This window comes from Panthera pardus, unplaced genomic scaffold (assembly GCF_024362965.1).
Source record: "Panthera pardus isolate Hobbes unplaced genomic scaffold, ASM2436296v1 HiC_scaffold_22, whole genome shotgun sequence".
In the NCBI taxonomy this organism is placed as follows: Eukaryota; Metazoa; Chordata; class Mammalia; order Carnivora; family Felidae; genus Panthera; species Panthera pardus.
Genome location: NW_026526788.1, coordinates 58,398,083 through 58,540,725, shown reverse-complemented (window position 1 = coordinate 58,540,725; position 142,643 = coordinate 58,398,083). Strand labels below are relative to the sequence as shown.

At 43.8% G+C, this 142,643-nt stretch overlaps 4 protein-coding genes and 1 long non-coding RNA gene across 20 annotated transcripts; 2 read left to right on the top strand and 3 right to left on the bottom strand.

Moving 5' to 3' along the window:
- Nucleotides 1-28,001: 28,001 nt before the first annotated feature.
- On the bottom strand, nt 28,002-43,054 carry HIF1AN (hypoxia inducible factor 1 subunit alpha inhibitor). 2 transcript variants are annotated; one of them, XM_019459161.2, is made up of 8 exons: nt 42,818-43,053; nt 42,286-42,536; nt 38,690-38,838; nt 36,158-36,303; nt 35,212-35,318; nt 34,728-34,791; nt 34,384-34,494; nt 28,002-33,577 (listed from the first exon to the last, which is right to left on the bottom strand). In XM_019459161.2, exons 1-8 carry the CDS (start codon nt 42,992-42,994, stop codon nt 33,533-33,535), a joined length of 1,050 nt encoding a protein of 349 aa, XP_019314706.1. In that variant the 5' UTR covers nt 42,995-43,053; the 3' UTR covers nt 28,002-33,532. The 2 variants fall into 2 exon arrangements, with proteins under 2 accessions (XP_019314706.1, XP_053765818.1); XM_053909843.1 differs by lacking the exons at nt 28,002-33,577; nt 34,384-34,494; nt 34,728-34,791 and adding an exon at nt 34,817-35,098 and having other exon boundaries at nt 42,818-43,054.
- Nucleotides 43,055-45,905: 2,851 nt separating this feature from the next.
- On the bottom strand, nt 45,906-48,080 carry LOC128779024 (uncharacterized). The gene is made up of 2 exons (XR_008424902.1): nt 47,975-48,080; nt 45,906-47,482 (listed from the first exon to the last, which is right to left on the bottom strand). It is a non-coding gene; the product is annotated as an uncharacterized LOC128779024 (long non-coding RNA).
- Nucleotides 47,684-52,896, top strand: NDUFB8 (NADH:ubiquinone oxidoreductase subunit B8). Its single transcript, XM_019459162.2, has 5 exons — nt 47,684-47,818; nt 48,078-48,204; nt 49,734-49,833; nt 50,268-50,423; nt 52,714-52,896. Exons 1-5 carry the CDS (start codon nt 47,734-47,736, stop codon nt 52,804-52,806), a joined length of 561 nt encoding a protein of 186 aa, XP_019314707.1. The 5' UTR covers nt 47,684-47,733; the 3' UTR covers nt 52,807-52,896.
- Nucleotides 52,897-55,934: 3,038 nt separating this feature from the next.
- Nucleotides 55,935-92,344, top strand: SEC31B (SEC31 homolog B, COPII coat complex component). 15 transcript variants are annotated; one of them, XM_053909835.1, is made up of 27 exons: nt 56,043-56,064; nt 58,450-58,536; nt 65,009-65,159; nt 65,616-65,659; nt 65,795-65,990; nt 66,205-66,300; nt 67,216-67,359; nt 67,677-67,819; nt 68,871-68,970; nt 69,075-69,236; nt 69,752-69,886; nt 77,336-77,566; nt 79,498-79,572; nt 79,835-79,930; nt 80,290-80,389; nt 80,920-81,098; nt 81,362-81,488; nt 81,878-82,023; nt 82,728-82,901; nt 83,404-83,565; nt 88,315-88,483; nt 88,950-89,264; nt 89,522-89,580; nt 89,879-90,025; nt 90,315-90,434; nt 90,895-90,966; nt 91,190-92,344. In XM_053909835.1, exons 5-27 carry the CDS (start codon nt 65,877-65,879, stop codon nt 91,367-91,369), a joined length of 3,246 nt encoding a protein of 1,081 aa, XP_053765810.1. In that variant the 5' UTR covers nt 56,043-56,064; nt 58,450-58,536; nt 65,009-65,159; nt 65,616-65,659; nt 65,795-65,876; the 3' UTR covers nt 91,370-92,344. The 15 variants fall into 15 exon arrangements, with proteins under 15 accessions (XP_053765816.1, XP_019314689.2, XP_019314691.2 ...); XM_019459144.2 differs by lacking the exons at nt 65,009-65,159; nt 65,616-65,659 and adding an exon at nt 58,894-59,017 and having other exon boundaries at nt 55,936-56,064; nt 67,219-67,359; XM_019459146.2 differs by lacking the exons at nt 65,009-65,159; nt 65,616-65,659 and adding an exon at nt 58,894-59,017 and having other exon boundaries at nt 55,936-56,064; nt 69,797-69,886.
- Nucleotides 92,345-95,794: 3,450 nt separating this feature from the next.
- Nucleotides 95,795-119,557, bottom strand: WNT8B (Wnt family member 8B). Its single transcript, XM_053910126.1, has 6 exons — nt 119,490-119,557; nt 100,086-100,119; nt 98,923-99,061; nt 97,945-98,070; nt 97,050-97,192; nt 95,795-96,809 (listed from the first exon to the last, which is right to left on the bottom strand). The coding sequence occupies exons 1-6, from the start codon at nt 119,555-119,557 to the stop codon at nt 96,264-96,266; spliced, it is 1,056 nt and encodes a 351-aa protein (XP_053766101.1). The 3' UTR covers nt 95,795-96,263.
- Between the last annotated feature and the right edge of the window lie 23,086 nt (nt 119,558-142,643).

Here is a 142,643-nt window from a genome sequence, read left to right as displayed (position 1 = left end):
GAGAGAAAAACATACCATTTATCTGCTGAGAAAAATAAACTGAAACCTCTGGGCAGATTGCTCCCCTGGATAAGATATAAGTTCTATTACTAAAGATGAAAGTATACAAAGTAGACAACTGGAAGTCTCTTACTAAACCCTTACATCAGAGTAAAGAGTTTAGATGTAATTAATCTGGCAGTGAGAGCCCCGTGGGGGATTGTTTAACAGGAGACTGGCACAATCCAAGCTGCTGACTAGAAAGATTAGCCTGGAACTGTGAAGACTATATTGTAGTAGAAAGAAACTAGAGGCAGAGAGATTAGTAAGTAGGTGATTTCACTGGTCAAGCAGGAAAGGGATGAAGATATGAGATGGAAAGTGAAGGGGACAGAGGGGAGACATATTTCAGGAGTATATTATTAGAGTGGCGGCTGATTGGATGTGATTCTGTGGATTGATTTTGCAATGGGAAACTCAGTCACTTGACCAATAGACATGGAATTGGATGATGGGGCCATTTCTGGAAAGAGGAAAAATCTGAGGAAGAGTTTATTTGGGTCCAGGTGATGATTTTAGTTTGAAACAAGAGATTTAGGCAGAACACTTATGCCAGTGGTTCTCAAAATGTGTGCCCCAAACAGCATAGGCATCACCTGGGAACTTATTAGAAATGCAAATTCTGGGACCACATGCCAGACCTACGGAATCACAAACCGTAGGGTTGGGGCCTAACTATCTGTTAGCACAGTAACACATACGGTATTTTTATATACTAGCAATAAACTATAGGAAATAACATTTTAAAAGATGCCATTTACAACAACATCAAAAAATATTAAACACTTGTTGAGATTAATTTGACTAAAGATATGCAAGACTCATACGCTGAAAACTAAACAACACTGCTGAGAGAAATTAAAGAAAACCCAAGTAAACAAAGAAATATTATGCCCATGCATTGGAAAATGCAATATTGTTAAGATGTCAATACTCCCCAAATTGATCTATAGATTAAATGCAATCTCAAAATCCCAGCAGGCTGTTTATTTTTAGACACTGACAAATGAATTCTAAAATGCATATGGAAATACAATAGAATAGCCAAAACAATTTTGAAAAAGAACAAAGTTGAAAGGCTTACACTACCTGATTTTAAGACTTATAAAGATGCAGCAATATAGCATGGTGCTGGTATAAATACAGACAACAGTTCAGTGGAGCAGAATACAGAGTCCAGAAATAAACCCATGTATAAATGATCAACTGATTTTTGAAAAAAGTACCATGGCAATTCAATGGGGAAAGGAGAATCTTTTCAACGAATGATGCTGGAATAATTGAATAGCCATATGCAAGAAGAAAAAAAAAGAACCTCAATTCTTACCTCACACCATATACAAAAATTAACTTGAAAAGGATCATAGACCTAATACGAGAGCTAAAACCATAAAACTTCTATAAGAAAACACAGAGAAAATCTTGGAGACCTTGGGTTTGGCAAAGATTTCTAAATATGACCATAAAAGTGCAAAGTATTAAAAAAAAAAAAAATCAAGGGGTGCCTGGCTGGCTGAGTCTGAAGAGTATGCGACTCTTGATCTCAGGGTCATAAGTTCAAGTCCCACGTTGAGTGTAGAGATTACTTTAAGTAAGTAAGTAAGTAAATAAATAAATAAATAAGTAAAATAACAAATTTGACTTCATCAAGTTAAAAATGTTTGCTCTTCAAAAGATACTGTTTAACAAATGAAAAAGTAAGTCATATACTGGGAGAAATTATTTGCAAAGCAAATATCCAACAAAGCACATCTGTCCTGGAATAAATAAAGAACACTTACAGCTCAATAGTAAAAAGACAACCATCTTATCTTCAAAATAAGCAAAAGATTTGAACAAACACTAAACCCGAGAAGATATTTGGATAGCAAATAAGCACCCTGAAAAGCTGCTCAACATCATGTTATTAAGGAAATACAAATTAAAACCACTACATTACATACCCTCGACATACCCACATACCCACTGGAATGGCTAAGATTTTTTTTAATAAGATTTTTTAAATGTTTATTTATTTTTGAGAGAGAGAGAGAGAGAGAGAGAGAGAGAGACAGAGTGTGAGTGGGGGAGGGGCAGAGAGAGAGGGAGACAGAATCTGAAGCAGGCTCCAGGCTCTGAGCTGTCAGCACCGAGCACAATGTGGGGCTTGAACTCACGAACCGGGAGATCATGACCTGAGCTGAAGTTGGATGCTTAATGGACTGAGCCACCCAGATGCCCCTGGAATGGCTAAGATTAAAAAGGCTGGGGGGAGACTGATCATACCAGATACTGGCAAAGATATAGAGCAGTTGGAATTCTCATACACTGCTGGTGGCTGTGTATAATAGTACAACCAATCTGAAAAACAATCTGGCAGTTCCTTAAAAAGTTAAATATACATTTACCATATGACCTAGCCATTCTACTTTCAAGAGAAATAAGAGCACAAAGATTTTTATGCAAATGTTCTTGGTATCTTTATTTGTAATAGCCCCAAACTGGAAACTCAAATGTCCATCAACTAGTGAATGGAGAAACAAACTATTGTATATTTATATGATGGACTACTACTCCGTAATAAAAAGGAATGAGCTATTGATACATGCAACAACATGGGTGAATCTCAAAATAATTATGCTAAGTGAAACAAGCCAGAAACAATAGAGTACATTTTTGTGATTCCATTTACATAAAATTCTAGGAAATGCAAACTAATCTGTAGTGACACAAACAAGTTAAAGTTTACCTGGGGGTGGGAGAGGAGGTTGAGGGGAGGGAAAGAGGGATTATAAAAGAAACAAGGAGACTTTGGGGGGTAGGATATGTTCATTATCTTGACTGCGGTGGTTTCATGATTGTATTCATGTCAAAACTCATCAAATTATTCACTTTAAATATGTGCAGTTTGTTATATGTCAATTATACCCTGTATAATGCTGTAAAAAATATTCTTTGGCTCCACCCCAAGCCTACTGAATCTGAAACTATGCAAGTGGGGCCCAGCAACCCATTTTTAAGCAAATACTCCAGGTGATTCCGATGCACAACAAAATCTGAGACCACTGATTTAGGTGACAAACTCCCAGCATGTGGTTGAAATAAGGCTTTGGACTGGAGTACAGATTTCAGAGTGACCTGCTTAGAGGTCAGAGCTGAAGTTATAACATGAGGGGGTTTAGAGAGGAAAGAAACAGAAAGCAAGAGGTGAGACTAGAGAATACCTACCCCCAGGAGACAGAGGAAAAAGAGGAGCAGGTGACAGAAGCAAGGAAAAAGGGATCTGAGGTTCGGGGGAGGAACATAACAGATGCCAAGGAAGACATTTTAAGATATGAGGTGATCAACAATGCTGATACTAATGTGGCATTTCCGTAAATGGTGTCCAGTTTCCAAATCCTTTTCATGCATGTTAGTGTGTTAACCGTGCCAGGGCTGGGCAGAGAGACATTGATGATGTTATACCTGGTAGGCAGCACTGTCTATGGGAGAGAGCCCAGGATTTGGACCTGGACAAACCTGGATAGAATCTAGCTCCTTTGCCTACTCGTGTGTACATTTGGTCAAATTTCTTGAACTGAATTTCCATTTTCCTATTTTCAAAATGGGATAATTCTACCCACTAAGAAGGTAGAATATTTGTGGTATTTTGACTTACAAAGTTGTGCGTTTCTTTACACTTTTCACCTTCACCTCATAACTCCTCACCTTACAGATAAAGAAACTGAGGTCCAGAGTGGCTACATGATGTACTCCAGGTCACAGGGCTGGTAAATATTCCATTCTGGAAGCACATTCTTGACTTGTAACCCACGGACCACTGGCTAGGTGTGTAGATGGGCCTCAGGAGCCTGTGAAACTGCCGAAATCATGTGCAGACTGGATAGGAGTTCCTGACATGTGTTTTTCCTGGAGCAAGTGTTCATTATTTACATTGGCATCTCTATGGGGTCCAGGATCAAAAATGGTTAAGAACTTCTGCTCAAAGGTCAGTTGTATTTAGGGACACCTGGCTGACTCAGTCAGTAGTGCATGTGACTCTTGATCTTGGAGTGATGAGTTCAAGCCCCACACTGGGAGTAGAGTTCACTTAAATTTTAAAAAGTCAGTTGTGTTTATTTTTCCCTAAGTGCCTTGATTCACACCCCATAATTCTCAGCCATCCCTTCTCCCACCACATATCTTCTTCCAGAACATAGTTTCGCTACTTCCTTGCTAACTGACCAGTCTGCAAACCAGGAAACTTGCATGGTCTCATCTCAGATCATTTATTCATGAGCACTTGCTGATCACCTGCAGATCCAATTGGCACCACCTCTGGTTCCGGGAAGGACCCAAACATGGATGAGGATCCCACCACGAAGGAGCTTACAATCTGGTAGGGGAGGCAGGCAGGGATAGGGAGAACTACGATATCTATAGACAGCCTGTGATGAGAAACATGAGAGAAGGGGCACAAGCAAAGGTCTGGAAAGATTGCATTTGGACTGGCTCGGCCCTGACCCCTGGCAATCTATCTACATGTTTGTCCATTCAGAGTTGTACAACCCTCAGCTTCATCTTTATGCTTCAAGCCATCACAACTTGCCTTCCACCCACCACTTTGATGAAATGCTGTCCTCAAGTTCAACAACCAGAAACCCCTTGTCCTCTTCAATAGACTCTGCCACTTTTAGCTTTGTTGCTGTCTCTGTGACACTGAGCTGTGTTGGCTGAGGCCCTTTTGGGTCTCCTTCCTCCTGGGCTTTCATGACAGCAGCATCTCCTTGTCCTCGCCCCACCCTGTTTCTCTGGGATCTCTTTTATCTTCCATCTCACACTTGTCAGTTCCACCTGCAGCCAACTCTTCCCTTTATTTACTCACTAGGTGGCTTAATCCAGGCCCATGGGTCCACTGACCTTTACACAAACGATCCCCACACATTTTTTCCCATCCAGCCTTTCTCAGAGCTCAGTTCTGAATAACTGACTAGCCCCTCCAGCTGGATTCCTCAAGAATCTTAATTTCAACACCTCCCCCATACCAAATCCATTTGTGTGCTCCCTGAAGTAGTCACCCAAACCAGAAGCCTGGGAGTCACTGTGAATGCCATCTTTTTCATCACCTCTTTCATCCACACCATCACTAAATCCTGGGAATTTGGCCTCTTAAAAGCTTTTATATATTTATATTTTTAAATTTAATTTTGTTTTTTAGCAAGAGAGAGAATGCAAGCAGGGGAGAGGAGCAGACAGGGAGTGAGAGGGAGAGAGAGCAAGAGACAGTGAGAGAGTGAGAGAGTGAGAGAGAGAGAGAGAGAGAGAGAGAGAGAGAATGGATCGCAAGCAGGCTCCACACTCAGTGCAGAGCCCAATACGGGGCTTGATCCCATGATCCTGGGATCATGACCGGAGCCAAAATCAAGAGTCTGATGTTCAATCAACTGAGCTACCCAGGCGCCCCGCCTCTTAAAAACTTTTAAACTGGCCTCTTCTTCCCCACCTCTGCTGCATCTGTCTTAGCTATGCCCTCACCATAGGTTTCTTGAATACCTGCAGAAGCTGTCACAATGCAGCTTCCACTGGTCTCCACCCAGCCCAGGCTGGCCTGTAGTTCATCTTCCCTGAGGCTTGCCACATGCCAGCCTCACCCCCACCGTCTCACATCATCCTTACAACTCTAACCAGCAGGCACAATTATTATCCCCATCTTACAGACAAGGGACTTGAGGCACAGAGAAGTTAAGTCACTTGTTAGTAACACAGCTAGTAAAGGACAGTGCCAAGATTATTCTAAAATGCAAACAAATCTTCACACATTGCCCTAAAATCCTTAAGGGCTCCCCATCCTCTTAATACAAAAACTCAAATTCTTTAGCATAGCAATGCAGACCTTCAGATATGAGCTCTACCTACTTCTACATTCAGCATTGCCTTTGGGTTTTAGCAATACTATTCTTTATACCAGAAACTCCCCTTTTCCCTACACACCCCCTTCCTAGTTTTTTCCCCCTACTTATTCTCCTAAAGGCTCATGTATTGTCTCATACAGGAAGGCTTTCTTGAGTGCTTCACCCTTCCCAGTTGGGTAGGCACCCATGATGGACACTGTCATGTACCATCCAGATCCCCTTCAATGAGGAACTTTCCCTAGTTGCTGGGAGTGCTATCAGACAGTCCCGTCAGCTCCTGCTGGAGAATGGCCTCAGCTGAAGACAGCTGCCTAGCCCAAGGTCATGCCTGCTTCTTAGGGCTACCCACCCTCTGACTATCAATGTGGGGGCATAAGAGCTGAGCCCTCTGGCCTCAAGTTTGGAAAAAGTTGAAGGGCCATTCCAGTTTGAGTGCCACAAAAGGTCGGCTCTGTCTAATCCTGATTCCTTCCTCTTCTCCCACGGGTTTTGATCACTAGAGCTTCCTGACAGCACCTTGCACATTAATCTTGATTTCAGAATCTGCTTCTTGGAGAAGCTTTTAGTGCTTATGACTCAACTAGGCTCCGAGCTCCCTGAGGATTCAGTGATCTGAGGCTGGGGCACTACAGGAGAAAGGCAGCAGTCCCCATGAACCTCAGCCCCAGTGGTGTAGCTCGTTGAATGCGGGGCAATAAGTGACAAACCCTCTGTCTCCATTGATCCACCTGGTCATGGCTTCTTAACCAGATAATTCATTTCCAGGTAGCCCTGGACTTCCTGGCCCCAGGTGGGTCATTAATTTGGTGACTCCTGCTGTCCTCCAGCACTCCCCTGACCACTGCCCCCCAGAAACCCCCAAACCATACTGTGAAGCCCGAGCATTGATTTCAGAAGGCACAAAGCGGGGATATATGGCAACAAGGGTATAGTACTCTGTCATATACTGTGACCACTATGAAAATGGATTACTTGTACTTAAATTGCTCCCAGCCAAGATAATGTAGACCCTCACAGAACCAGCAGTCTCAGACCTCACATCCTTGAGTACAAACTTCAATTCCTAGTCTGATCCTCAAAGCAAAGAAACAGCATGGTGTTTTGGAAAAGGCACAGCTTTGGAGTCAAGTAAATCTGAATTCAACTCCTGAATCTTCTCTGTGTTGGTGGTGAGACCTTGGGCAAGTCACATCAGCTACCTAAAGCTTCATTTTCCTGTCCATGGAACAGATGCGGTGATGACCCCTTCTAATAAGGATTTGTTTTGTTTTGTTTTAATTGAGATGCCACATATAAGACCCTCTGCACACAGGGGCCACTCAGTACCCGACAGTTCTCTTCCTCTAAACTTGATAATCCAGAATCCTCAGAGCCAAAGCATAACAGAATAATAACTATTACATCTATAGTACTGACTATATGCTAGGCACTATTCTAAGCACCCTACTATACCAACTCAATTCTTTCAACAATTCTGTGAGGTGGGTACCGTTATTAACCTCATTTTGCAGATGAGGAAATGAGACAGAGAAGTTAAGTAATTTGCCTGAGATCATACAGCTAGGAAGAGGTGGAGCCAGAATTAGAACCCAGGTAGCCTGGCTCCAGATCTGTGCCCTGGGGGTGGGAGGAGCATACTCAGCACACAGTAAGTCCTCAAGGAAGCTTGTTGATGTTAAGGAAGAAGTAGGGAGGGAGGTAGGACAGCAAGGGGGAGGAAGAAAGAATCACTGGGCAAAGTAATGAGGAAGAGTGAGGAAACAGGTAACCCAAAGGATATACCAGGTCCTGCTTGGACAGAATGGAACTGAGAATATGAAAGGTCTTGGGGATGAGCTGTTCATAAGCCTGGAGGAGCCTGGGCTCTGACCAGAGCCCAGGTAGAAAGCACAAGATATGACAGTGGAACTTCTTGGTGTTTGTGTCAACATTTGTAGTTGGAGGTCAGTGTGTACATAAACAAGGGCATATTTGGTGCATGTGGGTCTGAGTGGGGAAGGGGAAACCAGGGAAGGTGTCCTGGAACAGATAACATCTAAGTACAGCTTTAGAAGTAGTGGAATGTGGGGACACCTGGGTAGCCCAATTGGTTAAGCGTCTGACTTAGGCTCGGGTCATAATGTCACTACATCGGGCTCTGTGCTGACAGAGCCCCTCTCTCTCTGCCCCTCCCCTCTTCTCTCTCTCAAAATAAATAAATAAATGAACTTAAAAAAAAAAAAAAAAGAAGTGGAATGTGGTTTGTAGAGAAGCAGGAAACTGCAGCCCTGTCAAGGAAGGTGACCAGTCTTGAAAGACCTGTAGGGGTGGGAGCGGAGTTGGAAGGGGTAAATTGGGGCCTGTAGTGGAGAGCTCTGAATGCCATGCTGAGTCATCTTCAACAATGGGCATTTGCTCAGAGTAATGCTTCCGAAAGAATAACTAGGCAGCAGGAGATGAAGGGCAACAATGAGGAGGGAGGCTCTAACAGTCAGGAGGAATACCCCAAGGGCCACCAACTGCCTGCATCTGTGTGAAGTCATCTCTACCACTCCCCTGGTCCCCTGACAGACTAGTTATCCCTTCTTTTTTTTCTTCCTTTCTCCCTCCCTCCCTCTCCTCCCTTCCTTCCATCCACCCCCCGCCCCCCATCCACAGCTGTTCATTCAGTCATTCATTTGATAAATAAATTGCTATTGAGCACTTACTGAATGCTTAGCTCTGTGCTAGTCTGGGGATATTAAAGGTGGCTAAGATGTGATTCCTATCCTCAAGGAACTTGTGACCTGGAACTTACCATGAAGAGTGATAAGGAAACCAATTTCACCATACAGTGGGTGAGGGCTGATATGGTATTCTATACACATGGCCATGGGAACACCCAATCAGAGTGGGTCAGGGAAGACTTTCTGGAGGTGTCTGTGGTCTGTTTGTCTACATATGTCTCTGCCAGTCCTCCCATTTATCCCACCATGCTCCAGTCCATATTTCATTTGTCTAATTCACCTCTGTCCATTTGTATATTTACTTCATACCCACCTACAAACCATCTTGCCTATCTCTGTGTCAGTTTGAAGAATCTGTTTATTGTCTAACTGTTGGTCTCTTGGTCATCTAGCTGTATGTCTTTCTATTGGTTAGTCTCTCCACTTAGGTATCTCTTCAATTCTCCAGTATTTGTCTGATTTGTCAGTTGATTTGTGTAGCAATTAAGATGCATTTGGCTGCAAGTAACAGATGGCCCTACCAAAAGCAGCTTAAATGATAAGAAAAATATTACCTCGCATAACAAGAAGTTTGGGCGCAGGGAGGTTCCTAAATTAATGTAACTCAGTGGTATCATTGAACACCCAGATTCTTTTCACATCTCTGCCACGCTTGTTATGTCAGCTCTTAATTCTGGAGGAACCTCAAGGTTTTAAAAAAGGCTGCAGCTGCTCAGCACGTTGCATTTTAATACAGTGAATTCCAAGATCCAATAGGAGAAAAGAGGGCGTTTCTCTTCCCTGGACCCTTTTATAAGTGAGATAAAATTTCTCCAAAGTCTCCTTAAGAGACCTCTTCCCACATTTCAGTGTTTCAGAATTATAACATGTCATTCCTAAATCAATCCCCAGCAAGTTGAAAGGAATTACCATGATTTTCCTGGACTAAGATTCACCTCTGGGACAAGGGAGGGGTTCAACCCCTCCCCTGCAAAGCACTTGGTCTCTAAACACCAAACAAAAGCATGGGTTCTATTAGCAAGGAAGGAAGATGGGATATGGGGCATGGCTACAGGCCCATTCTGTATTCTGAGCTATACATCCATCTTCTCTGTGCAATCAGCTGTCCATCTATCTGTCTATCGATTGGTCTGCCTGTCTGTTGGTCTGTCAGTCACTCCTAGAGATCGTCTGCCTGCCTGACTATTCACGTCAGTCTGTGTGCCTACCTGTACATCTATTTATCCGTGTCTCTATTTGTCTTTTGGTCTGTCTATAAATAAATCTATTAATCAGTTTGTGTGTTCAGTCAGTATGTCTATCTGTCTCTGTTCATCCATCCATCTTGAGTTTCTGCCCACTATTGCCGTTCTATCCCTCACCTGTCCCATATTTAACAAACGGATAGCTCGTTTCCTTTTTCCACCATGGAATGGTCTGAAACTCTTGAAATCATCATTCTGAACAAAGCACACACCTCAGGACCAGAGTTTTTCACTCTACCACCCCATGGTGCACAATATCCCCTCTTCCCAGGTCCTTCCCAGAGGCTGGATTGTTCACGACGTCTACCACTGGTAGTCAGGCCCTCCCTAAGCTATCTGAGCTCCCAGAGTGATTCTGTTCATTCATCATTCTTGAATGAATATATACTGGGTACTTACTACGTGCCGAGCCCTTTCTTAGGTGATGGGCATACAAGGGGGATACATAGTTCCTGCCCCTACTGGGCTTACAGTCTATGCACAGACATGTCCACACAGCCTCACTTACATAGGCTTATATACCACAATAGATGCTCCCATGTGTGCGTACACACAGTTCTCAAATATACATTTACAGACATACACAGCCACATTCCGGCTGTCAGCCTCTGTAAACATTTGTTGAGCCTAATACATGTATGGCACTTAAATTGGTACTGTTGAAAAGCACATCTTTCTTTCAAAGGCACACACGTACACACACTTACAGAGTTTACCGCCTTGGGACCCCAATAGCAGGGCACAGGAAAGTGGCACAGGTTCTTATTTCCAATCCCTCACCTAGTCTGGACTCCCGGCATGACCTTGAGTCATCACTTCTTGACCATATGGTGTCTCCGTGCACAAAAGGGGCGATGCCTGGCCCAGAGACGACCAAACCCCTCTCGTTCTCTGAACTGCTCTACTCATGTTCCTCTGTGGCATAAAAGTTGCTTCCAGTCTCTCACTGGAAATACGTCTCTGTCCTTCCCCCTCTTTCAGTCTGTCTGGCTGTCTCCAGAGGGTCACCCTGACAGTGCTCCTGCTTTTGTGTTTCCCTTTAGAGTGCGACAGTGTCTGGGGATGGGTCTCTGTCTTTGTGTGATGTTTGTGTACTAGGGTGTTCAAGTTCATGTCTGAGTATACATTTGAACTGCTGTGTATTCCTATGTGTGTCTGCTGTGGGTCTCTGTGTGTTTTTATCCAAGTGTGTATGTGTGTACACACTCACATACATACACACACAGGCGCGCACTTGGCTCCCCTAATATGCTGAACGGGCCATTACGCCTCTTGCATGTGGGGCTGGGGGTGGATGGGGAGGGGGGACAGAGGGAGGCAGCAGGATTCTGTAAGAACATTAAATCCCAAATAAAGTAGAAAATATTTTTTAAAATTACCGACTTCCCGTTTTCTCCGAAATGGAGTGAAACGAGGCTGGTCCCGAGGCGGGGGCTCCGCGGGGCCAGCCACTGGAAAGGGGCAGCGCTTTATTTTTTATTTTTGTAATAAGAGGAACTGAATTAGAAAAAACGGGGAAGGAAGAGCAGAGTCAGATTGTTAAAGGATTCAATGAGCTGTGGCCAATGTATTCGAAAGGTGCTTAAGGCAGCAGAGCCGCTCACCAAACACACACTCGCATGCACGCACACACACACACACACACACCAAGGCACCACATACCGCCATCACACTCACACGACCAAGACAAAGGCACATTCAACCACATTCACACTGGGACACACACTCAGAGACGCACACAGGGTGCACAGACCCACTAAACCCACCCCACATATCCCCCCCACATAGCCAGCACACTCTCCAAGACACAAACATCTATCTCAGGTGCCAGGGCAACTCAGATACACCTCGAGACACAAAATCATCTATTGTGAACAGACACACACAACGACACAGATGCCCACAGACAAACACATGCATTCATGGTCACACAAAGACACTGACCACTCTTGGATCCATACAGATATTTTCATATATTTTGCTTATAAGGACCAAACATGCATCTAACACCTGTGTATTCACTCTTGCAACAAACTCATCATAAACAGAGTTCATGCTTACTACTCTCACCCAGACACCCACTATATCTGATACACACAGACATCCAGGCCCCTAGACACACCCACACCATCACACACAGTCACCCAACACGCCCCACATGCAATTATTAACAATGATACCACACGTTTATAAAGAGATTTACAGTTGACCATTTATTTCAGTCCATTTAAGCCCAACAATCATCCTGTGGAACAGGTACCCTCATCCCTACTTCAGAGATGAAGGGACGAAGCTCGGGGAGGATAAATGACCTATCCAAAGCCACACACCAGCAACAGGCCACACCAGGAAGCAAGCCTCCTGTTTTAAGATTTCAATTCCCATAAGCAGAGCGCTGAACACACACACACACACACACACACACACACACACACACACACAGAGTCCTGCTCACATACTCTCATGACCTCAGCCTTCCTCTCATCTGTTTAGGCAGGTTTGCATGCTTACTCTGACAGTACAGTCACCTACGTGCGGGCGCAGTCTCAGTCACCCCTTTCATTCCCCCTCTGTTTTCTGCTTCTCTATTTGCTTCCTAGTCCTGCCTCCCTGGATAGTTGGAGGTCAGGCACACTGAGGGGACAGAGGAGGCATGGGACTCTTGCTCTCAGCTACACCTAGAACCGCATTCCTCCCACCCCACCTCCTGGCTGCCCCAGCCCCTCCTCCAGGGCCTGGGAAAGGTGAGCTCCAGCTTCCCTCACCCCACTCCTCCCACACGTTCTAACTGAGGGGACATTAAAAAGTGCTGACAGGGCAGGGGAGAGGCCACCTGCCTGCCCGCCAGTCGGACCACTTTCATCTCAGCCGCCTCCTGCCAAAACCACCCGCCCTGGCCTGCCCTCTCCCAGGTCCTGCTTTATTAATCTGGCCCTGTCTGGCCAGCCAGGCCTGCCCAGGCGCCCTCCTCTCCCCTCTGCCTCCAGCTCCAGCCAGCGGGGGAGGCTCCACTCCCTGCGCCAATCATCCCAGAGGCTGTGGAGAGCGCCTCCAACAGTCTCAGGAAGCTTGTTCTCCGCTAGATTTACTGCAGGAGACAAGGTCTCCCAAGCTGCACTCCCAGACACACAGACACATCACAGTCCTACATTCACATCATACAGCAACACACAGAACCACCCACAACGTCAGCCACACCTGCTGTTATTACATCAAGTTAGACAAAACACCCAAAATGATAGGCACACATAATGACACCTAGAGGGGCCTTACATGGTTACCCACAGTGGCCGTCATTTTGAGCATACGGCCAACACATTTACACACAGCCCTCATGCGTAATAACACAATGCACCAACATCACACACAAAGACACACTATCACTCATCATGTTGGTTGCCCATAGTGACAAGTGAACAGTACCTGCCTCATAGCAGCACTTAATAACTTAATATTTATTGAATGAATAAATGATACAGTAGCAACACACTCACACACCAAATGCACATGTACACCTTACAGCTGAAATGCATATGCCACAAAAAGTGGAAACGAGACCTGCTGAGAACACCCCAAGCAGCATGTGACTGAAGTCAGAAAAGCAGACAGGAGGTGGAATGAAAGGAAGTCAGTTGAGACAGGGTTGGGGACAGGGCATTCAGTTACCTTTTACAACTGGAGACATCTTTTCGAAACAATCTAATCCTCGAATAAAGCCCCAGCACTCTTTAACAGCCCTCGTAGCCTCATCTGGTATAGAAGCCAGCCGCCTGTCTGCCCACATTCCCACCTCCCACACTACACTCTAGCCTCGCTTGTTCCCCCACCAACATCGCTCCCTCCGGCCACAGGGCTTTGCATATGCTGCTCCCTCCACCTGGAACACTTCGGTTCTCTATTCTCCCAGTTTACTTTTAGCTCTGGCCTCCAGGTTACTTTCTAACTAGGTTAAATCTCACATGCTACTACAGACTGAATGTCTGTTTCCCCCCCAAATTCATATGTTGAAACCTAATCCCCAATGTCATAGTATTTGGAGGTGGGGCCTTTGAGAAGTGATTAGGTCATGAAGGTAGAGCCCTCATGAATGGGATTAGTGTCCCTATAAAAGGGACTCGAGAGCTCCTCTCTCCTTTCACCAAGTGAGGACACAGTGAGAATGGTCATCCCATTATCCAGGAATTGCGTCCTCACTACACATCAAGTCTGCTAGTACCTTGATCTTAGATTTCCCAGCCTCTGGAACCGAGAGAAATAAATTTCTATTGCTTATAAGCCACCCAGTCTATGGTATATTTGTTCGAGCAGCTCAAATGGACTGATAACCACTTACAAGTCCTCGTTTTCACACCGTTGATCTTCTTCGTGGTACTTGCCACAGATGTAGTTTTTCTACCTCTGGCACTAGACCGAAAGCCCTATGAGGGCAGACAGTAACTGCTTTTGCTTCCATTCACTACCAGGACTGGTACCTAATAGTCCAGAGGGCCTGTGTACTCAGTGCATAGTTGGTGCTCAATAAACATCTGCTAAGTAAATGAATGATCAACACAGGACATAAAAGAACACCAGAGAGACAGCTCAGCTAGAAGTTAACAAGTCCTAGAATGCTAGAACTGGGAGGGATCTGAGAAAATCCTGAGTTTTTGTTCTTGTTGTGTGACCTTGGGCAAGTCCCTTCATCTCTTTGGGCCGTTTTTTCACCTATAAATTAAGGCATCAGACTTTCAAAATGTGTTCTGTGGGACTCTAGGGGTTCTCAGGAGCATCCAAAGCTGCTGTGGGCAAAGGTTGGGGCAAGGGTGAGCAAGTTTGCTGATAAAAGCCACTTCTACTTTTAGCTGTGTGTATGTTTTTTCAGAATTGAAGAATCTAAAGTTTAAAATATTCTTTGAGGGGCGCCTGGGTGGCTCAGTCGGTTGAGTGTCTGACTTGGTTTCGACTCAGGTCATGATCTCACAGTCCGTGAGTTCGAGCCCTGTGTTGGGCTCTGCACTGACAGTGTGAAGCCTGATTGGAATTCTCTCTCCCTCTCTCTCTGCCTCTCCCCCACTTGCTCTGTCAATATAAATAAATAAGCTTTAAAAAATACATTCTTTAAAATTTCTGTACTAGGTGATCTCTAGCTCCATTCTAGAATATCACAATGCAACAGAAGCAAAATGGTTCCAAAACAGTAAGATACCAGAGCACATGCTGCAAAGTTACCTAAGTGGAACCCCACCTGCAGAATCAACAGAGGAAAAGACCAATAAGAATTGAATGAGCCCAATCGGAGGAGGAGTCCTAGAGAAGAGAGTTTTCAACATTTTGTGCTGATTTCTAACTCTGGTGACAGACTCAGACACCAGAGAGCTGATGAGGGAGGGATCAGGGCACCACTTCCCAGAAGGACAGGTGATCAACTTGACCAGTCAATAAAGAGCAAGTCTGGCCTGAATGGGAGTAGCAGAAGATTATGGAGGAAGGGGGAGCAGAGTGCAGGGTGGTCTACAAGCTTCCTGAAAAGCCCACACACATTGGGTTTTTCCAAATAGGAAAAAACTCTATGGTCAGGTCACCTAATGGGAGCAAACTGTATCCTGGGGAAGGGAAGACTGAAGGCGCAGGAAATCACTGAGCCTGGAGGGCTGGGTAGGAAAGCCAGATGAATCAGAATAGTTACGGGACATGGGCTCCCTGTTCTTTTCTGTGTTTCTTGAGGAAGAACAGAGGAAATAGCCTAAACTGGGGGGTTGGGGAGTGTGCAGAGAAAGGCCAGAGGATTGAGTCTGGAAAAATCCATTACTTTGTACCTAAGTTAAGGATAGTTACTTGGGAACCCCTTAGATCATAGAGGAACCTCCTTTCTGGTTTCCCCCCTCCATCAGCCTCACCACTGCCTCTCTCAAATACACCCTCTTAACCTGCCTTCAGAACCCCAGTTCTGCCCCTCTCATCTTGAACTCCAAAACCTCCAACTCACCAGCCACCTTCACCTACCACCCCCTTTCCTCAGTGGCTCCACTGCCTGACTCTGCCCTCCACCCTGCTGCTGTCTTGAAGTCACTTGCTCTGAAAGCAGTCAGACCCTGGGCCTTTTCTCTGTGGAGCCTGGCACTAGTGAGGCCTCCAGGAAGCTCTTGGCCTCCTAGTATCCTGGCCTCTCTCCCAGCAGTTCTTCCTCCCTTATGTGCAGAGAAGCCCAGGCTATCTGAAGATTGTAGCACTTCACATCCTCTCCCATGACCAATGTATCCGCAAATAGGACTTCAAATTCAACCAGCAACCCCACAGGAACGGCCCTCAATAGATGTGGATTACTGACTCCCAAATCTGTACTTCAGTCCTGACTTCAAACAGTGTCTCTGGCTCCTCACATCTCTCTCCTCCCTATCATCACCTTAAATCCACCATAATCACCATGTCCCAAACACCAGACGTGGGTCCCAAACCAGCCCACCTCTCCCAGAATTCCCTCCCAGATCAGTGCCTGCCAGATCCAGCCCCAGCCACTCTCCATTCATGCATCTTCATGCTGGGAGTTTCCTTAGTGTTTCCACTTACTCCAACCCCAAACTCTGTCCAGCTCATGGCTGTTTCTTGCCAGTGTTTGGCCTCAATCCCCTAATGAGTCTCCAGACTCTCCCTAACCTCTTCCCTGGCTGCACGAGTATCTTCCTAAATATAACCTGCCCCTCACCCAGAACCCCACAGCTCTCTACCTCTCCGGCTCGGTGTCCAGACCTCTTAGCCTGGCCTTAAGGGGGTTGGCCCCAGCCTACCTTTGCAGACTCTCCACCTTCCCCTCTAGGGAGCCTTGCTTCCACCAGGGTCTGATCCTTCCCAGGCCCCTACATATCTCTAAGTTCATTCCAAACGTCCAGCACTTGCTCAAGCTGCTCTAATCTCTGGCACTGCTACTCTTCGGAGTTAAGCCTCAAAGCATCCTTCCCAGATGGGTTTCTCCTGAATGTTCTCAAGTGGGGTGTGACTGCCCACTGTTAACACTCCTGGGTCCTGCCTACCAAAACGCCAAAACCCAATAGCTCCTCCAGGCCACTCTGGTAACAAAAATGTCCCTGGTTGAGAACCACTGGCTGGATCCTATTCTTTTACCTTTCCCCCACTACCTGACCCTCTCTAAATGACCTGTGCCCCAGGGCCTTCCTTCACTTTCCTCAAAGTCTTCAGTTTCTGTTGAGAAGCAGTAAGGGACAAAGACAACAATAAAATAATACCAATTAATGGCATCCCCTTAAGTAGCACTCTCTATGAGGAAAGTGAGGAGAGAAATCAAGTTAACTTATCCAAGGTCACCTACCTGGTAAGCAGCTAATAAAAAGTCATAGCAGAAAATAGACACTCGAGTCAGAAAAAAATCTTTCAAATACTAATTCTGCTACCAACCGGCTATGTGACCTTGGCCAAGCTACTTTCCCTCTCTGAACTTCATTTGTGAAATGGTAATAATAATAGCACCTAATTCATGGGCAGGGGGGTGCCTGTGAGAATTAAATTCATTTATATAGAACAGTGTTTAGTACAAAGCAATGCTCCCTTTATGCATCTCCTTACATTTTTCTCTCCACTCAGAATCCATCTCAGATACTTAAAAGGAATAACAGTAACTCCTCACATTTGAATCCAGGCCCTTGACCCCCACATTGTATGGCTGCCACTGTTCCATCAAGCCCCCGTAGGTCAGGATCTGACAGCTGTCCCTCTGTTCCCCTAGCAAGGTCCCTCACTGCCCTCATGGTGTCCTGGCCTCTAGGCTCCTGACACAGTTGTAATATGGTTACACTGTGACTGGCTTGCTCCATCCTGCTCCCAAAGGCACAGCTTCAGACCCTGCCCAAGACCAACCCCAGCCCAGCTCCACTGTGTCCTGGCACCACTGGGCAATATGTTAGACATTAGACTACTTTGATTCCACCATTGCCTTCTTCTATGTTCCTCCAGCCCAGCCCCACCCCAGGCACCTTTACTTGAATAAGCTGACCTCAATCATGACTATTTTTAGATCAAAGCCTGGGTCCAACTGGAGTTCCTCACCTCACCCCTTTCTTCACATCTGAGGCTTTGACCTTTTAGGCTGTTTCCATGTCCTTCCTTTCCCTTCTAAAACTGGTTCTTCCCGGTGTCGTCTTTCTAGTGACATCAGTCTCTTCCTCTCCAATGGCTTCTTCTCCTCTGTCCACAAATCTGTTTCTCTACCTCTAACAAAGCTTCACTGTAGCTTTTCAAAATAATGGACTGCCTCCAGTCCTGCATGTATTTTTCAAAGGATAGCCTATATAGTCTACCTTGCTGCCCGTATCTCTTCTCCACCAACTCACTTTAGCCCCTACCATTCTGCTCACTTCTTAATCACCGACTCTAATGACCTTCCTTACCCCCACCTCCTATTCCAAACTCTTCAGAGTTCAAGCCTGTGATCACCCCATGTCTGCCTCTACTCTCTTGGTTAAATTTTTGATGCCCTGGGAAGTGCTTCTTTGGCATGTTCACACCTGTCCCCGTAGCCCTCTTCTCTCCATCTCCTTGGGCACTCTCATTTGCTTCTTTAGACTCGATCCTCAGTGTCCCTACAATGAGCCCAATCCAGTTCCTTTCCTCTGGCCTCCAGCCTCATACCTCCTGCTGCACCCAGACCTTCCTGCCCTTCTCTCACTCTGCCCAGCAGTGATCAGTAACCTCTAACCAAGTGGCCTCTTTATTGTCCCCCAAACCTTAGATGGATCCAGGCCTCTGTAGCTTTGCTCCTCTGTGGCAGAACATGTCCCACCCTCTAATCCAGTATTTTTTTTTTCATAAAATTATAGAAGAAAAATAAAAATAAATCCTACCCATTTTAAAGTGCAGCCTAGCCACCCCGCTCTAGGGAACCTTCTTTTGTAGGTGTTCATCCCCCTCTGACCTAGGTGTTTACTGGCAGAACCCACAACCCTACTCTACTGAGTCTCCCTTTTCACTGTGAGTCTCGTCTCCCACATCAGCTTCTGGGGTCCCCAGAAACTTAGAAAGCAGAGTGTCCGCAACAGGTGTCTATCCCTCAGGACCAAGCTGAGGGAGACTGCATCAGATGGTATTTAAGTTCTCTTCCAGCTCCAGTGTTCAAGGATTTGAATTTGAGGATTCTTTCTAGAATGTTCCTCTGGGAAGGTCTTCAGAGTTTCCGGAAGGTGTTTTCAGTTGACAGACATCCACATGCTTGCGAGCTGCTGACAAGAGTGCCCCCTTTTGGGGAGTTGAGCCCCAAGAGAAATTACACAGGTCAAATGTTATTGTGTGTGTAGGCAGAGGAGATGAGTGTGTCCTGGGGACTGACTCCTTTCAAGTCAGTCATGAAATCCAGAAAGGAACTTTTGAAAATCTCATTGCATAAGCTAACCTTCTCCTACACGCACACGCGCGCGCGCACACACACACACACACACACACACACACCCTTATGCCCTCTGGGGGCAAGAAAGTTCCCCCAGAAGCTCTTAAGGAGCATCCTCCTCCCTCTTACTCAAAAAAAAAAAAAAAAAAAAAAAAAAAAGTTAGAAGGCTGAGCTCAATGCCTCATCACAAATCACAAAGCATGGCTGCCCCCACGGGGCTTCACTGAGCATCGCAGTCTCCATCATTATGTCTTCTTGGCCCCATCATGACAGAACAAACCTCAATCTCCAGTCCTCCAAGAAAACGTCAATGTACTCCACCTCAACCTCTCAGCTTCTTCCCCTCCCAGTACGCTCTAACCGCATTCCCTTCAACACATTACACCCAGTGCTCCAATACACCAACACCCCATCAAGTGGCCCCCAGCCCTAGTGCCAACACTCCAATTCCTCTATAGCCCTCAGTATACCCAATCTTCTCAGTTCTCAAACATCCATTTTGAGCTTTAATATCATATCCCCATCTCCAGACCCATCTTCCTTCTCCATCAAGGCTACAGTTATCTGGAGAGCAAGCCTGTGTACTCTTGCGAGCCCAGCCCGACGATCCCCACTGTCCCTCCTACAGGCTCCAAGAACTAATGCATATTAACTAGGTCACCTTCCATGTCCTAGGTCAATTTCTCAAAATGTGGTCAGAGAACCATGAACATCAGAATCACCTGGGGAACTGGCTAGAAAAACAGGTTCCTGGGCTCCATCCAGAACTACTAAATGACTGGTGGTGGGGTCAGAAATCACATTTACAATCTTGTCTCATGATTCCTACACCGGTTCAGAATCATTGCCCTAGATGCCTCATTCAATCTTAACAACTCCATGAACTTGGCATTGTTATTCTACTTCAGTTAAGGAACCCAAGACATATAAAGCTTAGGTAAGTTGGTGACAGTAACACAGCCAGTCACTATGGGGGATTTGGGTTCACCCCAGATCCCACTGTGATGGAGTCCTTGGTGTCCCAGGAACCCTCCTGCCATAGAAGCAGCCCTCTGCAGCTTGTGCTCCGTGCCAGGGCAGACAAGAAGTCATGTGCGGAGTAGCTCAGGTTGGAGTATGTGGCCGTAATAGGAGCCACATCTGGATCCCACACGTTTGTGCCCGGGCAAGCTTTTCCTCACCTCAGTCGTCTTCTTGGCCACACAGAAGTCCCAAGTCAAACACGACTAAGCTGAGTGCCCCCCGTGGGCTCCCCATAGTGGGGAGTGAGGAAAGTGCAGGTGCAGTTGCAGCCAGGACACCCACTCCGCTCTCGCCATTGGCTCAGGATCCATGTGGAGCGAGGGCGCCACGTTGTGACCAAAATGGGGACTGCACATCCCGGGGGAGAACGATGAAAGGTGGTGCTGGAGATGCAAATGTGCAGCTTCCTTCCCACTTCACTACCCCATTTCCTACTTAGTCCCATGCTGATCCCCATTCTAGACCCCATCGGAAGTAACCCTTAGTCCTCCGACTAAGAAAGGCCTGGGATGAGACTCACAGGCCAATGTCTGTGGGTACCCACAAGATGGGAGGAAAGCAGACTCCCAGATTTTTTCCCAACCTCCAGAGAAGTGCTCGAGATACACTTTGTATCTTTGTTTGGGTTCTGATTATACACCCCTGCTCTTCATCCCAGAAGCTCAGCACCCGAGTTTCTAGAAAGTTTCTGGCGGTAGTCAGGCCCACTGCCATGCTGGCTGCTTGTCAAAATATTCTCATTTGTCACTGACCTCCTTTAGAAAAGAGGACCCAGTATTCCAGAGGTGGCCTGACAATCTGAGAAAGCAGTGGAGTGATGGCCTCCCTTGATCTGGCTGCCTTTTGGTTAATGCAATTCGTGACTGTATTAGAGGTTTTAGCAGTCACATCACATGGTTGCCTCCTATTGAGTTTGCAGTCAACTAACCCCCCCCCCCCCCCCAGGTCTTTCTTCATGAACTGCTGTCAAGCTGGGCCCGCCCCCCGCCCAGTACTTATGTCATTGATTTTGTTTTAACCTAAGTGCAGGACTCTACATTTATCCCTGTTAAATTTAATCTTGTTGGTTCCAGCCCAGTGTTCCAGCCTGTTGAAATCATTTTGAATCCTGACTCTCTCATGCAAAGTATTAGCTGCCCCCTCCCAGCTCTATCACCTGCAAACTTGATGAACCTGCTGCCTTGGTCAGTTGTCAATAAAAATGTCAGACAGGACACAGGCCCAGACTGATCCCTACAGCATGCTGCTGGAGACTTCCCTCTGGCCTAGGAGGACATGGATCCATTAATCAGCCCTCACTGGGTCTGGTTCTTCACCAAGCAACATGACCATTTGGTTCAGATGTTTCTGCTATGTCTACAGATACTGTGAGAGGCTATCAGCTGCACTGGTGGAAATTTCTCTTGCCCCAGGCTGTGACCCCAATATCATGACTATGCCCTCTTTCCAAAGTATATAGTGCTATTTATTTAATTGTAACATTAGGAGATTACAGGCCCCCAGTGGTGCTCCCTCCTGTATCTCTTGTCTCTGCAGATATTTCTGAGCTTCAGGATCTCCCTGAGTTTAAGCAACTATTGCCATTTCCTATCTTATCACCCTGTGCCTCCTGAGACCCTATCCTCACACCTAAGTTCTCTCCTGTCTTCTCTTCTGCCTTCACATATATGCAGTAGCCTCCCTCCTCTAAAAAGCTACTAGTTGCCTCCCTAAACTATGGTTGGCCTCTGCCTCTTTCTCTTGAAAATCCAAAACTCACCTCTCATGTCTCCTGAACTGTCAGTAATCTTCCATACCTCAGGCTAGAGAGAGCAGGTATAATCTAAAGCAGAGAACCTGGGCGGGGGCGGGGGGGGGGGGGGGAGGAGGAACCCTCACAAACCAAACCAAAGTGAGGCTGTGGTCAAATTATAAAGGTGATCAGGAAATTCACAAGAACTGAGACATGATTTAAGTGCCTAGGCAAAATGTCTGGGCAAGAAAAGGCCTGGAACTGGTCTGGTCATAGAAAAGAGCAGCAAAACAGGGAAGTCTGAGCCTGGAAATTTCTCACATATTTCCTAGAGGGGCTGAATCCCGTTCTGGGACCAATCCAGGTGGGAAGACAGCCTAGCTGGAGTGCAGACAAGAACAGAGAGGAGGTTGGGGCCTGCACTTTTCCTGAGCCCTTACCCAAGGCTATGAACCAGATGTTGGAAACCTCAGAACCTCTAGTTCAGGGGTCACATGCTTAAAAATCTATGGGGCCAGACAGGTCACAGAAATGAGACAAACCAGGGATAAACCAGACAAACCAGAGACACAGTGACTATAGCAAACTGGAAGAAACACCCCCAAAAGAGTGGCAGCTACTCGGCTCCAGCCAATTGTCCTATAAATTTTATTGTCAGATCTTTTGATTTTCCAGACAGGCCAAAATCTGGCTTTTTAGATGGAAATTGATTTTAAATGCTAATTAAAAAAACTTTAAGAAAACATGTCTGTATTTCTGATTTGACCCATGTTGGCCAAATTAACTGCTGCCAGTTACCTGGTACTTGGAGAGGCTAAAGACTTGGCTTTGTGATAATACTACATTCCCTGAGTTTTCTGATATCCATATGGGTGACTTTTGTGTAGAGAATATTAGTTTTAAGATATTAGTTTTAAAAGGTATATTCAACTTTCAGAGTTACATAAACCTTAGTTTTGCTTATGAAACAAAGGAGTTTGGTTGAATGGAAGGTTAATGTATTTGATTTCCTCAAGTGCTTCATTTATCTGACTGAAATAAACCTTCCCAAGCACTTATTATGTCTCCAATAAATTAAGTTTATAAATATAGCAAATCTTAAATCATTTAAAATGTTCCAAAACTATATAGAAACTTAGCAAGATTTCAACATAAGATTCAAGCCTAAATAAATTACTCAACGCTCTTTAATACAAATGGCACAGGGGCACCTCTGTACCTCAGTCGTTTAGCGTCTATGGATTTCGGCTCAGGTCACAATCTTGCGATTGTGAGATGGAGCCCTGCAACAGGCTCTGTGCCAAATGCTCGGAGCCTGCTTGTGATTCTTTCTCTCCCACTCTCTTTGCCCCTCCCCTGCTGGCCTGCTCTCTCTCAAAATAAATAAACTTAAAAATGAAAAAAAAAAGTATAGATTCCTTAAAAGCAAATGTAGTAATGCTGTGGCTTTGATGTTCTTAATTAAACACTACTAGCCTTCATTCTAAGTCCTCCAGTGCTAAAAGATGCGTGCCTACCTATCAAAGAGGCAACTGATGCTGCCCCATATAGTTTTGAGGTCACCTTCTCAGATGGCTGAAGGTGTAAACCAGAAACTCTGGTTGGACCAGTGACTGAATTGTAAGATGGGACCCAGAAAGTCCTACTTGTAGCCTCTGGAAAGCCCTACCAAAGGACCTCCATTATTTAAAGAGGTGGCCACTCAAATCATCCCTGAGTTCTATGCTCTTCAGTACCTAACTGCATTTTCTCACAGAAGACCAGAACCCCAACTGGGCTACCATATACCCTGGTTGGGGTAATGCATATCCTTGGCTCTAAAAACATCTAGAAGTCTTTCCATCTTGAGGCAGCTGGCTGGTTCACTCAGTAGAGCATGTGACTCTTGATCTCAGGGTTGTGAGTTCAAGCTCCACGTTGGTCATAAAGATTACTTAAAAAACAACAACATGTCTTTCCATCTTGAGGACAACTGCTTTCTTTTTATATTCTTCCTTTCTGAGAGGACCACAACTCTTACAGGTATTGAAATGATAGCTGGCTGAAGGCAAGACATCTTCATAACTTTGACTTTTAGTCACTACTCCTAAGGTTCTTCTGGCAGAACTCTGGTCTTCTCACCCTTAGTTCACTCTGTCCTCCACTCCATACAGCCTCTGCTCGAATGGCTTTCCCTCTAGCAGTCAGCACCCACCTTTTTTTTTTTTTTTAATATGTTTTAATATTTATTTTGAGGGAGAGAGAGACAGAGTGTGAGCAGGGAGGGGCAGAAAGAGAGGGAGACACAGAATCCGAAGAAGGCTTCAGGCTCCCAGCTATCAGCACAGAGCCTGATGCGGGGATTGAACTCACAAACTGCAAGATCATGACCTGAGCCGAAGTCAGACACTTAACCGACTGAGCCAACCAAGTGCCCCAGCACCCACCTTCTTTCTTGAAATTCTCACCTCTCAACGTCACCCTTTGTTCATCCACCCCTGTACCAACTCAATAATGAGAGTCCCCGTACTGCACCCTCAACACTGTGGGATTGTGCCCCCTTCTCCACAATTCTTCCTTTGCCTTTTTCTTGCCTTAAAGGGCAACTGATTTCACCCTGAAATCTGGTATTACTTGTTCCTATTAAGGTATGGATAACTGAGACCCTTTTATGCTGGGTAAACTGAAGCTTTCTTGTCTAAGGGGAAAAGAAGTGAAAGAAAGGGAACAAACATTTACTGGGCACTTACTAGATAGGCACTAGGCGGTGAGGCAGCTCATTCATTCCCAACAGCCACATGAAGAGGCCTGTTAAGAAACCAAAACTCAGAGATGGTAAGTTATCTGACCATCTCAATGCTGGGAATGGTAAAACCAAGATTCAAACCAAGTCCATGCCAACTCCAAAACTGCCCTTTCTCACCACACTGCTTTTTCTTCTTTAATCAAAATCCTTCCTAGTCAAACATTGGCAGGATGAAAGAACAGTGTGCTGGTGGGAAACGCTGCTTTACTACTTCCTCCTGAAAACGTGGGAGGCTCTAATCTGTGAACTGTTGCAATTCTGTAACTCATCCATTCTGGAAACGCTCTCCTAGACCCTCACCCCAACAACCACCCAACAACAAACACACAGTACTCTGTTTAGACAGCATTTTCATGTATACTGTCCCATCTATACTGTAAGCAAGGTAGTAGCAGTATTAGCCAATTTTAAATATGAAGACTGAAGCATAGACACAAACATCCCCAAAGTCAACCAGCCTGTGAAAAGTACATCTACATGTAGGTTCACTGCCCTTGAACCTTGTTTTCTTTTCACTCAGCCAGTGTCCTCCACAGACACTCTCCTGTCCCATTTCCTCTCTCCTTCTGGGAATTAGGTGGTAAACTAGAGCTTAGGTCTCTGCTTCTGTTCCCCAAGACCCCGTCCTGGCAAAACCACCTTTGTCCCCAGCCCTTCCTCCCACAGACATTCAGGCTCTTCCAAAGCCTTATGATCTTTTCCATTTTGCTCTTCCACCAAGCCATCTCCTGTGAGATTCTGCTTCAGGTGTGGTATCCTGAGTCAGTAGGATCCAAAAGGCCCTGCTGCCAGCAGTTTCCTTCTCTCCAAATACTAACTGAACACCGTTCAAAGACACTCGGGTCTTCATAATAAACCACTTCCTAAGTGCCCACACTGAACTGGGTATTTTTACAACATTCCCACGTACTCGTGTAACAATATTGCAAGCCATGTGCTATTTCCCAGCCCTCACAGGTGAAGCAGCCAAGACCAAGAACCCTCAACTCACCTAAGGATGGAAGCGGGAAGCAGCAAATAGGGATTTCAAACCCGGGAGGCACATCTAATGCCTCTATTCCTATTAAGACATCACACAAACCCTTGTGAGATCAAGGACCACAAACTGACTATAAAGTGGGTAGGATGTTGCTCAAACACCACTGTCAAAAGCTCACTATTTGAAAACTTAGAGGGAACCTTCTTAAGTCCATGGTCCTGCTGCCTTTCAACTAGTATGGTGGCCTCTGCACCAATCTCCTTGCCTCAAAGTCCCTGCCTGTGATGCCGCCAGCTTGCACACACCTTCAGTGCCTCTTACCCCTTGGCAGCAGTTCTGACATTTTCTACTGTCACTGCCATTGTTTTAATATTATAGAAGAGAGATTCTGGAAGACCATTTCCCAGTGATGGTGGTGTGACAGGGTTCTGTGAATCAGGTCACCGAGAAGGGGCAGGGACTCGTAACATAAGCAGGAAAGTTCATACCTCTGCTCTGCTCATGAGTTGACAACTAGACTTACCCTGAGACTGGAAGCAGGACCTGCTGCTGGAAAGCTAGGTGAGGAAGAGGTGAAGCCTTTGAAAGACAGAAGGGCTGACGCTTGCTATCAAATAGTCACTCTGCTAAGCCTTTCTTTACAAACCGTATTTCATACAGCCTTGACAACGTAGTAGTTATCCCCATATATATGAAGGAGTTACAAGCAGTCTGTCATTTTGCCCAAGGTCATACAGAATGACAGATCTAGGATTCAAAGTCAGGTATGCAGAGCCCTCATTCTCAATCACTACCCTATGTTGCACTATACACTTTATATTGGAGAGGTAATAAAAACCTAGCCCAGATATAGCTTACATTTTGGGTTAAGGAGTAGAGCTGCCCTTAAGGACCAAAGAGAAGGCTTTCAGGGCCCGGAGCCAAAGAAATCTAGAAGTGAAGAGGTGAATGCAAAGCGACTACAGAATGGCCTATAGTCCAGGAATGACTTGGCACAAGCTAGAGAGGGGTCTTCTTCACCCATGGGGCTGGGGACCAAGGTTAGAGGCAAGAGGTTGTGTGTGGCTACAGAGGGGGCACTACAGAGAGGCTCAGCTCATAGTGGGGAGGAAGGGAGTGGCTCAAAGTGGGAGACAAAACCTAAGAAATCAGGAGGATGTCAGTGTGGAAGAAGCTGAGAATTCCAGGCAGCCAGAATATACCTCGGGCTGACTTCTGAGTATCCAGCATCTCTTCCAAGTAGGGTGGCAGAGTGGCTCCAGAGGCCAGAATGCAGACAGATTTCTGAGAAAGAGGACAGTGGAAAGGTTACAAGGGAGCAAGTCCAATCCATCTGTACTCCAAGACAAACTTGGGCCAGCCACCAAAATGATTTCCAAAGATTTCTGTGGCTCACCAAAGGGTTTTCTTCTTTTAGGGTCCATCATCTGGCTCCTTTCTAGGTGTTATTAACAGAACCCTTAAACATGGAGGAGCAGAGGGTTTGTTTGGGAACTGGGAGAGAAGCCAGAGAAGAAAGGTATGCCTTTCGCTACTCCCCAACCTCTGGTTAACTTCTAGATATCAGCTTAGCCTATGTTATTTCCTGCAGGAAGCCTGCTGTGAACACCTAGCTTCTCCTTTGCACATCTGTAATGTTAACTGCCTGGTTGGTGCCCCCACTGAACTGAGAGCACACAGGCACAAACTAGCACCGGGTCTGGAACAGAAATGCTCCAGGGCACTCCACAAATGGTAGCTGTTAAGACTCTAGTCTGATATTTTTCTGGATTCTCTTCTAAAAGCCCCTCTACCCCAGAGCTATCTTAATACACATATAATTTAAATACAGCGAAGAGCATGGAATAAAACTGAACCAAGGAGGTCGGACTTGACTGCCTTGGTGTCTCACAGTAGGAAACTGGCAAGAGCTTCTACAGGGGTGATGGAAACTCTTTCAGATGCCCTCACTCCTCACATAGCGTAAGGAGAGCTCATACCTGATGACTTCTCACCCTGGCCTTGGGCTGGTGTTGAGAGTGGTAAAGTCTGGCTGTCTAGACAGAAGGCATCAGGCATTTCCCTGTTTCCCTCCTTCTAGGACAGGTTTGGGTACCAAAGCCCTTCTGTCTGCCTGCGACTCGATGTGGGTGTCTCCAGGGCATGTTCCTTGTTCTTTCCTATGGTTTTCTTGAGAGAAAAAAAAAAAAAATCACTGGAAATCTGCTCACAAATCACTGAAATAAAATTTCTGAATAAGTCACATAATAAACGTAACCACCACCACCACAGCCATTTATTAAGTGCTTGCCAGGTACGTGCTAAAGCTTTACAAACATCGTTTCAGTTAATCCAACAACCCTGAGGTAGATGTTTTCAACACTCCCCCTCGCCCCCCACACATATCATTGTAATTGAGGAAACTGAGGCTCAGAGAGGTAAAGTCAATCAACAAGGTCAAACCTGGCTGATAAGTGGCAAAGCTAGAAATCTGAACCGGAACCAAACACATCCGACTCCAAAATCCATGCTTTAAAACACTATGCTAGGTTGCTTCTATTGGAAGGTAAGGACACATGCCCCTTCCCAAAATACTACCTAAAACCCAGACTTCGGGTGGGGAAGAAGGCAAGGCCTAGTTTTTTTCACTTCTTTAATCAGTTTTTGTGCCTAAACACTTGGGAGGAGTGGAAAGACAATCTGGGTAAGCTGACCACTGGTCCCTCACCTGCTATCCCAGCTTCCGTGGCTTGTCTCATCTAAGACCTTCGCTCCAGACACAAAACTACTCAACATGCTGTTTCCGTCCCAGCAAGCGCTGAAATGCGGAGACCAGCCAAACTTGGTGACTCAGAGCATAGCCAAAGATATCACAGACCAGGAGACATCCACAAGATGACCACAATCCCTGAACTGCTTGCTGGACCGTAAGGCACACAGATGCATTCGGATGGAAACACAAAACTCTGCTTCTTCCACCCTGGCTTGCCAGGCCTGGCCCCACTCCTGGGGATTCTCCTACCCAATCCCTCCTCATGATTCTCCGTTATCCAAGACTCTGGGTACCCTCCCCTCACCCATCTTTGGAGGCGCCACTGGCCATAGATCCTCAGGCCTCATGGTTGCTAGTGTCTAAGGCCTCGTCCCCTAAAAACGCACCAGAAGTGCTCAGTCTCCACTAAGGACCCCAAGACCTGTGAGGATTAAACAGATGGCTGAAGACTAGCAGAAGAGCCACCAGAGTTAGAAAAGCTAAACAGGCTACACAGAACGAACAAAGGAATGCTACGTGGGCAGAGTAGGCACAGAACAAACAGACTAACCGCAGGTCAGAAGAGAAGATGACTCAAACATGCTCAGGGCTGATCCCAGGGAGAGGGATCCTAGAGAAACTCTATCCCAACACTTGCAGCCATGGACGTAGCTTTTGAAGAGAGGGCAACACCCGTTCAGGAAAAAGGCCCTTGGTGGAGACTGGACAGAGGGAGGCTGAGTAGGAGCAACTGGAGGAGCCCTGAAAAGGGAAACTGGAACATCTCTTCAATGCAGGAAGCTTGAGAGGACACCAGAGAAGTCAGCAGGGACTGGAGAACGAGCACCGAAGGTCCCAGGGAAGGACAAGAACAGGGTTGAAAGGCCAGGGCCCCTGGAACCCCATGAGCCACTTCTCAGTGCACCCCGGCATCCATCCTATTTGGGTAAAACTAGTCACTGAGGGCCATTCCCTGCAGCCCTACTAAACTCTGCATCCGATCTGGAAGGGTAGAAGCCACAGAGGTAGGGAACTTATCAAGGAAGAGAAACAGTCCTGTCTGCGAAGTTCACATTCTGACAGGAGACAAGGAACCACCCTTTTCCCCAATCTTTGAGGGAGCTTCTAATCTAAGGAACCCACCACATACAAGTCACAAAACTGAGGAACAAATACCAACTAGTGCAAATTAATACAGTCCCTGAAGTTTGAAGACAGAGGAAGAATGAACACAGGTACCACAGAGACCTGGGAAGATCCAGGTTGGGACTGTCCACACCTTACAACTCAGCCCACTGGAGGTGATCTCATTACCTGTTCACATATCTGGGTGGGGCCTCAGTGCCCTCCACGCAACTACTACGGCTGAACTGACTGGGAAGAATCAACATTACTCCCTGGGGAGCCCAGAGGTTTGCTCTCTACTGATCTTCCTCATCTCTCAACAATCTCTCATCTTGTCCTCACAGGGCGCACGATTCATGGCTTCAAAACCGCTGGTTGTTTCATGTGGTTTCCTCTCCAACTAAGTAGAAGCTCCTACAGGATAAAAACTAGGTTTTCTCCACACCCTGTAGCGTTAGAACATAACGAATACTTGTCACAAGAAGGGTATCTGGGGTGTTGAATTAAAAAATTTTTCCACAAACAGCATGTCACAACCATTCTGTTGTTATCCTTTGCCCTATCACTTGCAATGGACACCCATCTCTCTCTCTTTGATGGCTCATGCCTATACGTGTCCATTCCTGTATCCACCTCAGGCTGGGGACTGGGCCCACCTAGCCTGTCAAGAAATACCAGCTCAGTCGGCTCGTGGGAACAACGAAAGGGTACGTGGCCCAAGAGTCTCTGGTGGGGGCAGAGGGAGGGCCTCCCCACACTGGGCTGGCCCACTGATAAGGATCCTTCCCCTCTCTGTCTCCTAACAGATTCAGATTAATGATCGCTCATTCCTAATTGTCAAATTTCTTTTCCTTCATCCTGTGTCTAATCACCAGTGACAGAAACCATTACGCAAATGAGAGCAGACGACTTCCCCCAACTGTTCGCGTTGGTAAAAACCTTGTAATTTAGAGCTCTGATTTGTACGGGAAGCTGGTCTCCCCCAGGCATCCTGGGCATCTGCTCAACTGATGCCCAGAACAGCCCCCCTCCCTCCCCCGAACTCCAACCCCCCAACAAATATTTGACTTCACAAAACAGTAGTTTCCTGTGTACCTGCTGGTATAAAAATGGGAGCCTGCAATATGGCCGACCTCCATTCAGGCCCAAAGGCCCACCTTCCCTTGGTGTGTCTGCCTCTACACTGCTGGCCAGCACAGGAGTAAGCAACAGAGCAGGTAAGTTTCCTCAGCTGCAAGGAGAATTTGAGCCCGAACAGCCCTAATCTAGGTAAGTGAGGGAAGGAGCCTAGATCTCTTCCTTGGGGGAAAGGGAAGCAGCAGAACATGAATCAATGTTCTTAGTTATTATCTAGAACTGAACCTTCAATCTCATAGGTGCAGACGTGTGCTGGGAGAAATTATGGGGCCCATTCAAGGACACACAAAAAATGCACTAGGATCTAGAACTCCATTTCCCCACAGCTCCTCCCAGCACTCTGCACTCAGAACAGGGCTTCCCAGTAGTTTTCCCAAGAGGTCTTTAGCTGGAGCCCAGAAGAGCTTTTACCCTGAGCTGTATCTCATGCATCTTCTTGGGCACTGCCCAGCGGGGTGAGATCCGAGGATGGCTTGTAGTGCAGAGGAGGAGGAAAGGTAGGAGAACCAACAATTTGGTGGAAAGGGAGCAGGGGGTTTGCAGCCAAATAGCACTAGGTTTAAATCCTTACTGCCATTAATCACTGAAACTGCTCTAAACCCATCTCTTTAGCTGTGAAGTGAGAATACCCACCTTGCAGGATAGTGAGGAACAAGATAAGAGCACTAGGCAGGTGTCTAACTATCAGGGTCACTATTATATTATCCATGGATCAGGACCAATCCTATAAAGGATCCTCCCCCTTGGTAGCCTTAGATCAGACCTGTGTCAGCACAGCACCCAGCAAGGACCAGCTGAGTGGCACATGCCTCCTGCCGTACGTCACCCTCATCTTTGAGGGCTGAGCCAGGAATGCAGCAGACCTGCTAAGGAAAATGAAAATAATCTATCTTTCAAAGTTTGACTGTGGTCAAGTTTATCATCTGTCTGCCTTATTTTCTTTGCTGCGCTCCTCTTTCCCAAAAGAGATAGAGGGATGGAGAGAGATCACTGCAATCATATTTTCCAGCATTGGCTATATTTGAAAGAACTACACTTGAGAAGGTACCGTGTTTGCACACCCACGCTGCATCAGAGAACCCCGGAATGGGGCACTACAAATAGACGCCCCTCCCCAAAATACACACACAGATGCACACACACATACACACACCCTCTCAGTCCATCAGTGCGCTGTAACTGTAAACTGAGCTTCGGGACTTAGAGCCACAGCTCAGACACTGAAAGTAAACCTTTGGCAAAAAAAAAAAAAGGGGGGGGGGGATAAAATCAGTTTTCCAACTCCAGCTCCTCTTTCCTTCCAGGAAGAAGGGGCATGGAGATGGGACTGGAGGTGAGAAGACACAGGGCCACCACACTGCCCAATTCCAGGGGCCCCAGTTCCACTGAGTCACGTGACTGATGGCCCTTCAAGTGGTGCAGTGCCCAGCTATAAGCTGCGGCCCTGACACGGGTTCCCACAAGTAACAATGAACAGGAAAAAAAAAAAAAATTCCACTTCTGTGCTCCATCGGTTGCCCTGACTTTCAAGAGTGTTTGTGGAACATTACAGTGGGGTCTGGCAGAGGCGCTGGCTTTAAGAGGCAAGGCTACATTTTTGTCCTTGCCCTGAGGTGGATGACAGTGGCAAGTTAGCTGCCTAAGCTTGACCCCATTTCATCTACTCAGCCAGGAAGGACTGCAGAAGAGGACGTGGCCTGGGGAGTGAGGGTCACAGGGCCTGGACGCTCTAGCCAGTCAGCCTCAGGCAGTTTGCAGTGAGACCCGAAGAGTGTCCAATGGCTAAAACTAAGTATAAAAGCTTTAGGCTAGGTCAGGCGGTACTTCCCTGGGGCTCACACTGTCTGTCCCACAGGACAAGGTTAAGCAGTGGAGAAACCTGGTAAGCAGAGAGGCAGGCCAGTGTGGACACACACACGCATGCACACACACACCACACACACATCCACAGAGGCTTATACCCCTAGAACCTAGAGAAGCCACTACAGGAGGACTCCCTTGGTACTCAGCACAGGGAGCCAAGAGCTGGTGCTGAAAGAGAGAAGCTGTATGTGTCTGCAATTTGGAACTTATACATAATCCTTGGTTCTCGTATCCCAAGGCTGTTTTCTATGTATGGCTTGAGCTTAAAGGTCCGAGTCAGAACCTTGTCTAATTCTCTCACAGGAAGCCTACCTAGGCTCATAGAGGCAAGCCTCCCTCTCACTTTCCCCACGAAGAGTCCCGGTGGCCATTCCCACCCAGCCTAGAGCCTGACTCTGCGAAAACTGGAAGGAGGCAGACTGACCTGATGGTCAGGAGAGCTCTGGCCCTGCAGCCCAGGTGTGGTGGGCGTCCAAGACCATCTCCTCTCTCTCAGGCTGAGGCACTGAGGTTGCAGGAGACAGGGCTGAGAGCCAGCAGCGCCATCCTGACCCAGGAGAAAGCAAGAAACAGATACATACATGCGTGTGCATGCACACACACGCACACACATCCTGAGGGTGACAGACTGACACACACAGATGTGATGACAACCAGAAGCTGGGACTCCACACACTGAATGCAGGACCTTAGGGGGCAGAGAGGGAAGATGCTGGGGCACAGAGGCAAGGGCAAGAAGTCCCTCCAAATGGGAGTGGAGTGCCAACCACCCTGCCTTGCCCCAAACACCTGCCTCCAGGGCCATGGCAAGAGTCCAGTCCATTAAGTGCAGCGTGCAATACTAGCGCCTGGAGTCTCCTGTCCTCATCAATGAAGCGGTGTGGACGGGCTAGCAGTCACCTGGCAGGAGGCCTCGACTCCTGGCAGGCTAGTTGTATCGACCCTTGATCATTGTGTTCAACAAGGGCCCCACCTGTGAAGAGACATGAGGAGCCAGTCAGAACTGCCTGTCCCCTGGCCCTGGAACCAGACGTGGTGTGTCTGGAGGCATTCGATGTCCAGCCAAGGGCAGGGACAAGGCTTTCAATCTTTAAAACCCTCTAACCTACTCTCTTCCTGGAAAATATTCCAGGACGTGGTCCCCTCCTCTGGGTCCATCTTGTAATACTTTCCCTCTCACAATACCTTATAAGCAGCACCAAACTGACAGGTCAGAGGAGCCACCCAAGAGTGCCTGCATGTTTCTTAAATGTGATTTAAGAAGGTTAAATGCCTCTGTATCCTGAAACGGTCACCTGCAATTGGGGCTGGTGCCACCTCCCAATCCCACAGGTCCTCTGCATGCTGAGGCTATCCACAGGAAGAAGGCAAGAGCATTACAAATACCTCCCCTGGGTACCCAATGGGCCACTGGCACACCTGTGTGGGAAGCAGGTCTCAACATTACCTAGAGCAGCCTTGGCACAGCTGGGAGAATGTGAGGAGATGCTTTACTGCTCGCTTTCCGTTCCAGAAGAATCCCCTCAGGGGTCCCCAGCTGGCACACAAGCCCCACGGGGAACATTACCACTAGCATGGAACAGATTATAATTGATCCACCAGTCAAGCCCAGCTCTCACCAGAAAACAAAGATTTTCTGAACACACCCATAACCTCTATGGAGAGAAAGGACACCAGACACTGAAACAGAGGAGCTATGGAGAACGTGACACCAATCCTGACTTTTCTTGGTCACTGCCCACTGGGCCACAGGAGTGCCACCTTGGGGCAGCCACATACCTCTTGTGGGTTCCCCAAGGCCTCTCCAAGCATCTTCTCAATGTTTCTCATTATGGCCACTTTCTGATGGGCTTTGAGAGGATATTCAATTCTCTTAGGGGTGGGGGCCCCCTGCAAAGGAAGCAGCAGCTCAGGAAATGCCTTTAGCAGCAGGCTTCAGTGTAACCCACCGTTCTAGAAGCTTCTTCCCTTTTAAGAAGCCCAGTTCAATCCCATCCCTCTTCATCTCCCCAAAGACCTGGGAGTCACTTGCAGAGATAGCGAACCTCCCCACCCTGCCCCCAAATCATTTATTACACCTACCTCACCCCAATCCCATCTAGGGGGAAAAAACCCATATTCACCTTATACCAGAAGTTCACAGTGATGGTAATCCCCCCATTTAGTAATGACTCTATGTGATGCCACCTGCAAGAAAATAAACATGCTCCTGTTTGCCACCAATATTCTTTAGAGAGAGGAATGGAAAAAAGTGGTAAATTCCAGCTAGGGCAAATAACAAGGACGTTATCATTACACTTATTCTGTGAAACACACCCGGGACCAGAGGCAGTGGTGTTCAGTCTCCAAATACAAAAGAGCCAAGAACAGTTTCTCCAGCCTCAAGCCTCTGGGATCTCTTTTGACCTGAGGAATTGTCATCTTGTCCTAGAGACAGGGAGGGTTGTCATTTCCTCCATGTTCAGTACGCTCACATCTGGATATGCCAACCTTCCTGTAGATCAAAGAAGACCAATCCTGCCACAACTCAGAAGGGACAAGATACAGTTTTCCAGGGAATGGGAAAGAAAGCTCCCAAGAAGCCCCCAGTCCTAGCCCCCTCCTCACCAGTACATTGGGATGTAAAGAACATCACCAGGGCCAACCACTGTTTCATAACCAACCACGTTCTGGAAATTGGGGAACCTCTCGTAGTCAGGATTGTCAAAGTCCACCTGAGAGGTTCAAGAGAAAGAAAAAAAAAATCAGTCAATCACCAAATTTTTATTATTAACTATGATGTACTAGTTAGGTAGTCAAAAAAAAAAAAAAAAAAAAAAAAAGATGGCTTTAAGAAAAAAAGATGTGTTTAGAATTCATACCTGACGGAAGATATCATACAAACATTAAACACATTCTCTCTCTCTCTCTCTCTCTCTCTCAAAAAACAATGTTATGACAGGCCATGCTCAAAGATTAAGTGATAAAGAATCCTGGGCCTCAGTGCTCCTGGGATTAGAAGCCAATCATCACAGCTTGCAAGTCAGAAAACCTACTCATGGCCTGCCAATATGAGGAATTAAGGATGCAGCCTTCAACCAGACCTTCTGAAACTTTCTCCCACACACATGTTCTAGCCAGCAAAAACTCCTACATTAAGTGGCTAGGCAGTTTTCTCAAGAAAGGAGAGGACCTCTTTGGTTGGCCATAAAATCAACCATATACTTCTTTTAGATGCAGGAAAGACAGTAAATGATATATCTCAATTCTATTCACCCTTCTCCTTATCAAAAAGAACAAGCATCCACGACAACAGAAAACAATTATTAAACCCAGTGGAGACATACACATTCAAACAGGGTAACCAGAGTCCACAGCATCAGTGATGGAGTTTGCCCTCCGGAATTGCAACAGGACTGTTTATCCTTATATACATTTGGGATCACCACAGGGGCCTGGATGATGTGAACTATACTGTAAAATTATCCTGAGTTTATCTGTGGGGAAGGGGAAAAACATGCCAACCTTGTATCCCAAAGGAGTCCTATACCCTCCTCAGACCACACAAGCTCACCTGGCTCTGTCTGTCACACGGGTGATGAACAGGATATGGGTACAGGCATTCAAACTGATCCGGAGGGAATAAAATGCATCGCTTGTAGCCTTTTATCTGGGCAAAGAAGTTCTGCTGCTCATCATAGTGAGCAGGTGTCACATTTCCTGTGGGAGGAAAGACAGGTCTTATTCAGAGCATTGGCTCTACTGCATAGGCTGAAACACAAGGCCCAATGCTGGAGAAACCCAGTCTGCCCTCTCAGCTAAGGGTTCCCAATCAAAATTTCAAGCAGAATCAGGGAGACTGCAATTACAACTCTCAGCAAATTCGGTGTTGCGCTTTCAGTGGGTAGTAAGTTGTTTAGAAACCATCACTGGCTAAGAGTTCACCATAAATTGGAGCAAAGCAAACTTTCATAAATGATGCTTCTGTCCTTACTAGAAGCAGCAGCGCATCAAGATAATACTCACAAGTCTGGCAAAGTAGTATACTGTGCATACTAGTACCTTTCTTGACTATGGTAAGAATTCAAGAGTAGGAAACTAAGAGTTAGAAACAACCGAAATGACTGGCATCAACAACACACACATAACTTCTTTGATGGGATTAACCGGTCATTCCAAGTTGTATGAGTATGTATTTGCCTGGAGTAGCTCTTCTGGAGCTCAAAGATTCTCAACCTTTGCTCCCACTTCAACACATCTACAGGACGCAACACTTCTTAGAGCAACAGTGGGGCTGTTAATTCTCATGAAGGAATCGGGAGAGTATATCGGATTCCTGAAGAGTGTGGTATAATTTTTATAAGGCTAATAACTTTATTTTATTTTATTTATTTATTTTTTTTATACTTACTTTGGAGAAACAGAGTGAGACAAAGTGTGAGCAGGGGAGGGACACAGAGAGGAGACACAGAATCTGAAACAGGCTCCAGGCTCTGAGCAAGCAGTCAGCACAGAGCCTGCTGCGGGGTTCAAACCCACAAACTGTGAGATCATGACCTGAGCCAAAGTCGGACGCTCAACCGACTGAGCCACCCAGGCACCCCTAAGGCTAATAATTTTAAATGCCAACTTTTGGCACTGGGTGGCTCAGTTGGTTGAGTGTCCAACTTCAGCTCAGGTCACTATCTCACATTTTTTGGGTTTGAGCCCATCGGGGTCTGCACTGACAGCTCAGGGCCTGGAGCCTGTTTCAGATTCTGTGTCTCCCTCTCTCTCTGTTCCTCCCTCACTTGTGCGTGTGCGCGCTCTCTCTCTCAAAAAATAAAAATAAAAAATAATAAAATAAAATAAAATGCCACCTTGAATTACTTCTGCCTTAGTGTATATACGCTCCATCTACTCTTTTGTAACTGGGACCTCATCTGTTGTTTATTCTTTGCACAATCCTTGGGAGCTGAGGGGCCCTCTGCAGAGCATGAAGGTTAGAAAACACTCCCCAGGTCAGCCTGGGTGGGCCAAGACAGTCGCCCTCTGACATGCTGAGAGTTCATGTGCATCGTCAAAGATTTGCTCTCTCATCTCTACCTGAGGGATCCGCTTCTGTGCACTCTACCAAAGGACAAGAAGGCAGCAGCAAAACTCCTAGTTAAGTAAACTACAACTGGCTCCTGCCAGGTCAGTCAAGAGTTGCTTTCAAAGGGGCAGGTTAAGGATACAATCCATAAGCTGCAATGCTAGAAATCTTTATTAATACTGGCAGCAAAGAATCCAAAACTGAAGAAAGGACAATCAAAGGAGGAGAAGAGACTTCAGAGCCCAGTGGTGAAGGACAACAAATAATTACTTCCTTGTTCAATACAAATTATTCACCATTTACTAAATACCTACTATGGGCGTGGCCTTCAGCTAGTGCCAGAAATAAAAATAAGAATGAGACAACGACCCCAGCCAGTAAGCAGCTCTCCATCTTCTGACTAGAGTTCAAAGGCTTCTCCTTTTATTCAAATGAGTAAGAAAATAAAAGAACGTATTCACATATTTGCTTGTGTATGCATAAAATCCGCTAGCAGGATACACAAGCAACTAATAACATGCAGATGTCTCCAGGGAGCGACACAAGAGGCTGAGAAACAGGAGTGGAATAGAAATTTATCATTACACACCTGTTTATGCCTTTTGAATTTAATTCCATAAATATATTAACATTCAAAAGATAAGGTTCAATTTATATTGAAAAAATAAGCTTGCCTCTTCTACTGGGATAAAAATCTTCTGAATATAGACAGATCAAATAGAGAACAGCAACCTTTTCAGGAAGATCCCTAATATCTGAATGTACACACTCATGAAGCAACTGAGGAAGGGAAAAGAACTCATTTTCTTTTTCCAGTGCATGAAACAAGCTTACATGCTTAACATACATCATCTCATTGAATCTTTAGTTATTCATAAAATATTATCATGCTCCTTTTACAGATAAGAAGGCTGAAGTTTAAGAAAGTTAAGTGACTCGTTCAAAGTCATAAAGCAAATGACTGGTGAAGACAGGCCTTGAAATCAGGTTTGTATGACTCTAAGCTATGCTGCTTTCTGAAAGATTTCTTACCTTCCATGCCAATGAGCAGCAGGTTGGATGTCAGCTGTCCCCAGCCACGCTTTCCCTGTTGTTTATTAATCCAGTTCCAGTTAAAACCCAAGAAGTCCATGACAATCTTCCTGCCCACGGTGTCATTGAGCGTTTGCTGCAGATACAACCTATGTTCCCCGAGAAGAAGATCCCATTAGTGCACGTACACAGTCCCTTGGCATGGCCTCTCCACACCTGGAAATCCAAATCCACACCTGCACCTCCCACAGAACAGCTGCAGTCATGCAAATCTTAACCAAGACAGATTCTCTGAAAACTGAATCCTTGCCTATCCTTCTCTGAGCTCTGTTCAACGCCAAACTTACATTTCAAAGAAGTGATTCTTTTTTTTAAAATAAGCTCTATGCCCAATGTGAGGCTTGAATTCACAACAGTTGCGTACTCTACCAACTGAGCCAGCCAGGAGCCCTTAAGAAGTGATTCTTAACCCTTGGTGGGTCACAGCATAAATCTAAGAATCTAAGGAAGGTTTCCATAAAAATGCACATACACACAGAATTGCATAGATTCCTCAAAGCCTACTCATAGAGTCTAGAATGATTAATCAGCCTTGTTCCACAGACTCTCTGGGCCTGAGACATCCTCTTTGGCCCTCGATGGCCATTATGGTAAATTGTATTACTGTTCACCAAGAGCTAGTTCCCTCCCTGTGGGAGAGTTAATTCTTCTGTACCCCTCTTGAAGCCAAGCTTGCTTATTTAACTTACTCTGACCAACTAAATGTCCGCAAAAATGACTTGTGTTGCTTCCAAACTGTAATCTGAAGAACGAGCATACACTACCACCACATCCCTTTCTCTCTGCTAAACAACTACAAGGTTTCAGATAGTAGCTGCTGGGGCAATCTGGGTCCCAAAATGAAAAAAAAGACGTTAAGAGCAGAACCTCGACATGAAGTGTGGATAGAAATGCAGCATGACTATTGTTGTTATAAAGCTAAATAAACCTTTGCTGTTTCAAGTCATTGACTCTGGCTTGAACCCTAGTTTATCTTAACTAACTGAGCCACCTCTCTGTAGTAGCCTTCTACAGCTGAAGGCCTCATCAGGTTTTCTGCAGACCCAGGGCTCCTAATACACCGTAGAAGATCAGAAGTTACTTAAGGGATACGAAAACCCAGACACACTTGATCAAGCCCCACAAGAAATATTAATAAAGGGGCAAACATGAAGACAAAATGCAAAAGCCCCATCCTAGTCCTGAGACCATTACTTCAAAAGGCATATTGGGTGCCTGGGTGGCTCAGTGGATTAAGCGTCCAACTCGGTTTTGGCTCAGGACATGAGCTACATGTCGGGCTCTGTGCTGCTTAGGATTCTCACTCCTCCTCTCTCACTGCCCCCCGCCCCCCGCCCCGTCTCTGTCTCTCAAAATAAATAAATGAACTTAAAAAAAAAAAAAGCTCAAAGGTTTCTCAGTGCCTAGAACCAGAATGTTTAAGACAATATTAACTAGAAATCTTGACAAGTTGTAAACACTAGCGATCTTTTGGGGGACAAGGAACCCTCAAGACTCGAATGTAACCTTCAGACTCTCTCCAGAGATTATAAAATATATATTCATATAAAAATTTTGCCAAGTAACTTTGAAAGAGGCAGAACACTCACCAAATGTGAATCCAAGCAATTCCTATTACAGCTGAACAGTAATTGGTCAAAAGAGCTCAAAGAGGAATCTCAGAATTCCTAGAACCTTAACGACCCGTACAATTACACAATGGAGTTGATTGGTGATAAAGTCAGCTGGTATGGCAGAACTTGCACAAAGAAAGAAATTTTCCTTGAATCACCCATAAAGTACAGACTACACTCATAGCTTATACTTAGGCAAACTGCTCCCCCTAAGGGAAGTAAGAAACTTAAAGTGTCTAATTTTAAAAATTTGAATTAGGGGCACCTAGGTGGCTCAGTCGGTTATAAGCACCTGACTCTTGGTTTCGGCTCAGGTCACGATCTCACGGTTCCTGCGTATGAGCCCCGCGCTGGGCTCTGCACTGAGAGCACGGAGCCTGCTTGGGATTCTCACTCTCTCTCTGTCCCTCCCCAGCATGTGTGCACATGTGTCTAATTTCAAGCTCCTTCCAGTACAAATGTTCATTTAGTGGAATTACACTCCAGCACCACTTAAACGCCCTCTCTCCAAACGCTGGGGTATGTGTGGATGTATGCACACACACGTACACGCTATGTTAAATCTGAAGAAACTAATGTACGAGATGATTCAGCTACAGCAGCCTTTGTAAGACATAAAGAACAGATCAATCATGGTTGAGATCTTGGAAACTCTTTTTGGTTAAAGTTCTATCATTAAGATAACTGCAAAGTATCAGGAAGCCAAAAAAAAAAAAAAAAAAAAAAGACATTTTGAATCCATTCACTCAGCCATATGCTGCTAACAAAGAGTCAGGAAAAGAATTGAGGCAGGAGACTAAAGAGAAACCCAGAGCTGGATACCAAGTGTGCGACAGAGATGATCATTCACCATGACATACTCAGTGACAATTCCTAGAAACAATGTTATAGCATGGAATTGAATTCTGTCTGGGACCTACCTCAGAGACTGTCTTCGTTTCGTATATTAGAATAAGAGGAGAAAGAGTCACTTCTGTGTGTGTCTTGTGTTTGCTATCTCTAGTACAATATGAAAATCTGTATCAACCCCTCCCCCATTGAATCTGATCTTCCCTAATCTAGTGGATCCTGGTATCCTTCACCCCAGAATCATGAAAATCTATAAAACGTTCCAGTTTCAACAGTCCCCAGCCAGCCCAATATTTTAGGACACAGAATACAAACTGGCAATCTCAGGGCTAAATCCAATTGAGTTGTTTTTGCTTGTCCCACCCCCCCCCCACCCCCCGACCTGCAGCATTTTTAATAATTTGAATTAGGGGCACCTAGGTGGCTCAGTCAGTTATAAGCACCAGACTCTTGGTTTTGGCTCAGGTCATGATCTCACGGTTCCTGCATTTGAGCCCCAAGCTGGGCTCTGCACTGACAGCACGGAGCCTGCTTGGGATTCTCTCACTCACTCTCTGCCCATCCCTAGCATGAGTGCACACACGCTCTTTCTCTCTCTCCAAAAATAAACTTAATAAAAAAAATTTAACATAAAAACATATATAAAAAACAAAAATGTGAATTAGTTGCCCACATTTAAAAGTAAAAAAAAAAACACCAAACATTTAAATAAAAATCTTGATTTCTGGCTTTTCTTGAAAAATGAGAGTTTCTGGCAAACCCTGAAACTGCACTCCCAAATAGAAACAAGAGTCAAGTAATGACTTCTCACTATGAACAGGGCATATGCATTCAACTTCACTGTAGTTTTCATCTAAACAATTTCACTCGCTTTGTTCACCTATCTGACCCTTCCAGGCAACTCTCCCACTTTGTAAAGACGACGAAGAACTTCAGAGTTCCAATTCAAATCTAATAAATTCTCTCATCTCTCAAGCTAGAGAACTCGTCCAACTCCTCTATATGCTCAAGCAGCTACAAGAAAGGAAAATGGATGCCCCAGATTCAGTGGGAAATCATGATCTGGGAACTTACCTCTCTTCCCCTCCTTGCTGCTGTATATCCTGCAGTTTCTCAACAAACTCATGAAATTTCATTTCCTCCCTGTTGGACTTGGGTTTAAAGTTCTGGAAATTAGCCATCTTCTTCTCATCGTAGTACAAAAACTTGTGGGTGCTGGCACTGTACACAGAGAAGTCTCCGTTGCCAATGTTCTCCTGCAGATATTCAAGGTCCCATTTCAGAGCAGGGTACACAAGATTTGTGTCTGTCAGCACCACAGGCTCCTAAGTGGAAAAACCAAGTGAAAAAAACAAATGAAGTCATCCCAAGGATTTGATGCATTGTTGTCTCAGGACTCCAAAAACTTTCCCACTTCAAAATAATTTCTACTGTGAACAAGCGCGAACCCCTTAAGGCCCATGTCTCCTCGCCTCCCTCTCCATCTTCCCTTAGGTCCTAGGCGACAGCCCAGCCAGTCCCCCACATCCATCACCATTCACCTTTGACCTCTCTTCTCAACCTGGTCCCCTCCCCCTCCCCCTTCGGGCGGGGCCCCGCCCCCTACCTCATTCTCGATAAGTTCCTCCGCCCGGGGGTCGCTCTGACTCAGACGCGGGATGGGCCGGGTCGGGAAGCTATAATTGCGCAGTTGGGACTCATCCCAGGCTGGGCCGGGGGCTTCAGCTTCTTCCCGGGGTTCTCCAGAGCCCGAGGCCACGGCCTCCGCTGCTGTCGCCGCCATCTCCTTCGCTACAGACAGCCCCACCGGAACCGGAAGCTCCGCCTATTCCGGATAAACTACAACGGAAACCATAGAGATGACTTCGAGAGAGAGCGGTCCGGAGACACAAAGGAAGCGGAAACGGGGCCTGGGGAGAGCTCCTCCTAATGGTGACCTACAGCTCTACACACTAAGCTCCGCCCCTGAAGACTTGGGGCCCAGAGGTTAGACCTACTGAATAGGGGTGATCACCTGGTTACTCAATCCACAAAATATTATTTCTGCTTCAGTGTGCCCAAGTCTACACAAGAAGCAGAGAAGGAGGCCAATTTAATGGGGCTTTAAACTTTACAGTCATGGATGGGGAGAGAAGCCAACCCTTGACCTAAGGAAGTCAGAAGGGAAAGGCAGATTGATAGATGTTGGGCAAAGTTTGCTCTGAAGGCCTAAACAAAAGATATATGGCAAGTTGAGAGACAGCCCAAGCAGGGGAGGGGCAGAGAGGAAGGGGGACAGAGGATCTGAAGCGGGCTCTGTGCTGACAGCAAAGAGCCTCATGCAGGGCTCGAACTCATGAACCATGAGATCATGACCTGAGCCAAAACCAAGAGTTGGACGCTTAACTGACTGAACCACCCAGGCGCCCATTTATTTATTTTTAAGAGAGAAAAAGAGAGAACAGGGGAGAGGCAGAGAGAGAGGTAGAGAGAGAATCCCAAGCAGGTTTTGCACTTACATTGTGGAGCCTGACGTGGGGCTCAATCTCACAATAGTGATATCATGACCTGAGCTAAAATTGAGTAGAACGCTTAACTAGCTGAGCCACCCAGGTGCCCCATTGAAAGATGTTTCTGCCACGGAACCAAGATTATTACTAATGGCCAACCATGAGCGTCTCACATTTTCCAACAATTTGTATTGGTTATAAAAGGCCTTCTCAATGACTTCTATTGCTAATTAGACAGTTTTTACAGCCAGTTCTGGGAGGCCAAATTCTAAGATGGATCCAAAGATTTCTATCCCATCGTGTACGTGCCCTATAAGTTTTATAAGAGCAGATCTTATGAATATGGTAGGGTATCATTCCTTCAATGAGGTTATGTTATATAGCAAAAATGTAATTAAGGTTCCTAATCAGTTCACTGTGAGTTCATCAAAAGGGAGATTGACCCTGGGTGGGCCTGACCCAATAACTCAAACTCTTCCAATCTGGGTCTAGAGGGCAGTGACAGAAGCTGGAAAGATTTGAAGCCAAAGAAGTTCTCTCCTGTTGGATTTGAAGGAGTAAACTCCTTGTGGCAGAGAATGGCAGGTAGGCTCTAGAAGCTGAAAAAGTCTCCTGGTTGACAGCCAGCAAGACGGCAGGGACCTTAGTCCTGCAACTGTAAGGAACTGAATCCTGCCAACAACCACTGAGCTTGGAAAAAAACACAGAGCTTCAGATGAGGACAACAGCCCCCACAAATACCTTAAGTTCAACTTGGTGAGACCCTGAGCTGAGACCCAGCTAAACTGTGTCTGGACTTCTGACTCATAGAAAATGTGACATAATTAATTGGTGTTGTTTAGGGCTGCTACTAAATTTATGGTAATTTGTTATGCAGCAATAAAAAACTAATACACTAGCTTAACTATGTAATTATGCTGCATGTAACTATGCTACACCAAACTGATAATGGGGTTACCTCTGTGGAGGGTTTGGGGTTGTGGGTGCCAACCAAGACCCTAGTTCTATCTGCATATTTGTATTTTTACAAGAGTATATTAAATATGTAAACTTGGGAATTAAAAATAAATTAGAATAAGAAGATTCAAATTACTAAAATCAAGAATGAAAGAAGGGTCATTACTACTGACTTCACAAAAATTAAAAGGAGTGCAAGGGAATACTATATACAATTGTATGCCAAAAAATTAGACAACCTACGTGAAATAGACAAATTCATAGAAAGGCACATACTATCATAACTGATTTAAGAAGAAATAGAAAATCTGAATAGACTTACAACAAGTAAAGAGATTAAAATAGGAATAAAAAAACATTCCACAAAGAAAAGCCCAGGACTAAATGGATTCACTGATAAATCCTACCAAACATTTTAAAAAGTATTAACACTACTCTTTCACAAACTCTTCCAAAAAATAGGGGAACACTCCCCAACTATGAGGAAAGTATTATCCTGATACCTAAATGAGGCAAAGATATCACAAGAAGAAAGAACTATAGACCAATATCCCTTATGAATATAGATGCAAAAATCCCCAACAAAACACTAGGAAGCCAAATCCAGCATTATATCAAAAAGGATTAAATACCATGACCAAGTAGGATTTATTCCAGGGATGCAATGTTGGTTCAACATCTGAAAATTAACCGTATTAATAAAAGAAAAAAAATCACATGATCATCTCAATAGACAGAGAAAGCTTTTGACAAATTCCAACACCTTCCAGGATAAAAAAAAAAAAAAAAAAAAAAAAAAAGGTCTGAAAGGACACCATCAAGAAAGTAGAAAGACAATGCATAGAATGGGAGAAAATATTTACAAATCATATAGCTGATAAGTGACTTGTCTCTGGAATTCGTAGAGAATTCTTACAACTTAGCAATAAAAAGTCAACCCAATTAAGAAATGGATGAAAGACTTGAATAGACACTTCTCCAAAGATATACTATGGCCAATAAGCACATGAAAAGGTGCTCAATATCTGTAGTCATCAGGGGAATGCAAATCAAAACCACAATGAAATACCATTCCTGGCCACTAGAATGGCTATAATAAAAAAGACAGTAACAAATGTTGGTGAGAATGTGGAAAAATTGAAACCCTTACATGCTGCTAGTGGGAATGTAAAGTGGTACAGCTTCTTTGAAAAAGAGTTTTGCAGTTCTGCAGAAAGCTAAACATAGAGTTATCCTATGATCCAGAAATTCTTTTTCTTTTTTTTAATCCAGCCATTCTACTGCTAGGTATATAGCAAAGAGAATTGAAAACATACATCCACACAAAAACTTGTACAGGAATGTTCACAGCAGCATAATTCACAATAATCTCAAAGTGAAAATAACCCCAATGTTTATCAACTGACCACTGTATAAACAAAAGATTGTGTATCCATATGTTATTTGGCATAAAAAGGAATGGAGAACTGACACATGCTACAACATGGACAAACCTTGAAAACATTATGCTATGTGAAGTAAGTCAGACACAAAAGGTTACATATTACATGATTCCATTTATATGAAATGTACAGAATAGGCAAATCCATCCAGACAGACAGCAGATTAGTGTTGCCAGAGGGTGGGGGAATACACTATCAGGGACAGGGTTTCTCTTGGGGGTAATGAAAATGATTTAGAATTAGTGCTGATGATTGCTCAACTTTGTAAATATACCAAAAATCACTTTATTGTTACACTTTAAAACAATTTTTTTAACATTCATTTATTATTGGGAGACAGAGTGTGAGCAGGGGAGGGGCAGAGAGAGAGGGAGACACAGAATCCGAAGCAGGCTCCAGGCTCTGAGCTGTCAGCACAGAGCCCGACGCAGGGTGTCATGAGATCATGACCTGAGCCAAAGTCAGACGCTTAACCGACTGAGCCAGCCAGGCGCCCCTATTGTACACTTCAAAGGGATGACTTTTATGTTATATGAATTATATCATGATAAAAATAATTAAATAAATCAGAACAGCTCTGTTTCTGGACCCAATTAGATCAGGGCTTGCTTTGAATGAATGCAGGAATTGTACAATTATTTTGAACATCAACTAGAGATGCTCATTTACAAGAGGGCAAGTTGCTATGAAGTAGTCCTCCCCCAATTTTATATGTCAAATAGTTCATATAATTTTTATTGCTGTAATATATATTTGAGAATGTCTATAATAATGGATTCTGCTCCAAAACAGTGATCATACCAGAAGTTGCTGGAGATATGTGCACATTTATATTGCGTAAATTATGCAAATCCCACTTATGTGAAAGTGAAAACATATTCACATGCAAACATGATAATATCCCCCATTCTTCTGTTAAGCGAGTGTTTGTAACTGTGGTCCGTCCTGCTTGAAATCTATTTAATACAAGTCCTAGCCGATCTGAGGTTTTAGCCAGTCTGGGAAGAGCTGTTTCTGGTGCTAGGATTCGTTTTACATTTGTTGGATTGAGGTGACTGGGACATTCAAGTGTAAACACGAAGTAAAACTGAGGAGCGAATTTGGGGCCGATTTGTGTGTTGCACCATGCCTGTACGTGAAGATCGAACAACTTGCAGAACAGAACAAGAACAAGGAAGACCAAGGGCTGAATTTGAGGAATAATCACTTTTGGGGATGAAAGGAGGACGTGTCAGTGAAGGAGAGGAAAAGGGCAAGCAGAGAACAAGTTAAGGCGGACTCATCTCCCGGGTACTACTCCTGGAGGGGCGGGGCGGGTAGGTTAGCTGTTCACATGAGATGCTCGGGTTGAGTCCCCATTATCCTTGTAAGCGTCTGAGTCCCCTGACGGAGAAAGGGACACAATAATATGAAATATCAAAGTAGTGACTTAATTCATTTTCTCTCCTTCTAGCTTTCTGTCTCTATCCATTCGGTCATCTTCCCTGTGGCTTCCCAACACAGTTTAAGCCCCGCCCTTGTTGAACCCTTAAGACTTTCCTTCACTGCAGGCTTGCCTCGTCGCGTTTGACCCGGCTCAGCCGCCGTGACAAAGCCTTTGCGCATGTGCAGAGTGAAACTGGAGGAAGGTGAAGATGGCGGCGGCCAGGGCGCGGGTCCTGGGAGTCCGATGGCTGCAAAGGGCAGCCCGGACCGTGGTGCCGCTGGGAGCACGGACAGGTTCGCCAAAACGGGCGAGGCCTCAATGTGGGAAGGGGATGCCTGAGGTTTGGTGTGTCGAGGGTTGGGGGGGGGGGTGGGTATCGCGGATACTGCAGTGGCCGTGTCCGGCGAGGGGGCGGAGGTATATCCACAGAGAAAGGAGTCAAGTCTCACCTGGTCCTTTGAAGCCCGGGCCGCCACAGCCTCCGCACCTTGAAGCCTTCGGGGCGGCAGGAGGGACCAGGTCTTTTCTGACCCGCCCCTTTCTGCTCTCCAGCTTCGCACATTACCAAGGACATGCTCCCGGGGCCCTATCCCAAGACCCCAGAAGAACGGGCCGCCGCCGCCAAGAAGTATAATATGCGAGTAGAAGACTACCAACCGTACCCTGATGATGGCATGGGGTGAGATGCAGAGTCTGCTGGCAGCCGGGTAGTGATGGGAGATGGCCAGCTCCATTGCGTGGCTCCACTCTGACCATTTTCCCTGAACCTTCTCGTGATCCCTCAGAGTCAGTGGTGTGGGTGCTTTTCTCGGTGGAGGGAGGTGGGAGGTGATGGGTGAGCAGCTGCAGCCTAGAGGACTTCAATTTTCTCCTTGGCTCAGGCTGTTTCCTCAAATGAGGAAGCCGGGATTTTAATAGCTCCCTCGAGGACCCCTGAATAGCAGGAACTTTCCTTGGCTTCATCCAGAGCGCAAGGTTTCATTTAGATTGAGCATCTGCTGGGCTCAGGTGCTGTCATGCAGACACGTGATCAGGCTGGAGCTGGACTCCTGTCTTGAGAGCCGTATTTGTAGATGAAGTACTCTATATTCGTGTGTATATCTTTCTTGTAAAAAAATACCTTTGCTATTAGGGCTGTGGAAATTGTAGTCACTGTCAAGTGGATTAAGCAGCCAACTCCCCTACGCCAATCCACCCCCCCCCCCCTTTAAATAACATCCCCATGGTTAATTATCTGGAGCGATTACCATCACCCTCATTTTCTTTCCTAGCATCGCTCTTTCAATAGTGGTTTTAGCAGCTCCTATTCTTCTTCTTGTTTTCCAATCATTTTCTGTGACACATGACTAGTTGTCATCATTTCCTATGCCTCTTATTTTGTTGTGGACAAGAGTAGCATTGGTAGCAGTCTGTATAAGCTGAAACTGGATTTGTTGGGGGGAAACCCAGCTTAGCAGAAAATCCCATGAGGTGTTTGAGACATGGAGATGCATGCTAACTTGGTGGTTGGGAGCACAGTTGCCATGAAGAGAAAGCTTTTCTAATCTGAACCCCTTTTGTTTGTATTCCAATTAGCTGGGTGACCTTGGGTTCAGACTAAACTACAGTTTTATTTTCTGTCTAATGAGGAAATCAGAGTGATTAATTGCTAAATTTCCTTCCAGCTCTGACATTATAACATTGCATGACTTTTTGTTGTTTTTGAAAGAGGGGGACAAGCATATATGTTATAATGTTGCAGAATTTGACCTAGGGGCGTCTGGGTGGCTCAGTCGTTGAGTCTGACTCTTGGTTTCTGCTCAGATCATGATCTCATGGTTTGTGGGTTCGAGCCCACACTGGGATGGGGGAGGAGGGGGAATTTGGCTTGGGATATTCTCTCTCTCTCTCTCTCTCTCCCTCTCTCTCTCTCTCTCTCTCTCTCTCTCTGCCTCTCCTTCACTTGTGCACTCTCAAATAAATAAACTTTAAAAAGGTAAAATAAAAACCAGAGTTTGACATGAAGTTTTACTTACACTTTGGACTTTTGTGGTTAGTTCTGTGCTTAGTGACTATAAATTGAGATACTGATTTGAAAGTGGTTTCCTCTGTCCTTAGGTGAAGCAATTTTTTCTGTCACTTGGGTTCTTATCTCTAACATGAGGGGACTTTGAGTTTTCTGAGTGAGGCTGCTCAGAGCCCCTTCCAGAAGTTTTTCTGTCTCTCCAGATATGGGGACTACCCAAAGCTCCCTGACCGCTCACAGCAGGAGAGGGATCCATGGTATGACTGGGACCACCAAGACCTGAGGTTGAACTGGGGTGAGCCGGTGAGAAATCCATATCCCATTTGACCTTCCTTCCTTCTCCCTAAATCTTCCTGAGGATTCTTTCTTTATCTAAATGGCACTTTGCTGTCTAAATAACATTAAGGCTTTCTGCCCAAGGAAGCAAGGTCCAGTGATCTGAGATCTGAGGTTCCATGTGTGGTACATGGAATGGGACTTCTGGAAATAATCAGAACTATGTACTTTGAAAATTGTGAACTTCCATGATTGAGCTGTCTTTAGTTAGCAGAACCTAGAGCTAAGCCAGCACCTAGTCCTATATGCTAGAGTAGCTCACACTTGATTCTCAGAGTATTGTCCTGAGGCAATAGAATGCTTTTATTGAACTTTATATCAGGCTCTGATCACCCTTTTGCAGACCGCCTGCCATTTGCAGGAAGAGCAGTATGTGGTATTTATCTGCTTTTCTGCCTCAGATGCACTGGGACCTTGACATGTATATCAGGAACCGTGTGGACACATCCCCTACACCTGTTTCCTGGAATCTCATGTGTAAGCACCTCTTCGGCTTCGTGGCCTTCATGCTGTTCATGTTTTGGGTTGGGGAGACTTACCCCACCTACCAGCCTGTGGTGAGTATCTGAGAAGTGTCCCCGTAGGCACATTTGCTTAGCCCTGTTTCCTGAGGGAGTGAAGTCTGTAGAGTAGGGATCCAGCCAAGACCAAGCCTGTCTTCCTGGTAAGGCCTGTGGAGGGCCTGACGCATTGGCCTGGCACCAGAGTCAGAGCACTGCTCCATGCACACATCTTGGATCAGCCTAAGAGAGAAGAAACGGTTTAGGACTAGGTGAGGAATGAGAATGTGGAAGTCAACTCGTCTTCTATAAATGCTAATTTTGAGAGAGCAACAAATAAATTTACTTATTTATATTGAGGGAGGGATAGAGAGAGAGGAGGGAGGGAATCCCAAGCAGGCTCTGTGCTGCCCGACCGACGCAGGGCTCAATCTCACAAACCATGAGATCATGACCTGAGCCAAAACCAAGAGTCAGACACTCAGTTGACTGAGCCACCCAGGTGCCTCTCAACTCGTCTTCTAGAGTTGCCATTTGGGGGCTGTACTCACTAATTATGTTTTAGCAAGTGATCTTTCAAGGTAGAGTCAAGGCATCTAGAGCTGAAACCTATCCTCTGCTGGAGGCATGAAGGGCAGTTCCCTTAGGGTACTGGAAGCAATTAAATATTTACTACAAGCATGGACCATTTTATTTTGGAGAGTGTAAAGGACACAGAAAATATGCTGTCTAGCTTTATGGGAGTTTAATTTGGATAAGCAAATGGTGAGCAACATTTGAACAGAGATACAGGAATTTGGCAGTTTTAGTGTATATATGTAAATAGTGAATGTGTGTGTTAAGACGTGTGAGATGCTGTTAAAAAGAAGGATGGTGCTAAATACTAAAAATATGTATAGTCTTTGGATGGTGGGGAGAAGTTGGAGAGAACATTTGGGGCAGGACAAAATAGAATGAAGAGGAGAGTGAGTTAGTTGGAATGGAATAGGCATATAAAATATTCCTAGAATAACCAGCTGTATTGGTTACCTAGAGAGCTGCTAAAAATTCAGATTCCTGGAGAGCCTAATTCAGTAGCTCCATGGTGGGGTTCTAAAATCAATATTTAACAAGTTCCCAGGTTATTCTGATGATTTCAGAAATTAGGTATGGAAATTGCCATGTTAAAAAAATATCGTGAGGTGAGCTGATCAGTTAGGTTGGGATGCTTTTATTGCATGGCTAGGGATTTGGGCTTCGTAGCATAGTAAGACATCAATGGCATTAATAGTAAGACTAGTGGCATAGTAAGACATTAATTCAACAAATATTTATGAAGACCCTACTATGTTCCACGTACAGATTGGGCTAGGGGTTGGGGACCCAGTGATGACCTGGACTTCCTCTAGTCAGCACCGAACTGTGTTGGGTTTTTGAACAGAAAAATGACATAATCTAATGAAGGCTAGGACTTTAGGATGATTGATCTGGGAGTAGTCTACAGGGTAGATTGTCCGGGAAGGAACTGAAAGCAGGAAGACTGTCGTGTTTGCAGTTGGCTGCTCGGTGCTACCTCTGCAGAGATCATCGATGTCCTGATGGTAGCTGGCGTGTCTGTGTGCACTGACACGAGCCTTCCTACCAAGCCCCAGGGGCTCCAGGCTGGAGAGTGCACGTAGGGCTGGTGTGAGCACTAACTTCTCTTCAGGAGAGCAAGAAACACAGTGTGGCTCTTCCATTTTTCAGTTCTGTAAGCACATCACCCTTTCCTCCTCCCCTTGAGCTGTGTTCCCTGACAGCTGTTTGTTGGTAAAGCCAGCAGCCCCTAAAGCACGTCCCAGCCGTGTCTCCTCTGTGCTTTCCCCCACTGCTGCTCCTGCACGCCTCATTTGCTAGGCCACTTTAGTGGTGGAACCATTAGAGGCTGAGTGACTTAAAGGAGATTGAGTCTGTCTCGACCCCAGGAGAGAGTGGGATGGATGGATGCATCGTCTCATTTAGAAAGCGCTCTCCCTTCCTCCCTCCTTCCTTTTCTTTCTCTCTCTCTGTCTCCCTCTCTCTCCCTCTCTCCCCCGACACACTCTCACTCTCTCTTTCTCTCTCTCTCTCTCTCTCTCTCTCACACACACACACACACACACACACACACACACACAGTGTAGGCACCACCTCTTTTACAATCTAGGCTTTCTGTCTGCCTTGGGCTGAGTAGGGAAGAGGAGCAGTGTTCCTGCTGTTCTAGCCCAGCTGGGTCCGACCAGAGGCCACCTCATACCCATTTACCATGTGTGATTGTTAACTCAGAGTGGGGTGTAGCCAGGTATTGGCTGGATGTATGCTATCTTGCTGACCTGTGTTTTTTCCTCAGGGGCCAAAGCAGTATCCTTATAACAATCTGTACCTGGAAAGAGGCGGCGATCCCACCAAAGAGCCTGAGCCGGTGGTTCATTATGAGATCTGAGACGGCTTCATCGGCTTTGTGTCCCCTGACTTCCTCATTTCTAGAGATTTAACCTTAATGAAATCCCTAATAAAACGTAGTGCTGTGGTATCTGTGCCTCATTTCCCCAGGAATAGCCACTGCCGTGAGGACCTCATCCTTTTCCTTTCCTTTTTTTCTGCCTGCTATCTGTTCCCACCCCCTACCCACTCTGAGATTAGAAAGATGGGAGGGTAGGGGGAGTTAAGCACAAGAAAATGGTACTTTGTTAATTTTGCTGGGGCTGTGAAGGTATTTGAGGGTTTCAGTTGTGCAGTAGGTGGTAAGGGTAGCTTCTTTTCCCATTTACAGGGTTGAAGAAAAAGGAAGATATGTTCCTGACTTCCCAAGTTGGAACAAGATATATTTTCCATAAGAAACCTTTTTATAACGGTTAGGGTTTTTGTTTTTGGGTGTTTTTTTTTTTTGAAAAAGTGCACTTAAAAAAAAATTTTTTTAAGCCTATTTATTTATTTTGAGAGAGACAGAGACAGCATGAGTGGGGGAAGGGCAGCTAGAGAGGGAGAGAGAGAATCCCAAGCAGGCTCTGTGCTAGCAGCTCAAACCCACGAAGCCATGAGATCATGACCTGAGTCAAAACCAAGAGTCGGATGCATAACTGACTGAGCCACCCAGGCTCCCCTAAAAAGTACACTTTAACATGTTTCAAGTATGTTATAGGATAAATAGGTGTTTTTGAACTCACCTGAGGCTGTGACTGTCTCTAATGTCATTTCTGTTGTAAGAGTACACACAAGTATTCCTTGTTCCAAAGCAACTTGTGAATCCTACATTTATGAATTAGAGGGTAGTTCAGTGAGTTATTCTGAACCTATGCATGGCTTTTGCTATGGTTTTTGAGGGTCTATCTCGATGCATCTGTTAAGTGAAACAACTCATTTTCTTTTTGTCCCTTTGGAGACGTTTTCTTAAAATTACACTGCCTGAAAACCTGTCCCATAGGAAAAAAAAAAAAAAGCACACTTTCAATATGACCTATGAAAGCAAGTCCACCCAAGTTACCAGACCTTTAGTGGTTGTCCAGGAAGTGAAAGAGGGATTTGTTTTTAATGATTTTTTTTAAATGTTTATTTTTGAGAGAGAGCAGAAGCAGGGGAGGAGCAGAGAGAGGGAGACTACATTCAAAGCAGGTGCCAGGCTCTGAGCTGTCCGTGCAGAGCCCAACACGGGGTTTGAACTCCCAAACTTCAAGATCATGACCTGAGCCGAAGTTGGATGCTTAACTGACGGAGCCACCCAGGCACCCCTAAAGAGACTTTTATGAGACCAGAGGATGGGTACTTCTAATAAAATGCCACTACTTCTGGCTTTTTATCTGTCTTCATTCTCTGTCCTCTGTTGCCTTTGGTAATATATGTAACAAATGTCTGTGTGTCTAATATATGTATGAGACATTGATAGGCCCTGGGGCTATAAAATTGAACAGGACAAAAATAGTTGCCTTCAAGTATAGAAGCTAAGACTGGGAGTTACAAAACAAAGTGAAAAGAATTAACAGCTAAGTTGAGAGAAAAGAGTGCACCTTTTTTTTTTTTTTTTTTTTTTTTTTTAATTCTGACCTGCTTGCAGCTGTGACCTGCTTTTGGTTAAAATTTTTCGGAGTGCCCCCATCAGTGACACTTTTGCCTCATTCCCTAGTTCGAGGTGCTGTCTAAGGTTCAGTTTTCCGCCCTGTTTACTTGCCCTCGGGTTTCATCCACTGTTGAGGTGCCTAACATGTTCAAGAAATACTTAGTACGCACAAAGAGTGGGCAGGCACAGACAATACCCTAAATTGTCTTAACATCTGGACTTCAAAACCCTCTAATCCCCACAAAAAGGAAATCTAGACTTGTATCACAGTGACTTGAGGCTCCATGGTAAAATAATGGAACTGACTCACCATCTTTGGAGGCAAAAATACAGTGGAGTTTCTGCCTTAAGCCAAAGTTTTGAATCCAATAACTTAGGTCTAACATCTTCAACTGCTGGTAGAATATTTTTATTTGGAAATGCCATAATTCCCTCAGTCAACATAAAAAATCCATCTGATTTTTTCACCTCCCTCTTCAGCTCTTTAACTTCATCACTCACAAGAGCCTGTCCAGTTTTCCTTTACAATCATTGCTACTATATTAATCCAGGCTTTCATCACCTGGTACCTGGACTGTTCTATTAGTCTTCTAATTTGAGTCCCTGCCTTCAGCTCTGGTCTCTCTCTAAAGGGATCCATATTGCTTGTCTTAAAATACAATTTTCAGGGGCACCTGGGTGGCTCAGTCCGTTAGGCGGGGACTTCAGCTCAGGTCATGATCTCGCGGTCTGTGGACTTGAGCCCCGCGTCCGCTCTGGGCTGGCAGCTCAGAGCCTGGAGCCTGCTTCGGATTCTGTGTCTCCCTCTGTCTCTGCCCCTCCCCTGCTTGCTGTCTCCTTCTCACATAATAAACATTAAAAAAAAAAAAAACACAACCAATATTCATCTTATTGCATCCCTACCCATAATGTTAACTAACCCCCAATTACCTGCAAAGTTGAATTGGTATTCCCAATCTGTTTCCCGCCTCTTTCATTCATGGTGTGGGAAATGCCAGGGTGCCTACTAGCCAGTTGGGCCCTTCCTCCTTTCTGAGACACCACCTATCTTGCCGCTGCAAGGTATGACACCCGTCTTGCGTCCCTGAAATACTCCAGGAAGCCCCTGGTCTACAGTACCTAGGCCTCTGCATGCCTATAGCCCTTAATTCGTTCAGCCAACAGCTTTTCGGCATCAGTTGTTGGTGGGCTGTAGTGCGTCACCGCTGTTTATGGCCTCGATTGCTATTTACCTTTTCAATTAGGATTCCACTGAGAGCTTCTGGAACTAGTTAGTACCAGGTCTTCACCATCATAACAAATAACGAATTAGTATTTTCCCTTTTCAGGGGCTGTTCCCCGAGCCTGGCTCTAACTGAATAGGCCAGAACTTAGCGGTCGCAGGATCTGACCCTCTGCGGCAGAACCGCGTTATCACGGCGCAGGTGAGGGAGCCGGCAGAGCCAGAATCCTATTCCATCCTCTTCGCTGCTCCGCCGGCTCCCCGAGTCGACGCTTCGCGGCGCGTGCGGGCGGCGGTGCTCGGCCTCCAGGGCTACTTTTGGCCCTCGGCAGCCGCCGTCCGCAGCGCCCAGCTGAGCCCACAGGCCCTCGGAGGAGACCTGCCGTGGCTGCGCCGCGCTGCCGTGACCCGGGCTCTCCGCGCAGGTGGGTTTTCCCCGCCTCTCTGGGGCCCGGGGCGCCGCTCCACCGTAGGGAGAGCGCCGGAGGGACCTCGTCCCCCGCGGAGACCCCGGCCCGCGCCTCTCGGGCGCCACCGCGCTGGCTCTCGGATTGGACCCGGCTCCGCTCTCCCGGCCCCGCCGGGGTGCTGCGGCCCCACGAGGGTCTGTCTCCCTTCAGCGCTGCCCTCGCACCTTCTCCCGTGCTCCCCGGACCCCGGCTTAGCCTAGCCTGGAGGGAAGCTGTGCTCACCGCCCCCGCAGGGCCTCGGCTGCGGAGGGTCGCTGGCGCCCTCCATCACCGCGGGAGTCTGTTCGGCTCTTGGTTGAATGTAGATTAACAGCCCGTCTTCCCAGTTTCTAGGCCGTCGGGGATTTAACACCTCATCTGGAGTTGAGTTTGAACTAATATCATGGTTAAAAGCGCTGAGCTATGGAGGCTCAGTGGGGTTCATATCTCGGCCCCAGCCAGTTTTCTTCCCGGTGAAATGTATATAATAATGGTACCTGTTGCACAGAACCGTTATGGAAGTGAGATTTGCCCGTCAAATGCGCAGGGCTAAACGCAGCTCCTACTTCTGTCAAGGGCTTTCCCCACAAACGGGAAAACGGCTTTGACCAGCAGGTGGCAGTGGTGACTGTATAATACGATGTGCAGCGAGTCCGAAGTTAACCTGGTGTTGCCTCAAGCGTTTAGAGGCCCCCTCTAAAGAGGGTCTTGGCTGAGAATCTTGGCTGAATTGGCAGCTTTAAACTCTCTTCAGGCTGGAAAGTACATTAGAGATTGAGGAGTACTACCTACTATTTTAGTAGGTTGCGACTAACCTGACGGTGGTTTCCTTAAGCAGTTTACAATGGGTCCCAAGTTTCTTCCCTCAAGTTCAGTGTTACATTAAAAACAGTACAAAACGAAACCAAAAACTTTTCTGCCACTTTGCTAGCCTGTTGGGATGGCACTTTGAATATGGGTTAGAATTGTATTGGAAACCACAGAATTAACATGGATGTCTACGTTCATTAAACATAGTATCAAGCACTTTACTCTATGCCAGACATTGTTCTGGCACTAGTTAGTTATAACATGGTGAACAAAGCAGACACAGTACAAGCTCTCCTGGAGTTTACTTATTGGTGGTTGAGACCAACAATGTAAATGTAAATAAACACATAACAATAAGTTACCAAGGAGAAAAAAAAATTGAGACTGATTTTGGTTGGGTGGCTCACCTCCCTGAGGGGGTGAGACACTTAGCCCAGAAAGATGTGAAAAGGAGCCAGTCACGCAGAGAATGAAAGGGAGAACATTTGAAGTATCAGAAACAGAGTTTACAAAAGCTCTGAGGTAATAAAAAGCCAGGAAATGAAAGAAAGGAAAAAAAAATGTGGCTGCAGCGTAATGAATAAAGGGGGAAAGTAGCAAGAGACGAGGTTGAAGTGGAAGGATGAGCCTTTAAGCAGGGTCATAAGGGGTTTGAGTGCAATTTTGTTTTGAGTGCAATAGAAGTCATTGGAAGACTTGAAGCATGGAATGCCAAAATTCTATATATTTTTTTATTTTAAAAGTTCACGTCTGCTGCTATGTAGAGAGTTAATTGGGTGATGGTAGAATAAAGATAACCATTTGGAAGATTATCGCAGTAATGCAGGTGAGAGATGATGGTGTCTTCAGATAGAATGGTGGTAGTGCAGCTAGAGAAGAGTAAACAGGTTAAGAGACATTTTGGGGGCGAAATCAGGAAGCCTTAATGATGAATTAGAAGGGAATAAGGGACAAGAAGGAATTGAGGGTGACTTTCAGGTTCCCAGGTTGAGCAGTTGGGTGGATAGTGATACTGTATACGGAGATGAAGAAAACTGGAGAAGGAACAGATTCAGGGGAAGGAGGTGGTAGAATGGAGAATTCCATTTTAGACAGACTGACTTAGGTATCTTTGCTATATCCCAATAGAAATGTTTGATGAGCAGTTTCATATAAGGACTTGGCGCTCAGAGTTGAGAAATTTGTGTTGGTGGTATGAATTTAGGGGTCATCAGCATACAGATGAAAAGCCAAGGGAATGGATGAGGTCACTGAGAGGTTATCCAATTTGATGGTTATCATCACCATTGGGCCTGTGGCAACCAGTGTGTTTAAATATCTTTTTGGGGTTAAAGCATTAGATTTTAGTAATTGGGTAAGTGAACTGTCCTTGCAGATCTACAGATGGTCATGCGTGTGTCACCCTGTATTGCCCTGAAATGCCCCCATTCCATGGTGGGGAGAGAGAAACAAGAACTTGTGTCCACAGGTGCTTCCTAGATCTGGCCCTTAAGCTTGCTGATTTCTATTTTTAGTAAGCTGAGGGTTATGTCAGTTTTCTGCCACCTACAGGACGGACCATGAAGCTAAAGGAGCTTGAACGGCCTGCTGTCCAAGTGTGGAGCCCAGCCAGCCAGTGCCCTGTGTATCTCGCCACAGGTATGATGATACTGTGGACTAGGATCCACTGGAAGTACATAGGTCAAGGGGAAACTTAATATTCAGAATTCTTTACTGAGCTTCAGAGAAAGCTTTAGAGTCATGAAAAGGTGGGGTTCGCTTGCAGGATAAGCAAGGGGACATTAGGTGTTTGGGGTACCTAGGGGCAGCCTTGAATTATGGTTCAAGCTTGAGCACCTCCTGTTTTCTTGCTTTCTTTGGAGTTACCACTTGAAAAAGGATATACCCAGTCCTCTCCTGTTCCGCTGCCTCTCCACTCCCTAACCATTTATACCCCAAATCCATGCATGTATTTTTGCTTATATACTGCCTCTTCCTAACTTTTCTTGTGCCTAGGAACATCTGCCCAGCAGTTAGATGCCTCCTTTAGCACAAATGGCACCTTGGAAATCTTTGAGGTTGATTTCAGGGACCCCTCCTTGGACTTGAAACGCAAGGGAGTCCTTTCTGCCTCAAGCAGGTACCATGTCTGAATTGTTGATGTGTGTGCAGGGCAGCTCCTGATGTAGACTGAGGAATTCTGGGAGCAAGGTGTGCTTCTCAAGGCTCATAAGGATATCTATTAGGTGAAGGACCTTCACCAAGTTGGGGAGAAGTTAACTCTGGGTTTATTTTACCAAAGGATTTTAAAAACACACACTCTCACTTTTTTGGTCAACAGCGGCATCAGGCAGAGTCGTGTGTTAGAGACTCCTCAACCAAGCCTGGACCCATACGTGCCTGCTCTCTCTCTGAGCCCAGAGATGTTGGCTTCTTTCTCCCTTGGCTCTTGTGAAGATAACCTGACACAATATCTCCTTTCGTGCCAATGGGAGGAGAATGAATGAGCCTCTCCTCATTGTGGTTAGGCACTGATTGGGTGCTCCTGGATTTCATGGCTCTGGCAGGCTTACAGGCCTGAGTACAGGCATTCACAGAGCACATGTATACAGGTCAGGCACTATGCTAGGGACTCTGTATATCTTATTCATTCCTCAAAATGAGCCTGAGCAATAAATACCATTATTCCCATTTTGCATAGGAGGGAACCAAAACTCTGGGAAGCTAGGATTTACACATAGGTCTCATTCCAAAATCTACCTTCTTTCGATTATTCAACTTCTCTTTTATAGGTTTTGTAAAGATGTGGCTTACAGTCTGAAGCAGTGGTCTCCAAATTTTCATACCACTGGGGAAAATGTGAATATTCACTATACTCAAGTTATAGAGGCAATATAAATAATACACATGCATTACTCTACTATTAAAAAGTGCCATTTCCATAATTTTATAGATTAAAAATATAAGTCTTTTTCCTACAGAGAATTATCTTGTCCATCCCTCTTTAGAGATTACTGGTCAAAATGCAACTTTGCATTCTCTTATGAATGTTTTGGTCCATCTGAGAGATAAATTAAGATATTTAGATAGAAGTACTCTCTTTTTTCTTTACATGGGTTAGCCTAATAATGAAAGGTTAGTTATCGTTCTCCCTTTCTTGAGCCCCTATATCACTTTCTGACAGTATCCTTTATTTTACAGTTTTTTTATATCTTTGTATTTCCAGTATCTTTCCCTTTGAAGAGCAGCCACTAGAGGGTTTACCAATAATGATGAGATATTCTTAGCCTCCAAGCAAGCATTTCAGAAAGGGCTCCTGAAAGAGGGGAGCTAATTCAATAACATTTATGCTCCTGGACTTAAGAAGAGGGGCAATGGGTAAGAGCTCCTATCCTCAGCCAGCCAAGCAACAGCTTTAGCACAGTAGTGGCTCCTTAGGGCTAATAGTTCCTAAGAAAGAAACAATATAGTTGCTTAAGAAACCTTGAAATTGAATCCTAAGATCCCTGTGGGCAGAGATTTTTGTCTGTTTTATTCACTGCTGTATCTCTAACTCCTAAAACATCACCTGGCATTTGATGCTTAAGGATTATCTGTTAAATGAATGAGCGATGCTAGAAATGTCTGGATTACCAAACTGAGCACTCATATCCACCATTTCAGTTAGTTAAAGTTATTCTTCAGTTAATCTTAGTGCCCTGAGAGCTTTTCAAAGGTGACGATCGGTTTGTTTTGCAGCCAACTAGGCTGAAGGGACCCTTTTTGAAATGTTGGTACTCAAATCAGGAATTGTAAACTTCACTTCATACCCTGTTTGATCCTGCAGGGATTGGGAGCTATACCCAAAATAAATAGTGCAGCTAACACTATTGATAGTGTGTCATCTCTATTTTCTTTTCTACCTCTGTAATTGTGTGCAAGGATTGAGTTGCATTTCCAAAGACCTAAGGAACTATCTTTGACATAGATCTATAGGGTGTTGTTGAAGAAATCATCTTAGACACCCAAGGGCCTAAGGCACCCACTTCTTTCTGTTCCAGCCTGGGTTCAGTCACTTACTCAGAAACCCACATCTCAAACTATTGACCAAGATGATCGAGGTAGAGAGAGGGCTGCCTGTTCTTTGCTTTATACTTTCCTCTTTCTTTTCTGTGCCATTTTTTGCGTGGTTTAGTGGAAAGCACAGTTGTATTGGGTTGCATCCTTGGCTAGAGATAGGTGACTTTGTGCAAATGGAGGTCTTAGGTTTCCTCACTTACATATAAAGAAGAGGTTGTACAAGAAGACTAAGAACCTACTGAGCTCTAAATTCAGGTATTATGTTCAGTGTTTCCTTCTCTTCCTTTTTTGTATCATAATCTCTTTTCTTTTTCCTTTTTTTTTTTTTTTTTTTTTTAAAGAAACCTTCCTTGGGTCTCATCGTTATTACCTAACACATACTTTTCAAAATCTTCCCCCATCCTTTGCCTGCCCTTTTCACCAGACGCATGCCTCAACCACATTTGAATCCTGAAGATCCCCTTATATCAATTCATGAGGCATCAGAAAATATTATGTATTTAGAAATATCTGACTGAAAGAGAAGTCCTCTGAAACACTGGTGTGGGGGTGGATAAGGGACCACCTCAAGCTGTAAATAGACTGAAGAGAGGGAATGGATTAAAGCCACCGGGTGCATCAGAATCAATATGGATTAGCACGTGCATTGAAGCAAGTGATGTTTGGTTTGTTAGATGAATCTCACTCAAGAATAAAGGTTTTTGGGAGAATAATACATTATTTATGAATTGTCTTAATGAAATGAGGACTTAGCTGCTGTGGCTGAATGAGGTCAGAGACCAGTGTGCGATGTGCAGTACTCCACCCTCTGTCTGCACTGAGGGTCTAGATCTTTTTGTGGTCTCTGTAACCTCTGTATGACCTATTCTCTAGTAACGTGAAGACAGTAGGTGATCTATCTCTCAGCACCTTTATAGTAGTTCTGGCTACTTGGGGAACCCTATGGCCTCTCTTTGGGTGCCTGTGTAAGGAACAACACCAAGCAGAAAAAGATCACCTTGTGTACTTTTCTTAGTTTTCCCATTTCCAAGGTTTGCCTTCCTTAGAGATTACATCAAGATCACAGAGTGGAGAGAACGTGGGCTTTGTTGTTGGATAAGGCCTGGGTTCAGATCCCAATGCTGCCATCTAATATCCTCTTGGACACATTGTTTAACTTCTCTGGCCCTGTTTTTCTCTGCTGTAAATTTGGGATACATGGGCACGTATTAGCTGGTGCATATTAGGCTTCAGAAAAGAAGTTCTCTCAGACAGCCACTGCTTCACTTCGCTGTCTTCATTCTCCAACTTGAGCCCTGCCTTCACTGCTCTTTTTTTTTTTAATGTGTGTGTGTGTGTGTGTGTGTGTGTGTGTGTGTGTGTTGAGAAAGACAGAGCATGAGCAGGGGAGGGGCAGAGAGAGAGGGAGACACAGAATCCGAAGCAGGATCCAGGCTCTGAGCTGTCAGCACAGAGCCTGATGTGGGGCTCAAACTCACCAACTGTGAGATCATAACTGGAGCCGAAGTCAGACACTTAACCACTGAGCCACCTAGGTGTCCCTTCACTGCTCTGACTTTTTAGGAAACTTGGATTCCCTCAGCTAGTTTGGCTTGTTTTCACTTCAGTAACATGAGGTTGGAATTTTTTTAATGTTTATTTTATTTATTTTGATAGAGAGCAAGCGATCAGAGGAGGGGCAGAGAGAGAATCCCAAGCAGGCTCTGCACTGTCAGGGCAGAGCCCAATGTGGGGCTTAAACTCACAAACTGTGAGATCATGACCTGAGCCAAAATCAGGAGTCAGATGCTTAACTGACTGAGCCACCCAGACCCCCTCTGAGGTGGTTATTTTTAAAAAGGAACCTTACTAAGCAAATAAAAGCAAAATCCAAAACAAGTACATAAATTATGGAAGAAAGAATTTACACAACACATATTCCTAGTTATAAATTAGCTAAAGCTTGGCCTCAGCTGAGCTTAGCTAGGATGGCCTTTTGATCTCTCAGGCCTCAATTTTTTCTCTTTAACCTTGTCTTTTTCTCTCCGCCAGGAGCATAGCCATGAGCTGGTCATAGGGCTGGTTCTGTCTTTATGAATTTCAGTGTCTTCCCCTACTGGTCTAGGCTGGTATCAATCTGATGTAGCCAACACAGGGGTTCTCAACCCTGTTTGCTTGTTACAATCACCTGGGGGCTCTTGTTAAAAATGTAGATTCTGGGGGCACCTGGGTGGCTCAGTAGGTTAAGCGTCTGACTTCGGCTCAGGTCATGATCTCGTGGTTTGTGGGTTTGAGCCCCATGTTGGGCTCTGTGCAGACAGCTCAGAGCCTGGAGCCTGCTTCAGATTCTGTGTCTCCCCTCTCTCTGCCCCTCCCATGCTCATGCTCTGTCTCTGTCTCTCAATAATAAGTAAATGTTAAAAAAAGTTTTTAAAAATGTAGATTCTGAGGGCCTGTCTCTGGAAATTCTGCTTTGCAAGGTCTAAGTAGGAAAGTAAAGAATCTGGTTTTTTCTTTTTCTTTTTTTATTTTAGAGAGGAAGAGAGAGTGCAAATGAGGGAGAGGGGCAGAGGGGGAGACAGTCTTAAGCATGCTTCCTGTTCAGTGCGGAGCCGGATGCAGGGCTCGATCCCATGACCTTCAGATCATGACCTGAGCCAAAATCAAGAGTCGGACAGTCAACCCCCTGAACCACCCAGGTGCCCCAAGAATCTGTATTTCTTTGATGCTGTATACTGCCCATTATCACCATCTCCATGGGAACCTCTTCAGCAGAGAATTGCACCTGTATTCTCATGTTTTGAAAGTTCCCATCATTCCATACAAACTCTTCCTATACCATCTCTTTAAATTTCTAATCTCTGGAAATCCTATTTTCAAGCCAAAGGCCATCTTGTTTTTTAACTTTTAAACTATTCAAACATAGAAAGTTGTAGAATAGTACAATGAACAATTACATACTTTTCCCTAGATTTATCAGTAGTTAATATTTTGTTGCATTTGCCTGCATGCCGTGCACTCTTTTTCTGCGTGCACATGTGTGCGCACACACACACACGCTGTTCCCTGACCATTTGAAGAGCAGAGATGATTGGCATTCCTTGAGTCCGTTGAATGATCATGTCCTGGTCCTTGCTTAACTTGTCCTAGCTGTTCTCACTCTCCTAGATGTTCTCTTTCATGTCCTATTTGGGCTCTAGGCTCACTCTCACTAGTGAAATGGTTAACCATAGGACTGTACTTTCTACGTGCTTACAGAAAGAAAATCATTTTGTCACACTCTGTGTTCTGCATCTTGGTCACTCTAAACTAACTAGGCTTGTTCTCGAACTCTTTGGTGACTCCCCCTTGAGGTCTCAGGTGCCTTTGTCTTTGGTCTGTATGCCAGGTGCTGTGATCATACTGACGTTACTGTGACATCTTCTACCACCCCCATGTGAGTTTTTCACTGGCCATATTCTCCTCTGGTTCCTGTGAGACCTATTGTGGGCTTCTCTAGTTATTTTGTTGACTCGCCCTCTGCCCACATTGACCTCTAGCCCCAGGTGACCTGGCAGCCTCTTGAACTAATGTGGCACGCGTTCTTCTGCCCTGTTGAGATCAGTGCAATGTTAGAACACATGGCCTTTTGGACGGTACCTGTAGAGCCACCGTTTGTGTCAGCTCTGCTGCTTTACCTCAGTTGCTGACCTGGTCTCAAATGGTGTTCAACTCTTCACTTCTAACAGGTTGGTGCTGCCTAGTGACTGGTCAAACAGGTTCCTGCCTGGTCACCCCACTCAGTTTCTTGGCTGATGTTTCCCAGGGTGTGGGAACATTTCATTCCAGTTAGGGATCTTATGACATCATTCAGTGTGAAATCTGGCTTCCCCGAAGGGCTGTGGAAATACCCTTGGCTAGCAGCTGTGAAATGGAGGACAAGACTACCTTTAAGGCTTTGGGGATTTCACATGGCTTCCCTAGGGGCTTTGTAGAGGACCTAACTCTGCAGGGGCCCAGGATCCATCTTTTCCTTTTGTGTAAGATGCAGGCCAGAAAGCCAGAAGTGTTTCCCACGAGATGTGTTTATTCTTTTTTGCTTCTGTGTTTCTAGGGCTGGCCGGCTACAGCCATAGAGCAGATCCAGTGGGCTAGTCACATGGGAGAGACACAAGGTGGAGTGATCCTTGGGTCCCTTCTCACTTACAGCTTGAGAGGGAAGAGAGGACAACAGTTGTTGGTGTAGGGAACCTGCTTCTAGTCAGGTACAGAAGAGTTTGGATCTTCCTCTAAACAGAATACAGTCTTTTATGATGGTTAAGGGATCAGACTCTAAAATAAATGGGCCAGACTTTATACCTTGATTCCACCACTTCCTAGGTGTCAAATAGGGATAAAACTACTAACTGTGTATACAGAAATTCATATATTTTCTGTGTCTCAGTTTCCTCAATTGAAAATGGAGTTAGTAATAATACCTTATAGAGTTATTGAATATTAAATCAGTGAAACATGTGAAGCACTTAAAACAATGCTTCATACGTAGGAACTGTTTAATAAGTGTTAGTTGTTACTGTTATTTGAGTTGTGAGGATTAAGTGAAGTAATTTATTTGAGATGTGTATCACTGGCCCTATATAACCCTAACAATGTTAATTTAGGGGGGAAAAAAAAGCCTGACCTCCTCACTTCTAGTGTAACAAAGATGGAATATTTTTCAGAGAAAGGGCAGGACCAAAGTGAGGACACCTCTGTTGTGTGTCTGGTAAGTGAGGGAGAAAGGCAGGCCTGTCTTGGGGTGGGGATGCCTGCATAATGGCAGAGGCTGACAGAGATGCCTGCTCTCTGCCTATTAACATGGTTCTGAGTTGGTGCTGATGCCAGTTTCTCCTCTTTGTAGGTTTTACAAGCTGATCTGGGGGAGCTTTGGCAATGGGCTTCTGGAAGCCTCCGGGGTTATTGCAGGCGGAGGGAACAATGGCATGCTTACTCTATACAATGTGACCCACATCCTGTCTTCGGGGAAGGAGCCTGTGATTGCCCAGAGGCAGAAGCACACGGGGGCTGTCCGAGCCCTTGACTTTAATCCTTTCCAGGTACTGCATTTCAGTTGGCCAGACCATGGCCAAGCCATGGAGTAACAATTCTGTATGGAAACATTGACTTGTGGCCTCCAGTCTGTAACTCTGAGCCCTTCCCAGACTGTTAGGGGAGCGGCTTTGGAAACCCCACATGTGGGTCTCTTTCCCCCTTTCCTGCTCTCACTTCTTCCTGGGGTGGTGTTTCTCCAAAGACCTGTTCTTCATACAGGGCCACCTCCTGGCCACAGGAGCCAGTGATTCTGAAATCTTCATTTGGGATTTGAATAACCTAAATGTGCCAATGACCCCAGGATCCAAGTCACAGGTAAGGAGGCTCCTAGGGCAGCTGATTTTCCCAGGGAGAGTCTTGAATCCTGGAGGCAGCCAGAGCACAGGAGGTTTTGGACTTTACCACTGGAGGGCAATAAAGCTCCGCAAACGAACACATTTTACCAGCCAGCCATTAGCAGCAATGGAGGGGAGGGTGGTTTGTGGTCATTAACTGTCCTAGGGTTTCTGGAAGGAAGATGAAGAAGGGCAGTGGGAGGCACTGAGAAAAGAAGTGTGAGTACGATTTATCATAGTAGAGCTCAGGCAGGGTAGAGTAGGACCCTAAGCTCAGGAAGTGGGGCTAAGAGTAGGACACCCAGATATACTCTTGTCCTTTTTGTGGAGTGAGTCAGCTTTGCCTCTGTATCTAGTTCTCCATGCAGTTGGGGTCCTGTGTATATCTGTCTCTGAGTGTACCTACCTGTCAGTCTATAACTGGGTCGGTCTTTTTGCTTCCTGGCTCTTCTCTGTCTTATGCTTACAGTATCGTGAGGTAAGTTAATTATAAATTTGATAGCACCCTGTGCCCTAAAAATAGCAATGGCTTTTCTTTCTGCCTCATTTTCTCTGAGGGTCTTATGTGTCTGTGTTTCCCTTTCTTCCTCCTCTCCCTCTCTCTCTGTCATAGATAAGAGGCCTGTTTTAAATCTTGACTCTATTCTCTCAGGAGCAACTTGGGATAGGAGTAAAATCCAAGTGTGCCTGCCCTTCTCTCAATTTCTACACCAGTACCCCCAAAAGATCCTCTCTAGAAAATTTAACCCTCGGTTCCCTGATACTATCTGGGTTTGGGAAGCTCATGTCTGCTCTTGGGCTTTCTGTGGGTGGTTGGGAGCAGTGGAACAGCAAATGTCTCTTGGTCCAGGGGATGACAAGTTGTCCTCCACCCCCTCCCCCCATCCTGCCACAGCAGCCTCCAGAAGACATCAAAGCACTCGCTTGGAACCGGCAGGTTCAACACATTCTGGCTTCTGCTCACCCCAGCGGCAAGGCAGTTGTGTGGGATCTCAGAAAGAATGAACCTATCATCAAAGTCAGCGATCATAGCAACAGGGTGAGTTCTGGAGGCAGAATGCAGGGTTGGGCTCTGGCTTCTTCCTCATGCCTGAGCTTTGGAGCTGTTCTTCCCCAGGCCAGGGTTCTGCTTTCAGCTGCTACACTTGCAGACTTAGCCTCTTATCAGATTTCCTGTTGAGAGTGAATGCTTAGGGAAGCTAAACAGAGCTGATCTGGAGGCTTCTAATATTCATTACTTGCTCATGGTCATCACACAGAAGAGACACAAAACCTGCCCTATTCCAACTGGGCGGAAAAGGTTCATAATCAGAAGAGTCAGGTTACGTCACCCTTTGGGGTCTGCTTTGTTCACAGATGCACAGCTCAGGCCTGGCCTGGCACCCAGAGATAGCCACCCAATTGGTGCTCTGCTCAGAAGATGATCGTCTTCCAGTGATTCAGCTGTGGGATTTGCGCTTTGCCTCCTCTCCCCTGAAGGTGCTGGAGAGCCACAGCAGGTAATATCTCAAACTCTACTTTTTTGGCAGACGGTGTGGCATAACTGACCTGGGTAGGAGGCAGTGAATGCCTCACTTTAGTTACCAAACATCCTCCCTGCCTTCAAAGCCATTCCCAGTGAACAGTTTCCCAATCCTAGCTCTAGCCCCAACAAAGAGGAGTTTCTTGAGATGGTAAGGTTATGGAGAAGAACCTGAGATTCCATTTAACTTCCAGAAATTGGAGTGTGGATGGGGTCATGACAAATATTTGGAGCCAATGTTTAGTCCTCCTGGGAGAGTCCAGGATAATGTTAATCTCTTTAGGTGGTGAGGTTATCTCCTCCAAGACTTCTCCTTTTTTTTTTTTTTTTTTTTTAGTTTCTTTATTTTGAGAGAGAGAAGGGTAGAGAGAGAGGGAGACAGAGAATCCCAAGAAAGCTCCACACTGTCAGCACAGAGCCTGACATGGGGCTTGATCTCACAAACCACAAGATTATGACCTGAGCCAAAACCGAGAGTCAGACGCTTAACTGACTAAGCCACCCAGGCACCCCTAAGACTTTTCAGTAAGAAAACCTTGGCTCCTGTTTATCCTCCAAACAGGCCTGCCCCTGAAGCTGTAACTCTTAGGCCCCTAGCAGAGAAAACAACCCCACACTGTTCTTTCTTACTAAAGGTCTATGTTGCTTTTATGCCTTCTTGGGGACTTTTAAGAGTTAGATCCTCACTCCTCACATGGGCTAAAAAGCACACATAGGGATGGGTGCTTGAGTGACTCATGCTGATTCACAGTCCCTACTCTACAGTCAGGGAGGAGAAGTGGGCCATCCTGCAGGGACTGTGAGAGGCAGGATGATACAGTGCATAGTGCCCAGGCTCTGGGGTTTGACGTGTCCTGGCTGTATGGCTGCTGAAGGTTCCTTAATTCTTCAAAGCCTCCTTTTCCTCATTTGTAAAATGAAATCAGGCCACTCATTTTATAGGGATGAGATATATCCAAGATATGTATGACACTCTACTCCTAGTGGGCATTCAACAAATGTTAGTTCCTCTTTCCTTTCCTTTTTAGGGGGATCTTGTCAGTGTCATGGAGCCAGGCTGACCCTGAGCTGCTGCTCAGTAGTGCCAAGGACAACCAGATCTTGTGCTGGAACCTGGGGAGTGGTGAGGTAGGCCGGCCTTTCTGTGGGCATGCTGGGAGAGGAGATGAGCTGTGTGTTCTGCATTGTTTTACCTAAGTCAAGGTTTCCCTAATGGTTGGGTCCCTTCACAGGTAGTATATAAGCTACCCACACAGAGTAGCTGGTGCTTTGATGTGCAGTGGTGCCCTCAGGACCCTCCAGTGTTCTCTGCTGCCTCCTTCGACGGCTGGATCAGTTTGTACTCCGTGATGGGTGGGAGCTGGGAAGTCCAGCAGATCAGACAGGCTGACAAGGTTTGAAGGGCTTGGTGGAGAATGCTGGAGGGAATGCTGTCTCTATGTTGGGGGAGAGAGAAGGACGAATGGCCTGGGAAGATGGGAAGAAGTGGGGACTATTGGAGACTGGGAAGTCAGGGGCCTGGGTTGGGAGGGCTGCACCTTTGCTCTAGTGCCCATCTTCCTGGGAGGATGTCAATTTCTGCCACAATACAAAAGAGGCCTTCACCTTGACGCTTGCTCTTGGATGTTCTCTGTGGTATTTCAGGGACACTGGACCTCTATGGTGGAATCGTTATTTTGGAAGTGCCTTATCTCCCTTTCTCCTATAGATCTGTTCTGTGTCTACACTCCACTGTAGACCTTGGATACAGTAGGCTTTCCAAGAGCCTACTGCATGCGAGTTTTACTCTCACTACCAGTTCCCTAGAAAATGGGAGTCTAGCCTTTGTGGGCCAGATTGGATGTTTCAAGGATTTCCCCCAAACATGTAGACGCAGCACCACTTCAAGTTGATGTCCTTTTGCCCTCAGATCTCTTCTTCCTTCAGCAAAGGCCAGCCTCTCCCACCATTGCAGGTGCCAGAGCAAGTGGCCCAAGCATCACTGATACCTCCTCTACAAAAACCCCCCAAATGGATGAGAAGGCCAGCAGGTGTTTCATTTGCTGTAAGTGTAGTGTGTGTGTGTGTGGGGGGGGGGGGTAGTGCATGGTTGTATGTGTGTATGTGTTTGTGAAGCCTGTTGCGCGCCCAGCACGGAGCTGTGTTCTGTAGGAGATTCATTCCTACTGCCTGTGTCTCAGATCAGGTCCCACCTTCATGCTCAGGCAGAGTTACTGTAGCTTTCCTTTCTACCCCTTTGCCTAGCGTACTGTGCTGGTCCTGTCTAAAGGGAATTGAGCGCTTTAGACTGCTTGGTTATGGAGAACTGCTTGAGATTCCACCTGATCTTTCTCTAACTCTTACGTGTTTGGACTGGTAGTGAGTCCAGACATGTAAGGGTTAGAATACAAAGCAGGAAAGAAAAAAATGTAGATTCCATCCTGTCCCTCCTCTGCTCAAAACCTTTGGCCCCCATTGTCTTATGGACTCAAGGCCAAATGTACACAGGGCCGCACTTACCTTTCCAGTTTTTATTCCCCCTTATTCTTATGTGTTTCATGTGCTCCAGTTATATATGACTCCTTTCTGTTCCACAAATAACTCCTCAGCTTTGCTGCTTTTGCCTGTACCCTGCCCTTCAACTTCTCTCCTGAGCCATTGAATCCTACTGTACCTTTTCATGTTCTTTTGCTTAAATACCACCCCCTCCATGATGTCCATCTTTAAACCCTTGTCAGACTTCACTTTGAGGATTTATCCTCCTATAATGATACACTTTACTTGGACTAAGGTTATTTACCTACTCGGTGGAGACCCTACTAAGTAATGGACTCCTGGAGGACAGGGACCACATTTTGTTCATTTTTATCCCTAAAGCAAGTGCTTCTCAAACTTTAATACACATACAGATCACCTGGAGATCTTACTAAAATTCAGATTCTGGTTCCTTTAGTCTAGGGTAGGACCCAAGATTCTGATTTCCAGTAAGTTCCCAGGTGATTCCCTTGCTGCTGGCCTGAGGAGAGGCAGGGCCCTAAAGCACTAGGTTAACCTAATGCTTTAAATATTAGGTGTCATTTAAAAACAGATGTATCAAAGAAGTGATTCTTCTGTGCAGAGCCACCAGTTTTATTGTGGAGGCAAGGCCAACACACTCAAGAGGCAGGGAGGTGAAGAATTCTGATGTTGAAAGACCTACATTTCTTCGTTTGTTTTGTTTATTGATTTCAGGAGATAATTCTGTGTTTAATTGTTGAGGACTCACCATACCATTTTCCACAGCAGCTGCACCATTTAATATTTCCAACAATGCCTAGGAGTTTCATTTTCTCTGAATTAGCCCCAATACTTATTTAATACCTTTTTTTTAAAGTTTTTATTTATTTATTTTGAGAGAGACAGAGAGAGAGAGAGAGAGAGAGAGTAGGGGAGGGACAGAGATGGGGGAGAGAGAGAGAATCCCAAGCAGGCTCTGTGCCATCAGTTCAGAACCTAATGCGGGGCTTGAACTCATGAACTGTGAGATCATGACCTGAGCTGAGATCAAGAGTCGGACCCTTAACCACCTGAGCCACCCAGGCACCCCTCTGCCTTTTTTAATTGAAGTATAGCTGACACACAATGTTACATTAGTTTCAGGAGTACAACATAGCGATTCAGCAGATTTATACGTTCCGCTACGTTCACAAGTGTAGCTACCATGGGTCACCATACAGTGCTATTGTAGTACCATTGGTTATATTTCCTATGCTGTACCATGACTTATTCATTGCATAACTAGAAACAGGTACCTCCCACTCCCCTTCAACCATTTGCCTGGCCTCTCACCTAACCCTCCCCTTTGGCGGCCACTGGCTTGTTCTCTGTATTTCTGGGTCTGTCTGGAGAGGCCTGCATTCTTTTTTTTTTTTAACTTGTTTTATTTTTTATTTTTTTAAATTTACACCCAAATTAGTTAGCATATAGTGCAACAATGATTTCAGGAATAGATTCCTTAATGCCCCTTACCCATTTAGCCCATCCCCCCGCCCACAACCCCTCCAGTAACCCTCAGTTTGTTCTCCATATTTATGAGTCTCTTCTGTTTTGTCCCCCTCCCTGTTTTTATTTTTTGCTTCCGTTCCCTTGTGTTCATCTGTTTTGTCTCTTAAAGTCCTCATATGAGTGAAGTCATATGATTTTTGTCTTTCTCTGACTAATTTCAGTTAGCATAATACCCTCCAGGTCCATCTACGTAGTTGCAAATGGCAAGATTTCATTCTTTTTGATTGCCAAGTAATACTCCATTGTGTGTGTGTGTGTGTGTGTGTGTGTGTGTGTGTGTGTGTGTGTGTATACGCACCACATCTTCTTTATCCATTCATCCATCAATGGACATTTGGGCTCTTTCCATACTTTGGCTATTGTTGATAGTGCTGCTGTAAACATGAGGGTGCATGTGTCCCTTCGAAACAGCACACCTGTATCCCTTGGATAAATCCCTTGGATAGTGCAATTGCTGGGTCGTAGGGTAGTTCTGTTTTTAGTTTTTTGAGGAACCTCCATACTGTTTTCCAGAGTGGCTGCCCCAGCTTGCATTCCCACCAACAATGCAAAAGAGATCCTCTTTCTCCGCATCCTCACCAACATCTGTCGTTGCCTGAATTGTTAATGTTAGCCATTATGACAGGTGTGAGGTGGTATCTCACTGTGGTTTTGATTTGTATTTCCCTGATGATGAGTGATGTGGAGCATTTTTTCATGTGTCAGATGGCTGTCTGGATGTCTTCTTTGGAGAAGTGTCTATTCGTGTCTTTTGCCCATTTCTTCACTGGATTGTTTTTTGGGTGTTGAGTTTGATAAGTTCTTTGTAGATTTTGGATACTAACCCTTTAACTGATATGTCACTTGCAAATATCTTCTCCCATTCTGTCAGTTGCCTTTTAGTTTTGCTGATTATTTCCTTTGCTGTGCAGAAGCTTTTTATTTTGATGAGGTCCCAGTAGTTCATTTTTGCTTTTGTTTCCCTTCCCTCTGGAGACGTGTTAAGTAAGAAGTTGCTGTGGCCAAGGTCAAAGAGGTTTTTGCCTGCTTTCTCCTCGAGGATTTTGATGGCTTCCTGTCTTACATTTAGGTCTTTCATCCATTTTGAGTTTATTTTTGTGTATGGTATAAGAAAATGGTCCAGGTTCATTTTTCTTCATGTTGTTGTCCAGTTTTCCCAGCACCACTTGCTGAAGAGACTGTCTTTATTCCATTGGATATTCTTTCCTGCTTTGTCAAAGATTAGTTGGCCATACATTTGTGGGTCCATTTCTAGGTTCTTTATTCTGTTCCATTGATCTGAGTGTCTGTTCTTGTGCCAGTACCATACTGTCTTGATGATTACAGCTTTGTAGTATAGCTTGAAGTCTGGGATTGTGATGCCTCCTGCTTTCGTTTTCTTTTTCACGATCACTTTGGCTATTCGGGGTCTTTTCTGGAAGTTCCATACAAATTTTAGGGTTGTTTGTTCTAGCTCTGTGAAGAATGCTGGTGTTATTTTGATAAGGATTGCATTGAATATGTAGATTGCTTTGGGTAGTATTGACATTTTAACAATATTTGTTCTTCCTATCCAGGAGCATGGAATCTTTTTCCATTTCTTTGTGTCTTCTTCAATTTCTTTCATAAGCTTTCTATAGTTTTCAGTGTATAGATTTTTCACCTCTTTGGTTAGATTCATTCCTAGGTATTTTATGTTTTTTTGTGCAACTGTAAATGGGATCGATCCCTTGATTTCTCTTTCTGTCGCTTCATTTTTGGTGTATAGGAATACAACCGACTTCTATGCATTGATTTTATATCCTGCAACTTTGCTGAATTCATGAATCAATTCTAGCAGTTTTTTTGGTGGAATCTTTTGGGTGTTCCATATAGAGTATCATGTCATCTGCGAAGAGTGAAAGTTTGACCCCTCCTGGCCGATTTGGATGCCTTTTATTTCTTTGTGTTGTCTGATTGCAGAGGCTAAGACTTCCAATACTATGTTGAATAACAGTGGCAAGAGTGGACATCTCTGTCTTGTTCCTGACCTTAGGGGGAAAGCTCTCAGTTTTTCCCCATTGAGGATGATATTAGTGTTGGGTCGTTCATATATGGCTTCTATGATCTCGAGGTATGCTTCTCTATCCCTACTTTCTTGAGGGTTTTTATCAAGAAAGGATGCTGTATTTTGTCAAATGCTTTCTCTGCATCTATTGAGAGGATCATATGGTTCTTGTCCTTTCTTTTATTGATGTGATGAATCACGTTGATTGTTTTGTGGATATTGAACCAGCCCTGTATCCCAGGTATAAATCCCACTTGGTTGTGGTGAATAATTTTTTTTAATGTATTGTTGGATCCGGTTGGCTAATATCTTTTTGAGGATTTTTGCATCCATGTTCATCAGGGAAATTGGTCTATAGTTCTTTTTAGTGGGGTCTCTGTCTGGTTTTGGAATCAAGGTGATTCTGGCTTCGTAGGAAGAGTTTGGAAGTGTTCCTTCCATTTCTATTTTTTGGAACACCTTCAAGAGAATAGGTGTTAACTCTTCCTTAAATATTTGATAGAATTCCCCTGGAAAGCCATCTGGCCCTGGACACTTGTTTTTTGGGAGATTTTTGATTACTAATTCGATTTCCTTACTGGTTATGGGTCTGTTCAAATTTTCTATTTCATCTTGTTTCAGTTTTGGTAGTGTATATGTTTCTAGGAATTTGTCCATTTCTTCCAGATTGCCCATTTTATTGGCATATAATTGCTCATAATATTCTCTTATTATCGTTTTTATTTCTGCTGTGTTGGTTGTGATCTCTTTTCTTTCATTCTTGGTTTTATTTATTTGGCTCCTTTCCTTTTTCTTTTTGATCAAACTGGCTAGTGGTTTATCAATTTTGTTAATGCTTTCAAAGAACCAGCTTCTGGTTTCATTAATCTGTTCTACTTTTTTTTTGGTTTCAATAGCATTAATTTCTGCTCTAATCTTTATTATTTCCTGTCTTCTGCTGGTTTTGGGTTTCGTTTGCTGTTCTTTTTCCAGCTCCTTAAGGCGTAAGGTTAGGTTGTATATCTGAGATCTTTTTAAGGCCTTTTAAGAAGGCCTGGATTGCTATATACTTTCCTCTTATGACCACCTTTGCTGCGTCCCAGAGGTTTGGGGTTGTGGGTGTTATCATTTTCATTGGCTTCCATATACTTTTTAATTTCCTCTTTAACTTCTTGATTAGCCCATTCATTCTTTAGTAGGACGTTCTTCAGTCTCCAAGTATTTGTTACCTTTCCAAATTTTTTCTTGTGGTTGATTTCGAGTTTCATAGCGTTGTGGTCTGAAAATATACACGGTATGATCTCGATCTTTTTGTACTTACTTAGGGCTGATATGTGTCCCAGTATATAGTCTGTTCTGGAGAACATTCCATGCGCACTGGAGAAGAATGTATATTCTGCTGCTTTAGGATGAAATGTTCTGAATGTATCTGTTAAGTCCATCTGGTCCAGTGTGTCATTCAAAGCCATTGTTTCCTTGTTGATTTTTTGATTAGATGATCTGTCCATTGCTGTCAGTGGGGTGTTGAAGTCTCCTACTATTATGGTATTACTATCAATGAGTTTCTTTATGTTTGTGATTAATTGATTTATATATTTGGGTGCTGCCACATTTGGCGCATAAATGTTTACAATTGTTAGCTCTTCTCGGTGGATAGACCGCTTGAGTATGATATAATGCCCTTCTGCATCTCTTGATACAATCTTTATTTTAAAGTCTAAATTGTCTGATATAAGTATGGCTACTCCGGCTTTCTTTTGTTGACCATTAGCATGATAGGTGGTTCTCCATCCCCTTATTTTCAATCTGAAGGTGTCTTTAGGTCTAAAGTGGGTCTCTTGTAAACAGCATATAGATTGGATCTTGTTTTCTTATCCATTCTGTTACCCTATGTCTTTTGATTGGAGCATTGAGTCCACTGACGTTTAGAGTGAGTACTGAAAGATATTAATTTATTGCCATTATGTTGCTTGTAGAGTAGGAGTTTCTGGTGGTGTTCTCTGGTCCTTTTTAATCTTTGTTGTTTTTGGTATTTGTTTATGTATACACACACACACACACACACACACACACACACACAGAGTCCCCCTTAAAATTTCTTGCAGGGCTGGTTTAGTGGTCACAAATTCCTTTAATTTTTGTTTGTCTGGGAAACTTTTTATCTCTCCTTCTATTTTGAATGACACCCTTGCTGGATAAAGAATTCTTGGCTGCATATTTTTCTGATTCAGCACATTGAATATATCCTGCCACTCCTTTCTGCCCTGCCAAGTTTCTGTGGATCGGTCTGCTGCAAACCTGATCTGTCTTCCCTTGTAGGTTAGGGATTTTTTTTTCCCTTGCTGCTTTCATGATTCTGGAGAGGCCTGCATTCTTATCATAGCTCGGTCACTTATTAGCTGGGTAACCTTGGGCAAGTCACTTAACTCAAGACTTCAGTATTCTCATTTGTACAACAGGGATAGTAATACCTGCTCAGCTATATGTTAGTGAATTGACGTGAACCTCAAATAAGCATATATACAAGCACTTTGTAAAACTATCAAGTATTAACAAGTCAAAAGTTAAAATTGTTCTGCGTAGCACTAATCTATAGTGTAGGTTTGTGCTGTAGGAGAGTCAAGTGAAGAATTTTGGCCGGGAAAGTCCATTAAGGCAGGGGTCTTAGGAAAATAGTGAAGGGTTGGGGAGTAAGCAGTAGTTGTCAACCATGGCTGCAACCTGAAGAGCTTGAAAATATACTGATGCCTGGTCCCACCCCCCGGGATTCAGATTTTATTGTTGGGAGTACAACCTGATGATGATTCTGGATAGCTCCTCAAGTGGTTTTAATATGCAGCCAAGGTGGAGAACCGCTGGAGTAAAGGAACTTCACTGAGCTCTGCTTTGTGACAGGTGCTTTGTAGGGTACCTAATTTGGTGAGAAGGATTCTCAGTTGGGGGTGTTTTGGTGGGTGAAGGCTCAGAAGCGGGAATAAACTGGGCCCTTTGGGGATGTGGAGCGATCACATAAATGAGGAGGGAGAGAGAGGCTAGAGTGTCTGGCCCTGATCTTGGAGGATTTTGTATGCTATGGGCAGAGGTACTTAAGCCCTCGTCTGAGGCCTTGTGAAACCGTAACAAGCCCCTAAGTAGCAGTAGGTACAGGCCAGTAGTCTAAGGCTTGGGTTGAGGAGGAAAAACCCAGAGGCTAGCAACCAATTCCAGTCATCTAGATGTGCTAGCACTGGGAGTGGGATGGAGGGGACCTGTATGGGAGACATTGAGCAAGAGGTAAGACTGCTGTTGCTTGGCTGTGGTGGGTATAAAGACCGTGATAAAGCCAAGGTGTTTAGTGCAGGTGACTGGGAGAATGGTGCTCCCTGCATTATTACTGATTTTCTGTCCTAGGGTTGACCAATAGATAGCCTTCTCTGTGATGTAGACTTGGTGTTAATTTTTACCATTCTTGTTTTTCCTCACCAGTTTGGGGGAAAGCTGGTTACCTTTGGCCTCCCCAGCACCCCTGCCCATCAGGTGCCACAGCCTTGCCTCCGCCTAGTCTTCATCAGTCAAGTCACCACAGAATCTGAAGTCCTGAGGCGGTCAGCTGAGCTGCAGGAGTCCCTGGGGTCAGGAAATCTCCTGAATTATTGTCAGAACAAGATCGAACTAACGTCACTACAAAGTGAAAAGATGCTCTGGCAGTTCCTGAAGGTAGGAAGCCCAAAGGCTGGCTGCTCCAAAGTGTTTCCCTAAAGTGGGAAATTCCAGGAGATGCACAATCACACTGGGACCTAGATTACAAAGGCTGTGACCTCTCAGCCTTTTTCCTAACGCCACACCCACCCTCTGGACACGAAATCTTCACCTTTTGCCAGTGGCTCAGAGATCCTTTGCAGCCAAGGAAGCCAAAGGGTACAAAAACATTTGCCTTTTTTGCTACTATTGCTGATGTCCTGGAGACTTTACCAGGGCCAAGGTGAAGGCTTTCATGCCATGCCAAAGGGCAGATAAGGTGATGGGAAGAGAGAAGAAGAGAAGGAAAAGGAAGGGAAGAGGATTGGCTGGAAGTGGGGAATGCATCATGAGAAGGCTTTGAGTTTATTTCCGTTAACCCAAGGCAAGTTGTTGTGGTGAGACTCAGGGATCAAGTCCCAATTTACTCTGGAGCATGGATCGAGTTCCAGTGCTAATGAAATTTCAAGCTGCCTATGACACCAGGAGTGCTCTGCCTGTGAAAGGAAGTGAGCAGATGAGAGGAGAGAGGTAAAGCAAGAAAAAGAAGTAACCGACTGGGCAGGCAGCGAGAGGATTATTCAAAGCTTTGGGGCCGTAGCAAAGATTGCAAAAAACAGGACAGACCCCAGCCCGGGGTTCTGAGCAGGGCTTGGGGTCTGTGCTTCAGACACAGAAGAACTTTGTGATGGTAGATACCAGGTATCTGGGAAGGAAACAGGATTTGAGAAAGATCATCTAGAGAGTGAAGCTAGAAAAAGATGTGGGGAGAAAAGAGTAAGAAATGCTGCTTTTGTTGTAAGCAGAATGCAGGCAACAGCTCCAGGAATGAATGGTGGAGTGAGAAAGAGAATAGAAGGCACCATCAGTAGTTGAACCTTTACTCTTCCAAACAAAGGAGGCAGCGGTGCCCAAGGACAGAGGGGAGTCTGCTTGAAAAGCTATCCAAGAGCTGTCTGTGATGATGGCCCTGAAGCCGAATGTGGCTGGACATTTCTAAAGGACAAGCGTGTGAGAAAGAGGGAGCCCTGAGACACTGTGAGGAAGATATTAGTCAGAATTCACAGTTCTGTGTAGGGGAAATGAAGGGCCCAGCCATCTAACCCAGGGTAGGGTAGGGCTTCAGGAAGGCTTGGCCCTCAGTATCTGGCTTTTACTGTGTCTATGCAGCTTCCACTAGGAACTGTGTCTTCAACTGGATGTTTAGACATGCACAAGGCTCTTTAGGTTCTCTTGGCATCAGTCTCAGAGAGCTGTGGGACAGGACCCACAGCTTGTCAGCCGGGCAGCAGGTTGTGGCTGTCTTCTGCGGGAGCCCTTGTGGCAGGCCATGCAGCAGTTCAGAGCTCTCCTCTTCACCTCCCCAGAAGACAGCTCAGGTGTAAGGAGATTAGATAAAAAATTAGGCAGTTGTGTAGGTGGCTCTGCCTTAGAAGCCTAACACCCACAAGAGCCAATGTCTCTTGTACCCACACCAAAAGTGTGGTTTCTAGAGTCCCTGCAAGAGATCTCTTCAGTTACAAGAGCCCTTGCAATCAGGGCAGACTAGAGCATGGTGTCCACAGAGATTATTTATAGTTCATAGTTCCAGTCCAATTTATCAGTCACAAGCAATGTTGCCTAGAAACATAGCTGACGTTTTACTCTTATCAGGTAACCAGGCCAACAGATCTAGTAAGTCAACTGAAGGTCTCATTCTCATGCAGAAATGGAAGAGGGTTTTGTTAACACCATGCCACCAGCCCAGCGGGATCAAATCTGGGGAGAAAAAGAGGAGAGATGGTGCCGGCCTTAGTAGGGCACCTCTGGTAGGTAGGACGAAGAACTGTATTAGAGGGTACGCTGGCTTAGGCAGGAGAGGGTCATTCACATTGGTTTAATGGAGACTTGTGTATTCTGTGGTTCCTTAGGTGACCTTAGAACAAGACTCCAGAGTGAAATTTCTAAAACTATTAGGATACAGTAAAGATGAACTTCAGAAGAAGGTAAGCTGCTCACACATCAGAAGCATGTACTTGAGGCAGAGAAGAAGAAAATGCTGTCAATGGAAACTGTCTTGAGTGACCTCTTTGTGGGCTTCGTTAATGCATATACAAAAATATTACCTCCTGGAGGTCGGCTTTTCCCCAGGTGAAAAGCCCCAGGATCTTAGAGAGTCCAGGCAGCAGGGTGTGGAGGTGGGAAGAAAGCATAATGCATGTCTGATCTTGTGCCGGGAAGAGGGCGCTCATAGGTCTCTCCCTGCAGGTGGCCACGTGGCTGAAGAGTGACTTGGGGCTGGGTGAGAGCCCTCAGTCCGAGGGAGATGATCACAATAACAGACAGCAGGTCTTCTGCAGCCAGGTGTGGTAGGAGCCCAGGCAGCCAGACCTAGGGTAGCACGGGAGACTTGCCTGGAGAGCATCTGCCTCTTCCTGGCCCTTTGCTTTGCTCTCATGAAATGCTCAGCTTCTGTGGTAGTCTTCAGACTCCTCATTTTTTTAGAACCGCAGTGAGATACAGAGTGCATAAGCTTTTGCGCTGGGAGAGAAGCTATGTTTTAACCATGGATTAGAGCCCTTCCCAAACCTTACCTGATTATTCTTTTAGCTTTACCCATTAAGGGCCAAATAGTAGAGCTTCCAGAGAGAGTCACTAAGGCATCTCTCTGTCTGTTTTGGGATTCATTTCCTAAGTACCCACCTCTGTCCTTCCTTGTACAGGCCTCAAAACACATCACAGAGGAAGCTTCTGCCTCCTCAACCTTCTTTGATGAGCTGGTCCCTCAGAGTATGACTCCATGGGAGATCCCCATCACAGAAGGTACCCCGATCCTGAGGGAGAGAAACCCTCTGTGTGGGAGTAGGTGGGCTCAGAGTTCTGGGACTTGAGAATATTTTCTTCTTGTCCCCTGCCTCCTATCTCCTGCCTCCTTCCCACCACACAAAAGCTGGGCAGTTCTGTTACTGGTTAGAGCTCTCTCTGGCCTTTTATGGCTGCACCTTTCCTCTGGAAGGCCTTTTAGCAAGATATTTCTTTCTATCCTTCTGTTTCCTTGCTTAAAAGACTGTACCCTGTCCTTGCCGAGTGAGCGCACACTATACCTCTGATGCTGCCACATGAAGCCCTCCTTCCTCTTGAGCCCTATCCTTAGAGAGGTACCTACCACCAGACCTGGCACTCTAGGACAGCCCACTACATTTTATTGTTGAGGAATGAAACTTGGGAGTTTTGTTTGGGGCAAGGGAGGCTGAGTGATACAGAGATGGAAGGGGTGCGCTGTGGGCCCTGCAGGGGACAGGAAGCTAGGGTCTGAGGGCAGACTCACATGGAGGGGATGCCTCTGCCTGCAGACACTGATGGACTCCTGAGCCAGGCTCTCCTGCTTGGAGAACTGGGCCCTGCTGTGGAGCTGTGTCTAAAGGAAGAGCGCTTTGCTGATGCCATCATCCTGGCCCAGGCTGGGGGTGCAGATCTGCTAAAGCAAACACAGGAGTGCTACTGGGCCAAGAAGAAAAGCAGAATCTCCTCGGTAACTGCCCACTGTGAAGGAGGGGAGGGGAGGGGGTTACTTGGACTTTGTCAGGTGGATGCCCACACCTTGGCGTTCAGAAGATCTGCCGGGATCCCTCTCTTCCAACTGCAACCACCCCTACCTCACCCCCAACCCCTAGTCAGTGGTCTAAGAGGAAACCTGCTTGCGAGTGGCTTTTCTTAGCATGTCCCTGTGTGTGACTCCTGCTGCCTGTGCTAGATGGATGGCTGATGGCCTCCTTCGCTCTCTGCCCACTACAGCTTCTAGCCTGTGTTGTACGGAAGAATTGGAAGGATATGGTGTGTACCTGTAGCCTGCAGAACTGGAGAGAGGCACTGGCCTTGCTACTGACATACTCAGGGCCAGAGAAATTCCCTGAGCTCTGTGGTAGGTAGCCCTAGGCTTCAGGATGGAGTGGTGTCACTCCAACGTGGAGTTAATGGACACACTGAGGGAGAAGGCAGAGGAGCAGCCTGAGCTCTGGGAGGCTAGGCCATGTTGTCAGGGCCAAGGTCTGGTTCAGCCAGGAGGCAAGGACTACAGTGCGTCTTCCTACTTGCAGTAGGGATCATTAGTTGTTCTGTTTTACTTTTTCTCATCACATCGTGATGCAAGAGTTCTGCCCTTTATTGTAGAGCAAGGTTGGCCTCAGTATTGTCCAAAGCCACTGTGGTCACTTGTCCCACAGCTCATGGTCCTCCACCTGTTTCCAAACAGGAGAATGAGGAGAAGCACAGGGAAGCTGTGCCATTAAAGAAACGTCCATCTCTCCGCAGACATGCTGGGTACGCGCATGGAACAGGAGGGTGGCGGAGCACTGACCTCTGAAGCCAGACTCTGTTATGTGTGCTCAGGGAATGTGGAGCAGCTGGTGGAGTGTTGGGCAAAATGCCACCAGGCTTCATCCCCCCTGGCTCTACAGGTACTTCTCTACAGGGCACTGGTCACTCCATACCAGGATCTTGGGAGAGCCTAGTGGTAGGGATGTGTAGGGACATCAGAGGCGAGTCTTCTGCGTACCGCAGGCTGGAATCAGGGATATTAGGGAGGAGAAAAGGGCCCTTCTCCCAGGGATGAGCCAGCACCTCCCTCCCCCCTTCTCAGTCAGGGGAGACTGAGCAATAAATAGCTGCTTAGGTATTAACCTTCCTAATTTTTTCCCACTTCAGGTTTGGTTAATACGAGTTTATTCTCTATCTGAGTAATTGTGAGCCTGGGCCTTCTCTTAGCTGCTCTGAAAAGTTCTGTGGATTTAAATTATACCAGACACCTTGCAGGTAACCAGAGAAGGTGGGAGTCACGGATTCATAGGAAGACAAAGTCACAGATGAAACAATAGTATACCAGAGCCTGAAATTGATGATGTACTAGCAGAGTAAAGAGTAAAGAGAACAAACAAAGAGGCAGAGATGTACAAGAGTCTAAGACCCAGATAGGCCCAGTTGAAGTTAGTGCTAACAGCCTGGGAGGTGAGGCCAATGGCCTTTCTCTAACTAGATGTATCGTCACCTACTATCTGTAGCTGGCTATGGCCAAGTACCCTCATACCCCTAATGGGAAGTCCCTAGGCTTAGAGAGCAGGATGTGCTTTGAAGAGGCCTGACTGTCTTGTCTTTGTTCCGATAGGACCTGATGGAGAAGGTGATGGTCCTGAATAGGAGCTTGGAGCTACTGCGGGGTCCTGATGGGGTGAGCTCAGGCCCTGCCACAACCTACAGGGTCACTCAGTATGCCAACCTCCTGGCAGCCCAGGGCAGCCTGGCCACTGCCATGAGCTACCTACCCAGGGACTGTACTCAGGTGAGTGGGGCCATGTAGAGAGAGCAAGCCATTTCAGTCATCTACCACTGGCTGAGCACTTCCACGTTCCGGGCACTATGCAAAACATGGACGTTCTAGGATAGATAATACCTAGTCCCTCAGGAAGCTCACAGTTCCTTGGGGGAAATCAGTTGTCAGTAACTTACAGTGTCACAACAGAAGCTTATACTAAGTGCTATGGAACTCCAGGAAAGGGGCTGGTTTTGCCCAGAGTAATCAAGGAAGGCTTTCCAGTGGTTAAAACAGTTGAGCTGGACCTTCAAAGAGAAGTAGCTTACCAGCAGATGTAGAGCATTCTAGGCAGAAGGAGCAGAAAGGAAGGAGGCTTGGCAGGGATTGGGAACCTTTGAGTTATCTAAGGTGGCTGAAGTGTAGAAATAAACTGAAGTTTGAATGCTATATGGGGCCAGGCTTGTAAGAGAGGACATTTGCTTGTTTTAATTTTAATTAACACAGTTCTTCATTGTCATAACTTTTATAGCCACCAATTCAGCAGCTGAGAGATCGGCTTTTTCATGCCCAGGGGTCTGGTGTCATGGGCCAACAGTGTCCTCCTTTTCCCTTCCCCCGGGTTGTTGTGGGGGCTACCCCCCACTCTAAAGAGACATCATCTTACAGATTGGGATTCCAGTTTTCTCACCAGGTAAGACCTGGTTTGTTCATTCATTCAAAAATATTTATCAAATGTCTACCAAGTACCAGGCATGGTTCTAGGCAGTTAGAATATATTAGGGAACAAAAATGATGAAAATTCCCAATTAGAGCATAGATCGAGTTATTTTTCTAATAACTGCTTATTGAACAACTATTAGGTTCTTAGAACAGAAAGGTGGCCAAACTATGATTCATGCCCCTAATTAGTTCCTAATCATAAATGTCATAATTGCGGTATGATAAGGTGCCATGGGATCCCACAGAAGAAAGCAACTTTTGGGGGGAGCAGGGGAAGTTTAGGGAATGTTTCAGAATGAGTATGATGTTTGATCTGAGTCTTGAAGATTAAAAGTTATTTAGGCAAGGGGGGGGCGCCTGGGTGGCTCAGCCAGTTAAGCGTCTGACTTCAGCTCAGGTCATGATCTCACAGTTTGTGAGTTCAAGCCCTGTGTTGGGCTCTGTGCTGACAGCTCAGAGCCTGGAGCCCACTTTGGATTCTGTGTCTCCGTCTCTCTGTTCCTCCCCCATTCACACTCTGTCTCTCTCTCAAAAATAAATAAAGATTTAAAAAAAAATTTTTTTAAGTTATTTAGGCAAAGGAAGGGGTCGGTGAAAACTATTTCTTTTTTTTTAAGTTTTTTTTTTCTTCATTTTGAGAGAGAGAGAGCGAGCGAGAGCGAGCATACAAGCAGGAGAGAGACAGAGACAGAGGGAGAGAGAGAATCCCAAGAAGGCGCTGTGCTGTCAGGACAGAGTTTGACCTGGGGGTTGGTGTCACAAATGGTGAGATCGTGACCTGACATGAAATCAAGAGTCAGACGCTTAACCTACTGAGCCACCCAGGTGCCCTGGTGAAGGCTATTTCAAGCAGTGGGAACAGCATGTATGAAAGCATTGAAGGGAGAGTAAGCAAAGCCCACTTGAGGAATTACTAATATTTTAATGAAACTGCAAAATAGTTGTTTGTGGCAGAGGAGTAAGGTTAGGTGAAGTTTGAGTAACAGGTAGGTGATAAATCAGGAAGGGCATGGAATTCTGTGCTAAAGATCTTAGACCTGACCCTGAAGTTGATAGCAGTCAGGAGCCATTGAATGGTCTTATGCAGGGCAATGACTAGCCATGAGTTTAGAAAGGAGGCATCTAGAAGGCAATAGCAAGAAATGATGAGGACATGAAATGATCTAAAGCTGGAGAGTGAGGTTAGCTTTAAAATATTTAATAGGGGGGCGCCTGGGTGGCTCAGTCGGTTGAGCGTCCAACTTCAGCTCAGGTCACGATCTCACGGTTTGTGAGTTCGAGCCCCGCGTCAGGCTCTGGGCTGATGGCTCAGAGCCTGGAGCCTGCTTCTGATTCTGTGTCTCCCTCTCTCTCTGCCCCTCCCCCATTCATGCTCTGTCTCTCTCTGTCTCAAAAATAAATAAACATTAAAAAAAATTAAAAAAAATAAAATAAAATATTTAATAGGTAGAATTGGCAGAAATTAGTGATGGTTTAAAGGAGTCCGTGAAGTTGGGGAACTAACTCCCAGGTTCCTGGCCACTGTGCCCAGATGGTTTGGGTGCTGTTAACTTATACCAGGAGCCTACTGGAAGGGCTGGGGAACAAAATCCAGCAAGATTGCAAATAGAGGTATTAGGCAGAAGCTCTGATGATTCATCCTGTCCCACCTTCAATTCTCACCCTAATTTTCTTTCTTCCTTCCCCCTTCTTTCCCCTCTGTCCTCTTCCTTCTCTACTCTCTCTTTCTCTGTCTCTCCCCCTCTTCCACTCTCCTTTCTATTTTGAAATAATTGTAGATTCACAGGAAGTTGCAAAGAAATGTACTGGGAAGTTTCATGTAGCACATCCCCACCCCACGTCATGCTAGTCACACATGACTATAGCACAATATCAAAACTAAGAAACTTATATTAATACAATCCATAGATTCAGATTTCACCGATTTTATATGTACTCGTGTGTGTGTGTGTGTGTGTGTGTGTGTGTGTGTGTGTGTGTGTAACTATGTAAGAATTTGTCTTTTCATTTTTTAAACAGGGTCCTTCACAGAGCAAAAATTTTTAATTTTATAAGGTCCAGTTTATAGTTTTCCTTCTATGGATCATGCCCTTTGTGTCAAGTCTGAGAACTCTTTGCCAGTCCAAGGTCCTCTAAAGTTTTCCTGTGTTCTTTCTAAAAGTTTTAGTTTTATGTTTTACATTTAAGTCCATGTTCCATTTGGAATTAATTTTTGCATGTGGCATGAAGTATAGTCAAACTTCTTTTTTTTTTTTTTGCCAATGGATAGCCATAATCATTTATTGAGAAGGCTGTCTCTACTCCATTGAATTGACTTTGCTCCTTTGCCAAAAATTAACTGGCGAGTGCCTGGGTGGGCTCAGTTGGTTAAGCGTCCAACTCTTGGTTTCAGCTCAGGTCATGATCTCATGGTTTCGTGAGTTTGAGCCCCACATCGGGCTCCATGCTGGCAGTGTGAAGCCTACTTGGGATTTTCTCTCTCTCCCTCTCTCTGTCCCTCCCTTGCTTACACTGTCTCTGTCTCTCTCAAAATAAATAGACTTAAAAATAATTAACTGGGCATATTTATATGGATTTCCTTCTCAGATCTCAATTCTGTTCTATTGATCTGTGTGTCTTTCCCTCTGACAGTGCCCCTCTGTCTTGAATACTATCTCTGTATAAGTCTTGGCATGAGGAAGAGTAATTCCTCCCACTTTGTTTTTCTTTTTCAAAATTACTTTGGGTATTCTAGGACCTTACCCTTTCCACCTAAGTTTTAGAATAAGCTTGTCTATGTCTACAAAGAAACTTGCTGAAATGTTGACAGGAATTCTAGATTAAGGTAGGGAGAATTGGTATCTTTACTGTGTTGAATCTTCTCACCCGTGAACGTGGTATATCTCTCTAATGCTATCTCCATCAGCATTTTATCATTTTCATCATACAGATCCTGACATGTTTTGTTCATTTCAAACCTAAGTATTTCATTTCTCTTGAGCAATTTGAAATCAAATGGTAATTGTATTTTTAATTTTGATTGCCCTTTGTTCATTGTTGGTATAGAGAAATATAGTTGATATTTTTGTGTTAATCTTGTATCTTGTGACGTTTCAATGTTCAGAAGTGAGTTTCCCGAGCTCATTTCTTAGTTCGAGGAGTTTTTTGTGTATCCCTTGAGATTTTCTACGTAGACAGTCATGTTGTCTGCAGATATAGATTTTTTTCTAGTCTGTATGCCTTTAATTTCTTTCTCTTGCCTTATTGTAGTACTAAACTTAGAAAAGCGAGAGTGAACATCCTTGCTTTTTTCCAACCTTAAAGGGAAAATATTCAGTCTTTCACCATTAAGTATGATGTTAGCTGTAGGTTTTTTTGTAGATGCTTTTTATGAGTCTGTGCAAGTTTCCTTCTATTCCTAGTGTGCTGAGTCATGAATGATTGTTGAATTTTGTCAGATATTTTCCTGTTATCATTTTAAACAATTTCCCTTCATTAACCTGTTGTTATGGTGGATTATGGTGGATTTAAATATACTGAACCAGCCTTATATCATCTGGAATAAATTCCATTTGGTTGTGGTATGTTACTGTTTTTTATATTCATTGTTTGGGGTCCCTGGACGGCTCGGTTGAGCATCCAACTATTAATTTCTGCTTGGGTCATAGTCCCAGGGTTGTGGGATTGAGCCTTGCATTGGGCTCTTTGCTGAGTGTGGAGCCTACTTGGGATTCTCTCAATCTCTCTCTCTCTCTCTCTCTCTCTCTCTCTCTCTGCCCTTCTCCCCTGCTTGCATGCTGTTACTTTCTTTAAAATAAAATAAAATAAAATAAAATAAAATAAAATAAAATAAAGTAAAATAGTTCATTGTTATATTCAATTTGTACAAATTTTGCTGAGGATTTTTGTGCCTAAGTTCATGAGAAATATTGGCCTATAGTTTTATTTTGTGCTGTCTTTGTCTGGCATTGGTTTCAGGGTAATACCTCATAAAATGAGTTAGGAAATGTTCCTTCTTCTATTTTCTGGAAGAGACTGTATAAACTTTGTGTTAATTCTTTGAATGTTTGGTAAAATTTTCCAGTAAAATTATCGAGGCCTAAGGATTTATTTGGGGGAGGGCTTTTCAATGACAAATTAAATTCCTTTAATTGTTTTAGGACTATTCAAGTTATCTATTTAATTTTAGCTGAGTATGGTTCTTGAGGAATTGGTTCATTTCTTCTAAGTTGTCAAATTTATTAACATAAAGTTACTTGTAACTTTGTTATTTGTATTCCTCTATTATCTTTTTAGCAGCTGTAGGGACTGTTGTATTATTCCCTGTGTCATCCCTGATCTTGATGAAATAGTGTCTTATTTCTTCATCTTTGTCACCTTTTTTTAATGTTTTTATTTAGTTTTTAGACAGAGAGAGACAGAACATGAGCAGGGGAGGGGCAGAGAGAGAGGGAGACACGGGATCTGAAGCAGGCTCCAAGCTCTGAGCTGCCAGCACAGAGCCCGATGTGGGGCTAAAACTCACGGACTGTGAGATCATGACCTGAGCCAAAGTCGGACACTTAACCGACTGAGCCACCAGGCGCCCCCCCATCTTTGTCACTTTTTATGTAGACTTACCAGTTCTGTTGATTTTCATTTTAAAAGCCAGCTTTTTGTTTCACATTCTCTATTGTTTTTCTATTTTCAATTATTTACCTTTTTTTTCCTTTCCAAGTGATGACCCTTTTTCTCTTCACAGGTTCCAACTCCATCTCTAAGGCCAAGGATTTTCACACCTCTAGTGACACCCTTGACACCTTCTCATTCTAGCCCTTATCAAAGCTCCAGAATGCAGAATATAAGTGACTACAGGTCACCTGGGCCCCAGGCAGCCCAGCCTTTGCCCTTGGGCCCTGGGGTAAGACCTGGTGAGTAAGTGAATGAGTGAGTGAGTGAGTGAGTGAGTGAGTGAGTGAGTTTGTCTGGGCAGAGCACAAAGGAAGACAGTTGGCATGGCCAGCATGGATTTGGGGGGCATAATGCCTAATATGTAGTGAGAGGAGCTTGGAATTTGAAGTCTGAATCCCCAGTACTATTGCTTATTGGCTTTGTATCTATGGGCAACCGACTTAGCCACTCTGTTTCTTCTGAAAAATGATAGTAGTAGTCATGTTGGTCATTTCAACCCTACAGAATTATTTTTGGGATCAATTGAGGAATAGTTAAAAGTACTTTGTAAATGACAGTTCTCCATACACACATACTAATGTTTTATTATTATCATTATTAGGGTTGTTTGTTCGTTTTATTGCTGCCTTATTCTTCCCTGATATGATCTGAATCTCTCCCAAATTGAAGTTTGGTGACAAATGACCTGTTTCTGTTCCTTTTCAGCTTTATTTGAGCCACCACTGTTAAGAGAGCAAAAGGCACAAGTTCCTAACCCCACAGGGTTCCCTGGAACATGGCCTCCTCCTGGTCCACCTCCACCCATGGCACCCCCAGACACCATACAGCCTGGCTCTGCCTCCCTGGTTGAGACTGCTCAACAGATCCCTCTGCTTCCTGTGAGACTCCCAGGTCTCAGCCCTATGAGCTTCCAGTCCCCAGCCCCTCCTGTCAGCTTCCCTGTGACACACCCTCCAGGAGGGCCCGGTGCTCCATGCTCTAATGCCCTCCCAACCACTGGCCTCTCGACTGTTCCCCCAGGTCAGTCTTCCTTCCACGGCTTCCCTTTTCTGGATCATTGCCTCCTTCTCCTCCCCTCGCCACTACCACCTTAGGAGTCTTTCCTCAGGCCAGTAAACTAGGGGCCATTGGGTTGGAGAATGTCAACTGAGAGTACGGCTGGTCTGCAGAGGGATGTGTGGTAGTCTCCAACTGAAATAATTTTGCTGGCCTTTAGGCCAAAAATTAACACAGTTCCTGACCATGCCCCTAAATACCTCTATCTTTGTGCTATGCAGGACCTCAAGATTCCTTGAAAAATGCCCCAGTGCCCAGGACAAACCTTCAGAGGAAAAAGGTCAATGCATCTCTTGCCACTTACCCCTCATACATTCACCAATGACCTACGTTCTTGTTGAATTCAGCCCAGTCCCCTTCTTCGTCACACACTCTGTCCTGTCTCTTTCCCCACTCATTATTCTCCCCTCACCTGTCTCCTCTTTCCTTCTTGCGTACAGATACCAGTCTCCCTATTTCCTGGTTCCCTACTCACTATTCTATTCCCTTGCTCACTCACAACTCCAGCCAGTCTCTCAAACCAGGGCCTAGGAAGTCTCTCAGCTTAGACTCATATGCCTTTCTTTCTCTGTCTCTAGTTGCCAGAGACATTTATGCCCCCAGCACCGATTACCACTCCAGTTATGAGCCTCACCTCTGAGCCACGAGGGGTCCTTTCCTCCCAGCCTTCTGTCCCTGGTGTGGGCCATGCTCCCCCAGGAGCACCAGGAGAACTCAGCCTGCAGGTGACAGGAGCAGCATGTTCCCCTCTGCTTTCCAACTCTTCTTGGGTATAGAAAAGCAGGGAACGTGGAAGATGGGCCTCTTTCCTCAAGAGGGAGGCAGATTCTGCGCTGGGGAACTGGCGCAGGCAGGTACCAAATGTCCTTACCGCAGAGAAGAGGGGGTGTCCTTCTCCCCGACTCTGTTCTCCAGCGGGAGAAGTGTGACACTGAGTCACTGAGGACTAGTCTGTGGGGCAGCTGTGAGAAGGAGATCTTGCCCATCTATCCTGTCTCCCTGCTCCTTCCTCAGCAGCTTCAGCAGCGGCCACCTGAGAAGGTGGAAAGGAAGGAGCTGCCCCCAGAGCATCGGTCCTTGAAGATTAGCTTTGACAAGCTTCTACGACGCTGCTCCCTGTCTGCCGCTGACTTAGTAAGTCTGAGCCTTCCCCACGATGTTCTCCTCACACCACTAGCTAGTCCCAGGATTTCTGAGCTGTTCGTCAGTTCCTTGTGTGACTCTTTTCTCATGGACCCTGGGCCCCGCTATCTGTGTCTTGTACTTATTTGATATCCATGCGGGGACGTGGGGCTCGTCCGGTCTGAGTCCAGCTTCTTGGTAGCAGGGCCCAGAGGCATTGAGGCTTAATTCTTGGAAAGGCAGCCCGGGGCACTGGAGGGTAGGTGAAAGCTAGGAGTAGGAGACCTGCCATTCATTCACCAACCGTGTCCGCTTGAGCAAGTCACTTACCGTCTTTGGGCCTTCATTTCCTCTCCTGTGAAATGAAAGCAGTAGCATTAAGCCATTCCAGCTCTAATATACTGTGATTCTTTATAGTCCTGGTAGTGTTAGTCTTAGGGGCTGGAGTCAGAATCCATTTCCCTCCCTGCAGAAGACAAAACGGAAGCTGGATGAGGCAGCCCAACGTCTAGAATGTCTATATGAGAAGCTCTGCCAGGGGACAGTAAGTACACTTCGTGGTGCACCTCTGCCCCCTGCCCTCCATCACCCATGGCCAAAGGGAGCCCAGTGTCCTCTCCCATAGGTCTCACCGACCTGGGTTCCCCCACACAATACATACATCTTGCCCGGACTGGGCTCCAGAACTTAATCCTCTCTTACCCTTCCGTCCTGCCAGGGTAGGGGCTGGGTTGGGCTCCCTGACCTAAGGGTCGATCCCTCCACAGCTCTCGCCTCACGTCCTGGCTGGGCTCCGTGAGGTTGCCCGATGTGTGGACGCAGGAAGCTTTGAGCAGGGCCTTGCAGTGCATGCCCAGGTGGTGGGCTGCAGCAGCTTCAGCGAGGTCTCCAGCTTCATGCCTGTCCTGAAGGCCGTCCTCACCATTGCTCATAAGCTGCACACGTAAACCAGGCAGCCTCTCTTGCCAGGAGGCTACTTCTGCTGTTACTTACCTCCTCCCTGTGGAAAAGGGGGAATTTCGGAAGAGATTCTGTTTGTTTTTCCCTACCCTCTTCCCTTGCTGCCAGGTATATGATGCTGTGGGCTTGCCTCTAAAGTTAGCAGGGTGCTTTTCACCCTTTTATGCCTGGCCTTGTAGAACCCACCCAAGGCTCTCGCAGCGTCTGAGGCAGAGCATATAGCTGGTTCTTCACCTTCCCTGACTCTGTACTCTGACAGGACCTGGGGCAGGGCCTCTTTAAGAACCCCAGAGATACTCTGTTTAAGTGGCTTCTGAGGGGGTGAACAGGATCATTACCTCCAAGTCTACCTCTGCTGTACCCATCTTGTGGGGCTTTTCTTTCTCCCCTTCTGTGAGTTAAGAGCCTGGCCTTACCTTCTCCTTGCCTCTGAGTTCCTATATCCGGGTCCATTTTCCTCTGAGCCCCAGAGGCTGGGGTAGAGTTGACTATTGTTCATCTTCTGAACAAATCATGAATGTGAGGCATGGGTGCTGAGCAGAACCCAGAGAAGGAACTTATTAGATGCTTTTTACAAGGACCTGCTCTTCTGCCAGCATCATAAGGGTGGGCTAGGTCAGGTGGAAAGGAGAAGGGGTGTACTGCCTTTTGCTGGGAGCTGTCTTAGGCTATGAAATAGGAGCAGAGGGACCTCTGCCTGCAGGGAATGGTCCTGACTTGACCTGTCTGAGCCCTGGCCCAAGGTCCTTCCATCGTGTGATTATGAGCCCACTTCTTGAATAGGAGCCACATTAACAAGACTTTTCTGGCACTGTTCCTCAAGGGCTGGAGGCCCTTCTCCTCCTCAGCCCCCACACGTCTCAGGGCTGCCTCCTCTGGCTGCACTCTTCATGGTTGGACTTTGCATTTGAAGCACTGTTGTACTCAATGGGCAATAAAGTCGCTTTGATTTGGTTTCCTCAGTCATCTCCCAATGATTGTCTCCTCTGGGTCCTGTTTTGCCCTTACCTCTCTTCCTAGCCTCTTTGTTCTTGCTTCCCGCATCCCAGAAAGACAGGAAAGGGCCTTGGGGACAGATGGGGAGTCAAGAGAGTTGAAGAAAGGAGGGTGGCACTGAATTAGGCTACAAGGCTTTCTCCTCGAAGCATTTGTGGCCGTGTGTGTGTGTGTGTGTGTGTGTGTGTGTGTGTGTGTGTGTATCTCCATCCGTGCCTGACATGCAGCTCTCGGGGTTTTCCCCACACCACTTCAGGGCTGAGCTCAGCTGCACAAAGGGGCTGGGTGTGAAGCCAGGGGTACTATCTCTAATCCTGTTGTAGATCCCATCATGTCTGTGGGCTAGATGTGTATGTTTGGGAGGAAGGGATTGTTAGGCAGTATTTGTTTGTAAAGCCACTTGCTCTTCAGATAATACTTGCACTAACTTCTATTGATGAAGCAGTGTGAGCCCCAGCAAAGTCCTTTCCCAAAGTGTCTTTGAAGCCAAGAGCCCATTGAAGGGAAGAAAGGCCGGGAGAGGGGATTAGTTTGTTCAGCAGCTGTGAATTTCAGTGGGAGGTTGATGAACTCTGAAGTCTTTGTTTAAATTAAAGGGGGGGAGAAAAAAGCCGCTGCTGGAGCGAGGGCCCCACTTGGGGCCCTGAACTAACACAAGGAGAAGTCTGAGCTGCAGGGAGCTGTGTACTGACTGCGAAGACTTTTCCCAAACACTTTCAGGAAAGGTGTTGTGAGAAGAGAAGGGGCGGAGTGGGGGATTAGCATGTGAAATGAAGTTTTCATTGACTCCAGTGGGGGTAGAAGGCTATTTTAATGGCATTTTGTTCTCTTATTTTCTCTTCTTGAGCTCTTTAGAGATATTGTTTTGCTAAGGCAGGCTTTCTTCCCCCTTCTTTCCAGTCTGCGGATTGCCTCTATGGGAGCCAACATAAATATTTCTCCTCCAGGAATGCGGGTTAATTAAAAGGAAATGAATGAGTGGAAGCATCCAATCCAGACCCACAATAGGCGGGTGCCCTGGCCTGCCCTCCCCTCCCACCACCGCCAGCACCACCAGCACTGAGCACGACCCTAACCTGCTGCTAAGGCCAGTTGAGGCTGGGATTCTTTTCAAGAAAAGAAACCCCTGCCTGAGTGTAGGCTCAGAGGCCAGGGACAGGAAGGAGACAGTGTTTTGCACCACTCTCCCCACCCCCCACCCCCTGCACAAACCCATATCCTTGTCACTTCTCAGGATCCCCCTCTGCTTCTCTCCTCTGCTGGAGACAGATGGGCCTTAAAGAGTACACAAGAGAAGGGAAGAGACCAGGGTTCCAGTGTGCACCCCATGGCAACTTACTAGTTGGTTGAACAAGCCAGACATCTTTTTCAGCATCAGTTTTAATCTGTAAAACAAAAGCTTTGACTAGCTGACCTCCAAGGTGTCTTCCCAAGCAGCTGTTCTGGAGTTGTCCATGTTTGCAAAGGGGAACACAGCCCTGGTGGTTGAGTATAAGAGAGAACCTAAACTCCATGAATGCAGGGAGGTCACTGTGTTGTTCGCCACTGGACTTGCACTCCAGCGTTTGTTGAATGACCAAATGAATGAATGGATAATGCAAAAAAGGAAAAAAAATCAATGCAGATCTAAGGTAGCTCAGTAATGTTTTCTTTATAGAACTCAGATGAAGCTGTATCAATTATAGCCATTTGGGAATACAAAACAACCCCCTATGAAAGAACTCTCTGGCAGCATGACAGGTTTCAAGTACTGACCTGGAATTATCAAATACGAAGCACAATAGTCCTACTTTTGTGCTGAGAGACCTCCTGGAGAATGCAGCTTTCCTGTACGATATTGTACTTTTATATCTTCTAGCTGCCTTGCCAGATTTTCTTACCGCACACTGTCAAGTAATTCTGCCAAGTGGGACAGCCAGGTTAGTATATGTTGCTGCTTGATTAGGAAAGATCAAGTTGAGAGATTCAACAGGCTCAGATCAAAGCTGAGGGACTGAGCAAAAGGCCTTTTGCTGATTGTACTGGAAATGAAGCAGTAGGAGACCCTGAAGGTCAGTGTGTCCCTGTGAGGAAGGACAGGCAACCTCTCTCCTCAGTAAGTGTTCATCGACCAGAGGATATGTAGGGAAGAGACTAGGGGTTTGGGGTCTGACCTGGCCACTGCCCCAGTCTGGAATATAAGAGGAGTCTTTCCACTGTCCCGGGTTGGTCCCTAAAGCCTCAGCCCCTGTTACCTATTGAGAGCCACATTTCTGTGCTGTCTCCTACTCTGGGAGGTAGGATGAGGTGGTCTGGCATCTGACCAGTTCTCCTAAACAGCTGCCCCATGCCCAGACCCAGGGCCAGCCTCGGAGAAGGGAGATGGCTGGGAAGCTCCTTGGGCTGCAGTCTGTCAGGGATTTGGCTCTTCTCTTTCCAGAGCCCTCTTTCAGAAGCAGGTCCCTGCTGGACTGCTTCTGTCTCAAGCACCACAAGCAGTGAGCTCTTAGCTACTGAGTGAATGTATTGGTGGAAGATTTATGTGGATTATTCACTAATTGTTGGCAGATTAGCCTCATACAGACCAATGTAACTACTTAGGCCATCAGGGAAGTGAGGCTTAAGGGAGGAGAGTGTTCTGGCAAGGTGGAAGGGAAGAGAGGGCCTAGACGTTCTATCTTCCACTCACCCTTACCTGTGTCCCCAGGAATAAGTTCAATACCTAGAAAAGAAGGCACATATCACAGTGACTGTAATAAATTAAAGTTCGAGGTGCTGAACTTCCTATTGGAAAGTTTCCCTGCAGGAAGTTTACCTATCGAAGGAAAGTATCCAATGCCCTGAATCCTGCCTGTTTGAAATCCAGGTTTGTGAAAAGAAAGGGTCCCAGCTTCTCCTGCTTTATGATCTGCTTTTAGAGGTGCAAGCTGGGATCTGAATGGGAAATTGACATTACTTAGCTCAGTCTTGGCTCAAAGGAACAAGGATCATTTGGGGAAGGAGAAGAGGTAACGGCGGCGGCTAGGAGGAAACAGTAGGGAGAAGCTGACGTTAAAAGATAGCAAGTGACTCGTAATCTGCCCTTACATAGTTCCTAGACACGGGGGGTCTGCCTGGAGCACCTGGGGTGATTGTCCATGAAGGTCTGACTGGCAAAGTCCACTGGAGACGTGTATCACAAGGATGAGGAGCACCCTGGTTTCCAGCAAATCGGCACTCTGGGGTTCCCACTGCTTCCATCTTCAGGCCCTGCCTCTAGGAAACGACCCCGAAAGACATGCTTTCTCCTGCGTCAGTTTTGTCACAATTTTTCTTAAGGGAAAGGGAAAAGGAGAGAGGAAGCATTAGAGATCACTGGGGTGCCTGTCAACAGTTAGGAAGGAATCAAAAGCATGGAAGGAGCTCTGCAGGAAAAAAAAAAAAAGATGTGGCTATGGTAGAGACCTGGCAGTAGGAAAATGGGGAAATGGCGGTAGGGCAAGAAAATGGGCAAAAGAGAGAAGCAGGGCTTTAGCCTGACCCTGTATATCAGAGAAGTGTTCTTCCGGTTCCCTACGGCTGTATAGGCTAGGTCAGGCGTTAGGGCAGCTAGGAAGGGGAGGAGGAACGCCTATTCTCATCCTAGTCCAAGGAGAATCAGCAGCTCAGAATCTCAGAACTGGGAGCCCTCAGACCTAAGAGTGGACCGTGAAGATGATGCAGGGTGATGATGGACTGGAGGAGAGCAAAGAGCTAGGAAAGGGGTGGAAAGTGGCAAGCTCTGGAGAGACTGTAGCGTCTCTGCCTCTTGGGATCCCTGGGCAGGGGAATGTGGGGGGGGGGGGGGCGTTCCCTAGGTTCCTCTATTACTGGGGTCTCTAAAAGAAGCCAAGGACAAATGGGGAAAGGAGGGGAGAAAGGAGACCCTCAGGGCTTTCTCCCGGGTTTGTGCGCCGCGCCCCCCCGCGGCCGCTCGGCGCGGCTGCAGAAGTACTTGGTAACCCGCCGGCGGCACTGCTCGCAGCGGACGGCGCAGCACCAGTGGAACTTGCAGTTGCAGCTGGACACGGTCTCGGCACGGCGCTCCTCCACCGCCAGTCCGCAGTCCCCGCAGAGCCGGCGGCAGCTGCGGCGCTCCCAGCGGCCCAGGGCCCGCCCCCGCCGCAGGCACTCTCGGCCTTCGGTGCCCAGCAGTCCTAGCGTTTTGTTCTCCAGGCAGTAGTCCGGGGAGTCCTCCAGGTGCACCAGCTCCCGCGTGGAGATGGAGCGGAAGGTGTCGGCGATGGCGCCGCGGCCGGCCGCACTGTTGCCGGCACCCTGCAGCAGGTCCACCTTGAGAGCCGCGTGGTACTTCTCCTTCAGGTGCGCGCCCACCTCGCGGAACTCAGGCAGCTGCAGCCAGCAGGTCTGCGTGGTGCAGCTGCCGGACACGCCGTGGCACTTACACGTGCGTTTCATGGTGCCCTTCACCGCCTGGGGAGAGAGCTAGAAGTGAGCTGATCGGGGATGAGGCTGGGGGGGAAGTCTGCTGGGGGCGGGGGGCGGGGGGTGGTGGTGAGGGAGGGTTGCTAGGCATCCAGCTGATTAATCCACGTGGCTGGCCAGCTCGGTGCCTCGTTTTTCCAATCTGTTAAATGAACTGAAGAGCTGTCCGCACCTGGGGCTCATGGTGGATGGAGCCAGTTGCCTAACCCCCAGGGCTGCAGGACTCACCTTGCGGCCGGCCTCATTGTTGTGCAGGTTCATGGCGGCCCGGGCATCCTGTCCTGTCTCTAGGGCATCGACGAACTGCTTGGATATTGCCTCTCCGAAGCCCACGTTGTCACTGCAGCCTCCCCACAGCCAGCCTTGGCCCCCTGGAAAAGTGCAAGGGGAGGAAAGGTCGTTGAGCAGGCGGGCTCGGAGCCTCCTAGCTGCTGTTTCTAACTGGATTTGGGGTTGGGCGGGTGCCCTGTCTCCAGATTAGTTTCAGCCCAGATTTGTTTAGGCCACTTTTGGGCTTCCACTTCCAGCCTCATCCAGTCCCTTGCTCTGGACTCCATGACGTAAATAGTTGCCGAGTGGATTCTCTGCAGGATGCTGGGTTCTCCCTCTACACACAGTGCTTCTGGCCTTCGGGCAGAGTGTTCACGTGCCTGGCCAGCCATTGACATCCACAAAATGGCCCAGGAAAAAGGCGAGCAAAAGTGCCAGCATGGAGCCGGGGAGGCGGCACAATGAAAATAATATGGAACAACAAAGTTGGAAGTTGAGCTGGAGGGCAGAGAGGATGGGAGAGGACAGTAGAGGTAAAGAGTGGGGGGGAAACAGGGACAGGCAACAGAGAATGACACCCCCCTATTTTCAGGGAGCAGAAGGATTGAATCCTCAGGGAGTGTTGTTACTTTATTATGTTTAAATTAAGGAAACCATTCAGTTGGACAGAGGGCCCCAAGCTACATTTAGCCTGGTTTGTCACTCTAGGGTTTGGGCTTAAACCAGTTGGCCCTGATTTTCCTGAGATTTAGAAGAATACAATGCTTCTTCACCCCCGCCAAACTACCCACCAGACTTTTCATTCACAGTGAACTTTATGGCCTGCCCTACCCACCGCAGTATCACTACTCACCCAGCTGCCCATTGCGGGAGTCATCACAGCCACAGTTGTCAAAGTCCCCGAGGCTGCAGTTTCTAGTCAGAGTGTACATGACCCCAGCAGAGCTGATGGCATGTACAAACGCTGTCTCCCGATTAGCTGGGCAGGAACCAAAAATGGGTGAGTTAGAGGGAGGGGTTGCAACTCAAGGTATCAGTCATGCTGTCTTCCTTTATTATTATAATAAATATAGGGTAAATAGATACATCCTTCCTTCCATCATTATGCCCTCCTTCCCCAGCTCCATCCTATTTCCCCACCTTTATAATGTACCTTACTTCCATGGTCTGCTCCAGCCTTGGTCTCAGCACTATGCTTCTTCCCTCCCATCTTTTCAGGTCACACATTATGACTAGGTGGCTAGATTACTGTTTACATACATGGTTGTAAAGGATTTAGGTGGTGAAGAGCCAGAGGAAGAAATGGGGAAGGAGATGAATCTGAAAGCCAGGTTGTAAAGCGCACAGGCCTATTTCTACCTGGAATACTGAAGTCTAACAGGCACATGCTAGCTGGTCGTGAACTTCTGATTGGCAGCTATTTCATTTACTGACATGGCCACTCTTTAGCTTCTCCATGGGAGGTCAAGTCCAAGTCAGTCCTTGCTTGGCCTGTACCTCTCTGCTGAGCTGCTGAAGGAAGGGGCTAAGAGGCATGAAGAATTATGACACCTACCTACCTCCTGACACTATTTATATTCAGCCAACTGGGAGGCCAACGATGCTATTGGATTGGGGGTGAGGCAGGGTCCATTCATTGAGCAGTGAGGGTGTTGGGAAGAAAGAAAATAAAGCTTTATAAGATGGAGAAGGGACAGAGAAGATCCCAGAGACAGGACAGAGGCCAGGTTGAGGAACGAGGAAGTAGAAGTAGCAAGGGGTCATCCCTGAAGAGTGGGGCTCTAACCTGTGGCCAGGGGGTCCAGGGAGCTGTGGCCGAGGCTTTCCTTACCACTGCGAAGGCCACTATGGCTGGACAGCTGCAGGGCTCTCTCAGGGCAGTTCCACCGGTCCCAGGCAAACTGATACTTGCATTCTTCAATACCACTCTGGGCACCAGCTGCCACACTGCTGGAATATATCAGGTAAGCCTGCGTAGAAACACAAGGGTCAAAATTCAGCCTCTCAGCTGAACTCGGGAGACATTTGCCCTGTAGTGGCCAAGCACCTCTTTTCCTGCCCACTCTCCCAGCCTTCTAAAATAATGACAGAGGGGCGCCTGGGTGGCTTGGTCGGTTAAGCGTCCGACTTCGGCTCAGGTCATGATCTCACGGTCCGTGAGTTCGAGCCCTGCGTCGGGCTCTGGGCTGACAGCTCAGAGCCTGGAGCCTGTTTCAGATTCTGTGTCTCCCTCTCTCTCTGCTCCTTCCCTGTTCATGCTCTGTCTCTCTCTGTCTCAAAAATAAATAAACGTTAAAAAAAATTAAAAAAAAATAATGACAGAGTAAGCACTTTAAATATGCTGTCCCATTTAACATCACAAATAACCTTGTGAAATAGGTACCATTTTTATAGATTAGGAACCTGAGGCTTAGAGAGGTGAAGTAAAGCAATTTGCTCAAGGTCCCACAGGTAGCAGAAGGTAAAAGTAGGAACGAAATTCAGTGTTACCAGACTCTAGACCTCACCAGCCTTTATTCACTATACTATCCTGCTTCTCCAAAATGAGCCCAAATTATATAATTCATGGGTTTTCAGCTATTCTCACTCCATTACTATCTTGGAAAAGAACATTTGGGGGCTGAAAATGGCCTTGGAGATCATGTAGTACAATGCCAGCAGTTTAAAGATGGCAAGCTGCATCCAACCGCTGCACTGAGAGGGATGTGTGACTGCAACCTGACAGCATGAAAGGCTGTTGGCTTTTCTGGCTCTGGAAATTCTGGCCATACATTCAGAATCAATACTCCTGAGTTCTTGCCTTGGCCCTGACACTAGTTTGCTGTATTCTTTTGGGTGGATCCCTAATCCTCTCTATGTCACAGTTTTTCTGTCTGTAATATATACAGCTAATAAAAAATATGGACATAATGAAAAGAAATGGACGTGTATAGTCTTCAGTCAAGAGGCTAAGATTTAGTGAATCCAAATAAATCGAAGGACTTTTTTTCTTACCTTTGGACCAGTCATCAGGAAATTGTTCACTGACCTGGAAGAGAGAAAAACCACAGAGCATAATGGAGATGCACCAACTCATTTCTGTTGCCAAGCGTTGTAAGGATTACTTCAGCAAACAATTGATAGGAAGAAAGGGAAAATGGTTTTGCCAAGGAAAAATTATGCATAAGGAATCTATTAAAGATAATTCATCTAATAAAAAAGAATATGGGGTTGCCCGGGTGGCTCAGTCAGTGAAGCACCCAACTCTTGATTTCAACTCAGGTCATGATCTCACAGTTCATGAGCTCAAGCCCCACATCGGGCTCTGTGCTGACAGTGCCCAGAGCCTGCTCGGGGTTCTCTCTCTCCACCTCTGTGCCCCTCCCCTGCTTGCATGTGTGCGCTCTCTCTGTCTCTCTCAAAATAAATAAAAAAGAATTTAAAAAATATGTACAAAAGGAGCTGACATTATGCTTTCTTTTGGTTTTTAAAATTTCAAATATACCAAAAAAGTTGGAAGTAATATTTGATCATTATGTTGCCATGGAGTGAAAAGAGAGCATAACTCGCTGCAGTGTAGCAGGCTCTGCTCTGAGTACTTTATATGTTGATCTTGTTAAATTCTTCCTTTCTCCACCATCATTATCCCTATTTTTAAAATAGGGAATCTGAGACTCAAAAAAGGTAAATAAGTTGTTGAAGCTCACCCAGCTAATAAGTGATTGAAGCGGAATTGAATACAGGTTCATCTGACTCCACAAGACTCTGAGAAAGATAGTTCTCTAATCAAAAAGAGGTAAACGGGAATGTCTTTCTAGGGGCTGAGTCATAATTAAATTCCAAAAATAAATAATTTGACTCTGGAATCGTTTGTTCCTTTCAAAACTGAAAAACGGACTTGCCATTCAACTTAGCAGTTCTACTCTGGGCATTTATCTCAGAGAAACGAAGACTTACCTTTATTCAGGAACTTGTGCATGGATGCTTATAATGACTTATTTATGATACCCCAAAACTGGAAACAGCTCAAATATCCTTCGAAGGGTAAGTGGATAAAAATAACTGTGGTACACTCATGCCATGGAGTATTACTCAGTGGTAAAAAAAAAAAAAAAAAAAAAAAAAAGGAATGGACTACTGATACATTCAATAACTTGGGTGAAATTCAAGGAAATTATACAGAGTGGTCAAAGCCAATCACAAAAGGATACACACTTCATGATTTTATTTATGTAACAATCGTGAAATATGTGATCATAGTGCTGGAGAATAGATTAGTAGTTGCAAGGGGTTAGGGGATGAGTGTGGCTATGATGGGGTAACACCAGAGTCTTGCTTGGCTCACGAGGGCAATCTCTATGTTAGGCATAATTTGCAAAGAGTTTTGGACATTACCAGGCCAGTCAGAGGCTAGTTCCCATGCCAGAGGGCAGACAGTGTCAGGAAAGAAAACAAAGCAACAAAACAAAAATCAAGCAGCAGGTGAAAGAGAAAGCTTTGCCATGAGCCCGGGTGAAGAGACACCCTGTGAGAGGATACTAAGTTGGAATCACAGGGAGTGATGGGCGGAGATAGTAGAGGATTCTTCTCTCCTCAAGATCCTACAGTTTGTAAAGATTCATATGATACATGGTTGAGCCCAAATGATCAATCAGATTTAACTGAACACCTGCCATGGGACAAGACTGTAGGCATTATGTGGACAGCGTTTCCATAAATTAACATGCTGTTAACTCCTGGGTTATTTGCAGACATATTTGAACCATTATGGCTGACTTACTTCCTCGTATCCAAACTATCCAGTATGAAGAAAAGATTTGGAATAGATGTTAACTAGATTTATTGTGATGATCATTTTACAATATGTACATATATTGAATCATTTTGTTGTATATACTTGAAACTAATATATGCTGACTATATCTCAATAAAAATACTGTGTCCTTGTGGTGAACACCAAAGGAAGAGGATCTTGTTCTTTTTTTAAATTAATTTAATTAAATTTAAATTTAATTTATTTTGAGGGAGAGAGAGTGAACTGGTGTGGGGGACGGGCAGAGAGATGGAGAGAAAGAGAATCCCAAGTGGGTTTCTTGCTGTCAGTGCAGAGCCAGATCCGGGGCTCGATCTCATGAACCACAAGATCATGATGTGAGCAAGAGTAGGATGCTTAACCGAGTAAGCCACCCAGGTTCTCCGAGGATCTTGTTCTTAATTGATGAGACAATCGCAAGATTTCCTACTGGGGAGTAAAATATAACATGCATTACAGAAAGTATGGTGACCATGTCATGTTAGAAAGTGGAAAGAGAGCCAAAGAGGACGGAATTTAAGTGTTTATATGGGTATTTATTACCTAGGGACAGTTATATGATTGGAGGAAAGATGCTAACAGTGGAAGATAACAGCATTTGTTCACTGGGTGGAGGCAGCTCTACAGAACATTGTACAATCAGCATGCTCCTAGACAGAGGTACAAGCTTCCTATTCCCCATATGGACAGTGCTAAGATACTACCCAGATTGAGTGTCATTCAAAGGGTTGGTGCCTTACCCTCTCAGCAATCTCAGACCTTGAACTCTAGACTTGCATATCCAACTATATTCTTGACATCTCCACTTCAGTGTTTACTGGGCATCTCAACCTTAATATTAAAACTTAACTTCTGATCTTTGCCGCCACCATCCCAAACCGGCTCCTTCTGTAGTCTTCCCCACTTAAGTTCCTCCTTCTAGCTGTCAGAGAAAAATCTTGGAGTCATCTTTGACTCCTTCCTTTCTCTCACATCCCATATTCATTCTGTCATCAAATCCTGCTGACTCCAGCTCAAAATATATTCAGACTCTAATCAGTTCTCAACACCTTCACTGCTATCACCTGGTCCAAGCTATCATTGTCTCTCACCTGGGCTATTGTTAAAAGCCTACTGACTGATTTCCCTGCTTCCACCCTTATTCTCCCACATTTTATTCTCAAAATGATTGGTCCACTTAAAGATTAATCCCTTTAGGGGCACCTCGGCGGCTCAGTTGGTTAAGCATCGGATTCTCGATTTTGGCTCAGGTCATAATCTCATGGTCGTGAGATCAAGCCCCATATCAGGCTCCATGCTGGGTGTGGAGCCTGCTTGGGATTCTCTCTCTCCCTCTCCCTCATCTCTGCCCCCCCCAAATAAATAAGTAAATAAACAAACAAATAAATTCCTTTAAAATATAAATCAAATTTTGCTACTCTCTGCTCAAAATCCTCTAATGATTTCCTGTTTCACATACAGCAGAAGCCAAACTCTTGTCATAGTTTATAAGGTCCTATGCAATCTGGCCCCCATTAATGCCTAATCTCTTACGTCTTTCCCCTTACTTGGTCTGCTCTAGCCACACTGATGTCTTTGTTGTTGCTCCAACACACCAAGCACTCGCCAGCCTCTGGGCCATTGCACTTGCTGTTCTTTCTGCCTGGAATGCTTTTTACTCAGATAGCCACAGAGTTTGTTTCTTCACCTGCATTCAGATTTTAAATCGAATGTGTCTATCAAAACAATAGTCAAACTATGGGACTGTCCGAGCCCAGATGTCCATTGGCTGATGAATGGATAAAGAAGATGTGGCATATATATACACAATGGAATATTAGCCATCAAAAAGAATGAAATCTTGCCCTTTGCAATGACATGGATGGAGCTAGAGTGTATTATGCTAAGCAAAATAAGTCAGAGAAAGACAAATACCATAGGATTTCACTCATTTATGGAATTTAAGAAATAAATGAGATAAACATATGGTATGGGGGAGAAGAGAGAGAGACATAAACCATATGAGATACTTTTTTTTAAGTTTATTTATTTATTTAGACAGAGTCAGAGACAGAGTGAGTGAGGAAGGGGCAGAGAGAGAGGAAGAAGAGAGAGAATCCCAAGCAGGCTCTGCACCGTCAGCACAGAGCCCAATGTGGGACTCGAACTCATGAAACCTGAGATCATGACCTGAGCCGAAACTGAGAGTTGGACACTTAACTGACTGAGCCACCCAGGCACCCCCATATAAGACTCTTAATGATAAAGAACAAATAGGGTTGATGGAGAGAGGTGGGTGGGGGATGGGCTAAATAGGTGATGGGTATTACAGAGAGCACTTCTTATGATGAGCACTGGGTGTTGTACGTTAAGTGATGAATCACTAAATTCTACTCCTGAAACCAATACACTGTTAACTAACTAGAATTTAAATAAAATTTTGAAAAAAAAATCGAGTGTGTTATTCACCCTAAAGCTTTCCCTGATCATCCTATTTAAAACTGCAACTCCCCCGGGGTGCCTGGGTGGCTCAGTCGGTTGAGTGTCGGACTTCGGCTCAGGTCATGATCTCACAGTCTGGAGTTCAAGCCCCGTGTCAGGCTCTGTCGTCAGGCTCTGTGCTGACAGCTCGGAGCCTGGAACCTGCTTCAGATTCTGTGTCTCCCTCTCTCTCTGCCCCTCCCCCACTCATGCTCTGTCTCTCTGTCTCTCTTTCTCTGTCAAAAATAAACATTAAAAAAAATTTCAAGTTGCAACTCCCCCATCCTCTTTCTCTGTTTCATAAATTGTATAATTCTATTTATACAAAATGTCCAGAATAGGCAATTCCATAGAAACTGAAAGTAAATTAGCAGTTGCCAGGGGCTGCAGGGAGGCAGAATGGGAAGTGATAGCTAATGGATATGGATGGGGTTTCTTTTTAGGGTGATGAGCATGTTCTAACAGTGACTGTAGTGATGGTTGCACAAATTTGTGAATATACCAAAACCCATTGGTTTGTACACTTTCAAAGGGTGAATTTTATAATATGTGAATTATATCTCAGTAAAGCTATCCTGGTATATAAAAATCTTACTCTTAAGTATCTTATATTTACTCTTAAACTTACTCTTACTCTTATACTTACTCTTAAGTATCTAGCACAAAAGCCACAACCAGCATTTCCTGAAGACTCACGGCAACTTCTTTCTACCTCACATTAAGGTTTCCCTTTATTCCCTAATACTCGACTACAAGTAGGGGTTGCCTTAATTATCCTTGTATCCCCTCCAGCTCCTAACCCAATGCCTCAAACACAGTAAGTACTCTTTAAACATTGATTGAATTAAATGGATTGAAAAAAAGGATGGATGCATCGTCAGAATGAGCAGAAAATTGTAGGATAATAAGGACTGAAAAAGATCTGGGGGAGGGTAGGGGAAAGCAGTCTGGCGAGCCAGTGCTCCCACTAATTTTCCAACATTGTGAGCAGACCACCATGCCGCATTAGCAGATGTATGTACCAGAAGAGCCACAGTCAGTGAGCACGCAGCATATGTACACAGAGGTTGGTGTTATAATCAAAAGTTTTAGCAAAGTCAATCCGACTCACTTAATGTTATGTATAATTGTTATTGTGCTTCATAGTAATTAGACATAAGTGGGAAGCAATTTACATAAATAATTGCAGTCAGTTTTGTTTTTATACTGCCAAATAAAAATTTTATAATTGTTTCTTCTCCTTTTGACAGTCTTCCAGGATATATACTGATACCATGTAAAATTTAATTTCCATCACCCAGCAATAGCTGACATTCATTGAGAACATCTCTTCTAGAGGAGTGCTTTACCTGTACCATCATTTTCTATTTCCGTGGCAACCCCATGAGGTACTGTGCTATTTACTGAATGTTTATTCTGTGCACACAAAATACTACCTTAAATGCTTTATGTGTTTTAAGCTCATATAATTGTCACAACAGTTGTATAAGTTAGAAAGGGTTATGTCTTCCATTTTACAGATACAGAAACTGAAAGAGTGGTAAGCTAACGTCACACAGCTAGGTAAGTGGCAAATCCAGGACTGGAACCTAGTCAGTGTGATTCTTTTTTTTTTTTTTTTTTTTTAATATACGAAATTGATTGTCAGATTGGTTTCCATACAACACCCAGTCCTCATCCCAACAGGTGCCCTCCTCAATACCCATCACCCACCCTCCCCTCCCTCCCACCACCCCCATCAGCCCTCAGTTTGTTCTCAGTTTTTAAGAGTCTCTTATGCTTTGGCTCTCTCCCACTCTAACCTCTTTTTTTTTCTTTTTCTTTTTCTTTTTTTTCTTTTTCTTTTTCCTTCCCCTCCCCCTCAGTGTGATTCTAAAGCATATATTCCTTCACTGCTACGCTCTCCTGCACCCCGTATTTCTCTCGCTCTTATTCCCACTTGCTAATCCAGGACTCCTGATCCCCGCAAAGTTCTTGATAAGTATTTCTTGGAGGTCTTAGTGATGTTCTGCACACACTCATGAACAAACTCAGTTAGCTATCACATTGTCTCTGCTGCTTTTCCAGTCTTCCATCGCTCTAGCCCTCCCTCTGTATGTCCTGTAGGCCTACGATATCTGCCCATATCTGCCAGGCCTAGGCTCTGCTTTACCTGGGTATCGCCACATCCCCTGGGCACATTTTGGGGGTGGGGAGAACTGTTGCTGCCTAGACTGGGTTCAATGCATAAAAAAAGTGGGAGCATACTACACTAATTCAGGATGTTAACAATGGGGGAAGCTGTGCAGGGGGCGGATATGTGTGGGAACTCTACTTTCCGTTCAGGTTTTCTGTGAACCTAAAACTTCTCTTAAAACAACTATTATTATTATTTTTTTAAATACAGGGACAAATGTCTTTTAACCCATTTTAGAGTCTTGCCTTTCCACTTAGGTATCAAAATGCCATTTGTGTGCAAGTTCTGATAGGGTTTTAGCAAAGCAGTACTTTCAGGTTTTGCCTGTAACATGCCCCCCTAATCACCCCCTCCAGCCTTCTTAGTTGGACTAAAACTGAGGAGCTTGCTAACAAACTCCAGTGAGAAGTGTCATTGCTGGATCTTCTCTGTTCCCTTCCCTTAGAGCGAATGCTATCCTGGGAAGACTCCATAGTCACTCCTTTAGGTAAACATCTGGAGCCTGCAGCCTCACCAGTTCCCCTGACCTGCCCATATATGGGGAATCCAAGTGGTGGGCCCAGCCTGGAGCCCCGTCAAAGGGTGCTCCTTTCGTTGGGTGCCATCCCTGCGAAGAAATGGGCAATTAAGAAAAAGTATTAACTAGAGTTTCTCTAGTGTTTTGTTGATACCTTTCCTGGGCTCGGCTTTCTGTGACCTCATGCTAAAAACACCTTTATCCACCCGGGAGCAATATCCTTGGCCTATAGCACACTGGCTACTATTGTTTCACCCATACTATTGTTCCATAGGCATGGAACCTCTTCCATCCCTATAACGACTCCCTGAAGAATACGCACCAGTGCACTTTCTGATTTTAGGAAAGGCTCTTTATTACCTTGGGAGCTGGCATTTTCCATTGCCCCCAGAGCAAATACCTGGGGCTGCAGTCTGACCAGACAAGCGGGATCATTCTTCAATGAGATTCTGACTGAAGCTAGCCCTGCCCTTGTCCCCAGATGCCTGAAGAAGGTGGCTGTGGTGAAAGCATCTACCCAAATCTGCTCCTGGCCTTTCTGTGAGTCCCGGTGGTGAAGGGTGGAAGCAACAACCATACTCCACCAATTCCCTATAACAGTCAGGTGGCCACAGTGCCTGGCCTAGATAGGACTGGATTCTTTCCCTACGTCCTGTCTCCTGGTGTCAGTCTTGCTTTACCTTTTTTCTTTTTTTTAAGTGTTCCATCAGTCTAGGATGATGGGGTGCAACCTTTAGTGTTATATGTCAGACTGTGAAATCTGAATAAGCTTTATGGATGTGGTAGTAGAGTTATAAGATGTTAACACTGGAGGAGGCTATGGAAAGGGTACATAGGACTCCCCTGTGCGTTTCTTCGCAAATTTCTGTAAATCTATAAAATTTTATTTATATAAAAATACATTTATGATTTAAATATATAAAGTATAAACATATATATTATATATAACATATATATATAATATATATATAACATATATATAATATATATATATATAATATATAAACATATATATATATATATATATATATATATATATACACACACAAATAAAATGTTACATACTTACATGACCTGAGGTGCCAAAGATTTGGAGAATAGACTTTAGTATAAGCATTTGAAAATTAATCCACATGTGGTAGCTGGTAGAGTCCATGAGAATCATCTGGGAAATTTCTTAAACATGAAGATTCTTGAGCCCCAGCTCCAGAAACTCTTGTTGAGCAGTGGTGATGGGGGAAATGGATGGAAGGAATCTGTATGTACACATTCCTGAGATGGTCCCCAGAGTCCACTTTGAGAAACACTGGTCCAGAGGGTGAACAGGGAGGTGCCCCAAAGCATCTAATACCTGAGTAATAATTTGAGGGCTTGGGAAGCTCAAATTATTGTTTTAATTTTCTGGGAAATGGCTGCTATAACTGTACCAGTAACAAATCGGGGGGCATTCTCTTCTTTTGTTTCTGGATTGAGTACCTCCGGTTCTGGCAGCTCTCAAAGCTCTCTGGTCACTGCCTTCAGGGGCTGGGTCTCTGTGCTGAGTGTTAAAATCATGGGGATCTCTTTCCTTCCCTGTAGTTTTTCTTGGTACTGTAGTTTCCCCCCCTAGCAATTATAACCGACCTGATTATGCTTCTCTTCTTCATACCAGGAATAAAATATATTGGGAGTGGAAAGTGCCCAAAAGATTCTGAGTGTTTGTCTAGGGGCCATCTGTCCTCTAGGAAACATGCTATCTGCCTCCACTCACGGAAGTCTTCACTACCATAGCTATTATTTAATATTCTTAGACCACCTCCATGTTCTTGCCATCAACCCATTGTCATCAGCGAGTCCATAATTCAGTCTTTGGTTTGTGCTTTTTCCTACGTCTAATGCCATCTCATCCTTCTTCCAAGTTAATGTACCAAAGGTAGGAATTTGGGGGAGCAATCATCTCTCTCTCTATCATTCCTTCTCAGCTCTGATAATAATGTTTCACTGTAAGTACCTCCCTTCTGCTGTCACTTGTTCCAGTCTAGGCTGGTTAGCTGAGTCATGTCCTTCTGTCAGGCTTTCACTACCTTCTGCCCAGCTCCCCTCACGTCAACATTTATGAGTTCTTTCCCCCTCGTTTCAATGTGTGTTTAAGTCCTAGCTAGTCTCTTATTTACTAAATGTTTTTTCAATTCTTGTTAAACAACCATCCAGATACAGATGCATTTGTAGTTTTGAAGCTATGGGTAACGCTAAAGCAGAAACCTGTGGATTATCATTTTCCCATTGCTCCTCTGCTCTATGGACCTTCCAACCTTGCAACCATTCAGTGGCCATAATCGGCCACAATCTAATCACTAAAATTCTTTGATGTAAGGCACTAGAGCTCCTCAAACAGCCGCAGCGTTCAGCATTATGCAGTTTCCCTTGGGGCTATATTGCCTCCTGAATTGCCTCTCCCTCAGTCAGCCTGACCACCAGCAAAACTTTTTCCAAAGTTGCTGAGACAGAATGGGAGAGACTTTCGATCAACCCAAAGGCAAATGCCATAGCTTCTCTTTTAGCTCTTGGAAAGTCTCCAAGTTTGTTTTGTTTGTGTTTTCTTACCTAACATTTATGATCCTTAGACCCATACACTCTAATTTTCCAAGCTCCCCTTCATTTGATACCATTTGAAGAAATTTATTTTACCACCTTAGGAAGTTCACAGAAAATTGCAAGTTCCCATTCTCTGGTAGTTATGCCTAATTGTGGATGAGCAGTTTAAACCGCTATCCAATTAGTTTCAACAATTTCTCCCTATGTGGGGGCATTTTCCGAACCCGCCTAGCCCACGAGGCCACCTGTAGCACATCACATTCCATAGTTTCCCATTTAGCAGCTGCGATGAGAGCACATGCCTGATTCTGTAGAGCCTGCGACACAGATGGGCACAGGACCAGCAGGACCCAGCACCATGCTATCTTCAGGCTTACTTCTTCCTTTGTATGACCAGGACCTTGTTACAAGGTCAAGTTCATGTGCTGGACTCCATCTCCCCTCAGTATGAGAGTCCTGTCTCGGTGAAGAACTCAGTCCCACTCAGCAAGCTTCTTCCAGGCCAGCCTCACTAGTTTGCCAAGTGTGCCCCGAGGCATTTGAATCCCAGTGGTTAACATAGTAGCTTAGATTTAAGTTAGGATTCCCTTTTTTCCTTCCCCACCATATTGTTTAAAAAGCAAAGGCTTCGAATATGAACCTCCAGAATTTAGTGTTTTCTTCTCAGGGTCCAAAACTTTCATCTCAGTGCCATCTGACCCCTCCTTTGTTCTGCCTCCTTCACTTTCCCCATAGATCTTTGAATAATAGGGTTGGCTTCTCCCTACCCTTTAATCTCATCTTTCAAGGTCCATAAAAAATCTCTGGGTCCTGAAGCTCTAGCCGGCCTACTTCAGGAGAGACCATCTGATCACTACAGCTTGGGCTGAGAGCCCAGGCAAGGAGAAAAGGGGCAGATGCAGGTCTCCATCTGGTGGCCTGGCACAGAGAGGGAACGAGAAGAGGGTAGAAAGGGCAAGAGGAGGATCCAGAGCAGGAGAGCTGCCTGGAGCTGTAGCTAGAAGGTGCTTCAGTGAAGCAACTTCTCCTAGAATAAGTGCGTGACAGCCAGCTTTTCACCTCACAGAACTCTCAAGATGCTTCGGGCCAGCGAGAGCCCAAAGACAGTCGTTTCTCAGCAGGCTTCCTTGTGCTTCTCTCCATCCTCTACGGCATCTGACCCACAGAACACGTATGCAGCAGCATACACACACACAGATCTACACACACACACCGTCACACAGAAGGCGGGCTTTACTAACGACTGTGAAATACATCCCCTCAGTTCGAAGTTGGTCACTGCCCCCTCTGACAATACACAAGCATATTTAAGCCAGGAGCAATTCGCTGTACAATTAGAAAGAATGAAGTTTGAGATGCAAAAAATTTTTTTAAAGAGTGAACAGCATGACTAATTCTTATCCACTGTAAAGTACAGGTAATCAAAATCAGGCTCTTTCCCAGTTGGCTAGAGGAAGGGATTAGGAAGTAGAAGGCACAGATACCTGAAGTCTTGAGGGGAAGAGAATTACCCAGAATTTCAAAGACAAGTTGCCTCCTCCTTAAAAATTTAGCAAGAGGGGGCAAAGGTGTCAATGGTGTTGAGATCTGTTTGGTACAACAAAGGAACAGAAGCGAGATTACAGCGAATGAACGGTTATGAAATGAAAACAGAAGCAGCCAGTGTAGACTCACTGAAGGCGAGTATGCCATTGAAAGGGAAGAAGGACATGACTGCAGTGAAGACTGGGGCCAAGTGAAGGCTTTTTCCAGGATAAGTATTTTTTAAAAATTAAGGAATGTGTAGTTTTTGTCACATCCCCATATCTATGTCCTTGATTCAAACTCCATCTCTTTCTTCAAAGGGAATCCAGGTCTGTAAATAATGCTCAAACTGTTTTTTATAAACATGAATTTTCCATATTATAATGCAGGGCCCTAAAAAATATTTTTAAAAAGTCTTGTAACCCACTTAGCTAAAAAAAAAAAAAAAAAAAAAAAAAAAAAAAAAAAAAAAAAAAAAAAGTTAAACCGATGCATCAGTTTTAGTAGTAGTCATGTTAAAATTTACAGTAAAATCCCACATTATCTCAAATCCAGCTCCTGCCAAATAATTGCTGGCAAAGACCGTAGAGTAGCTGACGGGACAACTGTGTATCACAGGTCTCTGCAAAACAATCCCGGGCAGTCTTTCCCGAGCAAATCACCAGTTTTCAAGGGATAATCTTTTCCTCTGAAACTAAAATGTCATTTGTATTTCAGGATATTTTATAAAGTGACGGGCTGTCTCTCCTTGTCCTCATTTCCTTCCTTCTTTATGTATTGTGGCAAACTCTGCTGAGAAACACTCAGCTACAAAAAAGAGCTTCAACACTTAGCATTTAAATGAGGACTCTAACTGGGAATGCGCTGTACTCATTCTCTGTTCTGTGGTCTCTAAGTGAAAGCTGCTAAGGGACAGCTCAAGCCACTGCTCCCAGAAAGCCTGGGATCACAGGAACCTCTTCCAGGATCATTATGCAGGCAGAGAATTTTGTTTTGTTTGTTGATCTTGTTACTTTGATCCCTGTAGTGTAGACTTTGGAGAATATTCGTGTTCTCAGTTGCACTGATGTATATAATACTAGTTTATTTCAGGATGAAGAAGGTAGGCATATATGATAACTCTCCAAATTATCCTACAAAAAACTAGATGAATAGTTAAAGGTGAGAAAATTGACAGGTTTTTGAACTTTAGTGCCATTTTACTATTTAATGGAATTAAATCTTAATAGATGGTAAACATATTCTGTCCTCAATCTAAGCCAACTATCAATTTCTGTTGTCTTTGCTAATCAGCCACAGCTCAAACAGAAATAAATTTAAATATATATCTGAATGAATTTTCTCTTTTTACAAGTTATGATTCTCGATTTCTCTCCCTAAGGGTGGCCAGTCATATCTGTATGATGTTCTCCAAGATTCACTCTAATCGCTGGCTCTAGATCTCTCAGACATGACATAGGAGATTTCTTTTCCTATTCCTCTTCTTCCAAGTTTGAACCATTTAGTATTTGGAATATTTAGACACAGAGAAATATATGCAGTTGAAAACGTTACTCAAGTATACATGAAGCAAGATTGGCTAGTGGTTGATGACAGTTGAAGCAGAGTTATAGGGGATTCCATTGTATATGCTGTTCTCTCTGGAAATTTTCCATAATGTAAAATTAAACAATACACTCCTTCTGAAACAATAATGTCCGAAAGCTAGGCTCCTCCAGACACCTTGGATTAATGGGAAGAAATGCCAGACAGGATAGTGTGGTTCATTGTGTATTATCTCGGCTATCAGTATGGAATGGAATCTTTAAAGTCAGATATGTGAACCTGAAGAGTCAGAGTAAGAGAAAAGAACTGAGCTTTATGGCAGCAAAAGAGAATTCATTTTGAATGAAGGAGAAATTTCTCACTATGCAGAGTGGTTTAAGCTTGGCCTAGAGAAACAAGAATCTCATCTATGGACTTGTATAGAAAGACTGAACTACTGGCCCACTTACAGGGCCTTATGGAGACTACTGGAACATAGCCTCATACTGTGCTGGTTCCAGAGGGTGTATAGTTGGGAAAACAACCAATTAAGAAAAGTGAATTTGGATTGGTCAGATAATGGTGAATTTAAGTGATCCCCTTATAGTCTGATTGCTCTTGGCCTGGACCGTGGTCCTTCATGTTGTGACCGTCCTTCCTTCTCTGTCTGGCACTCCAATTCTCTGCGAATTTTTAATGATGTTCACAGTGGTCTGATATACATTTAGAAGTCTGGCATTAAGAAACAAAAGCTTGTACCTGACTAGCATTTTTATTTTAAAAGATATTGGTTCTGGTAGCTTATTTAAGTTATCTCTTACATTTATTTATCCATAGGATTTATATTTTTTCATTCTATTATCTCATTCCTTTCATCTCACTGAAAACTCTGACCTAAGAAGTGTACAGAGAAATGATATGATCAATAACAAGGGCCTACAATAAAGACTGAGAAAAACAAACCCATAAAAGCTTGGCTTATAATGAGACTAGAGAGTCTGTCCAAAGTGGATGGTAGTTTCTTTTGAGAGGCCCTCGGAGTGTAGGTATATTTCAATGGGAGGCAATGGGGAATGTTATTTATGTGAACCAAGCTCAGAGTTTCCCCCAGGCTAGTCTTTTACGTAGGATAAAAAATCTGCTTTCTGAAAAGTGAGGGTTTAGCCTAAGAAAAATTATATTGACTTCTCTCTCTAAGCCCTATGAATTCTCTGCCTTTCTGATGGAGAGAAAGAAAAGAGCCTTTCTTTCTTTCCTTCTTTCCTTCCTCCCTTCCTTCCTTCCTTCCTTCCTTCCAGACCAACACTGCACATTTATTTTCTACATATCCCCATCACTTGCTTGAATTGGGGATCTTAGGGAATTTGTTTTTACCACTGGCCATTACTTTGAATGTAAGGGCGATCAAAAGGCAAAGGAACTTTAAAGATTCTAAATATCTATTTAAAAGCTGTGAAATGAAAAATGATGAAAAATGGCGGACACCACAGTAATTCTTGGACTCCTGGAGATCCTAAGACGTGCTACAAAAATGGGTCTTTATCCTTAGGAAAATAGAGCCAGAGCTAGCTCTCTTATACTATACATAAAATCTTAATATCAGAGGCAGTACAGATGGTACTGATATTACAGATGGTGGAGATACTTTTTGAATGATCTCCAAAGAAGCACAAGCCCACTGTATTGAAAAGAACAGGTAAGTTGGGGGTTCTGGCAAAAGATAGTACTTGATGCGTCTAATCCAAATCAAACCTGCAGGTAGTTTTCAGTGAGATGAGAGGAATGAAATAATATAAATTCTATCGATAAACAAATGCAAGAGATCATTTAAGTAAGCTCTCAGAACCAATATCTTTTAAAATAAAAATACTAGTCAGGTACAAGCTTTTGTTTCTTAACGCCAGACTTCTGTGTATCAGACTACTGTGAACATCATTAAAAATTCACAGAAAATTGGAGTGCCAGACAGAGAAGGAAGGACGGTCACAACATGAAGGACCACGATCCAGTGCTCTGGGGACTGTGGTACAAATGTGGGCAGGTCAAAGAAAGCAAGGTCCCATCTGAAGCCGGATGGCTTACTGGCGAAAGGTAGTGAGTGGTGTAGATTCAAATTCCTGTCTCATCACTGACAGACTTTGTGTCTTTGGCGAGTTACGCAGTGAGTGTGAAGTAAATGTTGGTTCACATTATATTATTCCTGAGTATCGATTTTGTTCCAGGATATGGGGCAGAGTTACCCTTTTTCAGAAGATTATAGCAATCCAAAAGTAAGGACTTCAGTAAGCCAGGGAACTTTCTACTTTTAAATTAGCAAATATGAAATTGCTCTATTTCTGGGAACTGATACCTACTTAGGAAAGTTTAAGCTTAAATTACGTTTAAAGTTTCCTGTCATGGTTCTCCCCTTATGTAAAATAGTTTGCATGCATTGGTCAGTTCAAAACACGCTCATTAATAGGGCGTAGTGGTTCAGCATGGGGCCTCCACAACCATGTTTTCTGTGTTCAAATTCCATCTGGTTCATTACTAGTTAGGTGATCTTGCCAAGTTATTTTAAGATCTCTGGGCCTCAGTTCCCTCATCTGTAAAGTGGAGATGACCATAGTATGTACTTCAGAGGACCGGGGTAAGGATTTGTAAAGCACTTACGACAGTGCCTGCCTACAGAGCAAGTTACTCATTGTTACAACTGTGGTTAATTTCCACCTAAGAGACACAACGATAAATGAGGCAAGGTGTCTGATCCTAGAAGAGTTTCTGGGCTAGTGAAGAAGACAGATTCAAAAGCAAATTTTCAATAAAATGTACTAAGTGCCTTAATGGCTTAACCTGATGCTGGATATATGGGGGTGGGGAGGGGGGAAGGAGAGGTAGCTAATTTAACCTGGGAAGACTTCCAGGAGGAGAGAATACGTAAACTAAGTCTTCAAAGATGGGTAGATGGCAAGGTTCTAGTGGAATCTTTGGAATCTTTCAGCCAAAAACCATTTCACCCAAAATGTGAGCAAATAAAATTGTTTCTAAATGTCCTGATTTTAAAATAATAATAATAATAATAATAATAATAATAATAATAAACATCCAGCAGATTAAGAGAATTTGATCATATCAGTTGAAAAAGAAAAAAACCAAAGAGTAAATGGAGCCCAGGAAAAGGGATTTTTATTAATAGTCCCCAAAGAAAATAGCATTACCCAATATATAGCATGAAACCAATTGTCCCAGCAAAGAAGTAAACTTTTTCCTCGGAAGAGAGAGGGTTTGGATCAAAACTCCTTTCCTTCTGATCCGTTTTTAATATCCCCATTTATATAATATCACAAAAAAGAGATCCTTCTTTGTGTCATATTATCACACATGCACACACACACACTCACGCGCGTGCACAATAGAGATGCATTATGGAGCATCTGCCTTATTGCTTATACAAAGTGGTTTCATAAGAAAAGCTGTAATGAAGTGTCTCTTCTCAGGACTTCTTAGCCTTTGTAGATGATGATGATGATGGTGGTGGTGGTGATACTAATAAATATTATTAGCTAATTATTTTTAGCTAACTAATTGTTATTCATGGAGAAAATATAGAGACTCTGAAAGCCAAACTGTAGGGCTAAAGTTGTTGACAAATCGATGACAGAACTGGAAGTTAAACTTCTGTGATCATGTCTCAAGCCCTTAGAAGGACTTTCAACGGTGCAGCTGCTAACTTCATCCCCCTGAGTTACCCCACAAACCCCAAGCTTTTTCATGGATTATGATTTTTTTTTTACTGATCAGAAAAGCTATTAGGATGTGATTCTTTGATATTGGCATATTATTTTCCAAATTCCAAAGCAATTTTTCACTTACCTTTTATTTCCCTAACTTCAGAGATTCCCAGCCTCTGTGAGGATGAGAATTCCTTTTTAATGTAACAAAGTTTATAGTGCAGCTTCACTTGATTGCATTTATTCTTTTTGTATCTGTTGGTGGGAAAAACTTAACAGAAACTTAACATGGCAACCAGTTATCATGCATTCAGTAATTTTAAGTGTATATCTTATTGTTCATAATATACATTTGAAAAATAGTAGCACATGTATGTGGAGAACAATAATTTTAGCTATAGGTGATGCTTGGGGGAGAATATGGATTCAAGACAGCCCCCTAAAATAACTGAAGCCCTTGCTGATCAGGGGCTCTGCACGTCATTAGCAGATGAAATTTCAAGAGCCATAGAAGGGTTGCTCTAAATACATAAATGTAGAGAACCAAGGGATGATGTATTTCAAAAGGTGCCTTAAAACCCAAAGATTTTCGATGAATTCTTGCTCAACTGTAGAAAAGAAATGAACCCTGTTTAAATCCTTTGGAAAGAAGTGGAGACAGTGACTTTTGCAAAGAATGAGAGCAGAGCCATAGTTAACCTCCATGTTCTAGTGAGTCTATCTTTCTGATTTGGTCATCAAGTTGAGGGGGTGGGAGAGAGAGAGAGAAGAAATGGACAGAACAGGGCAAAACCTAGGATCATTATGAGACATCATTTGGAGTAAAATGAAGACCACAGTTAAAACAAACAAACATGTTCTAGGCCTGATCATTCCAGATGAGTATGTATACTGGAAAATGAAAAGTCAGATTGGTTCATCTTTGGCCACCCTTATAACCATCACCATCTGCTTGGCTGTATCATGCACTCCCATTCTCTCTTTTGCGGGGAGCCATTAGGATTCAGGAAAACAAATTCAAACAAAAGGTTTTTTTTCTCAAGGTACCAAAGGATAATTCTCAGAATTGTCCCAACAAGAAGAAACTGTGGAGAATGCTTTTTTTCCCCCCTCCAATCATCTCACTTTGAAAGTCTAGCAAAACTGCATGTTGTAAATGAATGTCATCTTTATTTTCTCCTTTCAAGCCTAGGAGTTTCTGTTGATGGACTTTTTTTGACCGTAATTTCAGGCAAGCCTACAATTGAACAGCCAAGCAGAAATTATGGTTCTCTATTTGTTAAATGCTTTTGAGGTCCTTACATAAAAGGCTGATAATGAAGTATTAAGAGAAACATCGGAAAGGCTGCGGTTGGTCAAATTTCTCTGCATGGCACAAAGGGGAAGGTGACCTTATGCAGAACCCTGATAGTTCCATTATAAGAAGAATCAAGATTTAACGTTAAATTTAAAAATCACTCTTCAAATGCTACCAAAACCAGACTCTTGGCAAAGTATAAATGTTTAATTCAAATTGGGGCTTATGGAGAAAAAGCAATTAAAATCTAATTGCATTATAGAGGAGATTTGTACATTTTCTCCTCAAAGTCAGGCAAGGCGAGAAGGGGTTCTTAAACCCTGTTTTTAAATTAGAACTTTCTTTCACATCTCTTTTTTCTTTTTTTCTTTTTAAATCCGGACACTTGAATTTGGACAGACAAGCAACCCAGCCACCTTTCAGTGTGGCTGTGTCAGTATCGGAATGAAATGAACATGACCCCCTCCAGCAGGGAAGGAACACACAGTAAAGGTATTTTTTATAGAACAATTCTTCACACTGCCCTGGTGACTGGGGAAAGGAATCTCGTGTTTCTCTTTTGCTGATACTGAATCAGCTGAAGAATACCATGAACATCAGTAGAAATGCTCTGAAATAGTCTCTGCTCCCTTTTGTCTTTTTGTTCTCATGAGGGGGAAAAAAGAGAGACTTTTTTTTTTTGAACATGAAATATTTAATTTAAATGCCAATTAAAAATTGACCAATTATTTGGCAGTTCATTTTGTAACCAGAAGTGTTACAAATTATTGCCTTAACTTGCAAATAATTATATTTATTTGACATATTTCTTAGTAACTTTCTAATAAAGATGGCTATATTCCTTTATGATAAGAATACATTCTTGGCACAGGAAGCTGATTTCAACAAAGAAATCCCTATCCTTGCTTCCTCAACAGTTTATGGAATGATTGGATTCATACCTTGGTTAAACAGATGGTCAAAATGCAAACTGATAGAGACTGAGCTTATGTATCTCAATTGGGGAGAGACTCCAAACACATAGCAATGTAGTAACATGCACTTCCCAGGTCTTTCTTCTATATGTTATTGCATAGTTACTTGTTAACATTTCCATGTATAGATACTTTATGTGGTTTCCAAGAGCTAAATGAAACTGACAATAAAATCGTCTATCATTTGTGCAATTGCTTATAGTTTCCAAAACACTTTTATAAACACTGCCCCATTTTCTGAGCAATTTAGAAATATTTGTAAATTGTATAGGTTACATAAATCTGTAGAAAGTTTAGCTTTCTAAAATATTTCATTTCAAACGTGTTTGTTAACCCAATACCAACTCAACAGATCAAGTGAATTTTTATCTCTAAGACATGATGGTATGAGCAGTTACTTAGAATATTCTGAAAAAAAAAAAAAGTTATGTCAGAAAGTGCAAAATAAGGTCCCATCACATTTTGTCTCCAGCCTTCACCTCAAAGATCAGATTCAAACACAGTAGAACTTGCTTTGAACCACCTTCCTTTTTCCACAATGCTGACATCAGGATTTGGTTTAAAAAAAAAAAAAAAAAAGGCTACTGTCCATTTTCCCCAAAACCACTTAGAATACTTGCGGTACAGCAACTTATTAATCTATTTTTTAATCTATTCATTTATTGATCAGGGTCCTAAAGATTTACTGAAATCAGCCATACATTTAGGAAGAGCCCCTACTCCATAGAACAGTTTTTCCTAGGAGAGATCCCAAGTATTCCTACATTTCGGGAAATGAGGAAGAACTCTCTCTCATAGACGACATACATTTACCTGGTCCCAGTCCCAGGTGGGAGTCCAGGTTACTTACCAGGTGTGGCCGATTCGGAGGATACAGGTGACAAGGAAGATGAACACAGGAGGCTTCACAAGCAACATAATCCTCTGGAGCAACCGAATTAGAAAATTCTAAAAACGTGGGAGACAGAGAAGATGAGGAAATATTCTCCTTGTGGTAGTGGGATGGAATTCTCCTCAAGCCCCAACTTCCGTGGTGTGTAAGCGATCCCAAACAGAGTTGAAGGGACGTGAAATGGAGCTGCCAAACGTCCAAAGAAGAGATTATCTACTTAATTAAAGTGTTTTTTTCCCCTCTAAGTCCTTCAGCCAATCAGAACTCAAGTGCCAGAGAAAGATTGAGTCGATCAAAAGAACACTCCAGGATCCTCCCAGACAAATGCAGAAGAAGGAGACGAGGAAAAGGGGACAAAGAGAGGAACACGGAGAAAGAGGACAAAGAAAGAAGAGGGGGGGGAGGAAAAGAGACATCGCAAATCCCCTCCACAGAATCAGCGCTTGGAGTTTCTCTCCTCCCTCTTGCCGAGGCCCTCCCGCCCCACCACAACCTCCCCCACCCATGCACACTCGCCCGCAGACACGGACACACGGAGAGGAGGGCCTGGTCCCCAAGGGGATTTAGAAGGGACTGTGCTTTCCCTGTTGTCCTTTGTAGGGCTTTGAGACTTAATCTGCATTCAGAGTGGCTTTCCTCAGAGAAAAATATACCATGTACTACTGGGTGAACCTCAGCCCTCTGATCTGAGAATGTGGGGATTCAACCCAACCACCTCTGTAAGTTAGAAAGAAGCTTAGGGAACTTTAGGGAACCTGATGGTTTCTTCCTTTCCACTTTTCCATAGAACACTTACTTGTTGAACAACCTATTCCATTCTCAACCCCACGCTAGCCATCATGGACATTTTAAAAAACCAAAACACGATTTCTGCCCCAAAGACATTTACAGTCCAGTAAGGTGGTAATATAAGAATGTAATTTCATAAGGTATTAAGTTGCTACAGACTGACTATAAATCACATAGGCTTATTTGGGGAAGGTTTTCTAAAGAAGATAGAATTTGAACTTCAAAGAGGGGTAGAGATTTCAATAGGCAGCCAAATCCCTACCCACTCAGGCTCTGGTGGTGAAGCCAGTGGGACACCGAGGCTTCTTACTCACACATCTCTGAGTTGCTGTCCCTTCTGTTCACTAGGGAGGAAGCATCAGCTCCGTCACTGTTCAGGGGTCCTCAGAAGGCCCCCAACTTACTTCCACACGCCACATCTTCTGCTTTGACACTCACATCACCTTTCCCTAGAGCTTCCCAGAGTCAATGGTCTGTCTTTGCTCTCTTCCTTTTTATCCCTGTGGCTCTTACTTCAGGACTCTCTCTGGCCAGATCTACACTGGCAAATGTAACTGGAAAATAAAGAATTATCAGATTAATTCATTGTCAGATTATTCAGGCTGGATGATTTAAGGCTCTCGATCTGAATATTTTGACTGGGTAATTTTATGGTCCACTTGGAATCTTCCGGACCAGGCCTTTATTTGGGATTCCCAACGGTGAGATGAGCTTAGTTGGTTTTGATTCCCACTAAATTTTAGGTCCTTCACTCCCTCTTCTTTTCCCCCTCAGCTTTATTGAGGTATGATTGACAGATAAAAATTGTGTAAGTTTAAGGTATACAATGCGATGGTTTGATAAATGTATATATTGTGAAATGATGGCCACAATCAAGTTAATTCACACATCCATCACCTCACATGGTTATCGTGTGTGTGTGTGTGTGTGTGTGTGTGTGTGTGTGTGTGTTGAGAATGATTAAGATCTCCTGTCTTAGTAAATTTCAAGCACACAATACAGCATTATTATTAACATCACCATAGTGTACATTAGATCCCCAGAGCTTATTCATCTTATGACTGAAAGTTCATACTCTCCGTAGGTCTTTCTGTCTTTTGTCATTCAGAAAGGTAGCAGCCTATTTAAGACCTAGAGTCAAGTCCTAGGAAGGTAAAGAGTAATGACTACTGAATTTCAATCTTGACTTCTTGGCTGACGACAATAGAGATGGGGTTCTCTCCATTTACTTGACTAGGGAATTAATTCCCAGGGGATGGAAAAAACTTGTAGGAGGTAGAACAGACTTGGGCGACTTTTATGTGAATAAAGAGTTTCTTGATGCACTCCCCCACTACCTCAGAATTTTTTCCCACAAAGGGAAAATTTAATATCCTTATTTTTGTATGAAATTAATGCATTCTCACTGTAAAAACTTAAACATGACAAAAAAGTTTAAAGAGCGCAAATCCTGATGACCCACCTCCTACTCTGCACTTCAGTGTAACCACTGTTAAGTTTTAGATGGTCTTTTAGGCTTTAAAATACACATAATTGAATACAAATATGTATGTGAAAATTTTCACCCAAATTATATAGATTATTTTTTTGTAGGTTGCTTTTCTCATTTAATAATATGTTATGCTGCTTTCTATATTAGGGCCTAAATCTCTCTCTCTCTCTCTCTCTCTCTCTCTCTCTCTCTCTCTCTCTTTCAGTTTAAGGAGCGGGATTATATAAATTTTCATATATATAAATTGTCAGCATTCTTATTTTGCTGAATATTTGGGGGTTGTTTTCAGCTTAGCAAAAGAATTGCCAACTTCTAAATTTAATCTAATTTGGACTTAAGTGTTGCTGTGTTTGTTTTTTTTCATGGTTATATTTTATTTGCTTTTTCTTTAAGTGTTGCCACTTTCATCACCTTGATACTGGAGAATAGAGTTATCCCAGCGTCTTAGATACGATGGATTATACATAAAGTTATGAGTTCCATAAACTTTGTGTTTGTGTTCAACTTTGTAGCCTTCTTTTTTTCTTTTCATATCTCTTGATCCCCTTTACCTATTTCCCCCATCCTCCCAGCCCCCTCCCCCCTGGCAACCACGAGTTTGTTCCCTGTATTTGAGTCTGTTTCTGGTTTATTTGTTTGTTATGGTTTTTTTTAATAACCTTCTTTTCTGAAATTGAGATATAATTGACATATAACCTCCCGTGAGTTTAAGGTGTATAATGTGTTGATCTGATACACTGTAGTATAATTAGCATTGTAGTGTTAGCTAACACCTCTATCATTTCACATAATTATCATTTCTTCTTTTGGTGAAAACAATTAAAATCTAGTCTCTTAGCAACTTTGAAGTGTATATAATTTTCTTAATCTCTCATCTCCAAATCCTAGCTTTGGAGTTTCCTTTTGATGTCCTTAAATCAAGGGTTCTATGTAAAAATAAATTACATTTGCGTAGTTCCTCTAAAAATGAACTATATCACATTATTTAATAACTTTTAATATTATAGATATTTGAAAATAAGATGTTTTTAGGTTTCCTGGAATTTTATACCAACAACTGATATATCAAAGCATTTTATAGTCAAATTTCTGAATCTTCTTCTACCTTAGTTTATCTGAAGATAAGATGTTTACTTGCTCATATCCTTTTAGACCTAAAAATGTGGAAATAAAGGCACAGGGCAGAAAAGCAATATACTAAATATTCTAAGTGGTAAGAGTATTTCAAATGATTATTAATGTCCTACACTCTCCTATATCGTTTAATCCCTATTTAAAACTTCGATAGTGGCCCATTTGCTTTGTTGTACTTTTTCCAGAGAAAGCACAGAAATGTTAATTCGTCTATATATTTAATTGGCAAAAACTTAATGGTCAATGATGTGTCAAGCCCTGTTTAAGACCCTGAATTATAATGACAGAAGAGTCTGTCACCAAGTTTATAGTCTGGAAGAAACAGACCAGTAGACACTCAGAAGTGCTAAGGGAAAGAAATGCATGAGGTGTTATGCATGCATAGAAGCTGTGTAGCTAAAGAAACAGAAGAGAGGTAGACAGGCGTCTGAGCATATGCAAAGATTTGGCTGTGTCTAAAAAATAAGTAACAGTTCAACATTAATGACAAGGAGGAAGGGGGTTCCACACAGAAGGAAACACAAATCTGTGAAGCAACAGGGTACATTTGGAGAACTATAATTAGCTCTTTGTGGCTGTGGTGTGTGTGACATAGAGAGAGAAGGCAGGCCAGAGAATTAGGTAGGATGCAGGTGGGGAAGGGCCTTGTGCTAAGGAGTTTGGATTTTACCATGAAGGCAAGTGGAAACCACCAAAGGGTGATAAGCAGATGTGTGACATAAAATGTGGACACCAGAAGGATTATGTTTTGGCGATGATGGAAGATGGCTTGGATGAGACTAGAGGCAGAGATAATTTAGGGCCAGTTACAGAAATCCAAGTGAGAAGAGAAAAATACCAACCTACGTTAGTAAATGAAAGAGGATGGAATTAGCTATTTAGTATAACAGAGGCTACTATGATCAAATACATGCTTGGCACTTCTTATTCATTAGGTATTCAATATTTATTTGTTAATATTTTAATCTATTTTTCTCCAGAGCATTTTAAAAAAATCTATTCTTAAAGTTTATCTGAGGACAGGCAACATGTAGGCAAAAATATCCTTTTAGATTGAAGCAGGCATCAAACAAAAACAAAAACAAAAAAACAAATAACCTTTCTATAAACAAAATAAAAACACTGGTGCACCTGGGTGTCTCAGTCAGTTAAGTGTCCAACTTTGGCTCAGGTCATGATCTCACTGTTTGTGAGTTCAAGCCCCATGTCAGGCTCTCTGCTGTCAGCACAGAGCCCCCTTCGGATCCTCTTTGCCCCCCATCTGCCCCTCCCCCACTCATGCTCACACTCTCACTCTCAAAAATAAAACATTTAAATAAATGAAAAGAGTAATAGAAATATTTTGAACATATATGTTGCTTTTACCACCATTAGGATGACAGTTCTATTTAAAAATAATTCATTTATATGGGGAAGCTCTTCAAAAGTTCAGAAATAAAAATATCAAAAAAGCAGATGATTCACCAAAACCCATTAAATACCTAGGAATAAACCTTACCAAAGAGGTGAAAAATCTATACACTTAAATCTATAGAAAGTTTTTGAAAGAAATTGAAGAAGGCACAAAAAAAATATGGAAAAATATTCCATGCTCCTAGATTGGAAGAACAAATATTGTTAAAAGGTCAATACTACCCAAAGCAATCTACATATTCAATGCAATCCCTATCAAAATAACACCAGCATTCTTCACAGAGCTGGAACAAACAACCCTAAAATTTGTATGGAACCAGAAAAGACCCCGAATAGCCAAAGCAATCTTGAAAAAGAAAACCAAAGCTGGAGGCATCACAATCCAGGACTTCAAGATCTATTACAAAGCTGTAATCATCAAGATAGTATGATACTGCACAACAACAGACACTCAGGTCAATGGAACAGAATAGAGAACCTAGAAATGGACCCACAAATGTATGGCCATCTAATCTTTGACAAAGCAGGAAAGAATATCCAATGGAATACAGACAGTCTCTTTAGCAAATGGTGCTGGGAAAACTGGACAGCAACAAGCAGAAAAATGAACCTGGACCACTTTCTTACACCAGACACAAAAATAAACTCAAAATGGATGAAAGACCTAAATGTAACACAGGAAGCCACGAAAATCCTAGAGGAGAAAGCAGGTAAAAAACCTCTTTGACCTCAGCCACAGCAACTCCTTACCCAACACGTCTCTGGAGACAACGGAAACAAAAGCAAAAATGAATTATTGGGACCTCATCAAAATAAAAATCTGCACAGCGAAGGAAGCAATCAGCAAAACTAAAAGGCAACCAATGGAATGGGAGAAGATATTTGCAAAGGACATATCAGATAAAGGGGCAGTATCCAAAATCTATAAAGAACTTATCAAACTCAACACCCAAAAAAAACCAAATAATCCAGTGAAGAAATGGGCAAAAGACATGAATAGACACTTCTCCAAGGAAGACATCCAGATGGCTAACAGACACATGAAAAACTGCTCAACATTACTTATCATCAGGGAAACACAAATCAAAACCACAACGAGATACCACCTCACCCCGTCAGAATGGCTAACATTAACAACTCAGGCAACAACAGATGTTGGCGAGGATGCGGAGAAAGAGGATCTCTTTCTCACTGCTGGTGGGAATACAAACTGGTGCAGCCACTCTGGAAAACAGTATGGAGGTTCCTCAAAAAGTTAAAACTAGAGCTACCTATCACCCAGCAATTGCACTACTAGGCATTTATCCAAGGGATACAGGTGTGCTGTTTCGAAGGGGCACATGCACCCCAATGTTTATAGCAGCCCTATTGACAATAGCCAAAGTATGGATAGACCCCAAATGTCCATCGATGGATGACTGGATAAGGAAGATGTGGCATATATATACAATGGAATATTACTCGGAAATCAAAAAGAATGAAATCTTGCCATTTGCAACTATGTGGATGGAACTAGAGGGTATTATGCTAAGTGAAATTAGTCAGAGAAAGACAAATATCATATGACTTTACTCATCTGAGGAATTTAATATATAAAACAGATGAACATAAGGGCAAAAATAATACAAAAACGGGGGGGGGGGACAAAACATAAGACACTCTTAAATATAGAAAACAAACAGAGGGTTGCTGGAGGGATTGTGGGAGGGGGGAATGGGCTAAATAGGTAAGGGGCATTAAGGAATCTATTCCTGAAACCATTGTTGCACTATATGCTAACTAATTTGGATGTAAATTAAAATATTAATTAATTAAAAAAAACAATGAGAGGGGCGCCTGGGTGGCTCAGTCGGTTAAGCGTCCGTCTTCAACTCAGGTCACGATCTCACGGTCCGTGAGGTCGAGCCCCGCGTGGGGCTCTGGGCTGATGGCTCAGAGCCTGGAGCCTGCTTCGGATTCTGTGTCTCCCTCTCTCTCTGCCCCTCCCCCGTTCATGCTCTGTCTCTGTCTCAAAAATAAATAAACGTTAAAAAAAAGAAAAAAGAAAAAAAGAAAAAAACAATGAGATACCACCTTAATTTATCAAACTGGCAAAGGTTTTTTAAAAATGAGACGCAATATTGACAAGAGTATTGTGTTCTTTCAAGTGGTCATTTTGTACACTGATGGTAAGAGTGTGAATTAATCCAATGCTTAGGAGATCAATTTGATAACACGAATTTAAATTTTCAATCATATTAATACATTTGATCCAATAATTGCACCTTTACGATTTTACTTGAGAAGGCAATCAGACAGTGTTTATGAGGACATATACACAAGCATATTCACTGAATATTATACAATTATTATAAATAATACAATTATTGAATTATAACTAATTATTATAAATAAAGGTACATAAAATTATTATAAGTATTCTGCTATAATTTAGTAGAACAGTTTTGGAGTGTCTACCCAGCTCATAATGACTACTTTTATGGGCTGTCTACCTCCAACAGGGGACCTTCGGGAATAATTTTGTGCCACATGGCAGCCTTCTACCATCCCCACCACAAATAGTTACAAGTTGGTATCACCCAGCTGAGCCAGTCATGTTTCCTTCCCTGAGAATTTGGATGAGAGGGAGAAGGACAGAGAGGAAATAATATCTCTGCCAAGTTGAGCTTCTCAGTGTCTCCTGAATATTTCACGTATTGTTTTTTCAAAAGGAAAATACTGACAGTATGAAAAAGAAGTATAGGGTAGCAAAATGCTTTCTAAAATAGATGATTTATTTTCAGGGTGATATGGAGTATTCGATTGTATAGTTTACGAATTATCTATTTTACTGTTGATAGTATTAGGGTTGTGTCAGTCCTTTTACCAGTATTTAACAGTGGTGCTATGAATATTCTTTTTTTTTTTAAGGAAAGGGGAAGTTATTTTTTATAATGTTTATTTTGAGAGACAGAGAGAGAGACAGAGAGGCAGAGAAAGAAAGAGAGAGAGAGAGAATCCCAAGCAGACTTCATGCTGTCAGCACAGAGCCTGACTCGGGGCTTGATTTCATGAACCGTGAGATCATGATCTGAGCTGAAACCAAGAATTGGACACTTAAGACCAACTGAGCCACCCAGGCACCCCTGGTGCCATGAATGTTCTTATACATGTGTTTTGGTACACATGTCCCAACAGCTTCTTTAGTGTATATACCTCAAGTGGAATTTGTGTTCATAGGGTGAGCCCATCTTCTATTTTAAAAGATGATGTTAAATTATTTTCCAGAGGAATTGCAACAATATACGCTCCAAATAGCATTTTATATCCCATTAAACACTTTAAGATGTGTAGATTCAAGTCTTTTACCTACCCTTTTTTTTTTTTTTCTGTTTGTGACACTTTATTGATAGTGGGGAGGTGGGGGAGGATCCCTGGAAGAGTATGTGGGGCCAAGTGGCCCTAGGTGGGAACTGGGTGGGTGTTGAGGCCTGGCCACTACTGAGCAAGATTTTACCTACCTTTTCTCTTGGATTATTTGTCTTTCCTCTTTTAATGATGTATATAAATTCTTTATATACCTTGGACATTAAATTTTTGTCAACTGCGTGCATATCAAATGTCTTCTCCCAGTTTGTGGTATGTTTTCTCACTTTCTGTATGGTGTCTTTTGATTAATAGAACTTAATTTTAATGTTATAATTAATAAAATGTAATAATTTTGTATTATTACTGATAGTAATTATTCATATTACTATTATTATCATTATAATTTATGATTCATGCCTATGTATCTCATTTAGGAAATCCTTCCTGGGCCCTTGGGTGGTTCAGTGGCTTAGGCCTCAGGTTTTTGATTTCAGCTCAGCTCGTGGTCTTGCAATGGTGGGATTGAGCCCTGCGTCGGGCTCTGCGCTAGGTGTGGAGCCTGCTTAGAATTCTCTCTCTCTGTCTCCCTCTGTCCCTCCACCCCTCACAAAAATATAATAATTAAAAAAAAGAAATCCTTCCTTACCCCTAGGTTGTAAAGACAGTCTCTTATATTGTGTTGAACTTAACAAATAAGTAATTTTATGTGAAGCCCATATGTTATTATTGATATTATCATATATCACCAATTTGTAGATGCATATTTTTCACATTTATCATCTGTAGTAGGCTGAATAGTGTCCTCCAAAGATATCCAGGTCCAAAACCCTGGAACTTGTGACTGCTACCTTATATGGCTAAAGTTACCTTGCAGGTGTGGTTGAATTAAGGATTCTGAAATGGAGAGGTTACTCTGGATTATCTGGGACGGCCCTAAAATGTAATCTCCAGTGTCCTTATAAGAGAGAGGCAGGGGATTGACAGAAGGAAGAAGGTGTGTTATGACAATAGAAATACAGAGACATTAGAAGATGCTTTGCTAGTGGCTTTGAAGACAGAGGAAGAGGCCATGAGCTAAGGAATGAAGCTCTAAAAAATGGAAAAGGCAAGGATATAGATTCTCCCCTAGAGCCTCTGGAGTGAATGTGGCCCTGCTCACACTTGGTTTTGGCCTAATGAAACTGATCACAGACTTCTGGCCTCCAGAAATGAAACAGAGTAAGTGTGTGTGTGTGTGTTGCATTGTTTTGAGAGAGAGAGAGCACACACGAGTGGGGGAGAGGGACAGAGGGAAAAAGAAAGAATTTTTTTTAAGTTTATTTAAAGAGAGACAGAGAGAGTGTGAGCAGGGAGGGGCAGAGAGAGAGGGAGAGAGAGAGAATCCCAAGCAGGCACCACAAGTGGTCAGCATGCAGAGATAGATGTGGGGCTCAAGCTCACGTAACCATGAGATCATGACCTAAGCTGAAATCAAGAGTTGGTTGCTTAACTGAGCCACCCAGGTGCCCCGAAAGAGAGAGAGAGAGAGAGAGAGAGAGAGAGAGAAAAGAATCTTAAGCAGTCTCCACACCCAGCCTGGAGCCCAGTGTGGGGTTTGATCCCACAACCCTGGGATCATGACCTGAGATGAAATCAAGAGTCAAATGCTCAACCAACTAAGCCACCCAGGTGCCCCTAAATGTGTATTGTTTTAAGCACCACAGCTGTGGTACTTTGTTGCAGGAGTTGTAGAAAATGAATACAGCATCTCTTACAATTGATGGATCTTACATGCCTGCCAGTCAGGCAACAAGTCATGATGTACTTGTTCTTACCTGCCCGGACAAGGACTTGGTTGTGACTCCTGATCTCATCCTGGCCAACAGCAATTCTTCGACATTTCAAACAACAGACTATTTGAAAACTATTGGAAAACGACTACAAATCCTGGTTACTGTCTGAAATATTCTGTTGACAATTTCTCATTAACCAAGGAAGTGTTATATCCAAATTTGCAAAATAGGTGCCAGTGGCTTGGGAGAAAATCCTGAAGACAGTTTGGAGCACTCTTTAAGAAGCACTTCAGACTTCCTGGGGCGGGGGGCAGGGTAGGAGCATCCTACGTTCACTTTGTCCTACCAATGCACTTAGATAACACCCGCATCAGTGTAAAATAACCCAGAAAATGACCCGAAGACTAGCAGAACAGACTCTCCACAGCTGATCGCAGAGAAGAGGCCACGTCAAAAATAGATCTTATTAAATAAATATTCAATCTCATAGCAAAATACTCTTCAATTAAAACAAAGAAGAAGAAGAAGAAGCAGGCACAGCAGCAGTTCATCAAGAGCTCCTGATGGCAGGGGCGCCTGGGTGGCGCAGTCGGTTAAGCGTCCGACTTCAGCCAGGTCACGATCTCGCGGTCCGTGAGTTCGAGCCCCGCGTCAGGCTCTGGGCTGATGGCTCGGAGCCTGGAGCCTGTTTCCGATTCTGTGTCTCCCTCTCTCTCTGCCCCTCCCCCGTTCATGCTCTGTCTCTCTCTGTCCCAAAAATAAATAAAAAATGTTGAAAAAAAAAAATTAAAAAAAAAAAAAAAAAAAAAAAAGAGCTCCTGATGGCAGAGGGTGCTACTGTGTGGAAAACAGATGTCAAGAGTGGAGTCAAAGAGCTATTTCTAACATTCAGGTTCTGAATATGAAAACATACTAGGAATATTTTAACTAGTTTATTTCCCTCAAACATTCTTTCTTATGCATGCATATAAAATCTAAAAAAATTAAAAAGTAAGTTTATAATAGTATAAGATTAAAAAATCCTATAATTTAATTTTTCTTTCTTAAAATAATGGTGCATTGTAGAATTGTTGACATCCAAGATTGAATCCAATTTATTATTATTATTATTGTTACCATTGTTATTAACTTGTGCCTCATATGTTTTGTTTAAGAATCCTTTCCTACCAGGGGTGCCTGGGTGGCTCAGTCAGTTAAGCATCCGACTTCGGCTCAGGTCATGATCTCACCGTTTGTGGGTTTGAGCCCCACACTGGGCTCTGTGCTGACAGCTCAGAGCCTGGAGCCTCCTTTGGATTCTGTGTCTCCCTCTCTCGCTGCACTTCCCCTGCTTGTGCTCTGTATCTCTCTGTCTCTCAAATATGAATTTTAAAAAATGTTAAAAAAAAAAAAAAAGAATCCTTTCCTGCTGGTCAGTTGTAAAGATGGTCTTTGATATTGTGTCCTAAAAATATTGTAGTTTACTCTTTACTTTAGGTTCTAGATTCACTTAAAATTGACTTGTGTGTATGGGGTAAGGTAGTTATTTTTCCTCTGGATAGCCAAGTGCCATTTATCAGAAAAGCTATCATCCTTTCCCCACTGCTCTTTATTATCAGCTCTATCATACACCAAGTTTCCATTGATGCATGGGTTATTTTATTCCATTAGTTTCATTGTCTCTAAATCAGTATGATACATTTTTAATTACTAGGGATTTATAATAATTCCTTATATTTTGTATGGCAAGTCCCCCGGTCTTGTTCTTCAGAATCACCTTGTCAATCCTTCCCTCCTCCCAAAGCACTTTCAGGATTTTGATTGGAATTTATCAGATCTGTACATCAATTTGGGGAGAACTGGCATCTTCCCAACGCTGAGGCTTCTAGTCCACGACTATGATAAAGCCCTCCATTTATTCAGGTCTTCTATAATGTTTTCAGTGAAGTCTTATAATATTTTCCATCAAGGTCATAGATGTATTTTGTTAGGTTTATTCCTAAGTACTTCATATTTTTATGCTGTTGTAAGTGAAATCATTTTTTAAAGTTTCATTTTCTAACTGATGTTGTTGATATATAACAATTAAGCTAACTTTTATGCATTGGCTTTGTATTGAGAAACATTATTCACCTACTTCTCATGCTTTGTGGTATATATTTGCCTTTCCTGTGTTGACCCATCTATATGATCTGCAAATAGTGACTTTTTCTTCCATTGGTTCCTTTTTCTTGTTTTTCTGTGTCAGCTAAGCCCTCTAGTCCACTGTTGAATAGAAGCAATGGTAATGGCAACCTTTTTCTTGTTCATGAACTTATAGGGGATAATTTGAATGTTTCACCATGAAATAAGATATTCAGCACGGTGTTGTGATAACCAGTCCCCAAGATCGCCCCCAAATGGTCTTTGTCTAATGATATTCACACTTCAACCCTGAATAGGGCTGGCCTGCGTCGTAGGGTACTGAGGAAATGACAGTTTGACTTCTGAGACTAGGTTATAATAGATAGTGCTGTTTTCCTTTGCTCGTTTTTGGAAGCCAGATGCTGTGTTGGGAGCATTCTTAGGCAGTGCTATGGGAGGGTCAATGTGGCAGAGTGGTCTCCTGCGAGCATCTAGCACCAATTTGCCAACTCTGTGAGTAAGCCCCTTTGGAAGAGGCTTCTCCAGCTCCTGTCCTGCTTTCAGATGACTGCAGTACTGGCCAATATTCTTAGTGTTTCTTATGAAACCCTAAACTAGAACCACCCAGCTAAGCTCCTCCAAATTTCCGACCTGCAGAAAGTGTGTGAGAACATAAGTGTTTATTATTGGGTTAAGTCATTAGCTTTGGGGTAATTTGTCAGGCAGTGATGGATAAATGATATAGGGAGTTTTTGTAGAAGCTTTATCAAATAAAGGAAGTTCCCATTTATTCCTAGTTTTATAATTTTTTTTTGATTATGCATTTTCTCCTATACATTTTAGCCATCTAGTGAATAAACACGCTTTCCTTAATATGAAAATACATGAATTATATTGGTTGCTTTCCTTTTTCTTTTATTTTTGTTAATGTTTTATTTAAATTCCAGTTAGTTAACATACAGTGTCATATTAGTTTCAGGTGTACAACATAGTGATTCAACACTTACATATAATGCCTGGTGCTCATCATGACAAGTGTATTCCTTAATCCCCATCACCGATCCCCCTACCCACCTCCCCTCTGCTAACCATCAGTTTGTTCTCTATAGTTGAGAGTCTGTTTCTTGGTTTGTCTCTCTTTCCCCCACTAAGTTCATTTGTTTTGTTTCTTAAATTCCACATGTGAGTGAAATCATATGATATTTGTCTTTCTCTAAGTTACTTTGCTTAGCATAATACTCTAGCTCCATCCATGTCATTGCAAATGGCAAGATTTAATTCTTTTTATGGCTGAGTAATATATATCCACTGTATATATATACACCACCTCTTCTTTATCCATTTATCAATCGTTGGGCACTTGGGCTGTTTGCACAATTTGGCTATTGTAGATAATGTTGCTATAAACATTGGGGTGCATGTATCCCTTTGAAGTAGTATTTTTGTATTCTTTGGGTAAATACCTAGTAGTGTGATTGCTGGGTTGTAGGGTAGTTCTATTTTTAACTTTTTGAGGAAACTCCATACTGTTTTCCAAAGTGGCTATACCAGTTTGCATGCCCACCAGCAGTGCAAGAGGATTCCCTTTTTTCCTCATCCTGGTCCACACTTGTTGTTTCTTGTATTATTGATTTTAGCCATTCTGACAGGTGTGAGGTGGTATCTCATCCTGGTTTTGATTTGTATTTCCTGATGATAGTGATGTTGAGCATCTTTTTATGTGTCTGTTGGCCATCGGTATGTCTTTTTTGGAAAAATATCTATTCGTGTCTTCTGCCCATTTTTAATTGGGTTATTTGTTTTTTTGAGTGTTGAGTTTTATAAGTTCTTTATATATTTTGGATACTGACCCTTTATTAGATATTTCATTTGCAAATATCTACTCCCATTCCATAGGTTGCCTTTTAGTTTTATGGATTGTTTCCTTCGCTGTATAAAAGCTTTTTATTTTGATGTAGTCCCAGTACTTTATTTTTTACTTTGTTTCTCTTGTCTCAGGAGACATGTCTAGAAAGAATTTGTATACTACCCAAAGCAATCTATACATTTAATGCAATCCCTATCAAAATACCAACAGCCCCTTTCACAGAGCTAGAACAAATAATCCTAAAATTTTTATAGAACCACAAAAGCCCAAAGCAACCTTGAAAAAGAAAAACAAAGCTGGATGCATCACAATTCCAGACTTCAAGTTATGTTACAAAACTGTAGTAATCAAAACAGTATGATACTGGCACGAAAATAGAAACATGGATCAATAGAACAGAATAGAAAACTCAGAAATGAACCCACAATTATATGGTCAATTAATCTTTGACAAAGCAGGAAAGAATATCCAATGGGAAAAAATAATGTCTAATCAACAAATGGTGTTGGTAAACTGGACAGCAACGTGCAAAAGAATGATACTGGACCATTTTCACACACCATACACAAAAATAAATTCAAAATGGATTAAAGACCTAAATGTGAGAACTGAAACCATAAAAATCCAAGAAGAGAAACCATAAAAATCCAAGAAGAGAACATAAGCACTAACTTGTTCTTTTTCTTCTTTTTCTTTTCTTTCTGTTTCTTTCTTTCTTTCTTTCTTTCTTTCTTTCTTTCTTTCTTTCTTTTCTTTTTCTTTCTTTAACAAAGACCTAATGGGGTATACATTTGCGAAGGCACCCCAAACTTGGTTCTACAGGTTCTTCCTGGGGGAGACCAACTTTCAGCTGCCTGCTCCTTAGGGGGTCCAAGCCCCAGGTCAAAGATGTGCTGGCATCCCAACTTTGGGCTGTGGGGTCACAACCTCACTGCAGGCTGGGTTATTGAGACAGCCAAGGTAAGATAGAACAGGACCCTGCAGCCTAGGCTGGGGCATAGCCTGGTTCTTGTGGCTTACTCCCCACTGTACCAGGCTTTACCTGTCAGTTGGCAGTACTGGGTCTTGCTGGTGCAAGTTGCACATGGGAACTTCTTTGTGCAGTCAGTCTGGGCCTCTCCTAGAACTCACGCCTGGTCCCTTGCTCAGGTGAGAGCAATCCAAGCAACTGGTCCCGAAGAAGTCCTTACTATCTGTTGGCTCATGGAATTCATTTATTAAGGAGATTTCTAAAAATATTTTATCTAGCATATTTAGATGCTTTCAGTGGAGTTGTTCAGTCTGCCATACTAACAGAACTGGAAGTTCTGGGTCAAGCTTCTTAATTGTATTATTCAAGTTTTTTGTCCTTCTATCTGTTTGTGTCTATCATTCCTTTAATTTTAAAATAGATTTTATTTTTTATTAAAAAAATTTTCAAGTTTATTTATTTTAAGAGAGAGGGAGGGAAAGAGAGGGAGAACACACATGCAGGGAAGGGGTAGAGAGACAGGGAGAGAGAGAATCCCAAGCAGGCTTTGCACTTACAGTGCAGAGCCTGATGTGGGACTTGAACACACCAACCCTGAGATCATGACCTGAGCCGAAACCAAGTCAGATGCCCAACCAAGTGAGCCACCTAGGTGCCCCTAAAAAAATATTTTTTTATTTTATTTTTTATTTTTTTAAGTTTATTTATTTATTTTTGACAGAGAGCTTGAGCAGGGAGGGCCAGAGAGAGAGGGAGAGAGAGAGAATCCCAAGTAGGTTCCATGCCAATAGCTGATGAGGCTGATAGCATGGAGCCTCATGCCGGGCTCAAACCCACAAACCGTGAGATCATGACCTGAGCCGAAACCAAGAGTCAGATGTTCAACTGACTGACCCACCCAGGCACTCCCAGATTTTATATTTTAGGGCAGTTTTAGGTTTACAGAAAAAGTCCAAAGATAATACAGTTTTCCTTTAATATTACAACACCCAGTTTTCCCTGAATATTATAATTTTTCATGTAATAGTTGTTCAGGCTTTCCTGGTTTTTGATGACCTTACAGTTTTGAGAAAACTGGTCAAGTATTTTGTAAGATGCCCCTCTGCTGCAATTTGTCTGATATTTTTCTGATGATTAGATACAGTTATGGTTTGAGGGAGGAAGACCAGAGAGGGTAAAGTGCCATTTTCATCACGTATCTAGAATACATACTATCAACATGACAATCACTATTGATGTTGACCTTGATCACGTGGCTGAGATACTGTTTGTTAGTAGTATTTGTGTTCAGTGGTTTTTTCCCCCATTTCCATACTGTAATCTTTGGAAAGAAGTCACTGTGTGCAGCCCACACTTAAGGAGTAGGGAGTTTTCATCCACCTCCTTGAGAGTGGAATACATACATAAGTTACATGGAATTCTTCTAATTTTTTTAATGTTTATTTATTTATTTTTGAAAAGGGGGGGGGAATGGAGCGGGTGGGGTGGGGAGAGAATCCCAAGCAGGCTCCATCCACACTGTCAGTGCAGAGCCCAACACGGTGCTCGATCTCATGACTGTGACATCATGACCTGAGCCAAAATCAAGATTCAGACACTTAACTGACTGAGGCCCTACATGGAATTCTTCTACATGGGGGATGCATCTAATTTATTATTCACTCATCCATTCATTCATTTATTCAATCTTTTACTTATATTAGTAAGGAACCCTAAATATTTATTTTATACCTTGAATTATAATTAATTATTGCTTTATTTATTTTCCTGCTCTAGTTATTTCACATTTGGCCATTGGGAGCTCTTTCAGTTGGCTCTTGTGTCCCTTTGACATACCTCTGTCATTGTGAGTTTGTTGTTGTTGTTTGTCTTTTGTTTTTGAGCCCTTTCCTACTTTCTGGCACTATAAGAATCTCAGGCTTATCTTGTATATTTCCTGGCCCAGTTTTAGAACAGCCATTTTCCCAAGGACCCTGGTTGTTTTTATTGGAGACTGGTATTAGAACCAAGATCTTGGCACTAGGTGTGCTCATTCCTACTAAGGTATCATTACCTCAAGGCCTTCTCAGCTTATAAAGCAAGGAAATACATGCATGTATCCTAACCTGTGTGTGTATATATATCTATAAATATTTGTAAATGTATCCATCTGTATTTTATCTTAAGCTAAACATGAATTCATACTGCTCCTGTGTGTTTTCAACTTACGTAGTCTATACATTTCTTGAAGAAGTATATTTAAGTTTCTCATACTGATATTGTAATTTTTAATTTCTCCTTTATGTTTCTCATTTTTGTTTATAAATTCGAAAGCTGTGAGTTAGGTGCATAAAATTTTAAGATGGTCATATCTTCTTAATGCTTTGAACTTTCATTAATGTGAAATATCCCTTTCTGTCTATAAATATCCCTTTCTGTCTATAAAATTACATTTTAAGCTTCTCTCTATAATGCCTGCTGTATTTTTTCCTTTTTCCCTGTTCTCCTTTTTGGTTTCATTTTGCTTTAGGCATGTACCTTGGAAACAGCACATGGCTCTGAATTAGTGTGGTTGTTTTTTTTTTAAAGTAGGCTCTACACCCAGTATGGAGCCCACCACGGGGCTTGAACTCACAATCCTGACAACAAGCCTTGAGCTGAGATCAAGAGTTGAACGCTTAACCAACTGAGCCACCGAGTCGCCCCTTAGAGTTTTTATTTTCAAATAAAAAGAGAGCCTGTCCTTTCAGGTGGAAATTTAATTCAATCAGTATTTTTTGTGATTACTGATATGTTTGGTTGTATCCACCTCTTATTTTATGTTATCCACTTAATGGATTCTTTTTGTGTCATGACTACTGTCATCATCATCTTCCTCATCATCATCATCATCATCACCATCACCATCACCATCATAACTACTCCTTTCATAAGTTGGTTCCCTATTTCTTCTCTAGCCATTTAGAAATTGTATATCTTTATCCTATTCTTTAGCGATTGACCTTAAATTTTAGAATACATATTTAATTTATATTTTTTTACTGACATCTCAGGTTAATCAGTGTCTCACAAACAAGATAATAACCTTTGAGTGTTTTTATTTCCCTTGCCACCTTATCCATCTCCGTGTGACTATCTTGGCTGCTTTTTATCTTTGCAAATCACCTTAACACTTCTCACGGAAGAGCAATGCTCTTTCTTGTTTCTTGATGCTGCTATGGATTTATTCTCTCTTCCCACTCCCCATCACTTTATGAGATTTTACAAGTGTCAGCTTTGCTTCTTACAAGAAGCAAATACGTTGAGACTCAAGATCTATCTTTAGGTAAGTACCATTACTTCTCAGTAGACTACATGCCCAACCTTTTGTCTTGGTCTTATATGCTAGGCTTTACCTTTTTTGTCTTCTTATTTCCCAGTAGGATTGTCATTCTCCTATAGGCTGTGAGAAAATTGGTGAGCACATTCCAAGAGGTGATGATTTATTTATTTTTTCTCATTATGACTTTTGTTCATCTCAGATGATATTCTCTAACTGATATTTCTATATATAATTTGTCTACATTCACACAGAGACTTATCAGTATTCATTGTGCTGAATACTTTTGGTTTCCTTTTTCCCCATACACAAGTTTAGATGGTCCCAGAGGGCTATACAGCATGGATGGCTGATGCCACCATCATATCACATGGGCACATCAGTGTGCTCCAATCCCCCTAACTATTCTGATTCAAGTATGAAAAAATCCTTTCTCTCTTTAGTTCAGCCAAGATGAGGTCCTTACTTTTACTTTCTCCTCATCTCAACTTTGAGATTTACCCCCAAAGCCCATTTTTAATCTTCTCACTAAAGTATGTCTTCACAGTTATTCATTCAACTCTCTTCTGGATTGTTGGAATTTCAGACCTTGTGCCTATGACTTGCTTTGTGTGGAGTGGCCAAAATACAAGTGGGCCAGTCATGTTGAGAAGGTTTTCTATGATTTATGTCCTCTAGTTATTTTGCATCTTCTTATTTACACCTACAGATTCTTGAGAAGGTCCAACCACTTTCACAACAGACACTTATGAATTCATATGCAGAACCTGTAGAAAAGGAGGTCAAGGAAGAGGTGGGATGATGTAAGGACTACTCTTTTTTTTTTTTTAATGTGTGTGTGTGTGTGTGTGTGTGTGTTTATTTATTTATTTATTTATTTATTTATTTATTTATTTAGAGAGGGAGAGAGAGAGACCCAGAGACAGAGAAAGAGTGCATGAGCAGGGGAGGGGCAGAGAGAGAGGGAGAGAATCCCATGCAGGCTCTGTGCTGTCAGTGTAGAGCCTGATGTAGGGCTCAAATCCACAAACTGTGAGATCATGCCCTGAGCTGAAATCAAGAGTCAAGTACTTAACTGACTGAGCTACCCACGCGCCCCAGGACTACTCTTTTCAAGTTGAGATTTTCTTACATAGGCATTATTTCAAGCAGTAATATTTGTGTTCAGTGTTGGGATCACAAACGAAGCTTGAGACAGAGAACTTTGAGAAGAACAGAAGAGAACAGTGTTAGAAAGCATGAGAAGTAGCACTAGTGTTAGGAGGGCCAATAACAAACTTATTACTGACATAAAAAGGCAATTTAATGATTCCATTGAGAATCAAATGAGAAGAGACAGCAATTGCCTTAGGAAGGATTTAAGTTGGATATTAGGAGGACCTTTCTGACAACTAAAAGTTATTGGATGCTGGAATTCATTTTTCAGAAAGTGGCGGAATCTTCTCTGGAGATATTTAAGGAGAGAACAGGCTTCTCTCCTTTCAGATTGCTTGAAGGTAGTTCATTCATTCAACACATTTAATGAGTGCCTGTATTGTGCTAGAAACTGTTCCATGGACAGGGATACAGCTGTGAAGAAAACAGACCAACTCTTGTCATGGGGCTTTTATTACAGAGGTGGGAGGGAGATATAAAATGAACCAATGGCAAAATAATTTCAGATGATACGTATTATGAAACAAGGTAATTAATAGGAAATGACTAAAGGTCTATTTAAATTGTATGCTCATAGAAAGCATTTCTGAGGAGGCAATTTATGAGGTGAAATCTGAAAGATAAAAAGGAGCCATCTGGCATAAATCCAGAAAAGAGCATTCTAGTGAAAAAAGTAAATGCAATGGGCCTAAAGGTAGGAACAAGCTGGGCAGGTGTCCAGAGTAAAAGGAAGAGCTGTATGGTTGAAGCATAGCAAGCAAAGAGGGGAGATAAAGTCAAAGAGGTAGAACAAACTAGATCAGAAAGAGCCTTCAAAGTGCTTGGGTTTTATTTTAAGGGCAATGGGAAGCCATAGGAGGGCTTAAGCAGGGAAGCATCATGTATGGCTTATATTGTAGGAGAATGTATTCTGTTTGCTGTGTGAAGAATGGATTAGAGGGGTGTAGAATAGAAGCAGGGAGAACAATTTAGGAGGCTACTGTGATAGTCCAGGTGAGAGATGGTGGATTTTGGCCAAGGGTGGTAGCAACGGATGTAAAGAGAAGTGGACAGATCAGAAGATTTTTTTCAGTACTTTGGTTCCACGATTTTCCAGAGGAGTTATACTTCTGTTACTTCCAAAAGAAAATAATGCAGACATTCAAGAAGCAAGAACATTTTACTTCTATTGCCCGTGATTTCACAATGGTGTGTACTCTTACGTTGTTTGGGGTTGGAAAGGCATTCTTTGAGATGCAAAAACTAATGAAACCAGGCTCATAGTACTGTTATGCGATGGTATTGGAGATGCATTCTCTACTTTGTACATTGAAAATGGCTCTTTTCTTCTTGTTAATAACCCTGAAATCACACCATGCTTGTTGGATATGAGGCTAAAAAGATAAGTTATGGCACATTATGCAGAACCTCGTATGATAGGCTAAGGACACCATATTTTATTTTGTAGGGGGAGTCACTGAAGTGTTTTCTGAACAGAGGAATAACATGATGAAAAACTTTTATAAAAAATGTTAATTTGGGTTTTAAAAAATGGCTCCAGGGGAGAGATCCTGGAAATAAGAGAATCACTTATAAAACTCTTACAATTCTTACCTTGGAAAGGGGGGACTGATGACGTGAGAAACATCTTTCTTGGAGGCTGACTCAACCACCAGAACTTACAGGTGGAGCTGAATGGAGTTAATAAGTGGAACAGAAGTACTCAGAGGTTGTTGGTTGTTTCTGAGATTTTGAATCTGAGTGACGTGGATGCTGTCGAGAGAAAGTAGAGTACAAAAAAGGAGATCGTTTGGGGCAAGAGGAAAGAGAATAGATCTATTTCACGAAAGTGTGGATATACCTAACACTACTGAACTGTATCCTCAAAAGTATTTAAGGTGGTGAATACTGTTATGTATTTTTTACCACAATAGAAAAAATAGAAAATAAGATAAAGGAAAAAATAAAAGCAAGCTAATCCATGTCAGCAACGGCACTCTGCTAAAGGACATTCTGTAAAAGGCAAAACTATGGAGATGAAGATCAGTGGTTGCCAAGTATTGGTGGGGAGGGATGAATAGGTGGAGGACCAAGGATTTTTACATCAGTGAAACTACTCTGCATGATATCATAATAACAGATAGATGCCATTGCACATTTGTACAAATCCATAGAATGTGCAGCCCCCAGAGTAGACCCTAATGTCAACTATGGACTTTAGATAATTATGATGTATCAGTGTATGTTCTCAGTTAGAAAGGTACCACTCTGGTGGGTGATGTGGATAATGGGGGAGACTGTGCATGTGTGGGGATAGGGGTATATGGAAAATCTCTGCACTTTGCTCATAATTTTGCTGTGAACCTCAAACTCCTCTAGAAAAGTAAAGTCTTTTTGAAAAAAATCATGTAAAAAAAGCTAGAGGAGAGCCTATTCTGGTATTAGAAGTAAGCATGGGCAGAGATGGACCTCCAAGACTAAATTAGGGCCCCTTGAACTGCCATGTTTTTGTAAAATTTACAAAAATAAGGCATTTTTTTTGTCCTTTTTCTTAAAGAAGTCTCCCCACATTGTATAACTTCCAGGAACCATAAAATCTGGATCAGTCCAAGATGTAAGGGATCCTGACCTATATTATTGTCTTCACCTGAGTGATCTTTTTTGTAACTAGCTAGAGGATAGCTTCCCTAGGAAAAGAGATTGGGATTCTAATTAGTGAAACAGCTTCAATTGCATCAAGTGAACTTTTAATCTTTTTTTTTTTTAGTTTAAATTTTAACTAAAAAGTTAAAAATTCCTAAACATTTATGTTCCCAATATAGTTGGAGTCTCTCACAACAATAATTGTATAGATCATTATCTCTCCATTGGATGTTCTTATTTTTATCTTCAGTATTTGTTGCTTTCTCTTTAATGTTTTACTTCTTTCTGGTTTTTAAACTTCCCTCCTTTTTTACCATTTACTTATCCAAAGGCATTATCTGTTATATTTTTCACTGTGATGTTGCTGGTCATTTAATCTTTATTTCTGAAATTTTTTCTTTTATTTCTAATTCTTCCATGAGTTTTATCACTTAATTCATGAGTTTTTCTATTTTTTATGTCAACTCTTCTTTTATGTCTTGTATTATTTTTAATTGGTTTTCTGTTTGTTTGGAAGCAGAGTATAATAGTTTTAGTCTTTCTGGCATTATCTGTACAAATGTTCTGCTTCTTTTTTTCCTTTTCTGTATAATATCTTGTTTTATCAGATTTAAACTTCATACTTTTCTGTTGTTGTTTTTTAAATTTTTTAATGTTTATTTTTGAGAGAGAGAGAGCAAGCACAAGAGGGGAAGGAGCAGAGAGAGAGAGAGGGAGACACAGAATCCAAAGCAGGCTCCAGGCTCTGAGCTGTCAGCACAGAGCCCGACGCGGGGCTCGAACTCATGGACTGTGACATCACGACCTGAGCCGAAGTCGGATGCTTAACCGACTGAGCCACCCAGGCGCCCCCTGTTGTTGTTGTTCTTTAATGTGCTGTTGGTTTTCCTAAAATTTTAGGAGATATGAGTATAGTTTAAAAGTATGGTGCCAGGGCGCCTGGGTGGCGCAGTCGGTTAAGCGTCCGACTTCAGCCAGGTCACGATCTCGCGGTCCGTGAGTTCGAGCCCCGCGTCAGGCTCTGGGCTGATGGCTCGGAGCCTGGAGCCTGTTTCGGATTCTGTGTCTCCCTCTCTCTCTGCCCCTCCCCCGTTCATGCTCTGTCTCTCTCTGTCCCAAAAATAAATAAAAAACGTTGAAAAAAAAAAT

Coding starts and splice junctions, on each gene's coding strand:
- HIF1AN (XM_019459161.2), bottom strand. CDS start 42,994: ATGGCGGCGACAGCAGCGGAGGCCGTGGCCTCGGGCTCTGGAGAACCC. Junction 36,304..38,689: donor GCTGCTCATTGGCATGGAAG/GTAAGAAATCTT, acceptor TTCCTCCCACAG/GAAATGTGACACCTGCTCAC. Junction 33,578..34,383: donor CCTTGGGGAACCCACAAGAG/GTATGTGGCTGC, acceptor GTCTCTTCACAG/GTGGGGCCCTTGTTGAACAC.
- WNT8B (XM_053910126.1), bottom strand. CDS start 119,557: ATGTTGCTTGTGAAGCCTCCTGTGTTCATCTTCCTTGTCACCTGTATC. Junction 100,120..119,489: donor CTCCGAATCGGCCACACCTG/GTAAGTAACCTG, acceptor TCTCTCTTCCAG/GTCAGTGAACAATTTCCTGA. Junction 98,071..98,922: donor CCATAGTGGCCTTCGCAGTG/GTAAGGAAAGCC, acceptor GTTCCTGCCCAG/CTAATCGGGAGACAGCGTTT.
- SEC31B (XM_019459143.2), top strand. CDS start 58,458: ATGAAGCTAAAGGAGCTTGAACGGCCTGCTGTCCAAGTGTGGAGCCCA. Junction 69,887..77,335: donor CAGCAGGTGTTTCATTTGCT/GTAAGTGTAGTG, acceptor TTTCCTCACCAG/TTTGGGGGAAAGCTGGTTAC. Junction 88,484..88,949: donor GGGCCCTGGGGTAAGACCTG/GTGAGTAAGTGA, acceptor GTTCCTTTTCAG/CTTTATTTGAGCCACCACTG.
- NDUFB8 (XM_019459162.2), top strand. CDS start 47,734: ATGGCGGCGGCCAGGGCGCGGGTCCTGGGAGTCCGATGGCTGCAAAGG. Junction 49,834..50,267: donor GGTTGAACTGGGGTGAGCCG/GTGAGAAATCCA, acceptor TTTCTGCCTCAG/ATGCACTGGGACCTTGACAT. Junction 50,424..52,713: donor ACCCCACCTACCAGCCTGTG/GTGAGTATCTGA, acceptor TTTTTTCCTCAG/GGGCCAAAGCAGTATCCTTA.